This window comes from Mya arenaria, chromosome 4, assembly GCF_026914265.1.
Source record: "Mya arenaria isolate MELC-2E11 chromosome 4, ASM2691426v1".
Taxonomy (NCBI): Eukaryota; Metazoa; Mollusca; class Bivalvia; order Myida; family Myidae; genus Mya; species Mya arenaria.
The window spans coordinates 8,175,458-8,319,636 of record NC_069125.1 but is presented as its reverse complement, the minus strand read 5'-3'; the positions used below and the strand labels follow the sequence as shown (position 1 = coordinate 8,319,636).

The 144,179-nt window shown below is 36.5% G+C and overlaps 10 protein-coding genes across 15 annotated transcripts in view; 9 read left to right on the top strand and 1 right to left on the bottom strand.

The window, feature by feature from the left end:
* Positions 1-45,320, top strand: part of LOC128229847 (uncharacterized) — a 67,200-nt gene extending 21,880 nt beyond the window's left edge. The window contains exons 5-11 of the mRNA XM_052941699.1: positions 36,845-36,929; positions 40,793-40,932; positions 41,237-41,849; positions 42,380-42,628; positions 42,847-43,326; positions 43,590-43,782; positions 44,482-45,320. Of these exons, the coding sequence (XP_052797659.1) occupies positions 36,845-36,929; positions 40,793-40,932; positions 41,237-41,849; positions 42,380-42,628; positions 42,847-43,326; positions 43,590-43,782; positions 44,482-44,800 (2,079 nt within the window). The 3' untranslated portion in view covers positions 44,801-45,320. The remainder of the gene's footprint in view (positions 1-36,844; positions 36,930-40,792; positions 40,933-41,236; positions 41,850-42,379; positions 42,629-42,846; positions 43,327-43,589; positions 43,783-44,481) is intronic.
* A 4,397-nt stretch (positions 45,321-49,717) lies between these two features.
* Positions 49,718-53,376, top strand: LOC128232675 (oxidoreductase HTATIP2-like). Its single transcript, XM_052946372.1, has 5 exons — positions 49,718-50,291; positions 51,167-51,274; positions 51,769-51,906; positions 52,355-52,416; positions 52,738-53,376. The coding sequence occupies exons 1-5, from the start codon at positions 50,136-50,138 to the stop codon at positions 52,949-52,951; spliced, it is 678 nt and encodes a 225-aa protein (XP_052802332.1). The 5' UTR covers positions 49,718-50,135; the 3' UTR covers positions 52,952-53,376.
* Positions 53,377-53,735: 359 nt separating this feature from the next.
* Positions 53,736-58,880, top strand: LOC128232317 (oxidoreductase HTATIP2-like). Its single transcript, XM_052945808.1, has 5 exons — positions 53,736-54,162; positions 55,409-55,516; positions 55,822-55,959; positions 57,785-57,846; positions 58,096-58,880. Exons 1-5 carry the CDS (start codon positions 54,007-54,009, stop codon positions 58,307-58,309), a joined length of 678 nt encoding a protein of 225 aa, XP_052801768.1. The 5' UTR covers positions 53,736-54,006; the 3' UTR covers positions 58,310-58,880.
* Positions 58,881-59,187: 307 nt separating this feature from the next.
* Positions 59,188-64,387, top strand: LOC128230168 (oxidoreductase HTATIP2-like). Its single transcript, XM_052942222.1, has 5 exons — positions 59,188-59,472; positions 60,740-60,850; positions 61,859-61,996; positions 62,606-62,667; positions 63,151-64,387. Exons 1-5 carry the CDS (start codon positions 59,314-59,316, stop codon positions 63,368-63,370), a joined length of 690 nt encoding a protein of 229 aa, XP_052798182.1. The 5' UTR covers positions 59,188-59,313; the 3' UTR covers positions 63,371-64,387.
* A 5,906-nt stretch (positions 64,388-70,293) lies between these two features.
* Positions 70,294-73,515, top strand: LOC128230071 (uncharacterized). Its single transcript, XM_052942068.1, has 4 exons — positions 70,294-70,437; positions 70,720-70,992; positions 71,335-71,646; positions 71,841-73,515. The coding sequence occupies exons 2-4, from the start codon at positions 70,890-70,892 to the stop codon at positions 71,864-71,866; spliced, it is 441 nt and encodes a 146-aa protein (XP_052798028.1). The 5' UTR covers positions 70,294-70,437; positions 70,720-70,889; the 3' UTR covers positions 71,867-73,515.
* A 1,756-nt stretch (positions 73,516-75,271) lies between these two features.
* Positions 75,272-92,228, top strand: LOC128229839 (calcium/calmodulin-dependent protein kinase kinase 2-like). The gene is made up of 12 exons (XM_052941670.1): positions 75,272-75,814; positions 76,084-76,191; positions 82,903-83,102; positions 83,831-83,886; positions 84,604-84,739; positions 86,582-86,700; positions 86,905-87,038; positions 87,337-87,535; positions 88,974-89,212; positions 89,363-89,608; positions 89,778-89,932; positions 91,898-92,228. The coding sequence occupies exons 1-12, from the start codon at positions 75,272-75,274 to the stop codon at positions 92,226-92,228; spliced, it is 2,466 nt and encodes an 821-aa protein (XP_052797630.1).
* Positions 92,229-92,891: 663 nt separating this feature from the next.
* On the top strand, positions 92,892-97,068 carry LOC128230129 (uncharacterized). The gene is made up of 5 exons (XM_052942157.1): positions 92,892-92,936; positions 93,302-93,419; positions 94,180-94,376; positions 94,831-94,912; positions 96,464-97,068. The coding sequence occupies exons 2-5, from the start codon at positions 93,353-93,355 to the stop codon at positions 96,877-96,879; spliced, it is 762 nt and encodes a 253-aa protein (XP_052798117.1). The 5' UTR covers positions 92,892-92,936; positions 93,302-93,352; the 3' UTR covers positions 96,880-97,068.
* A 2,804-nt stretch (positions 97,069-99,872) lies between these two features.
* LOC128230461 (rho-associated protein kinase 2-like) lies at positions 99,873-111,945 on the bottom strand. Of its 3 annotated transcripts, XM_052942736.1 has the most exons (6): positions 111,927-111,945; positions 111,663-111,755; positions 107,295-107,447; positions 103,417-104,078; positions 102,700-102,839; positions 99,873-101,226 (listed from the first exon to the last, which is right to left on the bottom strand). In XM_052942736.1, exons 3-6 carry the CDS (start codon positions 107,326-107,328, stop codon positions 100,380-100,382), a joined length of 1,683 nt encoding a protein of 560 aa, XP_052798696.1. In that variant the 5' UTR covers positions 107,329-107,447; positions 111,663-111,755; positions 111,927-111,945; the 3' UTR covers positions 99,873-100,379. The 3 variants fall into 3 exon arrangements, with proteins under 3 accessions (XP_052798696.1, XP_052798695.1, XP_052798697.1); XM_052942735.1 differs by lacking the exons at positions 111,663-111,755; positions 111,927-111,945 and adding an exon at positions 111,301-111,529; XM_052942737.1 differs by lacking the exons at positions 111,663-111,755; positions 111,927-111,945 and adding an exon at positions 107,793-108,095.
* An 86-nt stretch (positions 111,946-112,031) lies between these two features.
* LOC128229783 (pescadillo homolog) lies at positions 112,032-127,828 on the top strand. Of its 2 annotated transcripts, none has more exons than XM_052941604.1 (16): positions 112,032-112,127; positions 112,411-112,490; positions 112,991-113,144; positions 113,734-113,843; positions 114,381-114,552; positions 115,702-115,791; positions 117,312-117,428; positions 118,833-118,973; positions 119,734-119,823; positions 122,205-122,338; positions 123,252-123,377; positions 124,141-124,313; positions 124,739-124,891; positions 125,868-125,926; positions 126,342-126,509; positions 127,270-127,828. In XM_052941604.1, the coding sequence occupies exons 1-16, from the start codon at positions 112,107-112,109 to the stop codon at positions 127,345-127,347; spliced, it is 1,866 nt and encodes a 621-aa protein (XP_052797564.1). In that variant the 5' UTR covers positions 112,032-112,106; the 3' UTR covers positions 127,348-127,828. The 2 variants fall into 2 exon arrangements, with proteins under 2 accessions (XP_052797564.1, XP_052797563.1); XM_052941603.1 differs by having other exon boundaries at positions 124,141-124,325.
* Positions 127,829-130,175: 2,347 nt separating this feature from the next.
* LOC128230250 (NADPH oxidase activator-like) lies at positions 130,176-143,737 on the top strand. 3 transcript variants are annotated; one of them, XM_052942362.1, is made up of 7 exons: positions 130,176-130,252; positions 136,545-136,746; positions 138,883-138,965; positions 139,225-139,333; positions 139,813-139,947; positions 140,375-140,551; positions 141,200-143,737. In XM_052942362.1, the coding sequence occupies exons 2-7, from the start codon at positions 136,579-136,581 to the stop codon at positions 142,163-142,165; spliced, it is 1,638 nt and encodes a 545-aa protein (XP_052798322.1). In that variant the 5' UTR covers positions 130,176-130,252; positions 136,545-136,578; the 3' UTR covers positions 142,166-143,737. The 3 variants fall into 3 exon arrangements, 2 of the variants coding, with proteins under 2 accessions (XP_052798322.1, XP_052798321.1); XR_008260189.1 differs by lacking the exon at positions 130,176-130,252 and having other exon boundaries at positions 136,186-136,746; positions 141,200-142,847; positions 143,316-143,737; XM_052942361.1 differs by lacking the exon at positions 130,176-130,252 and having other exon boundaries at positions 136,186-136,746.
* The last annotated feature ends 442 nt before the right edge of the window (positions 143,738-144,179 follow it).

Here is a 144,179-nt window from a genome sequence, read left to right as displayed (position 1 = left end):
GATCGAAGCATAAAGTAGATTACGTTATTTCTCGCTTCATGGTCTTATATTTACACCTCAACTTCCATTCCTTAAATGAACTGCCTTTCGGCAACTGCGTTCATCAAACGATGAACGCAACATCTTCGGATATGTTCGGATCGTAATTCATTGCATAACAATATACATGAAAGCTATTGATCTTGTTATTGGTTGTATTTTGTCTGCAGGTCCCGTAAAATATAGATCAACATTTTTAAAAGTGTTAGTTTATTATATTTTAAATATATTGGTACCAGAAGTGTTTCAATTTTACGTTTTAAAGTGATTTCAAGTGGTTGATCTTTTCCCGCGTTATTGTGACGTCATTTGAAAAAATGCTTCCGGTTATAGTCGGGTCGTTTTATTTACCGAATGGGTAAGAACGGATTACTGAAATGTTTTCTTAAATGAAATAAAGTATTTGTTTAACAATTCTTGAATGAAATAATGAACTATTGGTGTAAATATAAGGAATGAATTGCGGGGTTGATGTCATTATCGGGGATATGAACGCAATTTGGTTGGTCAGAGTACGCGTGGAGTCCTTCGGACTCCACACACATTGATCAACCCAATTGCGTTCATACCCCGATAATGACATCAACCCCGCAATTTATTCCTTAAATAAGTACATATCGCCTCGAGTCGAATACAACCACCCGGATCAAAACGCAGTATTAATAACCCTTTTGTATTCATGTATTATTTATCAATAGGGAAACCGGTATGTTCGAATTTCCTGATCTATAATATAAGTTTATTAAAATCACCCTCGGTACCCCGGCGTATTCATATCTTACATGAATACGCTTCGGTGCCGAGGATGATTAAAATGTGAATTACTAGTTACGGAAATAAAAGCATCTGCGCCAAAATGTATACAAATAGTTAATTATTTAGTTTGATCCAAGTTACCCTAAACGTCTATTGATTGGTCAATGTGACTGCAGTATAACCACAGCTTACATGGTTGTTCAACGTGATTGCAGTGTAGCCACAGCTTACATAGTTGGTCAACGTGATTGCAGTATAACCACAGCTTACATGGTTGGTCAACGTGATTGAAGTATTCCCACAGCTTACATGGTTGGTCAATGTGATTGCAGTGTAACCACAGCGTACATGGTTGGTCAATGTGATTGCAGTATAACCACTGCTTACATATCTATACAATTAAGGGAAACAACTAAGATATATCAAATAGCTATTTGGTTCAGGGTTAACGCTGCTGATAGCTGCATTATAGTGAAACTCCTATTCAAAAACAATACATACACATGTATAACAAACATAAAGTTTGACTCATACAAAGTAGGAAAAGGGATACGTACATAAGTAAAGGAATGTACATTTATTTATCGACGCCACTGGACTAGCCATGGGTGTCGGTCCATGTTTGAGTTTTAATCTTGTCAGGCGCGTTGCTGATTGTACGCAAATACGTAGTTGCGTAATGAAGCTTTGTCAGGTCGAATGTTTTGTCACACCAAAACCACGGCAATTGAAATAAATACCGATGGGGGATGAAGGCGACCCCCTCCCACACATACCCAAGGCATCGATCTGCGTAATCCCAAATGGCCCGTTTGTATAGCTACATTGGTTCTTTAACGTACATCAGCTAAGAACCCCAGTTCAACGGCCATCCCAGACGACAACTAGTATTTTTAGGGGTAAGGCATTGGGTCGAACCTGCAAATATTCATCTGTCTTAGCACGGTTTTGGAACAGTGATTAAGTGATCAGTGAATTGCATACCCGTGTGCTATAAAACATCACATATGTAAATAAATGCAATTTACTCACTATATCGTTAAAAACAACGTTCTCAATTTCATTGAGTTGAATATGTTCATACATACATCCATCAATAGTTTCTCATTTTTTAAAAATATAAGTATAGAAAACATATTCTAAGATGGGTTCACATAGATTGACTCCAGAATTTATTTACTAGCTATCATTAAAATTTTCGAAAAACAAAGTACTCAGTTTCCGGCCCGGTAAACCATTGTGCACATAATCGTCTGTCTTTTGGAATGTGAAAATAGCTTTCCAGTTATAGTTCAACACTTCAACGCTATGAAAAGAGCAACGGCACTAGAAATGGCATTTCTAAACAACATCTAAATACACTTCATGCCATGAATTATCTTTAAACAAACAGTAACAACGTTGGCCAGACAACAACTGCAGAATGCCACTCCTGGAACTATTGGTCCTTTACTGTTTCAATTATGCTCACAACGAGCACATTTTCATTGTGAATTTTCTACTCTTATCACTAATATCTTTATTAAGTTATCCTCTCTGTCAAATACTATTTCCAACACTCGAAAACCAGTGTTTATAATCGTTCTAGTAAAGGAGATAAAGGAAATGTAAGACAAGACAAGACTAAACATTTATTTTGTGATTAAGGCCTCCATCCTTTGACACATTATACTCAATATTACAAATATTATACACAGTACAGTGTTTTAGTGAACATTTAAACAAACATATATACATGATTGAACATGAACATGCTCGAAACACCTAATCAGGTTCCTCACTTAGACAGGACATGAAGTCTATACCGCCGTCTCTTATATGCAAGATATAAAACAGCAATATTTGAATAATACATTCAATTATAAATGCTAGTAAGACATGCAACTTATGGATATTTGTGCTAGAGATGTAATAATCATACTATGAAAACTACAGGGACAAGACTAGTAGTCAACATTTCAAAAATAAAAAAGGTAAACACAGCCAGCATCAACATGAGTACAAAAACAAATAACATCAAACAAAACATGCAAACTGTTTAACTTACTTTAAGTTCAATAGGACCAGATACCTACATCACCTTCAAATGAATTAATCCAGCTGGAGCGACAGTGCCAACACCTCACAGGTATGATATAGTCATACAAGGTCAGCGCTATCCGACATAGCTAGCCTAAGAAAGGGCATTCTTCACATAGTCTTAAAATGTTTTTATCATTGTACAAACCGGGAGGTCAAACGGAATTAAGATGGAAAGAGAAACAGAAGTAACTGAATATGCTATCAAATGTTCTTTGAGCTGCCCTTGCTTACTGTGGTGATTTACCTTTCATTCATATCAAATTTCAGTAGTTTCACCAACTATTTTTGTACAGATGTTAAGGCGTCCAAGCACATAAGATATCATCTACAGTTACTTAGTACCGAGATTCTACGGACCAAATATATTTATTGTACATGCGCGTCTAGAGGAACTTGCTCTCATAACTTTTGAATGGAATACATGTATGTTAAAAAATGTATTTCCATTAATTATTTACTCGTAAGTCTTTATAATCCGGACTTTTAATAAAACATGGTATCCAGTTTCTAGCTCAGTATTACATTGTTTACATATTTGTCTGTCCTTTGGAATGTGAATAAACCTTCCCCGTTATGGTTGAACGTTATGTAAACAGGAACGACAACATAGCATGGCATTTCTAAGCAATATTCAAATACGTTTTGTGTGATGAGTTATCTTAAAACCAACAGTAATGTGCCAATGAAGACCTCTCAACAACTGCAGAATGTCACTCCTGGAAATGCTGATCCTTTACTGTTTGAATTATGCTCAGAAGGTTAATGAATAAATCTGAGGTCCAAACTATGAAATTAAGTAAACATTTAGTGATAAAAATGCCACACTCCAATAGATCAAATGACAACGGAACTATGGCTAGATTATCATGTCAGGGTTATTTCAAGGACAATCAAGAAAACAGATCAACAACACGGTTTATTGTTTAAATTTGTAGGCAAACGAATCGGTAAAATCAAGGCATTTCAATCATTTGCTTCATTTGATTGCAAGATTGATTAATTCCCCCCCCCCCGAGATGTTCCCTTTAGAACGAAATAATGTGTGTTTTATGTGTCCAAATGTTTAGGAAACAAATCACTCATACGCTCCTCTCATAATTTCGTCATTTTTCAATCCAACGACTTTTTACAATAAACTCCATGACACAACGTAATTGGAATCCTGGTTTCTTAGCAATATGTCTATAATATTTGTTGTCGTTCATTTCAGGCAAAATAAAGACGTCGGAGGTAAGAAAAACACAGAAAGCAACCATTTTTAACGACTGATTTCAATACAAATTTCCCACGTGATCACCGGCTCTGTTAGTTTTACTAACGTGACATGGTCGTATAAATGTATATATTAATATATAATATATCAATTGGGAAACGGCATGTTCGAATTGTCTGACATCTAATATAAGTTTATTAAAATCACCGGACAGCGTTAAAGTCTCACACAGAGCCCGGGCTTTGCTAATTTGCATATTACCAACCAAGTAAACATTCGTACTATGCACGTACTTCTGTCTATAACGGAATGTTATACTATGAACGCACATCCGCCGCCTACAGCGGACCGTTACACTAATCCGCCGCCTACAGCGGACCGTGACATTACTTTCCCCTCCGAGAAGACTCTTCCCGAGTCTTGGTCTGGGAAACTCAAAGGTAAGGCAACTCCGTTCCGGCAGTTGCCATCATCCCACCGCTGCCACCATTTGTAACGTGCGACGTCAAAGAACCAACAGATCACTTCAGAGAAAAGCATGCTCGACCTTGAAGGGGTCCACTGGTCTTCATATACAGTAAATTCTCAATCCACACAGAGCCCGGGCTTTGCTAATTTGCATATTACAAACCAAGTAAACATACGTACTATGAACGTACTTCCGTCAATAACGAAATGTTATACTATGAAAGCACATCCGCCGCCTACAGCGGACCGTTACACTAATTAATCCGCCGCCTACAGCGGACCGTTACACATACATGAATACGCTTCGGTGCAGAGGATGATTAAAATGTGAATTAATAGTTACGGAAATAAAAACATCTGCGCCAAAATGTATACAACTGGTTAATTATTTAGTTTGATCCAAGTCATCCTAAACGTCTATTGATTGGTCAATGTGATTGTAGTATAACCACAGTTTACATGGTTGGTCAATGTGATTGTAATAACCACAGCTTACATGGTTGGTCAATGTGATTGCAGTATAACCACAGCTTACATGATTGGTCAATGTGATTGTAATAACCACAGCTTACATGGTTGGTCAATGTGATTGTAGTATAACCACAGCTTACATGGTTGGTCAATGTGATTGTAATAACCACAGCTTACATGATTGGTCAATGTGATTGCAGTATAACCATAGTTTACATATCTATACAAACAAGGGAAACAACTAAGCTATATGAAATAGCATTTTGGTTTTGAGTTAACGCTGCTGATAGCCTGTGCGTTAAGGCAACGATACCAACTAAACGCACTGCTTCCATCGAAAGTTTGTGATGTCATTTTAAAGGATATGTATGTCGACCTACCAATCTGACTAGTTAAATATTTTGGAGGAAATAGAATCGATTGCTTAATATAGAAAATATACTTTCTGCATACAACGAAGGAAAAGGGATTTGAACATAAGTAAGGGAATGTACATTTATTATATACCCATCATAAATCCAAACGCAATACATATCGCAAAATACGGTTGTCCGTATTCCACTCCAGTGCAATACGGCCGTATTCCACTCTTGTGACGTCACGTCATAACAAGTATCGTTGCACTATGTTAAAATGACATCATAAAACAAAATAGTGCGTCGTTAAAATGACATTTATAATTATGAAAACATGTGGCTTTTAAGTGATCTAACCAGTAATGTATACAATAAAAGGGTTATTTGTACTGCGTTTTGGTCCGGAATATTGATTTCACTCGGCTAACGCCTCGTGAAATCCGAACCTGCAAAAATCCACTCGAGTCAAATACAACCTCCCGGATCAAAACGATGTCCTAATAACCCTATTTTATTTATCGACGCCACTGGACTAGCCATGGTTGTCGGTCCCTGTTTGAGTTGTAATCGTGTTAGGCGCGTTGCTGATTGTACGCAAATACGTAGTTGCGTAATGAAGCTTTGACAGGTCGAAGTTTTTGTCACACCAAAACCCCCGGAACTGAAATAAAAACCGAAGGGGGGTGAAGGCGACCCCCTCCCACACCTACTCCAAGGCATCGATCTGCGTAATCCCAAATTGGCCCTAGCTACGCGCCTACGTGTTAAGTTGTCGGGTATGATGCGAAGAAGTAAAGCAGCCGTTGGTATAGCTACACTGCTTCTTTAACGTACATCAGTTACACTGGACCCCAGTTCAACGGTCCTCCCAGAATACAGCTAGTATTTTTAGGGGTAAGACGGGGGGTCGAACCTGCAAATATTCATCTGTCTTAGCACGGATTTGGAACAGAGATTTAGTGATCGGTGAATTCAAATTGCTTGACATATAAGAAATGTTTTAATGCATGAACTATCTAAAGTCATATTACCAATGCTGCATACACATGTACTATGAAACATCACATATGTAAATAAATGCAATTTACTCACAATATTGTTAAAAACAGCGTTCTCAATTTCATTGAGTTGAATATGTACATAGAAACATCCATCAATAGTTTCTCATTTTAAAAGATATAAGTATAGCAAACATATTCTAGGATGGGTTCACATAATTTTATTTGAGAAATTATTTTACGAGTTATCATTAAAATTTTCGAAAAACATACTCTCGATATTGTTAAAAACAACGTTCTCAATTTCATTGAGTTGAATATGTTCATACATACACCCATCAATAGTTTCTCATTTTTCAAAAATATAAGTATAGAAAACATATTTTAAGATGGATTCACATAATGTTACTTGAGAAATTGTTTACTAGTTATCAATATTTTTTTTCAAAAAAACATAGTACAAATGTACTCAGTTTCTGGCCCGGTATAACATTGTTTACATATTCGTCTGTCTTTTGGAATGCGAAAATACCTTCCCCTTTATAGTTCAATATTTCAACATTATGTAAAGAGCAACGACACCATGAAATGGCATTTCCAAGCAATATCTAAATACACTTCATGCCATAAATTATCTTTAAACAAACAGTAACAACGTTAGCCTGAAAGCAACTGCAGAATGTCACTTCTGGAACTATTGTCCTTTACTGTTTCAATTATGCTCACAATGAGCACAATTTCAATAGGATTGTTCTACTCTTATCACAAATATCTTTTTATCACATGCTAACTCTTGTTTTCCGTGTAATATACCCATTACGAATATTTTCATCTTACGCATGTGTAAGATAACATATCAAACATTTCAATTTGCTAGACTAATCACACGCGACCTAGATATCCCTCCGCATTGTTTGTAAACAAAATGGTTTAAACGCCAACAAATACTTACCTCAATAATGAAGCTGTAGGACTTCCGGGAGACAAATTACCCCAAAAAACTTTCTGATAACTATGTTCCGCCAACCAGATAATGCAGATTACTAGTCACAGAAATATCCAGTCAGTCAACAAATACAACCACATTAGTGACAAATATGCGACCAATGCCATAAAATTTGCTTGCCAGTTTGATCAGCTGTCGGTTACCAAAACACAAATACGAATTCCGAAGCACAGGTTTCTCATCACACGTAAGTCCTAAGATGGCTAGAACAGCTTGTTCTCTGGAAACATTCTTGATGGAACTTTTTCAACATCAACATCCATGCAGTGCAGAGTAAGGCTTCGTCGTAATCATCTGCATGTTGTGAAAATCCATGTACACTAAGAAAACGCTTCAAAGTTATCGTAGAAAGCGACAGCGAATAACTTTTAAATCCGTGCACACAGTAAAACTTGACGGACCGAAGTAGGTCACATAAACCGCGTAAAACATGTACTCTCAGTGTGACGTCATCAAATTGTGTACTTATTGTGTAGTTTTGGTTAAAATTATTCGTTATTTATGTTGTTGGATATTTTACCACACATTTTTATACTTGTGACTTGTTCAGCGCTTTATCAGAATTAAAACTTGATAACTTCTAGCTGTTTTTGTCATTTTCATTTGGAACTATTTATATGGCGCATCGTTGAAATTCCACTCAGTGTACTTTGGCTGTCAATCAATGGGTTTAGAAAGTGGAACGTGGAACTAAATTGGTAATAAAAACACCGTTTTAAGCATGTGATAAAAAAGATCAGACACTCGTTGTCATTTTATACAAGATTTTTATTAAACTCGTCCATGAAAGTTGTTAGTATCGTCAGAGGCTCGCTTACTAACAAATTTCATGAACTCGTTTAATAAAATCTTGTATTAAATGACAACTCGTGTCAGATCCAATATATCTAGTTATTCACTCTGACGAATACTATTTCCAACACTCGGAAATCAGTATTTATAACCGTTCTGATAAAGGAGATAAAGGAGATGTAAGACAAGAAAAGACAAGACATTAATCTGGCCATTTAGACCTTCAGCATTGGCACAGTCATGCTCAATATTATAAAAAATAAACACAGTACAGTGTTTTAAGTGAACATTAACACAAACATATATACATGAATGTACATGAACACGCACGACACACATATTAGGTTTTTCACTTAGACAGGACATAAAATATATACTGTCGTTTCTTAAGTGCAAGATATAAATAAAGAGCATTTTTTAATAATACGCTTTTTTCTAGTAAGACAGGCATCTTTTGGGTCTTTGTACTAGGGATGTAATAATCATACAATGAAAACTACAGGAACAAGGCCAGATGTCAACATTTCAGAAATAAAAAGGTAAACGCAGCCAACATGAGTACTGTAAAAATAACGTCAAACAAAACTTACAAACTGTTTAGCAAACTTCGTGAACTCTTCGACCTGATATCGACATTACCTTCAAATGAATGAATCCACCTGGAGCGACAGTGCCAACTCCTAACAGGTATGATATAGTCAAAAAAGATCAGCGCTGCCCGACACAGCTAGCCTAAGTAAGTGTAATTCTTCACATAGTCTTAAAATGATTGTATCATTGTACAAACCGGGGGTCAAACAAAATTAAAATAGAAAGAGAAACAGAAGTTAAGAAGAACTTAATATGCTGCCAACTGTTCTTTGAGCTGTCCTTGCTTACTTTGCCTTGCTTACTTGATTTACCTTTCATTCTTATCAAGTTTCACTTGTCACCATGATTTTATGTACAGATTTTAAAGCGTCAAACCTCATCAGATATCATCTACAGTTACTTAGTACCGAGATGGTAAGGATCAAATATATTTATTGTACATGCTTCTAGATGAACTTGCTTTCACAACTTGTAAATGGAATAAATTAAAAAAGGTAGTTCTATTTTCTGGACCTGTGTCCTTAATTGTTTACTCGTAAGTCTTTATAGTCCGGACTTTTAATAAAACATGGTATCCAGTTTCTAACTCAGTATTACATTGTTTAAATATTTGTCTATCCTTAGGAATGTGAATATACCTTCCCCGTTATGGTTCAACTTTATGTAAAGAGCAACGACCCCATAGCATGGCATGTCTAAGCAATATTCAAATACGTTTCGTGTGATGAGTTATCTTAAAACAAACAGTAATGAGCCAATGAAGACCTCTCAACAACTGCAGAATGTCACTCCTGAAAAATATTGGTATTTTACTGTTTGAGTCATGCTCGCTATGAGCACATTTTCAATAGGAAATGTTTCCGCTCCTACCACAAATTTCTATACCCTGTTTTCGACATTAACGAATAATATTTGTAACACCCGCAAACCAGTGTTTATAAGCCTTCTGGTCAAGGAAATGTAATAATACAGTAAGTAAGAAAGTAAGTAAGTAAGTGAATAAGATGTTTATTATAGTGACATGTGCACAACACAAATGATATTCACAGTACAAATATAAATGATGATAACACCCGGCCTATCGGGCCTATAAGTCACCTTAATGTTAATATTTCTCAAGCTTTGGTACATATATTAACATAATATATAAGTATGTAAGTCGCGGTGCTGTTTCTCTTTAGCAAATAGTGTGTACTATTAAACAAACAAAAATGTAATCATATTAATTTCCAGAATACCGAACAGTTAACGTGGTTATCTAACTTCCTTCAGTTAAATTAGGATACTTGGTCGTTTATGCAATGTTAAAACATATAAATGTTTTCTACAAAATTTAATGACATGCAATACAATGGGAACTAAAGGACAGGCCCAGTAGACACTGAATGAGAGACACACACCGTACAAAGAACACAGACAGACTATCAACCAATATGTACAGAAGCATGTTTAGAACTTGAAACTGTTATCAAAACAAGAATTCACTTGTGGGGTTAAGCTAACGCATGTGTATGCAACCTCAAACATGTCCCCAAATTCATCAATAATTGAAAAACTAAAATATATATTGATACAATAATCGGAGCCAGGCATCAACTTCTATGCAATAAAGAATAACGTTAAACAAAACTTACAAACTGTTTAACTAACTTCATGAATTGTTCGACCAGATAGCGACATTACCTTCAAATGAATGAATCCAGATAGAGCGTCAGTGCCAACTCCTAACAGGTATGATATAGTCATACAAGGTCAGCGCTGTCCGACATAGCTAATCTGAGTTAGTTAAGTATTAAAATTACATGTCTTTAGCTTGATTGTATCATTGTACAAACCAGTAGACCAAGCAAAATGTAAAGAAACAGAAGTAACTTAATAAGCTATCAAATCTTCTTTGAGCTGTCCTTGCTTACTGTGTTGATTTACCTTTCATTCGTATCACATTTTAGTATTCTGATTTAATATTTTATGTACAGGTGTAAAGGCGCCAATGCACATAAGGCATCGTTTACAGTTACTTTATACTGATGTGCTAAGGATCAAATATATTTAATGTACAAAATTCTGGATGACCTGCTCTAAAGTAATTCTAGAGCCTTGTCCGTATTGATATACTTTTAAAAGCACAAACGGTAATACCCTTTTCAATTTCCGTTCTATAACGATAAAGTTGGTATATCTGTTTTGAAACCATAAAATTTGTTTCTTGCCATTCACATTTAGATTATACAGAGCACAGTTATCATCCATTACATGTAACAATTATCAACCTAGTGGTGCTTCTACCAGCAAAGACACGTAATCTATTAAACTACGCAGTGTCTGGGAGAGCTCTTTGTCGCTGAACGGTGACTCAATGACATAAATAAAATGTATACAAAGCACAGGAGATAAAATCAGCCTTGTTTTAACCCCCGCGGGCGAACAAAACTTTCAGACAAAATCCTGTACATAAGCGGACACGCCTCTTGACTAATTTGTACATTGCTCTTATGAGTATTTTTTTCATATATACCGTTTTTAGACAAATCATTGAAACGTTACACTCTGTTAACAACTTCAAATGCTCTCTGGAAGTCTACAAAAGCAACATACAACTCCCCATCCACCTCCACCCTACCCCCGAAACAAAAGCTGTTGAGTGATAATTGAATTGATTGAATTTGAGTTGTCATGTTTGGAAATATATTATTGAACAGCTTTTCAACACTGGTAGTATAGTTTCACACTATAGAAAAATATGTTTCAAGTCTTAAATAACAGTGACATTTCCACTCTAAGTTAAAGGTTTATTAAGCAGTTCCTCCGTTAATTCATTTGTGTATAATGGATCTCCGAATCGTAATTCATCAAGCCTTTCACTTTGGAATGCTTTTCCAAATGGTCTTCCAATTGTTATATTGTATAGAAATTATATCACTTCTACGTTGTTAAGAAACTATCTGTTTAAATATTTGCCGAACTTATTTCCTATCCGAACAGATCTTATGACTTTTAATAGCAATCATGCTTTATATTCGCGTATAAATATGACATCAAGTTGAAATTCGTATTATTTTTACGAAAAATCTCATTGACCGCCATTCCATTTACTTAATAGATTAACATGGCAACTTTGGTTAAACGATGTCTTAAATGATGTTTTAAAAACCTTTAAATGGTGACGTTCGACTTTGATACGGAATTCCGAGCCCCTCGAATGGTACGGAACCCGTACGAGTACACAACGTGTTCCGTGCGAGCTACTCACAAGCCATGTATGATACACAGAAATCTCAATGATTCCTGCCGTGCCAACAGGATAACCCTGCGGTATTGCTGAATGCATACGGGCACCTCGTGATTGGAATCGAGAACCTTTCAAAGGGAATACGCGGGTTCCACAGAATGTATGACTACTACAGACTGATAGCACAGACCTCTGCTATAACCGCGATTTTCCAAAAGCCTAAACCATCCGCCTATTGGTACAGTCGCATATCCAACGGGTCCTGTTCATTTTTTCTACTTAAGGCGATTTCTACGAGTTCGGGAAATCGGGGGAATCGCAGTGGTTTCCGGCATCCGTGTGTAACTCAACATATTCTACAAAACCGCACGATGTCCATGTAAGTCATTCTCGTTCACCAGAGTGGTGGCCATATGTGTGCCACACTTACAATGTGTTAGATTTATCACGATCAGACTTTTGATGAATGAGAATGATGTGAGTGTTCTCGATTCTTAACGCGGGTGACCCGTGTGCCGCTAGGGTTTAACCACATAAACATTTAGTGAACGCTCTACGCCCACCTGCCCTTTCCGTACATATTATTTAATTGACTCGTTTCAGAAAACCTAGACTTCGAACAAAACAAATACACTAACTTGCAATCAAAAGTTTATTCAAGACAGTTGTTAGTTATAATTATAACGAAAATTTATTCAGCACTATTCTAAAGACTTATATCATGGAGATTAATGACCGCTTTTAAGGGTTCAATAGGTTCCCATTGAGGCTGTATCTGAACCCTACGGAAATTCCACTAGCCCCTGATTGATCCCATATATTGTATAGTTAACTGTTCGCTGCTATATCTTTTTATGCTCGTATTACCAACACATTATTACCACAACCACGTAATTACCACAACCACATATTACCACAAACCACACAAGTACCACAAACCACACAAGTACCACCAACCACACAAATACCACAACTGCATTAATAGCACCACCTTTTTTAATATTAGCACAACCACATAAGTACCACAACCACTTACAGCCAAATAATAGCCAAACATTTAAGGGATACACGGGACTCACCTAGTACATAGACTTTACGAGCGAGACCCTGGCCCCAAAATTGTTACATTAGATTTTGAATTTAGGAAGCAGCGATTTATTCCATAGCCAATACAATTCATTTTCCTCTCTCTAGTTTTCCTTAAGTAAGGACTTTTGTAGAGAGAAAATGGTCCTAATCCGTCCGGCTGCTAGAATTTCCGTCACAATAAATTCTAAGAATTTATCCCCAAATTCTAGCCACGCATTAAAATTATCGGCTTAAATTGGTAATTCGCGTACAGTGAAAAGGAACATATCTATACCGACGTCGGACAAATGAACCCCCTCTGGACTACAAAACCCGGCAGTTGTGTAGTCAATATCTACTGAAAGACACCTTTCCCTATTATTGGACATGACGGCCGCTTTGCCGAACCTATTAACCCTTTTTCGTTTCCTTTCCATTGTTGGCGTGAGACCACAGTTATTTTTACTATGTGTTTCATATAGACACTTACCTGGCTTTTCACTTTTAAACAGTCCCAATTGAAAAACAAGTAACTGGCTGCTGTAGAACAATCCAAGACACAAAATTTAATCACAAGAAAACATAGGGTTGACCATTGCGTTTTCTCACAAAATTGAGTAGTAATACATGACCCTAAGGTCAAGACGGAATAAGGCTACAAACAACCAATTTACATAGTTCCACAGGCAATGATTTTTCCAATTTTTACACTGAAAACTATCAGTTTTTGCATTACAGTGTCAAATTATGTTAAGTTCTATGCAAAAAGGCCACCTGTTTCTTCTCTTTCATTCAACTTTAATAAAATATTGATACTTGAACACAAGCACTCTTTTTTCTGTATTCACATCCGGATCTTGGTCAACGGAAGGCAGATAACTGTGGTCTTGAGCCTGTTTGGTTAACATTTACTCCCACACAACGCCATGCCCGACGTTGTAGAATATCGCACCAAATAATCGTTGTATCTGTAAACACAGAGTATAAGTAACTTATTTCGTGCTTCATAATACGACGTAATTTGTAGAGGCTCACTCCGAGATGAAGCAGGATTCCTTATGGTTGTATGTCGCTAAATAATGTCTCACGTTGAATAATATGATGGACGTCGGCCCACTTTATTCCACGCACACCGTTCCATCCTATTACATTGCCAGGAAGCCCAAGGTTCGCCATGTAGTACATATTTTGCTTCTTGTTCGGCTTGAATTGGTATTGAAAAGGAAGTACGGGGTCACGTGATAAACACTAGTCTATGACGTCACTTAAATGACGTATTACTTTTGCCAGTAGGATAACTCTTAAAGCTTAATTCACATTACCGATAGAGGTAACCTACCATAAGTTGCTACAATTATTATCCCCCCTGAAAAAACCAAGCCCGCAAAATAAATGTGGTTATTTCCTACTAAAATAACCAGTAGTATTGGATTTCTGCGGAACTCACAAGATACCCCTACGATGACCTTGGAAATTGACACCATGCCGATAGCGATTAGGCTACGCCGACAGTGTCACGTGACCCCTTATTACGGGCCCTCCGACAATTACGCAGATTGACAATCAGATAAAAAAAACATGGAAAGTAGTAAAACATCGCAATAAATGCAAGTTAAAGATTAAATTACAAAGTTCATTTTTTTAAATGAATGCAATGTATAATTCAGGTAGAAATAGTTCATAGAAATGTATAAACTTTAAAAAAATGTTTTTCTGAATAATATAGTTACATAAGAAAGGCAGTCTCTATTCAAAACTCAAATTTAGGGAAACAAAACATGTATTAATTTCCTTTACGAAAGTCAACAAAAAACGACGTTCGTTAAGATCGATTGTCAAAACTCAATAGATTTCACTGTTTTTCTTCCTTTCGCCCCATTAAGAATCACCTGTTTTATACAAGTTAATGAATAATTATTATTTATTTAACTTCCTTAATGTTTCTCTCAATGTATTAATGTATTAATATCCAAAGAAAATGAAATGCAAAACTGTTCCAACAAGAAACAAAGAAGTTAAAAATGATCATAATCAATGTGGTTTTTATTTTGATTTGCGTCATTTACATAGACGATTTTGTTTTATCTATACGTATATGCTTTATGTGACCTCAAGTTATATGATCTTTTATTTAAATTTCAAAACAAAAAGTGTAACTCAAATCAACCGCGTTGTTCTTTTTAGCGTATATGCTTCGGATTCAAAACTTGACGCATAAGAAGTAGACAAATTTCAAAATAAAAATTAATCGCAAGATATGGTCAATTACGGGCACTAAAACTCTACACTTAAAGATCTCGATTCGCCTAACTCCTTGTGATATAGCCAAGGTACCTAAGCGGCCATGAATTTTCTTTTGCATTTGTTTCCAAAGTTTTCGGGTCGGACGAGCGCCTATTAAGAATTGGTTGATATGAGGCGGTGGTTTGGGGAAGAAAATATCACGGGGTCCTGTGGATATATGACTGTAACGTTATAGCGACTGAGACTTTGTTGCATCAGTTATTGCTTTCTCTGAACATTCTCAATCGAAGAGAAACGGTGTTTTTTTTCATACTTTGCATGTTAACTTAGCGCTTTCAAGCATCTCTCGTCCAAAATGTACGGAATGCCGTTAGGGCCATCGCTTGTGAATGTGTTGAACTGATACGCGATACTCGATAGTACGATGGTGAAAAAGTGAAATCACGAAACTACGATGGTATAAACGCGACAGTACGATGATTAAAATGCGATAGTACGATGATGAAAACGCGAAAATACGACAGTATGATGATGATAATGCGATAAAACTATCGTGTTTTCACCATCGTACTGTCGAGTTTTCACCATCGCGTTTTCATCATCGTACTATCGCGTTTTCATCATCGTATTGTCGTGTTTTCATCATCGTACTATCGGAATATCGCGTTTCAGATCAACACATTCAAAGGCGATGGCTCTAACGGCATTCCGTAAAAATGTGATTGTGTATGTACTTGATTTCATTTTATTCAATGATTCATACCAAAAGTTTAGTGAACATGTTTTATCTACAGAAGCCTTTTGACGCAATTCGTAAGTCCGCCTTAAGATCATAATTTTGGGGTATTCTAGTGAAGATCGTGTGTGTGAAACCACACAAATATAGTTGTTCATTTTAAAAGAGACTGTTTTATATCAAGATTTAAAACTGGCAACACACCCAAAATATTCGGAAGTAAAGTTCGTCCAGCCTAAATAGTAGACACTACAAAAATGCACCAGTCAATTGTAACCATGCTATTTTCCCGGACCTGGGGGGGGGGGGGGGGGGTTACAATTGACTGGTGCAAAAGTTAACAGACCGAAAAAAAAGAAAGAAAAAAAACTAAAAAGAAAACTTGCATTGTACAAATTGGGGTATCATTTCAGTATGTAAGATAAAAATGTAATATAATATAAATCAGGCACCTTTCATGATAAGACGAACGCACACTAACTTACATAGTCCTACCAAAGTAAAAAAGTATTCCCATCAAACGGAAGTGGACGGGAGAGTTATTCGAGAGAAAAAAAATCAGCATTTTGGTTTGTTTTATGTTTCACTTACAGAAGACATGTTTTGTATTGTGCAACAGTTTTGTGCTATGAGGAATAAAGCAGTTTTAACAAATTGATATTTGTTCAAGTCTTTGTTGAATAACGTGTTTGCACAATTTTAATTAACTATTCAAACGATAACACTATTGTGCGCCCTTCCGATCTGGAATTGCAATTTTATTCCTGTTTAAAGAGGTTTATACATTTAATAATAACATGCTACAAATAAAGTAAATACCAGCTTAACTAGTTTTGTTAAGCGTTTAATGAGCATTGCTCGGCGTGTGGTAAAGTTATAAAATCATCGCCAAAATGTCTAGCATTGTCCAAAAGGGCAAGTGGTTCCCAAGAACTCCCCTGTATGTGTATTTGATTGTGTACATATGTCCATCGTGTACATAGACTTAAAGCAAACACGCTTATTTGAACTGTCGGGTCATTGTACTTGACTTATTTCCCAATGAAATAACCAACGCAATGTAATAACGAAAAGTTCTTTATTTTCTAAAACTCAGTAAAAAAAAAAATTCTGTTTCCCGTCACCATTTTTAAGTACATGTATCTGCAAAAAAGAAATCAAGAGCGAAATTTAAAATTGAATCTAAAAGAAGATACATATGTTGTCATTTATTTGACAGGGACTTTTGAGCACTTCATTCATCATTACCCTCTTAACCGTAAAAATACATTTTTCAATGGATACATAATTGAATAATCTAGACCCACTTATAGATCATCTTCAGTTAAGTATCTTGTCGTTGTAAATGTAGAGAATATTCAAGTAGGTATTAAAACATCTTTTTTGAGTTCGTACAACGATATTTGGCACTTCCCTTATGGTAGTTTTGCATTCAAATTACGTTTTAATATCAAAGTGACTCATTATTTGAAGAAGACAAGTTGATAACGATGTCATATTTGCATTTTTTTAATTTAGCAGAATCGTGTTTAATTATGGTAATGTGGGTATGAACTTAGCTCAGCCTGAAGAGGAGTTTGGCACCATACAGGGAAAATTTAAACGTAACAACTTTCCCGGTCACTGATTGGTCGATCGTTCACCACTGAGTAGCCAATGAAAAGACAGAGTCAATAAACAATGTAAAGAGTGACATAAATAAGATGGTATTAAGGCACGGTCCTTTTCAAAGCTAAATGTTCAATTTGTAATGTAATATATGGGTTTAAGATAACATACCGTCGCGCGGCAAATATGAATAGAAATAGAGCAGGCTATCAATACAGATATGATAGAAAATTGAAACTTTATTACGATCTGCCTTTTGTCGTGTGTTTATTTTATTAGAGTAGATGCCTTTCAAATGATGTCGATGGGTTTTTTTTCTTCGGGTACTCCGGTTTCCCCACAAAAACTCACGACTCAAGCTCGCGCGACATCATGCCAACGAGAGCGACCTAATTTACGTTCATATAAAACTTCACAATTGTTGTAAAAATAATTACGGAATATTCTTAAAGTGACACTCTTATTCAAAATCAGTATATACACATGTATAAAAAACATAATTTTCACTAATAAACTACTTACTAAATAATGCATTTATTGAAATTACTAATTACTGATAATAAGATTCTAACCGTGTATTGAATATCTGAAAACGCACGATTATTAAATAATTGGTGAGTGCTAAAAGATTTACAGTGATCTACTATCGTCTCATAAGGTAGAAATATCATGTTCTCTGCACCTTTTCCAAATTTTACTCGGTATCCTTCAAAAGAACCATTGTTTTTGACATGCAGTCATCCTTTTCGGTATATGAAAACAATTTTATTAATTGTGGTAAATCTTATTTAGGACTAAGTGTGCGTGCATCTTTAACATTTTCGTACATCAGGGTTATGATGCTATGCGTGCTAGAAATATCATTATCAACCCTCAGATGAATGAGAATGATCCTTGATGATGTTATGACGACGAGGTCGTGTTTTATTTAGTTCATTGAAAAGATATAGATAATTGTATGTGAAATAATTTATTTTTCAAATTGAGTATTAATTTTGTTTGTATTTTTTTCTTAATTCCACGTTACAGAATGTAATCGACGATATCGTATTGACAAAAAGATAATTTTTAATGACAAGGTTACATTAGATGTTAAAATCGCGAGTTCAGCTTAATTTTTACACCATAAACTCATTTTTGGCACGAATTCGTTCGTGCCAATTAGAGGAAACGAAGTTAATATAAGGCACTTTTATCCAGCAGACTGACTCAAATCCAAATATGATCTGATAAACCTCGTTTTTGCTCAATTTACGCACAATACCTTAAACTTGTCAAAGTTTGATGTAATAGTATATTGATCATTTAATATATTCCATCATAACCTACGTAATTGTTTGTGCATGAAGTTTGAAATATTTTTGTACCAAAACTATCTTTCTTATCGAAATAAATCTAGCTTATCGTTACTAGCACATAGCGTCATTAGAGACGGGCCGGTATGTTGATAAGCGCTGATATATATATAGTATGAAGCAAGGAAGTTGTCGAGCACTTGTTGAAAACGCCGAGCCGGGAATTTTAACCATACGTAATAGGGCAAAGGTAGGGACTTTGTTTTCCAGAAAAGGCATATTAATTATATATCTATATAATACCGTGGGGCTACTGTCAGAAGTAACCAAGCGACATTAAAATGTAGAAGGTTTTTGGTACATTACATTTAGCGAAAGTTTGTCAATGGAATAGTTGCATTAATTTGTAGGAGGTAAATATGCATGTTTTGTCCTAACTTAGTTTATAAAAGGGCGCTTAGGGATACTACGGCATCAACTGACAAACATATAAAACTTGTAAACAAATATCAGGCGTTTCTTTGTATGCACTTCTTGTTTATGCAATCAAGCTTGCGTCGTTCGCGATGGATTGAACACACACAGGCGCAGTGATAACTTCAAGGATTTAGACCTGTTTTAAAGAATTTTGAATGACTGCATAAAGTTTCTTACTGCTTTTATATCGATATTGACTTCAATTTAGCTGTGATATGCTTTTTCTTTGCATGGAATCGTTTATTGAGCGCAACTCATAAAACCATCAGATTCGTAAATAGATGCGTTCGATTTTAAAAACAAGTTCGGTTGACGTGCGGCCAGTACATGAGTCATCACCAACATCATCATCATCATTATCATCATCAGCAGCAGCAGCAGCAGCAGCAGCAGCAGCAGCATAATCATCATCATCATCAGCAGCAGCAACAGCATCATCATCATCATCACATCGTCGTCGTCGTCGTCGTCATCAGCAGCATCAGCATCAGCATCATCATCATCATTATCATCATCATTATCGTCGTCATCATCATCATCAGTATAATAATCATCATTATCATCATCATCAGCAGCAGCAGCAACAACAACAGCAACAGAACTATCATCATCATCATCATCATCACCATCACCACCAGTGTTATCATTATCGTCTTCATCGTCATCATCATGCAGCCTTATAACAAGCAGCATTATCATCCATTCGTATCAACTTCATCATCGGCAATAACAACAACACCATCGCCATTACAAATATGTAGGACAATGTAACACAATCGTAATAGTCGTTTGTTGTAACGAGGCGACACGTTATTATGTCTAGATATTAAAAATTATGTAACATCATAAACTATCCATTTAACATAGAAACTGGTCTGTAATGTTCAGATTTTGACACGAAAGCTGTAATAAATTATGAAAGATGTTTAATATTTACACGTTCTTCGTTTAATCTTGCACCAGCAGCATCCATAAAGCCAGGACGCTTAACTATCTCTGCTGCATTATGTTTTATGACCTCTGCTCCTTGCATTGCAATAACATCATGTATGTGAATAAAATAGGATCATTTGTGCTATTAGTCATAAAACTTGCATGCTGACAAAGTTTATTACGTAGTTAATATTTGAATTCGTGACTAAACATTTGTTATTATTCAGCTTCTGTAATTCAAGATAGTGTTTGTTTGTTGTTTTACTGGAAACAACTTTCTAATGAGTTGTTAAGTCCATTCCTCTTTATGATTGTATCAGCAAAATAGTTTCCAATTTTAAATAAGGACATTAAAGGTGATTTTGCTCATAAGATTAATGTTGACATGTACAAACAGTATCAGCGTTTTGAAGAGAGTATTGTTTGAGAAACAAAAGGTTGTTTTTAAAATCAGACGAGTTCCCGCTCATACGAGCAAATATGTTTCAAACTTTGTGAAACGGGGAATACTTTAATTTCAAGACTTGTTGACATTTAAGCCGCAAACATTTAACTGTCAGTTACATCTTAAGTGGGTACTTTGTTATTTTGCTAAGTACATTTAAGAAAGAGTTCACTTAGTTTTTTGTTAATTTTATGTATTATTTATTTAAACAGGATGATGTTTGTCGTCAAACTTGAAGCGAGTTCTGCTAGGTTTTAAATCTTGTTTTGCAAACAAAAGTTAAAAAAGGGGTTAACAGGAAATTTGCAAGCGGTTATAACAATCTTTATATATTGTTGTTGTTTAAATTTTTCGTGATTTGAGGGTGAGTTTTGTTTTTTTACCCAATTCTGCTGTTAATGTAGCCGACTTTGACACCGTGTATGGGCTGATGTGATGTCAACTGACGTCATAATTATTGTTATTCTATTCCTTATTGAGAGCGCTTGCACTTAATATCCCCTATCGACCTCACCCTCCGATCAAAATAGTATGTGGTTAGAACAAGAGCCCACTGCCCATGCCCCAGGGTATATTACATCGTGCCCTATCCGAACGAGACTTTGGAGGTATATTCACGCTTTGAAGCCGTCCGTTATTGCGTCCGTGACATTAGAACTGCTTAATCTGCGACACGGTTGGGTTTTTTTAAAAAAAAAACGTCCACGCAAGTGGTTTATTGTATTTCTATGGCATGTAAACGTTCCGTTGATGTGTGTTACGCTTTCGCCTTGGCCAATCGTAGATCATCCATGCAATAGCTTGTTTTCAAGTCTTGGCCCCGTTCACATGTTCATTTCCTGTGAGACGCACGAGGAAATGGTTCTTAACTACATAATGCGTATTCAGTTGAAATTTATTTCATTCATGCTCGACCGAAAAGGTGTATAAATTTAGTGTTCTACATTTTAGCTCGATATAATTGATTAAAATAGAGATATTAAAAATATAAAAACGCACATTTACTGGTGCAACAGATGGTTAAACAAATAGCCACAGTTTCTCGGAATATCATTTGTCCTTTGTTTTCATATTATCCGTGTAATATCAACATTGTTATGAGTTTTGGGACTTTAAAGACAATTTATCTTTGTGATAATAACAATATACTATTTTTTGTTTAGTAAAATCGAGATTAAGTAAGAAAGTTGGATTAATACAATAAGCTTCTGATGACTGTTACTCTTAAAGGCCTAGTTTAAGAAATGTTTGGCATGACGATCCCATGCTGTGCATCTTCTGCTAATTGCAATGATGTTACAAAAGGGACCAATTTCCTGTTTATTTGTTTATTGGCTCAGGGCCATTTCGGGTCCATTTCTAAAATAAAACCTCCAAAACTGCACAGCTGTATATTCAGATCGGAGATCTGATAAGACAATTAGACAATTAGATTAAGATCAATACACAGAGGTAGTGTACAATATACACGTTTTTTTTTGTTGTTGTTTTTTTGTTGTTGTTGTTGTTGTTGTTTTGTTGTTGTTGTTTTTTTTTGTTTGTTGTTGTTTTTTGTTGCTGTTGTTTTTGGGTTTTTTTTGTTGTTTTGTTTTGGGGGGGTCACTTATAGAAGAATTAAACTAGGCCTTTAAGAACAGTTGAGAAATTGTGGCCTGCATATGTCAGACAAAGATATAGAAACAGTTTATGCAAGATGAATCAACTGCGAACATTGGGACTTGTTTAAAAGCAGCGGAGCAATGAGACTATAGAATCGTGTTGAGTTTGTTCTTTTGTATGATATGTACAGCCAACTTGTAAATTTTTCTTTAAATACAATAGCAAAAAAAAGTCTCAAAATAGCAAAATAAACATGTATAATATACATAACATGTAGAATAGATTTAGCATGTAGAATATATGGAATACAATCAGAAATGCAGACTATCGTTCGTTGAAACTTAATTTTAAAAGCCAAATGCAAGTAGGTTTGAGCAAGGATACATTTTAAATTCTTTATAAAGACATATGCAGATGCGAGCTATGACATATAGATTTCCGATTGTGATAAGCACCGACCTCAGATTATTGCGAAAGACCTGTGGTGACATCATAAATTCAATATTTCGTGAGTTTCCATTCAAATGTTCACGATTTCATGTTTTTAACTTCACGAATTCACGATATTAACATTTTCACTTCACGAATCCACAAGTTCAACTTCACGAATTTACTACTTTACGATTTCAACTTCACAAACATAAAATGCAGTTTTAACACTGAGTGCTAAGATATTTTAAAATGTGTTTCTTTAAATACTGTTGAACACCGTTGGCTCGAACTCGTTTGGCTCGATTTCCTCGTTGGCTCGATTTCCTCGTTGGCTCGAACTCGTTTGGCTCGATTTCCTCGTTGGCTCGAACTCGTTTGGCTCGATTTCCTCGTTGGCTCGAACTCGTTTGGCTCGATTTTCTCGTTGGCTCGAACTCGTTTGGCTCGATTTCCTCGTTGGCTCGAACTCGTTTGGCTCGATTTCCTCGTTGGCTCGAACTCGTTTGGCTCGATTTCCTCGTTGGCTCGAACTCGTTTGGCTCGATTTCCTCGTTGGCTCGAACTCGTTTGGCTCGATTTCCTCGTTGGCTCGAACTCGTTTGGCTCGATTTCCTCGTTGGCTCGAACTGTATGTTAAGTACCGATTTCTTTTATTTGAAGGTAAGCATTCCCGCTTGGCTCGAATTTTCCGAGGCTCGATGTATTTTCTGAAATGATAGTTACCTGAATTCATTTGCATTGGAGCCGGTAAACATATTCAGGAATTTAATATAAAACCCAGGTGTTAATAATGTTTATTCTCATATTTAAAAAAGAACAGGACATTCGGTTATATAGAGGTATTTGTCATCGATCGTAATATTGCAACGTGTGCATGTTCTATTCTCACTAGCGCATCTAGAGGGGATGCGCGCCGGATCCGCCCCATCTAGATGCGCTAGTGAGAATAGAACACGTTTACTTTTTATTACATTATGGGAGAAAAAAGCAATAAACTTCACTAAAAATGCACTATTTCGGAATACAAATTTGTTATTGTTTCTTCAGGGAGTAACCCAAAATCCCCATGCAAACAGTAAATGCCTTATACTTGAGGGGGGGGCGCATGTCAAAAGGTTCCCCCCCCCAGAGTTACACCCCCTCTAACGTCAATTTTTGGATCGCCACTGATCCTCGTATGGGATATTATTACTCCATCGCCAAGTTTCACGCGCTAATTTGTGATTTCTGGTTGGTTATTTCGCATAACTCCTTGTATTTATATCATCGATTTTCTTAAGATAGTTTACCTTTGCAAACTTTGTTTTAAATGTTTCATGAAATCGAAAATTAGTAGACGTATTTAATGTACTATACTGTACCAGCATACATACAATCTATGATCTTAGAATCTATGTTGATAATACCCCCCCCCCCTTTATTAAAATAGCATATGTTACTTTTTAAGTCAAATGTAAAATGGTTTTGCTAATCCAATCACAAATGATCTGATCATATGTGGATTTCGTATCTTACTCCTATTTCTTATTTGTGCATTAGTACTAATTTACACTATCAGAATATTGCTTTCATTTTCGTGAATCAGTTTTTAAAATGGGATTATCAAGGGTATTTTGCTCACATCTCCATGGAGATGTAATGATATGTGTGAGTTGTATTATAAAATTGATAGTCTCATATAACTCTTAGTAAAGTCGCAATGCACTTGTATGTACTGTTTGTTGAATGTACTTTTATGAAAGTGACACTCATATTCAAAATCAATATATTTAAGGAATGAATTGCGGGGTTGATGTCATTATCGGGGTATGAACGCAATTGGGTTGGTCAATGTGTGTGGAGTCCGAAGGAATCCACGCGTACTTTAAAACGTAAAATTGAAACACTTCTGGTACCATTATATCTAAAATATAATAAACTAACACTTTTAAAAATGTTGATCTATATTTTATGGGGCCTGCAGACACAATACAACCAATAACAAGATCAATAGCTTCCATGAATATTGTTATGCAATGAATTACGATCCGAACATATCCGAAGATGATGAACGCAATTGCCGAAAGGCAGTTCATTTAAGGAATGGAAGTTGAGGTGTAAATATACACATGTATAAAAAACCTCAATTTTGACTGATAAACCTTTAACTAATTACTAAATAATGCATTTATGGAAAATTTGAATTACTGATAACAAGATTGTAACCGTGTATTTAATAGCAGCAAGAGCAAAAATATTAAATGATTGGTGAATGCTAAAAGATTTACTGTGGTCTACTATAATCTCATAAGGTAGAAATACCGTGTTTTATGTTCATTTCATTCATCAAACTCGGTATTCTTCATAAGAACTATCATTTTCGACATTTATTCATCCCTTTTGGAAAGTTAAAACAATATTATTAATTGTGGTAAATCTTATTTGGGAGTAAGAGTGCATCTTTAATGAACGTTCAATACAATGATGAGACTGAAATAAAGAAATAATATAGACAGACGGACGGACGGACGGACGGACGGACGGACGGACGGACGGACGGACGGACGGACGGACGGACAGACAGACAGAAAGACAGACAGACAGACAGACAGACAGACAGACAGACAGACAGACAGACAGACAGACAGACAGACAGACAGACAGACTCTTTAACAAACAGACATAGTTTAATAAGCTCTATTTTATCATTTGATTGCAACAGTTGTAAATATTTAAATACAGACGGTCTTGTATAATAGCATTTCTTAATATATTTTTTCTATAATCATTAAAAGCTTGACACACACAGATAAAGTGAAATTTATCTTCAATATCATTGGAATTACAACAAAGACAATATCTTTGGTTTCGAACAACATTATTTCTAGCGTATCTACCAGTCTGAATATGGAGTGGGTGCACGGAGAGTCGCAGTCTACAAAAGAAAAATCGTAAACTTTGGGGTATAATGTCTAAATAACTCTCATATTCAAGACTAGTCTTAAAATTTCTATACATATCTAGCACCGGAAATACAACATTTAGATATCAAAATATCGTTATCAATAAATAATTGAATTTAAGCCATTCGATTGGTTGGCTTAATTGCTTCAAGGTCAATTCAACAATTAAGTGGTATTAACCTAATTATTTTCGTTAAGTTTCCCCATTGATAAATTTGATAATTGACCATCCCAAGTTTTTGTCAATTGCTTTTTAAAAAACATTTTCCGTTGACTCTTAAAATGAAGAGGCTGGCCACCAAAATCAAATTGATCCAATTATGTCGTATTTTTATGATGAAATATTACAAATGTTCATGATTCAAATTTGAAAAATCTTGAAAGACGAATTTATTTCACATGAGTTCAACAAAACGTCCTTTAAGCCGTCGTTGGCAGGGTAGCACCTTTCACAGTAGTCAGTAAAAGTCCCAAGGGCACGTTATCAGTATCGACTTGAGTTCGGGACTCTGGGCCGTATTTATAAAGCATCTTAAGTCATTTCCAAAGTATTTTTAACAATTAAGTTTGGGGGTTTTCAATAAGGTCGCTGAAAATATTGTACTTTGAAAATTTTGAGTTTTTATTTCATAGAAGTGAAATGATATTGAAATTAGGAGAGTGGCCTTAGTTGAGAAATGACTTAAGAAGTTTATGAATACCGCTCCTGATTCTAAATTGTGCATTTTTTTTAATTATACATACGATTCTTAATAACAAAATGTTAATCCATTGAGGTGAAACTTGTCATATGAAACATTTTAAGCATTTTCTATTATCACAGAAGCATCTTAAGAATATTAAGAATAAGATAATTATATTATAACTTATGTGTTAAATTTGGAATTGTTATATTTCTTTAAAAAACTAATCCCTTGAAATGGATTTTTCATTTTTAAAAACTTAAGTGTCCATACTTTAATTACAGAATATACAATTAGCATATTTAATTACAGAATATACAATTAGCATAACACTGTCTTCAAATGAAATAAATCAGTTAAGGAAATTGTTGAATTTAAGGAAAAGGTAAAATATTGACTTAAGATTCTTCTGTAATATGGCCCCTCTTTATCTCGCAAAAATAACTTCGTATTTTAAGTCTTCAGTCTCAAACTCGGACTCGAAACGTTAGTGAATGCGATGTTTTCATTGTGGGTGTCTGTAAAAGTTGCACTCTCACAGATTGAACGTTTTGACAGCTTTTTTATTTTTTTCTTGGAACGAGCCATTTCTTGCGAAAATACATGGAAACCAGTGATATAAGACTGCTGACAAAAAAATTAGATCGCAGATATTTATATTTAAGTTAAAAAAATGGTTTATGCATTTTTCTTAAACCGTTAGTAACGGTTTAAGCCATAAAACATTAATTTTGGAACGGAAATAAGCAAATCTGCGCTCTGATCTTTTGTCAGCAGTCTTTTATCATTGGTTTGCAGATATTTACGCAAAAGTTTGCTCTTTCCAAGACAAAAAATAAATAAGTTGTAAAAACGGTAAATCTGTGAGAGTGCAGCTTTAAGGGTGTGGTATGACATTTTAGCACATATTTTTGCATCCATAAATTCTCTTGACCAGAATGCTGATGAGAAAATTTTCTGAAATCCACTTGCTTTGGTTAAGTTTATCAAAAAGGAAAGGATTATTCTGTTTCTCTGTACACAAGAGCAAGCCTACGTAAGCAAATAAAAATTCACATATACTGACAGTATCTTTCAAATCGGGATTGCTGATTGCGGAGTCAGCAATCCCGATTTGAAAGATACTGTTAGTTGACATGTGAAGTCAAAAGAGACAAAACCAACATCAAGTGCGCACTCTTTTGTGAACACACTTGATACCATCCCCTTATGTTATAGTTAAAAGCAACCAATTGCAAATGTTTCAATATTTGTGACGGACCCGTGGTGTAGTGGTTACACACTTGACTGTCAATCCAGGGGTCGAAAGATCGATTACCCGCCGCACCACTAAAAAAATACTACTCGTCTTCCGGGACGGAATTAAATGGGGTCCCGTTTGACAGTGCATTAAAAGTACTGGTGCACGTTAAAGAACCAGGGTAATTCTAACCAGGGTTACATTACGTCAGTGCATTGCGCTCCAAAACCCTGATATGACTAACAATCTTATCGGAGCACTCGCCGAGTAGGCCTTATCCGAGTGCGTGTATAAATAAGCTTACATGCACATGCTTTTAAAAACTTTATAAAATGCAAATTAGTGATACACGTCATGTACTTCACATTCGATAACAAAATTAGCTAAAGTTGAACAGAAAAAAATGCAAAATAAAGCGGGAAAGATGAAAAACAATTGAAAACGGAATACCAAGTTTTATTTACTTATTTATAGAATTTATAGAATAAATACCACATAATCTGTATGTACTAGTACCAAAATACTTCTAATAATAGAACAATTCTATCTTAGCAAGAAATGGAAAACACACATTTCATATTTTGTTGAATGGGGGATTTGGGCCGATTTCGAAAATTTTAGATTTTTGTAATTTAATGATGTTTCACTCATTATTATCGCATATGTATCTATTTAAAAAAGATTTTTTAAAAGAAATTAATTGCCTTAAGGATTTCAAAAAGAGTTGGTTTGCACATATTGTAATAACACTTGTTGCTGATAAGCACATTCGGGAACGAAAGAAACTGCCATATATAGTATACAGGGGATTGAGCTGTTTACTTTGGTAATAATGTATATTGTATGGAAACTTCAGGGAAAATACAATTGATCATGTGACATAACTAAGAAATTTCAGTATATTAGTGTAAGAAAATAAGTATGTAAACAATCAATCTTAACATTAAATTATGCAAGGCGAGGTTGGAAAAGAATATAACTTGTATTATATAAGTTTAGTATTTCACATTTCACATTTCCGCATTCTCATAAAAGATTTGAGTAACTCTTATATCAACTTGTTTTGCAGTGAACGCATAAAATAATAAATCTTTCTCATGTCATCGCTTGAGTAGCAGATAATTACTCGAACACAAAAATAACAAATCCTCACGAAATAAAAATGTCATTGATTTTTTATGACAATAACTAATGGATGATAGTCACACGCGTATAGTACGGAAGACATTAGTGGTTTAATGATGCAATTTGCAATTAAATTAGGGGGATGAAAGTTTAATTACGCTATGACACCCAGGATAACATCTAGACCTCAAGTCAGCCGGGTGTTCCTGACCACCGGTCATGTTTCTTACGGTATAGTAGGGTGTTCCTGACCCCCGTTCATGTTTCTTACGGTATAGTAGGGTGTTCCTGACCCCCGGTCATGTTTCTTACGGTATAGTAGGGTGTTCCTGACCCCCGGTCATGTTTCTTACGGTATAGTAGGGTGTTCCTGACCCCCGGTCATGTTTCTTACGGTATAGTAGGGTGTTTATGACCCCCGGTCATGTTTCTTACGCTATAGTAGGGTGTTCCTGACCCCCGGTCATGTTTCTTACGGTATAGTAGGGTTAAGACTAAGGATATAATAATATACATCTCGACAATGCCATTTCTTTCTAAATAGAGTTGGTTGAAATACTTCTTTTTACCTTTCCTTTTTTACAATATTTAGAATGAATTGAAATGTGTTGAATACTTTGTTGTGAAGAAGCCGTTGGAAATATTGTTCCGAAAAGCTGTTTTGAAATATTATTAATATGACTCTTGTTTTTCCGAGTAAAGTTTCCGATCCTAAACTGTGTATTCCCTATTTGCTGGTTGGAATACTACACTTATATGTTATGTTCTGTTCAGTTCTAATAGGATGGTGTCATTTAGTAGCAAAAAAGAAAAAAAAACTGTTGATGCTCTAGGGCCGATTTCTGGAATCTACTTAAGTCTGTTTTAACATGATTAAGCTAAGCTCACTATTTTTGTTCTTCAATAATTTGTGTGTAGAAGGTAGCTGTCTGTTAATCATGAATAAGTAATTTATTTATCAAAATCAGGAGAATGTTAGAAATTTTGCGAAACAAAACAAGTAATTACCTAAGTCTGTGAATCTTAAAGCTGCAATCTCACAGATTGAACGTTTTGGCAACTTTCTTATTTTGTGTCTTTGGACGAGCCAATTTTTGCAAAAGTTCATGGACACCATGAAGTAATATAAGACTGCTGACAAAAAAATAGATCGCAGATTTTTATATTAAAGTTCAAAAATTGATGTTTTATGCATTTTTCTTAAACCGTTAGCCATAAAACATTTATTTAATTTTCGAACGGAAATATGAAAATCTACGATCTGAATTTTTGTCAACAATCTTAAATCATTGATTTGCAGATATTTACACAAAAAGTGCTCTTTCCAAGACAAAAAATAAAAAGTTGTAAAAATGGCATATCTGTGAGAGTGCAGCTTTAAAGTGGTACTCGTATTTAAAATCAATACATACAGATGTATTAACAGACGTATATTTTTAAGTCTTTAAAGATGCACTCTTATTCCCAATTATTTACTTAATAATGCATTTATAAAAAAATATTGATTATTAATGAAAAGATTGTAACGGTGTATTTAATAGCTGAAAACGCACACATATTAAATGACAGATGGGTCCTAAAAACGCACACATATTAAATGACTGGTGAGTCCTAAAATATTAATAGTGATCAACTATCGTTTTGTAGGATAAAAAAATCCGTGTTGTATGCACTTTTTTCAAATTAAACAAGGTTTTATTTCATAAAAACCATTATCGATATCTATCCATCCTTTTGGCTAAATTAAAACAACTGTATTAACTGTGGTACTGCTAATTTGGGAGTAAGAGTGCGTCTTTAATAAGTTTCGAGAAATCATGTGCTGTACCCCTTGCCTGTCTGGGAGCTGTCAAGTAAGATTTTTATCTTATATTCAGCTACCACAAAAGTATAACTGAAGTTTTTGTACTTTCATGTTCCGTAATGATTGGTTGTCATGTTCGATTTTTATCTCACCTCGTTAGCACAGAGCGTGTTGGTGATGTTTTTTGTCTCCTGATTGTTGTCAGGCTGGAGATTTTATCTTAGTCAGTTAGTTTTATCTATGACGTTACTTTTTATCAAAATGTCTTTGATATTAAACGTCCTTGTCAATAGTTCACGAGATCTTTATTACTGCCTGTGACAAACGAGGGCAGTTAATGAATACGATCTCCAGTTCAACGTTCCAATGTTTCATATAAATAACACATAAAAAATGTGATCATTATAAGCATGTTTATAGAGCAAATATGGGCGTTGAAACTAGTGCAATATTAAAGTGGCAAAAAAGCAGAAAAGGGAGTATGTCAATTTTATGTGGCAATCAAAAAAAAGGTACATTACTCATGAACCAGACTGCATTGCATTGCTTTGTGCGTCATGTTAGGGTCGAACCCACGACCTCGGCCGACGGACACTCTGCAGGTGGACACTCTATTCGGACACACTTTCCATCTTCATTTTCAAATACGTTCTCGTGTTTCGGACACAAAGGTTATAATGCAATGACCTTAAAGTTTATCGTGCAACATGAGTAATTTACGTTGTGTGCCAAATGTAACAGACTACACATTGCTATATAAGTGCAACTACATACATATCCATATCTGCTGCCAACAGCAGAGGATAGAAATTATGAAGCGAATGGGTCTAAATATTGTCTGTGCCAACTAAAACAATACTGGCATACAACTTTACAGGATCTAGTATCCTTAAGCAATAAGAGACAGTCGAGGAATTCGATAAAAAAAATCATCTTTTCAAACATTTTCGTTTAGAAAATTTGCTGCTGTTCGGGAGACTTTGTAAATACTCAGAGTATATACGATTTATAGCAATAAAATATTGCTACATGAACAAGCCCAGTGTCAAAGACTTAAGAATCAATGCCTAACAAACATCCAACAAGAGACGCTTAACTAAACTACAAACAGTATACAACTATCAACTCTCGTCTTGGCACGGTCAGTGAATACGAAGTAAAGAACTCACTGCGGGCATTAACGAGGTTGTGAGCGCTTACCTCACACTTATCTCTCTTTTTTTAACCAAGTGATGTCATCATACTTGCTCACATTTTTCCCAAACTTGTCCGACATTTATAAACAAAGTGTTGGTATCATACTGGCACAAAACAAGACGCCATAAACGAGAGAGCACACACAAAAGACACATAAAAAGGAACCGTATTAAAATGCATAAAAAAACTACAGAGACGGGCGGGGCAGCTGAAACCTTGTCCTTCAATAAATAATTTGGGATTCGATGTTTTTGTTTCACCAGACACAGACAAAATAACTTATTTTCGACCGATGCGTAGTACATAGTCAATGAAAATACGTTTCATAAATACAAGTTATTAGCAGCAACATTTCACATCACATGATATCACTTACATGGTTTTCTTTATTGTTGCAACAAAAGTACTAAACATAACGAGTTCATCACCATAAATTAATTTTTACCGACAGAACAAAATGTCCGAACAAATTCCCTTGTCAAAAATATCAGAAACAATTATATATGAGGTCCTAGATTGACAAGCGTCGTGATAGAGGCGGCCACCTTTGTTGTCATGAAATTTGTATTTTAAGTCCTACTGGCGATTTGTTTGAAGTAATTGGTATAATTTATGGCACTGTGTTGTTCTCAGTTTCTCTAGAAAATCCAATTAATATATAAAACGTAAACTATGCGTGCTGTCGTGTGAGTGTCTATTGTTGATAAAACATGTTTTAGTTAATAGAATTGTTAAAGTCTGGAAATAAAAAATACCTTATTTAAACTGTATAAATATATTTACAAAAATCTGCGGAAACATAAAGATACCCTACTTAAGTTAATTAGTGTATGTATGTCTTTCCTCATATTCTGTATGAATGTACAGTCAAACCCCGTTGAAATGCTTACATTCAGTTTAAAAAACGGTCTTTGTCATCCAGTTCGAGCCAACGAGGAAATCGACCTTAGCGAATTCGAGCCAACGGGTTTGACTGAATGTGCGTTTATATGCATTCATGACAACTTGTTTTTTGGATGTATTTGACTTTGTTCTCTGTTGGTACAGGTATAATAAAAATCTGATATATTTTGTTCAGTCGATCATAGTTGTTATCACCATTATGTCTGCTAGAATTGTCCCGGGAATTTCTATAACATTGTTGAAATTATTATAGGTTATTAATCTTTGGAATAATTCTGAATTGTTTTTAAATACAGCTGAACGAAAAAGGATGTAACATAAACTGATATGTTTGTAGAAATTAGGTCAAATTTTGCTTTATAGTCTAAAGTTGGGTCATATTACTTAAGATAAAGACACACTGAAAAGAACAGAGTATTTAAACTTGGCATTCTTCGAGGATCTAGCACGTGACTCCAAGTAGAGAAAATTCGGCTGCCTCCCTTTAGAAGCGTTAAGTTTCATGAAAGTGTATCACTATCCAGATGAAAAACTTCGATTTGATACTGACATTATGGTATTATTATTGTTGTATTGTAATATGTATTGTTTTATACAGTATTTTACTGTATTTATCATCGTATTGCAATATATATTGTATTATGGTTATTAAGATGTTATAGTATTTAATATGTTGTGTACACGTGCACAGTTTATTTCAAATAGTTAAATTAAATAAACAGTTAAAAGTTGAAATCATTGACAAAGTTTGATCGATTAAGCCTGAGTTCAAACGGTTAGTTACCTCACGGAATACAGCCAGAATTGACATGTTAACATGAGCTGTCTAGTAACTGGATTGTAGGGCAACAACCTTGTCACGTGATCTAACGGGACCGAGACCAGCCAATGTCCCTTGCAGCGTTGTTTGTTTGTGTGTTGTTGTTGTTTTTAAATTCAACAAGCCTATAATGATTTCGACTGATCTTGCTCATATCTTGTTATTCACAAAAAAATCCTGTTGTTGTTTTTGTTGTTGTTTTTGTTGTTGTTGTTGTTGTTGTTGTTGTTGTTGTTGTAGTAGTAGTAGTAGTAGTAGTAGTAGTAGTAGTAGTAGTAGTAGTAGTAGTAGTAGTAGTAGTAGTAGTAGTAGTAGTAGTAGTAGTAGTAGTAGTAGTAGTAGTAGTAGTAGTAGTAGTAGTAGTAGTTTTTACGAATATCGTGTATATCACAAGCAATCTATCGATGCTTTCTTTTAAAAGGCTTCAAATCTTTTCGAAGGTTTTTTATAACACCTAAACATCTCTCCTAGTGTATATCACTTATTGCAATATGTGTGTTTTTAATTCAATATCTTTTCAGAATAGTTGTTTTGTTTTATTAAATACATTATTTTTAATTCCGGTTTCGTTTTGTTTTAATAACCGAACTCGTATAAAATATAATATTTCCCAAACCAAATTATAATTAATTAATCATCATGATTAATTTACCTAAGCAACTGTGCTTTACTTCCTAGTGTATCAAATTAACAGTAATGTAGATCACCTTTTGTCACGTAGAAACAGTTTGAAACGTGAGATGTTTAATGTAATCGTAAAATGTTACAATATTAATTTATCAACCGGATTAGATGAAGAGATAGACCACCAGTCCAAAATTAGCGTGATTTTTTTATGTTTTGATGATATTTCATATTCTAGACACGTTTACGCAAACGAATTGTTAAAAGCGATAACTTGAATTCCAGGGATATATATATATATATATATGTTTCTTCATAAGTTTTGATTCTCTGGATTTCTGTTTGTATGTATAATTTTTCTCAATTTATGTAATTATTCGGGGTTCGGGATACAACAGTAAATTCTAGTAGCCGATGGAATAAGACTTGTTTCTACAAAAGTCTTAATATTATATTTGAACCTTCGTGAGTTTCTTGTTTAATAATTTCATCATTGCTTTTAAAGTTGCACTCTCACAGAATGACAGTTTTGACATTTTCTAAAAATTGTCACAGAATCATCTGATTTGGCATCAATGCCTTCTATTTAGTCATACAAGATAGCTCACAAAATAACAGATCTCAATTGTTCGAAAAACAGCCAAATATTTCATTTACCACAAGCGTTAGAAACGCTTTTAGCTATAAAACATCAATATTCGAACAAATAAATGTAAAACTGCGATCTAATTTTAGTTATCCTTCTGATATAACTGGTTTCTAGACATTTATGCAGACATTGGCTCATTGCAAGACAAAAAAATAAAAGAAGTTGTGAAAACGGCTAGTCTGTGAGAGTGCTGCTTTAATTGAAATTATGTTAGTTAGTTATTTTTTTTAAATAATGGTTTCAATAGTTTGTAAAACGCATGCATGTATCTTATGAAGATGAACATATTGCAAGCATTCTAACATTAAAGATGCACTACTACTCCCAAATAAGATTTACCGCAATTAATACGATTGATTAAATATACCAGAAAGGATGAATAAATGTCGAAATAATGGTTCTTATGAAGGATAACGAGTTTAATTTAAATGAAATGTGCAGAAAACACGGTATTTTTACCTTATGAGACTAAAGTAGATCACAGTAAATCTTTAAGCATTCACCAATGATGTAATACTTTTTGCGCTTTCAGCTATTAAATACACGGTTACAATCTTGTTATTAGTAATTAGTATTTTTCATAAATGCATTATGAAGTAAGTTGTTAAAGATTTATAACTCAAAATGTATGTTCGTTATACATGTGTATTCATTGATCTTGGATAAGAGTATCACTTTAACTGTACGTTATATAATAGTAATGTCAGCGACTGTTAGAAAATGTTAAGGGTTATTAGTATGTATTTACCAAAGTAAATGGTTTAATTCATAACCCTTTAACCAGCTTAGTGGTCGAGATTATATTTTGTCTACTAGCCAAGCCTCTTTTAAATCTACCGATTCACCTGATCTAATCAATATTGGATTTACCAAAATTCATGCACTTTATTCTTATCGGACAAAATATAGTTTTGACCACTAATTTCTAATAAAACTCTAATAACCTTCTCCACGGAAGACATTATGAGTTTTATGATGCAATTTGTAATTAAATTAGTGGGATGAAAGTTTAATTACCAGTGACACCTCGGATAAGATCTACATAAATGGCGTCACGTGACCACGTTGGTATATTGACAGGCAGGGTAGCTGTTGTATGGTTTGATATTTAAAATGGCGCATTCATTTTTGTGCGATAAAAGAAAATTCTCACCGGTACTTTTTAACGTATTTAATAAATATATTGAAACTAAATGGACAATTATAGTAGCAGAATAAGAAGTTATTGATACATTTCTTTTAAATTAATTCAACGGAGCTCCGGTTACCAGATTGTAAATCATACGAGGCACACTATCAATTGGTGTGGATAAGTTTGGATGAGCTTATTTGGGTTAATACAATCGTTATTCCGATATAACATTTACAATTAATACAGCTCGACAGAGTTTGAGCATAATCAACATTAACAAAGACCAAATGTTGACGTCATAACACATATCATCGCGCGACGTCACAAGACGAAATAGAGCTTCAATAAAATGGCTTTTAAGTTATTTCAACCAATGATGTTTACACCTAATGAGTTATTAAAGTACTGCGTTTTGATCCCGGGGGTGGGGGGGGGGGGGTAATTATTGTTTCTCATTGAAATATTGCAGAATTTTATTACAAACGCAATACTTATAACCTATTCATTTTTGTTGTACGTTGTTTATAAATTTTTTTACTTGATATTTTTCAGAGTTTTTATTTACCCGCGATACAAATAACCTAATAACACTTGTTTATGTTGTTTTTAAATTTTGAACAGTATTTTTACCATCTTGTTTTTTAATATTTCTTTAAACTGGCAAAGCTTATGCAACATGTACATGATTAATTTCACCAATGTTTAAATGGTGTACTTTTATTTCATGGTACTTAAGATAATTTTATACATGCAATTAGAGTTTATAAAAAACCCTAGTACAAGTGGTCCGCCAATTCAAGTCGGGGGTCAAAACTTCCCGCTCAGCTTCAAAACAACATTTTGAATTTGAAATTGTCTCATTTCGCCCTGGCATCAGTTGAAAAAAGAAAAGGAACAGTTTAACTGCGTGTTTAAGGAAACATTGTATATTAGCGCTTTACTATAGCGCAAGGCTAAATATTACACTGAAAAGTGAGTAATACAATTTTGTTTAATTTTTGTTCATAAATTTGATTTATTATTTTGTTGTAAAAATGCTCTGAGCGTTTTATCTTATTTAGTATTTTCATGTTTGTATAGCATTAAATCGAGTTTCTGTTTATTTTCAATATGTTTGGTTACTTTTCATAATGGGTGTTTTTATGACAACCAACATTTGAAAAATAAAAAATAAAAATAATAAGATGTTGTTCCAGATGGATTCTAAACAAATGTGTTGTTGTTTTTTATTTCTAGTTCATTTTATAGCCAAAGTATTTAATTCGATCTGATATTATTGATATAAAATCGGTTCTCTGAGTCTAAAGTGATGTTGAAAATTTCTAACACTGATATATCAATAATTATAACCGACGTTCACCATTATTATTAAAACTTTTATTCCAACAAAGCTTAGGCCATTTTGGCCTTTATCAGGTTGTATGCAATATGAGGAACGAAGCATCCAAATTACTGTAGAAACCCTATTAGCCATCCCTTCCAGCCCCCGGGGCACGGTTTGACTAGTTAACAAATAACATTGGTGTAAAACACATCGACTGTCAATCAATTAAAACCATAAATCAATATTGCTACTGCGTACATGCGAAATCTTCATTATTATGTTTGGAACATTATCAATATTATCATTAAAATTAACATTTATCAAAACAAATTGACTTTTCAAACAAAAAAACTACATCGTTTGAAGGTACCGACATTGAAACAAAGAAAACACATCAAAACCATTGACTTCTAGAGATACATGTTGATTTGAGTCATTTTTAAACTGATGTATGAAGTAACCATTCTGAATAAAAGTAAACATTGTATTTAAAGTTATTTAAAGTTGTTGCAATGGTAAAGTATTGATAAAACAAGAATAACGTTTTAGGTTTATAATGGACATTGAACGTTGCTCAATTTAAAGTGGAGAATGAGAACTGAGCCTATGGTTACAAACAGTCTCAATTCCGAGTCTAGACTCAGAAAATAATAAATGACCAATGCATTCCCTTAGTTTTACAAAGATAAATGTAAATACTAAAAGAATGTTAAACAGTTATAAGTTTGAGCAAATTTCAGCTTCAGTTCTCAACTAGAAGAGAATTTGCAGTGAAATGGTAATTTGTAGTTTTGCCTTTTAAGTCTGAAGTCTGGGTTTGAGACTCGGACTTCAGAGTAGCAATATTTTAATTTTGTTGTAAAAATGCTATCACAGGAAAATTGGGGTAGAAATTGCTAAATTTGTTACAAATTATCTGTTCTGCGACCAGGCACACATATTTTGCCCAAATAAATTATAACATAGATTTTTTGAAATATTGAAGAATTAACTTGTTAACTGTGCTGATCTCATCATTGTTAACTTTACTGCTCTGAAAAGTTTATTGTAATCTGAGGTATTTCTCACACTTATAGGTGCATCATCAAATACTTTAATTAAAAAGTAACGACTGTATCGTAAATCACGTTGTTAACTTAAACAGAGTTCTGAACAATCTGCCCATTAACCTGCAATGCTAGATATCCACTCCTGTGTTTTGTTCATTTCATCTTTTAGCACCCAAATCCTTTGATACGACTGTTTTTTATTAGTTCCATCTTGGATTAAACTTGTTAACTATTGTGCCTGTTAAGAACATTACGGTGGGCTTATTGCTGCTGTACGTGTGCTGAATTTATTTCATATAAGCACAACCAGTGTCTCTGCCAACGGCATGCTACTTGGCCACTCTTAGTTTTTTTCGCAGATCCATCGACCCTAACAAAACCCGTGTATAGTATTTGCCTGAACGGTTGATTTCGGCTACAAGACCACTGAAGGCTTATTTGTTGTTTCGCCAACCCATCCACCCTAACACAACCCGTGTATAGTATCTGCCTAAACGGTTGATTCCTGCTACAGGGCCACTGAAGGTTTATATTTTGTTTCGCAGACCCGCCGGCCCTAACTTTGCCTAACTTGGAATCATCCCCTAAGTGTGTTCAACCACTTTACAATGTTCGAATAAAGTGATACTCTATGAACCCTGTAGGTTTCCCATACAAAAAGTATATACTAGTATATCAAACTCAAAACAAAGTTGTATTTGTTTATTAATATGGAATCTCTACTTGTAATATTTAAGTGTGAATTATATCTATATATTAAAACATTAATTAGATAATGTTTGAGAAAACTATTTTATTACCATCTAATACTAGTAAAATGTCTGTGAATTATCTCTTGTTTACACGTGTAAATTATGTCATTCTTTAAACAAATAATTCATTAAAGTAATTTTACAAGTCCAGTAAATAAACTTTGAGACAAATTTTGATTGATTAAAACATTGTTCAAAGAAGCGGTACTTAGTGAAAATTTGTACAAATTGACATATAAAACACGAGCTGTCTAATACACTGTTATAGGGGCCAGCCCCTTGACGGATCCTTAAGAGCCCCTGGTAAGTCCTGTCTTCAGAATCAATGCACTCCTCGGATGTTTTGCCCAAGGCGTTCCACTTCACTGACTCTGCCTCACTTTTTTCCCGCGGGGATCATTAAGTTTACTTATCGCTTTTATTGATTTTCAACTGTCAAATCGTGACGGATCATATTTAATAGTATCTCACCGTTAGCGAAATTTAACTTAAATTGATTGACTAATTTAAATCCCGCCTACTTTTTCGGTCGTAAGTCCCTAGGGGTGAAAAATTTAAACCACTCCTCAAAATTCGTATATAACATGTTACCACCATGGAGAGTTAAACAAAACTGAACTAGACACGGAAAAGTGATTTTAATTATAAGAAGGAAATTTGTGTTAAAATTTAAAATTTATATTTCCTGAAAATATTTCCTGATGGTGCAAACTGAACAGTTGGACGTTGATTCAGGTATTTATATCATACAGTTTCCGGATTTCAACTATTTACGCATCTAGGCTAATCTTAAAACCTAAGCTTAAAGGCAGCTACAAAATATATGCAAGAAATCATCAACGAATTAACAATTATGTCACAATCAATTATTCCTAATTACTATTTCACATTGAATTACTTCTGTTTTTAGAATGCACTATTATTATTATTATCGTTCTATATATTTCGATTTATTTGAATTTCGCTTAACGGTTCCCGGTGTTTTATTTTATATCTTTCTTTTTCTTATTTTGTCATTTCTTCAACCTTTTTTCACTTATGGACACAATCTTTGACCCCGGAAAATAACTTATTATTTTTCATTTCATATTGCTTCTGAATATTTAACCAATTAAGAAAACAATTACAGACAAAGTGTTCACGAAGCTATATCGAGGGTGAAACAAGCTGGTCAAAAAATACTATACAATATTTTCAAGTATTTTTTACATTGTGCCGGACACAATGTTTAAATATCTTTCGTTTTTATCTTAAATTTTAGACAAATAATTGGCGACAACAAGTCCGTCTTGGGGTATTAATTAGTATCTGACAAATTCATAAAAAGTACCAAATATTTGTTTGTCTTCTCATACTATTAAAATAAAATCATTGACAAGTTGCCCCAGATTGACTGTCCAATCCAGTGGCTGGGTTTTGGAAGTAGATAGAAGTGTATAATTAGATTGTACGTAAAATATCAAGGCAAAGATAGAAATTATAATATACTTGGCCATTGGGTATGCTTATTTGGAATGAATTGAAGTTTTATTTTGGACTCAATAGCCTATTGAAATTGTCATTTATATTTATAGGCAATTTTGGCACAAAATTCGAACATTATCTCCGGCAACATCTTCTTTTACTTTTGGCGATTTGACGCTTTCTATTACGTCTTTTACAACACTTTTTTTCCTTCTGGTGTATGGCAAGCATGCGTTTCTATTACAGCGGATGCTGATCAACAAGATCTGTTCTATCTGCTTGTGGATGAGGTATTAGGCGAGATTGAAGAGGCTAAAAAGCATTCCCGAACACCCTCACCTGATCTCACAGAAGAAAGTATGCCGTCTGCTGATGACAGCATTCTTGTAAGAAGCTCTTAAGACTTTTCCTTTTTGTTTATTTTACGCTTTATTCATCTTGTTCAGGCTGGTATTGCATTATGTTTTTGTGGCTGTTTTATTACTCATGACCTATTCTTGATTTATGTGTTATGCAACCGGTTTTATTTTATTTTTTCTTTGAGAGCTGATTCCGTTCAATTGTTTTTTCTATTCATTTGCACTGTTTTCTTTTTACTTTTGCACGCTTTTGTTGAACTATGGACACCAAGTTGATAATCATTTAAAAGCGCAACAAACTTATCTCAAGTTATTCACATTTTGATTACAGACACCTAGCTTAATGGAACACATAGACAGTTTCCACTTCGATCCCCGGCAGACATACACTCAGCCGTTTTACGACAGCTGCGGTGCCTTGAGCCCCCAGTCCCTCCCATACATGTCGCCCCCGCCCTCACACCTTCACCAGAATGAGAGGTATATCGAGGATCTACTGGAAGATGACGAGGAAGATGTAGAATATCTCAAATTTGTCGAGACAAATGAAAACCAAACCGCCATCTTGAATCACGTGACACCTTGTTACCAAGGAGAACGCCAGTACGCTGTTGAACAAAACTGTGCAAAAGACGACACACACGATACCCATCATAATGATGACACAAATTCAGTAAAAAGCATAGACTCTGACTGCAGAATTAAACAAAATAGAAGTGTTTCTGGCGGTAAATCAGACTATCAGTTGAACGTCCAAGAAATCAAAAAGGAGTATTCGGATTTGATACATTTGCCGGATATGACGCAATATTTTTCACCCGTCGAAACATCTACGTCATCATCGAAACAGACAACACACAGTCTACAGAGTTACTCAACAGGGCATCAATACGAACCAGTGCAATACATCCAGAATCATGAATTTGTCGAGGAGTCCTCGTGTGGTGAGTATTACACGCGGAAATAGAGTAATAATTGCTTCTTAATTGGAAAAAAAATAGTCTTTGTGAAGATTTGTTAATTACTCATTGTCTGCGCAGTGCTTTAACTTCCAACTTGTTAAAAGGCAACGAATGCCATTAGAATTAGTTTTATCAGATCACTAATGAATGAAACTTTTAGACTGTTAAAGTAATATATGGGGGTTTATTTAGATAAACCCGGAAGACTACATTTGTAATATGAACACTAATTTATATACAGTAGTAATAAACATGGTTATTTACTGACACGGAAAAGGAAGCTTTTGAAATATGTTAAGTTTTACATAAGTCAATACTTTAAATTATAAATCTTATTTGGAACTTATATCTATAAACAAAAACTTAATTCAATCAATGTGCTGCAATATACTATCTTAAACGCATGTAAACGGCAAATACCTGATATTTGAAAAGAAAGGCGGTTTAAGAAAAAAAAATCATGGTTTTGGAGGAATTAATGTCTGATTTTAAAACTTTAAATCGAATTTTAGATACCACAGTATCCGAATACATGAACTGGAGTATTAAACATCCCAAGACATGGTGCGCCACAGAGGTCCTGGACTGGCTGTATTTCTCCGCTGAGAAGTATGGCGTTGACTGCTCCGTCTTGCGGGGCGAGGCGTTCCGAACAGTGACGGGGGAACAACTCTGTAATATGACCGCTCAGGATTTCACGGTTCTGGAACCATGCTTCGGGATTCTCTTCCATAGGATATTCAGAGAACATCTGCAAATGTGTAAGTATTTGAGAAAATCAATCGATCAATCAATCCATCAATCAATCAAATATTTAATCAAAAGATAAATTTATAAAAAGTGATTCGATAAATAAGAAATAAACATATGAATACATTTATAATAATTTCGTGAAGAAATACATAAAAAATCTAATTCACTCATTTTAATTTATGTCATAGATAAATAAATAAATAAATAAATATGTTCTCTATTCCAGCCAACATGTCACCATCGTCCACAGGCACTTCATGTTTCTCCGCGAAGTCCGGCTACGAAAGGGCCCAGCATAAGTCCGATGACCAGCTCTTCTCATTCGCCTCTCCAACCGGAAGTTCCCCTAGTCTCGTCTCCAACTGCATGAGCCCGGGTGCCTCCTCCGAACACACCAGCCCGGAAATGTACCCCCACTACCAACACTCCCGGGACGCATCTTTCGAGTTCGCGCCTCAGACAGCTTCTTCCGGCCTGTTGACTCCCAGCATGGTACAACAGCAGGGATACAATTACGTGCTCCAGGCCCCTGACGGGCAGATGTCATACGGTTACGAGTACGACAGTGTGCCCTTCCAGACACCGAGTCGCGTGCTCGTGAAGGAAAAGTATAACACCGCTACTGTCCCCCGCCGAAAGCCCGGCCGCCCGAGGATCAAGAGCATCCCGACCGCGGACGAACTGCGCGCTCAGAGGGAAAAGAAAAGTGAGTCAGAATTTCAAATTGATTTGTTTGTTTGTTGTTTGGCCAAAATACTTTGTCTCTTAATCACCACCATTCGGAGTCATACTTTGTTAATTTCACGAACATTATAAAGCAAACTTTGCCAAAAAAAAAACACCATTGAAAGATCAAGAAGTACAGAAAAATATGTATGTTTTAAACATCATTTAATGACGGACACTTTTGGACAAACTAAACTCCTAGTAAAATACTTGTAATAAATGTTTTCTTTTTTTAATTTTCAGTGAAGAGCCAGCACCTATGGGAATTCATCTACGACATGTTAAACAATCCTTCCTACAACCCTGGGATCCTCAAGTGGGAGAATCAGTCCGAGGGCGTCTTCCGGTTCATCCAGTCCGAGTCCGTCGCGCATCTGTGGGGAACCCTAAAGAGCAACGAGAACATGACTTACGAGAAACTTAGCAGGGCTATGAGGTAAGCAGACGTCATCATTTATGTTGTTGTTGTTGATAATGTTGCTGTTGAAAATGATGTTGCTGATAACGAAGTTGTTGATGAGGATAATGATGATGATGATTGATGAGGATGATGGTGGTGGTGGTGGTGATGATGATGATGATGATGATGATGATGATGATGATGGTGATGATGATGATGATGATGATGATGATGATGATGATGATGATGATGATGATGATGATGGTGATGATGATGATGATGATGGTGATGATGATGATGATGATAGCTCTAAACGAAAACTGTTGACAACAGACGTTCAAGCTACTTTATTTTGAGGAAGTTAAATGATAATAATCGCTACTTTATCGTAGACGCTTCTTGTAGATTACTTGTTTTTGTTTTTGAATGAGTTACAATTTAGTTAATGGTTTGTCAAGTATATCATATATAGTAATACAAGTGTTTCACAAATCAATGTATTATATGATTTAAATATTGTAAACATTGAGTATGAAACTTCATTCATTAAGGACTATTTGAAAAATTGCTTAAGGCATAAATATTCGATTTGTAATTAATGAGTAATTGATGCGTTTAAATACACTTAAACCGATCTTGAGTGAACGTTTAAAAGCTACAAGATTCACGTGCAGGAAGTATCGTGAAATGTTTTCATTGATGTATAAATAATGTACATCTTTATTTTTCTTACAGACATTACTACAAACGGGGAATTCTTGAGAGAGTCGAAGGCAGACGACTTGTGTACAAATTTTCCCGCGAAACTCTCGAAAAAATGAAACAGAAGAAAAATATGCAGTTACTCGAAATTCAAGCTGAACAATTCGCAACCTCATCTAATTCTTCAAATAGAAACCAGTTTCTCGTAACATCAGTGTCGTCTGCTAACGTTGAACAAGCCTCGTTTTCAATTCCCGCACCGCAAATAAAGCGCGATGAGCACGTGGTCGCCACGAGCTCCTATTCCATGCCAGTACTTGCAGAAGATCTCCTAAATAACAGTCATGCATAATTTGACGTTGGTATCATAACTTGACAATATGATTTCTTACAACACGACGGTTTGTGCAATATGCATTATATAACGTGTGTCTCGCCTTTGCATAATACAATAATACATTCCGGTTAAAAACGGGAACCACCATTTTGTCTCAATGTTGCTTTTGACATGTTAAATCGTGTGATGTTCTAGTCGATGTTTTTTGTTTTATTTTTCAAAATTATTTGAAAGATATATGCATAAGTTTAATGTAGTTTGTAGTTTATTATTCTATAAATATATTCTGCCTAAGTAACTGATATTAAGAGCCAATTATTGTTGACTAACTTTTATGACAAAGCTGTCTTAAAGATCATCACCTGACCTCGGCAGGTCAGTTTGGTCATTTATTTATGTGTCAGATACAGGGTTTCGGTTCCGACAATCTGCCTTAAAAATGTGCTATTTGAATGTGATATTTTAACTTAATTATTCTTATGTTTTTGCAAACATTGCCTACATGATATATGCAATAAATTTTAAGATTTGTCAATGGTTTTGTTAATTATAAAAACGCCCATCCTTAATTTTGAAGTGACAATTACTTTTTTGGGGTCGTATCTTTGCACGTGCTCCACCCCCAACCGGAAACAGCCCCTTAGTACAAACTAACTATCTTTTTAAGTGTTTAAGTGTTCTGCATTATATTATGCAAACTGTCCACTAATTGGGTCAGACATTGTTTATATTTACCGCTTCAACTGATTAAAATCAATAACGGCTGACTGCTGATTTACTGAAATAAATGCACATGTATTTGAAGATTTGCTTAATACTGCCTTCTCATTTGACAAAGTATAATGTTGACCACTGAATGTGCTTTTTGGCGTTTAAATGTGCACCCGTACCCCAGCCCACTTCCCCACGAAAATATAGGCTGATTTGAGTATAAAATGATGCATTTTGATGCATATATTTTGAACAATAGTGACATGAAATGCTACTTTTGACAATCATACGGGCACAGAAGATAGGGTGGCATTTTGTTTGAGCCAAAAGTGCAAAACTGTATCTTATTTTGCGACTTCTTTCAATAAGAAACGTGATCTCGTTAAAACAAAATCAGTTCTCAGTGAAACAGATATACCTCAGCTTTGTCACAGACCGTTTTTAAAATGGGAGGACTTTGTATAAATGTTCAAGGTATGAAGACAAGTCAGGGGTGGTTTTCAAAATACAACTTAGGGTCATACATCATTGACTTCATTCGCACTATTGGTCAGGTGTGATCCGATTAGCTACATCGTTCTTAGATCCGATTAAGATCAATATTGAATACCAGCCCCGAGACTGTTTTTTCCTTATCGCAACTGGTCGTCAGAACAGACTGTTGTGAACATGGCCACGTGGCACAAGACTTTCGAAACCTGTTTTAATAAAGATCTTAGAGCTTTTTTCCGTTTCATTGTCACATATAGCAGTAGTTTTAAGTAAAACAAAGACTAGTATTAAACTAAAACATAATTTACTTGTTGCCATTCAGAACGTTTCCCAGTAAATAATTAAGATACTTGAAGTAAGTAACTTATATCCTTTACTGAAATGGCCCCACTATGATCTTTTTGAGGAATGAGTCGACGTAATTCGTTTAATTTAAGCAGGGTTAAGAAAACTGCAGTAATACCAAACATCATGGAATATTTACAATTTTCCCACCCCTTTTCTAAAAGTAAACTTTATTTTCAGACAAAAAAGGAATGACATCATCGCTCACATTGTGACACTCCTCTGAAAAAAGATTCAATGGCCAACTTTAATATTATAAAATCTATTATTTCTTTATTAGTATTGATGTTTTTTGTCCAAATGTAACTTTTGATCCCTAGATTTTAAGCACCTTTCTTGGCCGAGAGTGTAAAATAGGTCATTCTAAAACCGAGCGAAGATTTTTTTGCGGAAACGAAGTTTTCCGATGAACCTATTTTACACGAGCGGCGATGATATATGTGTATCCTCTCACCTCGGTAAAATATAATTAAGTAAAAATGTATTATTTGACTTTTTTAATATACGGGTACTTTTTATCATTGCCTGGGGGCAAGATAACGATGTCCAGCATGGCCAAATATTTGGATCTACAAATCTTGGTCGGAAGAAATGCCATGTTTTTTGTGACGAACAATGTCGACAGCTATATTAATACCAGTAGACTTGCGTGTATATTATTACCCCATTCTTCTTCCTAGTTTACAAGCACTCTTCAATGTTCACAAAAAAATTGTCCAATAAGTCTTTGAAATGTAACAATGAGGAAGTACGATCTGAAAAGTGCTCTTAATATCTTTAGAATATGACACGAGTCGGAATACCTTGGCTTGGATGATGCCCTTGATTATTGGCCAATCAGGTGGATGGATTTTCAATGAATGGAATGACGAGTCAAAGACAGCCGCATTCGGAATTCCTCGGCCATTTTTATCGAAAATAACCTCGGATGTATGCCGGTACATCAGTTGAAGTAGTTCGTATTTTTTTTAATAATATCATTAATTAAATATAGTGATTTAGAGTTGCATTTTTTATCTAAGTTTAAATTGATTGTCAGTGAAGTGCAAATATAATTATGATTCCCAAGAGTTAAGTCATAAAGTTTAACTGCTAAATAAAATTACTACGCGATCTACTTGCAGCGGACTTAAACGTTCCGCTTTTTGAGTATGTAAACCGTCCAAATACATCCGAGGTTGTTTCGATAAAAAAAAATGGCCGAGAAGTTCCGAAAGAGACAGGCGCTGAGCTAGAACTTTGTTCGGATTCTGCGGATGTAAAATTGTTTCTAAATAGGTGGGCAAAATCAGCCACCAATCTTTGCATAAGCTGGCAAAAGCAGGCAAAATCAGCCACTAACTTTTAGATAGGCAGGCGCAATCAGCCACCAAATTTCGCCTTAGTGGTCAAAATTCAACATCAATTTTTGCCGAGGCAATCAAAACTCGCCACCAATTTATGTATATGTGGAATCACCGAACTTTTTTGCGAAGGAAGTCCAATCCAGCCATCATTTTTTTTACGTAGGCGGGTAAAATTCGCCAAAAGTTTTTGCCTATCTGGAAAAAATCCGCAACTAAGCTTTACATTGGTAGGCAAATCTGCCACCAATTTGTGCCTAGTCGTTAAATTCACCATTAATTTTTGCCTAGTCGTCATATTCACCATAATTTATTGCCTACGTTGAAAAATTCAACACCAATTTAAGCCTAGATGGATAAACTGCACCACAAATTTATCCATGCAAAATCCGCCAACTCTTTTTGCATAGGCGGACGAAATCCTCGACGATTTCTTGGCAAAGGCCGTCAAATTCAGCCATCAATGGTTGCATAGGCAGCCAAAATTTGCGAAACGTTGTTACATGTATATAAGTTGAAAAAATCTGCCACTTAGTGTACTTTAGGCCGCCAAAATCCGCCATTAATGTTTGCCTATGGCGACGAATCCGCAACCACCTGTGTTCCAAGGGGGACAAAATGCGCCATATATTTGTTCACCGGTGGACAGAATCGCTCTTTAAAATGGATTTCTTCATAGCATCCACTATCTGGATACATACTTACCTACAAATGAATGCAAAATCATACACATGAAATAAAACAACCTACACCCAACTCTATACAAGGTCTTCGGCTTAAGGAATGTTTGTAGAATTTCGGACGGAGCAAGCCAAAGGTGGCTAAATTAAGTGATGTTTTGTTGCTAGTGCGAATGAAGCGCATATTTTCCCAATCAGTTGATGCCTTATTACTGTAAGAAGTAGTGGTATAATAATTATTATGTATTTATTTGGCTAATAGACATTACTATTCAACAATGTTACCGACTGGGTTGGTTTGAAAAGTATCTATTGTGCACGTGTTAAAATAATAAGTTCAAAACAAATGTAATAAAAAGTAGACATATAATCATAGTATGATAGTCACTATCTGTAAGTATGAGATTGGTGAGCCCGTCTTTCCCTTACGGTTATCGTGGACGTTAGTTATGAATTTAACAAATTTTGAGGAAATCTAATAATTATTAAGGGAGGGAACTCTTTCTCATTGCCGAACGTTCAATTGTCCTCCCTTCTTTATTTTGGCGCCTTTCTAACTTGTTCTTTAGTTTTAATCCGGTTCGGACGTGTGTCTTCTAACTTCCTCCCGCCCGGTTCTTTTATTACTTTTTGTCGGACAAGTTCTCAATGATTTCTTTGCTATTACGGTTAATCATCTTTTTCTCTCTATTATTTTAGGTAATTGAATTTTCACTTATTATGCTTTCTGGTGTTGTATATCCTTGCATGGAGGATTTATGGCTGCTTTTGACAAAAAAAGTTTGATATCTATGTTAATTTCATTTCCAATTTAGCAACATATTATTTCGGCCAAATTAAATTTATATTTTACATTTGTCTTTGTTCTTCCTGAGCGCAATAATTATGAACTATGAAGACACTATTAGTATTTCGGAGATATCCGCCTGCTAGGAATATTAATTTATACACGTTCCACTTTATTTCATAACGTATAGTAGAATGTTTATATATGTTAGAGCTGATTAAGTAATTTCTTCGTGAATTAGTAACCAAAGGGAGCGGAGCGCAGGCATGGCTATATGCGCATGCGCAGTTATAGCAATTTACTTAATCATGAAGAGTCATCTTCGGCAATAAGTAACGATTCTTCATAAAAAAGACACTAAGCATTTTAATAATCTAGCGCCCTTGGTTGGCTGAAAATGTAGGCTAAGCACTAATTTTGCGTTGGAAGTCAAAGGTGGCAGAGCATTCAGTCAAATCGTCTCACCTTACCGATGCCGGTTTTACAACTCGCTATCGATAAGGTTAACTTTAATAACTGACCCATTTTACCATGTGATATTTACTGATAAGCGATTTAGAACGTATTAAGTTTACCAAATGTACATGTGTACTTTATTTGGTTATGTTTTTAACTGAATAGTAAATAAGCTGCTATTATTCGTGGATATAGAATAGCATAATTTATTAACAAGGTATTCAATCGAAGAAGTGAAGGTCCTTTATATCCCTATACTGTGACCTTAGATCTGGATTATAGTGCCTAAGATGGACACTTGAAGACATGAATTGTGAACTTCAAAGGGAACATAACTGAACGAACACGAAAGTTAAAACACAAAACAAAAAGGAAGTAGTAGAAGAAGAAGTAAAAGAAGAAGAAGAAGAAAGAAGAAGAAGAAGAAGAAGAAGAAGAAGAAGAAGAAGAAGAAGAAGAAGAAGAAGAAGAAAGAAGAAGAAATTGAAGAAGAAGAGGCGCACAGTCAAACATAAGCAGACACATACGAGCCAGTGATGGCAAGTGCCTGTAAAAGTGCGTTTGTGTTGGGATACACTGGTGAGACCGGTAAAGCTCTGGTACAAGCTCTTGTCAAGGACCAGCACTTCCGGAAGGTGCGCCTGATCGGACGCAGAAAAGTGGAACTTCCGGTGGAGATTGATAGCCGATTTGTAAGTAATTCTTGTAGGGGTGGGGATATATACAACATTAAAAATAATGTTGGGAGATATTGAGCTTATAAACGTCCGGTTCAACTTATTTGGAGAGCATTTACTTGCGAATGTATGGATTTGCAGCCAGGACGCCAGGGCGCCAGGGCGCCAGGCTGATAAATTCACACTGCCAGGCTCCTAAGCAGCATTCTTCACTCTACGATGCTGTCAGGCTTTACACTACCAGGCTGCATTATTCATGCTGCTAGGCTGTCTGGCTACCCGGCTGCCAAATTCATTCCGCCCGGCTGCATTACTCATGCTGCTAGGCTGCCTGGCTACCCGGCTGCCAAATTCATGCTGTCCGGCTGATTTATTCATGCTGTTAGGCTGCCAGGCTATCCGGCTGCCAAATTCACGCTGCCAGGCTGCATTATTCATGCTGCTTGGCTGCCTGGCTACCCGGCTGTCAACCTCATGCTGCCCGGCTGCATCATTCATGTTTCTAGGCTGCCTGGCTACCCGGCTGCCAGCTTCATGCTGCCAGGCTGCATTAATTATGTTTCTTCATGCTGCCCGGCTGCATTATTCATGCTGCTAGGCTGCCAGGCTACACGCCAGCCAACTTCATGCTGCCCGGTTCATTATGCATGCTGCTAGGCTGCCTAGCTTCACTCTGCCAGACTGCATTATTCATGCTGCTTTCTGCCGGGCTACACATTAGCCAACTTCATGCTGCCCGGCTGCATAATTCATGCTGCTAATAATGGACAAATATATGTAATACATGAAAAGTTAAGTATCAAAAGCAACAACACGAATTCGTGGTTCATATAATCTTATGCCATAAAGACAGTCTTTATATTTTCAAGTTTTTCTTTTTCTTTTATAAGGAGCAAGTTGTTGTGGATTTTGAAAAGCTAGGGGAACACAAGGACGCCTTCACCGGATATGACGTGGGCTTCTGTTGCATGGGGACCACGAGGGCAAAAGCGGGTCCGGTAAGGCGGATACTTTAATTTAGTAAATAATTTAACCGCAGGGTTAAATACTATAGAAAATATATTGTAAAAGGGACTCGCTATTGTTTTATAAAATCACGTGTTTATGGCGAAATAAAGTGTTCCGGCGGGTAATGGAGGGGTTCAAAACAGGACTACTTTTTGAGGGTTGACCGTATTGTCCGGCTGGCCAGCACTGTGAAAGAGATGGGATGCGGGAGAGGGAGGGACATGTTTTGTAAATAATAAAACAAGAAATTCGTTTCATAAACAACTATGTTTGCAAGCCACTTTGTGAGTGTTGGTCGGGTTGATATGAAAGAGAGCGGCTGGCGGGTACTGGGTGGGGAAGGTGATTTGTCTTGAATTATGAGGTGAGGGCGGACGGCAAGCGAGGGATCCGAGTGCCACCAGCGCTTTATTGCGGAAAGTGTCAGTGCACAAACACCATATTCTGTTAAACAAGACCACTTTATAAATACTTTTCATTGCAGGCTCACTTCGTGAGGGTTGACCGGGACTATGTTGTAGAGAGCGGCCAGCTGGCGAAAGACGCCGGATGTCAACATTTTCTTATCGTCACCGCCACGGGCGCGGACAAGAACAGCATGTTCCTTTATAATAAAACAAAGGTAGCTGGGGTGTATGTAGGCGGGGGGTTCACTGTATCGGACCAAGTAATTTGAACTAATTATGGTATTTTTAATATCCGTACAGTATAGAGGTTATACTTTGCTGGGCCGAGAAATACAGGTTCGTTCTATCAACCTATAGGATTAGTTTAAATAAGATAAGCTAACAAAATTTTACTTTTCAAATCATGGGTCATGTAAAGAAAGGTTGTTATGCAAGTTAAGCTTAATTCAGAATGTTCTAACACAAATAACACAGGCTCAGTTGAACAACAATATACTTTAACATGTTCCCTTTCTTCGTTCCCACGGTTCAGTCTTTTACAGTGATCATATATATTTAACCAATGTTCAGATGATTTGAGTAGTCTATCTCCCTTTTATCATAATATATGTAATCACATATACCAGTGATTTTTAATATTTTATAATGTTTCCCTCCTTTCAGGGCGAGGCGGAAGAAATGCTCAAAGAAATCAAATTTCCCACGTTAACAATTCTGAAACCAGGGTAACATATTTAATATTGTATCTTGTGCATTTATGCTTTAGTAGTTTTCATGGCTATGTGTACGAACGCCGTTGAAACACGTGACGTCATAAACGTCTGCCATGTTTGTACGACGTTAAATTGTTTTGCGAACGTTATTTTCAGCATTAATATTCAAATATTAACATGAACTCACCAAATGTTTCCAATAAATGAGCCTTGAAACTAAATCATGTACATTAAATCACTAAACATTTACTTTAAATTCAATACCGAGGAATGACATCATATCTTTGCGTGACGTAAGCAATACTCTGAGCATGTGACCATCTTTATTTACAGCCTTCTCCTGTGTCCGCGTGTGGAGTCTCGCTTCTTTGAAGAGGTGGCTAAGGTCATGTTTAAGCCCATTACCGCCGCCTTTCCCACGCGCTTTTCCGTGCACGTGGAAATACTGGCACGTGCAATGGTCCATCTCGCCAAATGTCCACCTAACGAAAGTGTGCACGTGCTGGATAACAAGGCGATACACCGAGTGGCGACGGAAAACAAATGACGATTGTTGACCGCGTGGTTGAAACAAAAGCACCGCAAAATAATGTCATTGTGCGTCTGTTTTTGAGCAGATTAAGGAACAAAACACACCAAGAAATGAGCCGGAGCTACGGGACTTTCTACATCTATGTGTACTTTCATTGTAAACGGGTGTACAAATTCATTTTAATATATTTAACCATTTTTAACCAAGGTAAAGTTTTGGCCGACGATGGGGACAAAGCGTTGCAATTGACTGTGTTCTTTTGGAGACCAAATTTTGAAATTTTATTAAGCTTTATTAAGTTTCAAATAATATAAATTGTGAATGTATTCTCTGTGATATATGATAAAACAGATTTTGTTTTTATTATAAATCATTATTTTCATGTTGTTTTGCCATTTTTTCATCATTATTTGAGTTGAGTTGGGTAGATTCGAGCTGAGTTGAGTTTAGTATAATATGATTGTTAAGTTATTTGCTCAATATAAAAAGGATATATAACTGTTCTTATTGTTTACTTTAATAAGACTGAATTCCATCTTAAATCGAGACTCATTAAAGATCTGTACCCGGAAAATTAGAAATAATTCAAATAAACGATTGAAGAATATTTGTGATAGAATCTACTACAAACGTCCATGTATTTTTGAAGCCTTGATTGATTTTCTGTATCTGAAACATTAACTGGGACACTGTGTCTAAAACTAGGACACTGGGATATACTAGTGAGATATCCTGATTAATACAAAACAATACTGGGATACTTCAGTGGGATATCGAGGTTAATATAAAACTAGGACGTGATCGAATTTGAAATTGGAAATAACTATGTATGAAATACACCGTATCGCTTTATAGCACTCACACAAGCCTAAATTTATATGATCATACAATAGCAGTAGATATGCGCAAAAAAGAAGTTTAATCATTTAAAGGCAAACACAGGTACAAGTTATAAAGCTACCGCTTTGAGTTTAAAATAAATACATGTACTAATCGCGCTCCAGTGATTAAGCTGAAATCATTGCAAAATAAAGTAAACATCTATCGTTAATAGTTATCATTCAAAGAACATGGACGCCACAGTAAGGAATATATTTGTGCTGGGATATACTGGGGAGACAGGGAACACTCTACTTCCGCTTCTGGCGAAGGAGCAGCGGTTCCAAAAAATAAGACTTATCGGCAGACGAATGGTGGAACTTCCGGTGATCAACGAGGACAGATTTGTAAGTAGTAACTTAAAATGCTTCACATTGTTCTGTTGTATTAAGTATATGATAAGAATTACTTATTGTACAGGTACGTAAACCTGTGGACTACATTTGCACGCTACGTCATCCAGGTATGAATATTTTGTACGGTCACGTGTGGACTACATTTTGAACGCCAGTGGCGGTTCCATGATTCGACATTAGAGGGGGCGGGGCATAACTTAAGGGGGTAATCCTTTTACCTGCGCCCCTCCCTCAGAATCGAAAATGATTTCGTGTAAAGTGTTGGCAAGGGCGTTTGGGCATACTCCCACAAGAAAAAAGTCTCAGAATTTGAAATATAAAGTATACTTGGACGATTGGGGGTGGGGGTAGGGGCGCCGGATGCGCTACTACATATAAGGTAGTTAGCGGCATTTACAATGTTAAGAGTTAAACATGCTAGAATCTTTGAAACCAAGCTTATTTACCGTCGCCATCTGGTTATATAAACATTGTTCGAGCAGTGAATTTAGGCTGTGTGTGTATGTAAGCTTATTTATACTCGCACTCGGGCCTAGCCCATTCGGCGAGTGCCGATGAGTGAAATATTGTTAATCATTTTAGTGTTTTTGTTTTTTAGCAAAGTCCATAGACTGAATGTAACCCTGGCTAGAGATACCCTGGTTCTTTAACGTGCACCGGTGTATAGCATTGTCATTCGGGACCCCCATTTAACGTCCCTCCATAAGAATTATTTTAGTAAAGCGGTGGGGAATCGAACCTGCGACCCCTTGATTGACATTCAAGTGTGTTACCACTAGACCACGGATCCTCTGGGCAGTATCCAATATCATTCTAATCCTTATCCAGAGACACGCTTCAGTGATTCCATTCAGTCTATTGACCAATTAATTTTGCATTCCAATCAAAACACTCAGATTCTACTTTTAGATTAAGGTTATGCCCACACGTGCTTTTAACTTTATAACAGTCCCGATTAAAACGAAACGAAACCTCAGCAACAAAACGATCATATATAGTTATATACACTATAATCAATTGACCCGACTGTGAAAACGGAGTACATTTACATAACATAAGTATTGTTGAAAATCGTCTTCAGACAACCTATTAACATGCTTCCTTTGGCCATGACGTATTTATGTGTAGTTACACGTTCAAGTACACGTTCCCTGTGTGGTTTGCAACCTCTGTTATATTTCTGCACGATTTTCCTCAGACAGTAAAAACGGTACGGGGGACACTTGTATATCTTCAGGAGCAGGTGGTGGTGGACTTTGAGAAGTTGGAGGAGTATCAGGACGCCTTCACCGGATGTGACACGGGCATCTGTTGCCTTGGGACCACACGGGGGAAGGTGGGCTCGGTAAGGCTTTATTTGCTACTTTGTAAATCAAGCATAGTATATGTAGGTTGTTTGATAAATACGATACTCATCTCGAATATCGTAGACAGTATAGATATATTTTCAATTCGGCCGGATATTGACTCAAAGGGGATGAAGAAATGGGCTGAGAAAAGAGGGCAGAGGAACCACTAGTACTACAAGGCTATTAAATTATGAAGCGTATTACTTATACTTTACATGCAGTATAATTTTCAATATTAAAGATGTACGGTCGTATTCATTTTATACAAAATATATCATTCAACAAAAGACTCCCATTGCAGGCGAACTTCGTGCGAGTGGACCGGGACTACGTGGCAGCTAGCGGACGTGTGTCGAAGGCGGCCGGTTGTCAGCATTTTATAGTCCTCTCTTCCGGTGGAAGTAATAAGGACAGTTCCATTCTGTACACCAAAACTAAGGTATGTTCTTATAACTGCGACGTGGCAAAGAAGGGTTTCTTTGGTATGGCTGTTCCTTATAGACTAAGTCGTGTCGTTGTATATTTACCAGTCAATTGTAATCACAGCTCCAAGGTCCGGGGGTATACCGGGGATATGGCGGTGTAAATGGGCCATGTTTTTACCTTTCAAATGGGCCCACAGTGCCGAGTGACTGCGGGTTTTTTTTTCGCTCCGAAAATAGCGGGGAATGGGCCTAGGTATCACAGGGTGCGGTGAAATTGTTGCGGGGATTTTACCAGCAGTTTGTCCCCACAGTGCGGGGATTTTACCCGGGATTGGCTGGACTTAGAGTCAACCCGCTAATCCCCGGACCTGGGGGGGGGATAGTGATTACAATTGACTGGTGCATTATATTCTGGTCATTTTGCTGGTGATCAACAATTAATTGAAACTGTAAATAATTAAAACACACACACATTTATTTATTTTATTTATTTTTTATTGTTAGCTCGACTATTCGAAGAATAGGTGGGCTATACTACTCGCCCCAGCGTCGGCGTCGGCATCCGGTTAAAGTTTTAGCGCAAGTTAGGATTTTCGCTTATAAGTCTAATAAGCCTACATTCAATTGACTTAATAATTCACGCAGTTGTTCATGGCCATCACATGATGAGGTTAGATAACTCCATGTTATTCTTTACACAGATTATGGCCCCTGATTGACTATGGAACTTAGGTTAAAGTTTTAGGGCAAGATGGAATATTTATTAATAACTTCTATATCCTTTGTTCAATTGACTTAATACTTCACACAGTTGTTCAGGACCATCACACAATGAGGTTACATAACTCCATATTATCCTAAATACAAGTTATGGCCCCTGATTGACTTAGGTTAACGTTTTAGGGCAGGTTAAAGTTTTAGGGTAAGTTGGGATTTTCACTTAAAACTCCAATACCATTCATTCAATTGACTTAATACTTCACACAGATGTTCAGAGCCATCACATAATGAAGTTAGATAACTCCATATTATCTTTTATAAAAATGATGGCCCCTGATTGACTATGGAACTTAGGTTAAAGTTTTATGGCAGGTTGTGATATTGTTTAATAACTTCTATACCCTTCATTCAATTGACTTAATACTTCACACAATTGTTCAGGAACATCACCCAATGAGGTTACATAACTCCATATCCTTAATACAAGTTATGGCCCCTGATTGACTTAGGTTAAAGTTTTAGGCAAGTAAATGTTAAGGGCAAGTTGGGATTTTAATAAAAAAAACTTCTATACCATTCATTAAATGCACTTAATAAAATTCAAAATTATTTACGACCATCTTACAACATGAAACATAACTCTATTTTAAGCCTAAATACAAATTATGGCCCTTTATTTTTTTGATATTTTTTTAAATATCCTTTGAAAGGCATATTTGTATATTCTTTACCACATTTTCATAATGGGAAATCAAGTTATTTGAATGACTTGCGCCATTGTTAGGGCGGGCTGGTGGGAGGGCAGCATCAAGTCACTTTATGTATCGAATAATTTTAGTCAGGTTTGACATAAAGAGACCAAACTTGGTATTATTACATTGTTATTGTATTCTAAGTCAAAGCGGCATAGTCGAGCGCGCTGTCTTACGACGGCTCTTGTTTAACTATGAAAAGGATATAATAAATAAAGAAATTAGAATATGAGAAACAAAAATAAGACTTTTACATGCACTAAGGGAATATTCTATCAGAAAATGTTAACTTTTTATGAAAACAGTCATACCCGCTGACGTATATATGAGCTTAAATTATTAATTGAACTTTATACTGTATTTCTAGGGAGAGATGGAAGAACTTCTTAAAGAATGTGATTTGCCCAGACTGACCATACTGCGACCAGGGTAGGCGTAAAGCAGTTCATCATCTGCCATTGTCATTTTAATTCATGTTATCAAAACTATCTATAGAATAAATACCTGATACCTAAAAGTTAAAATATAAATGGCCTTTATTGAACAAGACATTTGAATACAACTATATAACACTTGGATAATGATACCAAATGTAAGGCTCTTCTAATTATTAAAAAAACTGTGATTTTACTTCACGGACGTGGCGTATTAGTAAAATTCTTTATTATACTATTTTAGATTATTCACGGGTCCCCGGGAAGAGTTTAGGTGTGGTGAACGTTTTATTAAGTGCCTATGTCTGCCATGTGCTGTCACGTGCCCTGCATCCACCGGAACTATCCACATCAACAAACTTGCACGTGCAATGTTCAACGTAGCTGTAAACCCGCTTGGACACAGTGTTGTGATTTTGTTAAATAAAGACATTCACAAAATTGCAGCCTGGAAGTAGTTCATTTTATTTATCAGTCCGTTCCACATAAACAAACTTGAACATGCTAGAGAAAACATCGCTGTAACCCCGCCTAGATGGAGGTATCGTAATTTTGTGACATACTCAGACGTTCAGAGACTTGCTGAATGTATTGGTCACATAAGGAAAGTACATTCACATTTCATACGCTTGATTTTCATTTTTTCCATCAAACTTGTCCTTACATAAACGAACTGGCGTTAATGGTCAGCATAACCATTCCCGAGCCTTCGAGGCCATGCAATGCTTTGTTATTAGAACATATATTTACAGACTGATGGAAATGGACTATATTTGTCGCAAAACGGTTATGTTTTTCTCATGTTGTTTCTTTTTAATGTATTTTGGCTGGAGTTATTCACATAAAACTCCTTTACAAAGCACAGGTCAAGTTTGCCTTAACCCCGCCTAGGATCCAACTATGTGATTTATTTTTATATGATTCTTTTATATTGCTCGATTTATTAGTAGATATTTTATATTACTCCAAATTCGAAACCGTTGACGGTTTGTTTTGTTGTTGTTTTTCAAAAATAAATAATAAATATCATTTTGTATTTGGTCATTTTTGCCGTTCAATGTGGTACCTTGTGTTCTTTATTCTATTTTAGTTTTGTTATTTACGCTTCATTAATGTTTTTTTCTGGTTATATTATGGATATGCACCACTGTTTGATGCATTATGTTCTAGACAGCAAACATAGTGGTTTATAATTTACCCAATGGTGCATTTACATAAGACAGTATCATACTCTTTTATTTGAAACGGACTATATTGGATCAGACTATAGAATGGGATATATCCCTGTACTATATTTACACTGGGATATTAATAATAAACATGACCTAGTATTGGAAAACCAAACTCAGCTGTCTAAAAATAGCATCAGAGCTAGAACGTTGAACGATACTCTCGCATTTAATGTATGTTTTGTGACATACGGGAGCCTTTAGTGAGTGAAATATTGTGTTAAAGAAGAAATATGGCGAATGCAGCGACAAGAAACGTGTTTGTGATGGGATTTACCGGTAAAACCGGTAAGGCGGTCGTAGATACGCTTGCAAAAGACACAGATTTTGGGCGGATAAAATTATTAGGCAGACGACAGGTTGAAACGTCTGTAAAAGAAGATTCTAGATTCGTAAGTTCATTTGCTTATGTTATGTTATAAGTGTATTGAGAAAAAAAGCTGTTCAGTAAATCAAGGGTCTTCCACAGTGCAAAACTAAATGAAAATTTAGTGGACAATACAATTAATTGTCAATAGTGGATTAAATTCATTTCCTGGATACAAAAATGCAATTATCTTTCTTAAAATAGCTGCAATCACCACAGGAAGGCATTCAGACTATGTTGATATGATACTTGGCGTAATATTGACTATTTTGACACCAAAACATATTGATTTTGTTTAAAAACATGTTTAAAGAATGCAAGTGGGTTTTTTATTAAAAACCTGATAAAATCTTCTTTCGTTAAATTTGTCCAACTCTTTATTTCGCCTACTTATGTTGCCACGGATGTATATATTATTCTTGCAAATATTAAGCCTCAAACCTAAACGTTTGCACTATGGAAGGCCCTGAAAGCTGCACTCTCACAGATTTACTGTTTTTACATTATTATTTTTTTTGGCTTGGAAAGAGCAAATTTTTGCGTATTTATCTGCACATAAACGATAAAAGATTGCTGACAAAAGATCAGATCGCAGAATTTCATATTTCCGTTCAAAAATTATTGTGTTATGGCGTTACTAACGGTTTAAGAAAAATGCACAACACATCAATTTTTGAACTTAAATGTAAAAATCTGGGATCTTATTTTGGTCATCAGCTTTATATAACTGGTTTTAATGCATTTTCGCAAAAATTACCTCGTTCCGAGACAAAAAAAGTTGTCAAAACGTTCAATCTGTGAAAGTGCAGCTTTAAATGAAAAACACTATTCCACTTCAACCAAGGTTTCAAACTTCTTATTATATATACAATGACATTGGATTATGAATTAAAATAAAATAAATTATCATCAATGAGTAATATAATTTGAGCACAAGTTCCAGTCCTTTGCTATTACTAAGACTCATTGATTCCTTTTCAAAATTTAACATGAACGACCTTTTACGTAAGCCTGTATATGAAACTTACGACTTAAAGTATGCTGAAGTATTGTAATTATTTACAATAATATGACTGTTAAATCTTCAAATTCTAAATCACTGTGATGTCTGAAGAAATTCACCAAATTGAATTACTGATAGAGATACCGATGTTTCCTTTTTAAAGCAGTAGCATCTTTGACCGCGAAAAGTATGAACGATTGCATTCGTTTTAGCATTTTTGATAATTCAAATAATATTTTGGGAATACACTCGTTAATGACAGCCTATAATGACACCGCCTGCTTTTCAGGAACAGTACGTGGTGAACTATGACAAGATTGAGGACCACACGGACGCGTTCTCGGGATGTGAGGCCGGCATCTGTTGCATGGGAGGGTCCGGGGGACGCTCCATGCCTGATGTAAGCTTTGCTGCTCAGGAGTGTGTGAAAGGGCTGTAACTGATTTTGGTAAAACTCCAGCTCCAATACCCCTCGGAATGATTTGAGATTTTTTTAAATATCGTGTTCTTATTGCAAAATTCATTTTCTTGAAATAAAATATTATGACGGTCTGTGGGAAGTCACATGCCTTGCCCAGGATTGAGGGTGGTCGATTTTGTTCAAGTTTGATAATTACCCATGGTGTTTCTTTAATCATAAGTTTTGCTTAGTGTTGAGTAATGGACGGGGATGGGCGAAGTACAGTATACATGTCGTATAATCGGGACTTGAGTTTTAAATTTAAGCAGGGTTGAGGTTGATGTTTAAGCTCATAAAAGATAAGCGCATTTTCGAGTTGTGTGGCTTCATCGATGGTCACCGATCGCGTCATGTAAGCCAATATTTGAACATGTTTCATAAACGAAGTTTGTCTGTTGCTGCTGTTGTTGTTGTTGTTGTTGTTGTTGTTGTTGTTGTTGTTGTTGTTGTTGTTGTTGTTGTTGTTGTTGTTGTTGTTGTTGTTGTTGTTGTTGTTGTTGCTGCTGCTGCTGCTGCTGCTGCTGCTGCTGCTGCTGCTGCTGCTGCTGCTGTTCTTGTTGTTTTTGTATATATCTGTTAAGTACCGAACACGTTTACTTGTTATGATTTCTCTCAACATTATATTTTACTACAATATGACATGACGCATAGATTATAGTGCATGTTTTACAAATTTAACGAATGCATTTATGTGGAGTGACACATTTTCAACACCTTTATGGTAACACCGTTAAAGGGCTCGATTCATAACCCAAACCCACAAAATTGTTCTACATTTGTATTTTTTTAACCATGACAAACGTTTTGGAAATACTTAACAACGTAACTAAAATATGCATATATATATGCAAAACTTTAAACAAATTGAAAATAAAGTTATAAATGAAAATGTTTTTGACAACAAATTGTATGTATACGGCTCCAGATACATGTTTTCTTCAATCGCAGGACCAGTACATAAAGATCAACCTGGACTACGTCATAAACAGCGCCAAGGTGGCCAAGGCGGCCGGGTGCCGCCACTTCCTTATGGTGTCCGCGACTGACAGCGACAAGAAAAGTCGGGTGACTTACAGGCGGACTAAGGCAAGTTCCCTTGTTGAATTATGATATCCGCGAAATTCGTTTGTTGTGAGGGTTTGCTTGATTTTTTTAGTTACAAATACAACACAAAAAATATCTCACAAATGAAATATTTGTTCTTCCAGTAGAAATTAATGCTAACCTCTATTATAAACTGAGAGATCACTGTAATCAAAAACCTTTAAAGGGAGGGTCCGAGAGGGAAAGCCATACATGGATATTTGCTATATGTGGAAAAACATGAGAGGATTTCTTGACATTTTTTATAAGATATATACTTTACATATAATTTCCTTAAAGGCATGGTAATCCCCTGCTGTGCATCTCTTGCTAATTGCACTGATGTCACAGTAGGGGCCAATTTCCTGTTTATTTGTTTAAATAATGTTTTGTTAAGATATATACTTTACATATTATATTCCTTAGGTAAAGCGAATCCATTCGACCAAATATGTCAGAAAGCATAAGTTTTATCGTAACAACTCGGCCATCTCCGGCAAGCTTCGGGATAGTCTTTTCCGTAATGGCCGAGATGTTCCGAAAGCGCATTAGTATTAGCATTGGCCGATGTTGGCGGCTGTCAGATTTCACAAAGGTTGCTTATTTTTTCAGGGCATAATGGAAGAACAGCTGCAAGAGCTTGGCTTTGAGAGACTCACTATCGTAAAGCCAGGGTAAGAAAAACAATCCTTCCCAAAATAAAATTATCATGAAATTCTTATATGCATATTGTTTGCCTTTAAGTCCAGAACTTCAAATAAAATAGAATAATATAGAAATGCTCCCAACCATTTTATGCTTTTACAAAATTTGTTCTCGACATCTGCTTCTTCGGTGTGTGTGTATACCGCGTAATAAATTACGTCATAAATGCTACGACGGAAAGCAACATTTTGCTTAATTATAAGGACTTAAAGCAAGGATAACTTATCTTCTACTTCACCATTTAAAATTAAACAAAGGGCAGTCTATGCCCCCCCCCCCCCCCCCCCTCGCCTTCGTTTTTTACCTTAGTTTGAAGTGAAGTTATCTTATTAAGTCTTTATTCGAAGCAAAATATTGCCTTCCGACGTAACATTTATGACGCAATTTATCCCGTGGTATACACGCACTGTTCTTTATCATTAAACATTTACCGTGAATAATTCTTTTTTCAGGTATATTTCTGGTCCAAGGGAGACAACACGGTTTCTGGACGTTGCGACTGGGGTTGTGTTTTTCCCGCTAATTAAGCTCTTCCCTACCAAGTACTCCGTGCCGGCGGCATCCATTGCACTGGCCATGATCAACTGTATCAAAATGGCGGAACACCCGAGTGTGAAGATTCTTGAAAATAAGGACATCCATACAGTAGCCAAGGAAACCAAGGAGCCGTGAATATGCGAGGGGGTGCGGGGGGTATTGGTAGCTAGCTCCAGATGTCGGCTATTGTCTCGAATTGAACAGCCGTTGTGTTGTCGTTATCGCTGTTGTCGTCTTCTTATTTAAGATATTTCATGATGCGCCCGTTGATTAAAGGGCGCCATGATTGCCAACGCTTGGAACTCGCATTACCAAAGCTTCGACTCAAATTCGCATCTCTCTAGCTGATATTTATGTTGAGTTGTTTCCCTTCCTATGAAAAAAAGCAGACGAATGTTGACCGTCAGATGCGGTTTAAAGTATAAAGTTTATAAAACAATGATTAAAGACGTTTACTCCCGAATAAGATGTACCAATTGTTTTATTTTTCTGAAAAGTATGAATAAATATAAAAAAACAATGGTTCTTATGCAGGATACCGTGTTTTATGTGAAAAAATGGTGCAAAAAAACACTGTATTTCTACCTTATGAGACGATTGTTGATGAATGTAAATCCTTTCTGACCCAGTAGTCATTTAATATTTTTGAGTTTTCAGCTGTTAAATACACGGTTACATTCTTGTTATCAGTAAAAAATAGTCTGGAATAATTCATTATTTATTAAGAAGGTAAAGGTTTATCCCTCAAAATTTATGTTTGTTTTACATGTGTTTGTATTGATTTCAAATGAGTGAATTATTTTAGTGAAATGATATGTTATATATGTTATATTAAACTTGTTAATGTTGTATCTATGTTTTCAAAGAAACTGCATTTGTTTTCGAAGTAACATTGCTTGAGCTGGGTTTTCGACAGCTAACGTTTGTTCTTTCACGGCAAAAACACAGATGAAATGGGTGAATTCTAGTATCCATTTCTAGCCTAAAACGTGTTTATTTGGTGTAATGATGTGTTCATTTTTTGCTTTAAGTTGTCTTTCATACTAAACATCTAGTTGAACCCGGTGTAATTACAGAGTGTCCTACTAGTCTTTCCTGATATCGAGTGTTTGTATGACTTCTCTTATTAAGAAATAAAATGATTTACATGTGTATGGCTTCGCCTTTACATTATCGGTGAATCATGTCTCTTCTCCGACTGAATGGAGACATATCGCTTTGGGCATGTTTGTGTGCTAGGTAGAATATCAGTTTATCCGCCCGTCCGTCACAAACGTTCCTGTCGCGCATTTTATGTGTGTGATTTCAGCTTCGCTCAACGTTACTTTTCCACGAAATGTTACGTTATCCACGTGTAAAAGTACGTCACGTAAGTCGACAACCAGAAAATTACAAGAAGTTACTGCTGATGAAATATCATGACAGTTATGCACCAGTCCATTGTAACCACGGCCTCCCCAGGTCCGGGGAATAGCGGGGACTTTGACTTTAGGGCCAGCCAAGCCCGGATAAAATACTCGACCCGCGGGGACGAACTGCTGGTAAAATCCCCGTCAAATGCCGCCCCCCCCCCCACGCACCCAAGGGAGCCTAGGTAAGGCCCATTCCCCGTTGTTTTTGGCGCGAGGGCAAAACCACCGCATTCAGCCGGCACTGCGGGGCCATCTGGAAGGTAAAAACACGGCCAATTTCCCCGGCTATCTCCGGTATGTCTGGGAGGGGGTGGGGTGGGGTCGTGGTAACAGTTGACTTGTGCATTAAGATCATATACAGTAACACTATACATTTATGTTTTTATTGAACACCGTGGTTTAGACAGACGTCTAAAGGCAGTGTTATACGTTGCAAACTCGTAGCTTCAGAAGTGGTATGAAAACCTAAATATAAAAACATTTCCTAACATTCAGGCATATGCTGCATCATATATATACCAAATTTCGGATAAAAAAATCAAAAAATCTTCTATTCGTGTTCTTCCTAGTGTGAAGAAAATATACGTAAAATTAGTGTCTGTGACAAAAAAAACACATTTTTCCATTTAAGTAATTCTATATTGCATGGGTGGATTCAAGATTACACGTCAGAAATTGCGCAACTTATGAAATGCGACACTTCGCGTCGGAACCGAACTTTAAAGGCTCAAAACTAGGGAAATTCCCAAAGAAAATGTTTGCTAATTTTATCAATGGTGTGTTCTACATTCATGTACTGCTTCCACTTAATTAACGTCAAAGTTTGCGTTTTTTCTGCTAGTGTAATTAACCACGGTATAACATATTTAATTCTAATACTGTCAGATTCTTGTATAATGTTATACTGGCGTGACTCTATGGGATACTGCTGCGGTCGATAGTCAAAGGGAGAGAACTCAAACTAGATCAACATAGAGTTATCCTGACATCATGTTATTAATGAAATACCGCCGATAAGGAAGTGAATATGGCCTTGATGATATGTTTTTCATCGAATGAAATGTGACCTTGTTCAGTGTCGTCTGCTCGTAGAAAGCCGGAAGAGGGAACGTATAAACAATTTAATCAAATTAAACTTCCAGTCGTGGGACAATTGATATTCTTTGTAAATAAGAAGAGGATTGACCAAATAAAATCAGGTGCTATAGCAACTAAAATTTTCGATGCGTTTATTCAGAATCAAAGACCGTTCAGATTTTAGTGAAGTCAACAGCAAACCGAATAAAATGCTCAATAATTTCAGATAAATCGGGGAGAACGCTAGTTTCATTTAATATCAAGATGAAGATCCTAATGTGAAAACATTTAGCGAGTATCTAAGCAATATTTACCAAAAGGTCGGGAACTGATCACAAAGTAGGCAGTATTTGTTAGAGACGGTAAAGCACACAGGTGGCAGTATCAGTCAGAGACGGTAAAGCACATAGGTGGCAGTATTTGTTAGAGATGGTAGAGCACAAAGGTGGCAGTATCAGTCAGAGATGGTAGAGCACATAGGTGGCAGTTTCAGTCAGAGACGGTAAAGCACATAGGTGGCAGTTTCAGTCAGAGATGGTAAAGGACATAGGTGGCAGTTTCAGTCAGAGATGGTAGAGCACATAGGTGGCAGTATCAGTCAGAGACGATAAAGCACATAGGTGGCAGTATCAGTCAGAGACGGTAAAGCGCATAGGTGGCAGTATCAGTCAGAGATGGTAGAGCACATAGGTGGCAGTATTTGTTAGAGACGATAAAGCACATAGGTGGCAGTATCGGTCAGAGACGGTAAAGCACACAGGTGACAGTATCAGTCAGAGATGGTAGAGCACATAGGTGGCAGTAACAGTCAGAGACGGTAAAGCACATAGGTGGCAGTATCAGTCAGAGACGGTAAAGCACATAGGTGGCAGTATCAGTCAGAGACGGTAAAGCACATAGGTGGCAGTATTTGTTAGAGATGGTAGAGCACATGGATGACAGTATCAGTCAGAGACGGTAAAGCACATAGGTGACAGTATCAGTCAGAGACGGTAAAGCACATAGGTGACAGTGTTTGTTAGAGATGGTAGAGCACATAGGTGGCAGTATCAGTCAGAGATGGTAGAGCACATAGGGGACAGAATCAGTCAGAGATTGTAAAGCACACAGGTGACAGTATCAGTCAGAGATGGTAAAGCACATAGGTGGCAGTATCAGTCAGAGATGGTAAAGCACATAGGTGGCAGTATCAGTCAAAAATGGTAAAGCACACAGTTGGCAGTAACAGTCAGAGATGGTAAAGCACATAGTTGGCAGTATCAGTCAGAGATGGTAAAGCACACAGGTGGCAGTATCAGTCAAAGATGGTAAAGGACACAGATGGCAGTATCAGTCTGAGATGGTAAAGCACACAGGTGGCAGTATCAGTCAGAGATGGTAAAGCACTTAGGGGACAGTATCAGTTAAAGATGGTAAAGCACACAGGTGGCAGTATCAGTCAGAGATGGTAAAGCACATAGGTGGAAGTATCAGTCAGAAATGGTAAAGCACATAGGTTACAGTATCAGTTAAAGGTGGTAAAGCACATAGGTTGCAGCATCAGTTAGGGATGGTAAAGCACACAGGGGACAGTATCAGTCAGTGATGGTAAAGCACATAGGTTACAGTATCAGTCAAAGATGGTAAAGCACATAGGTTGCAGCATCAGTTAGAGATGGTAAAGCACACAGGTGGCAGTATCAGTCAGAGATCGAAAAGCATCAGTTAGTGATGGTAAAGCACATAGGGGTCAGTATCAGTCAGTGATGGTAAAGCACATAGGTTACAGTTACAGTATCAGTCAAAGATGGTAAAGCACATAGGTTGCAGCATCAGTTAGAGGTGGTAAAGCACATAGGTTACAGTATCAGTCAGAGATGGAAAAGCATCAGTTAGAGATGGTAAAGCACATAGGGGACAGGATCAGTCAGAGATGGTAAAGCACATAGGGGACAGCATCAGTTAGAGGTGGTAAAGCACATAGGTTACAGTATCAGTCAGAGATGGAAAAGCATCAGTTAGAGATGGTAAAGCACATAGGTTACAGTATCAGTCAGAGATGGTAAAGCACATAGGGGACAGTATCAGTCAAAGATGGTAAAGCACATAGGGGACAGTATCAGTCAGAGATGGAAAAGCATCAGTTAGAGATGGTAAAGCACATAGGGGACAGTATCAGTCAGAGATGGAAAAGCATCAGTTAGAGATGGTAAAGCACATAGGGGACAGTATCAGTCAGAGATGGTAAAGCACATAGGTTACAGTATCAGTCAGAGATGGAAAAGCACATAGGGGACAGCATCAGTTAGAGGTGGTAAAGCACATAGGTTACAGTATCAGTCAGAGATGGAAAAGCACATAGGGGACAGCATCAGTTAGAGGTGGTAAAGCACATAGGTTACAGTATCAGTTAGAGATGGTAAAGCACATAGGGGACAGCATCAGTTAGAGGTGGTAAAGCACATAGGTTACAGTATCAGTCAGAGATGGAAAAGCATCAGTTAGAGATGGTAAAGCACATAGGGGACAGTATCAGTCAGAGATGGTAAAGCACATAGGGGACAGTATCAGTCAAAGATGGTAAAGCACATAGGTGGCAGTATCAGTCAGAGATGATAAAGCACATAGGGGACAGTATCAGTCAGAGATGGTAAAGCACATAGTTGGCAGTAGCAGTCAGAGATGGTCAGGCCAGTGGTGGCAGTATCAGTCAGAGATGATAAAGCACATAGTTGCTAGTATCAGTTCGACACTGTTTCCCACAAGTCAGCGATTGTAAAATATTGTAAAGGCACATTTCTGACAAAGTTTATTAGGCTTGAGCGACCTTTAGCTCAAGCATTCGTAAGAGGCCACAAAATTCAACCATGTGTCCATGTGGAGTTAAAAATCATTCGCGAAAGTACCTGATCTCAATTAAAATCATACTGTGAAACATACCTGGAATAATATTTTATTCACAATATAAGTTTGTGTCTGTTTAGAAGTAAGAATGTGTCATGGTTGAATGAAAGAAATAAACCCAGTAACAATTTATGTTAGATTAACGAACATTTGTCCTTTATCATAATCCATTAATATATACCTCAGATTTTGCAAACATATACATGTTGACGTACATAATCCAACTTAGGCCTAATAAAAAAATACATTTGGTTCGGGTAACCCGACCCTACCTACGGAATAGGCGCCGACCCTACCGTTTTTATAGTCAGTTTGAAAAACAAAATGAAAAACTAAAAATTAAAAAAAAAAAAAAAAAAAACTTTTTTTTTTAAATTCTTTTTCAATATGTAGTTTAAAACCTTAAATGCTTGTACAGAAGATAACTTTAACACCATTCCGCTTGGATAAAAAATGACATTGTTATATAAACCTAATAATAATAATAAAATAAAAAAGCCTAACTACCCTACCTATTTTTGAAAAGGATGTTACCCTAACCAAACAATTTTTAGGCCTTATTGGTATGCTGGGTCATTTCCCTCTGCAGTGATATGTATTTTTGTGCAAAATAAAAAAGTACACCCTTGTGTATGTAAGTCTTATGTTACATTACTTATGTGAACATTTTTAATGATTTTGTATTTCCATACGACATTTCTTCGGATAATTGGAATTATAAGTAAATTATTTGTAATACTCTCTTTGTTTAAGCTATGTTCAATATAGAGCAATATTTTCAACACTACAGTTGTGCTCACATTGTCTTAAATTGATAGTTGGGAGGCATAATAGAATAACACAGTTGAACACATGTTTGATTGAATCTGAATGTCAGCGTTTGCTATGATGTCCGTTTACTACTCTACTTTATATCTAAGATATAACATTTCAAACTCATGGACTACACAGAATGAATTTGTTTTGATGTCATTAAAAATTTAAACACTTTAAGATGTTTGTCTAGACGGTGGTGGTGGCGGCGGCGATGGTGGTGGTGGCAGCGGTGGTGGTGGTGGCGGTGGTGGTGGTGGTGGTGGTTGTGGGTGATTGTGGTGGTGAATGCCATGCTTTCATTCATATAAATCATTTTAAATATCAAAGAAAATGAATCATCGCTCAAGCCGTTTAAGCACTTCGAGTGCTTTGATTTGAAATGAACTTAATCTAACAATCAGTCTTTAACTCATAAAAATTATAGACCTACCGTGAACCAATATACTTATGACAGACTGATCGATATCAATAATCTATCCGGAACTGTAGGCGTGTTATATTGGCTCAGACGTATCCGTATATACCAATTGATCACGCACTAAAAGAGGAAGCAGGAAGTGTTTATTATACAGTGCGTGCGCGGGTTAAGGGGACCTTAGTGGCTGATAATAATAGTCCGCAGTTCACTAGTATTAAATCATATCATTTCGCTTTTGCGAATGTAAAGATTAACTATACGAGTGTGCCGATATCGTAACGCTTGGCCATGAAATTAAAAGGAAACAAAATAAGTCACTGCGTGCAGTTACACTCCTGATTTAAGATATGAATTTCAAGGATAATTCACAATGATGTCATCGTTAACTGAATAGGGGATTTTACTCTGAATATTATCGCTGTTACTATTTGCTATAAAGCAATTTAATAAACGATTTTGATTGGTTCAATGATTTCAAGCGATATTTTTAAAAAATTCCAACTTAAGGTTTCTTTTAAGCACTTTTAGAAATCCCCTGAAACTAATAATTGGTGATTTAATTCATAAAAGACAAAACTGATTAAAAGTGGCTGAAGGTTGGTTATTTGTCATAATTTATGTAAAAATAAATCAAACAGTTACATGTTTATTTCATAATAAAAGCTTGAATTTTCAAGGTTTTATTATTTTAATTAGGATATTATAGCATTTTTCACGATAAAAACGGTTATGTCTAGTTTAAAACTTTTAGAAGAAAAATCATAAAATTACTAACACTTTATATCCTGACATATTTTACAACATCAATTTTAATTAAAGGGTCACATGTGTATTTAAAAAGTCACAAAACGTATTTAAAGCAATGAAAACTAACTCAGGTACTAGCACTTCCGGTGCACGTGTTGGCTGGAGCACGCATCATCCGGAAAACTGGACTACAGAGCAAGTGCAAGAATGGCTGATCTTCACTGCGGAAAGGTTTTCCTTCCCCGCGGAGGTCAGGGTCAAGGTCAGCGAGACGTTTGCTTCCATAGGCGGCCGAGAGCTGATGTCGTTTACTCTACACGACTTCCGGCGTCTCTATGGTGAACTAGGGGAGATAATCTATACATTGCTTCAGCAGATTCTGGATATTTCACCGGGACATGAAGGTAACAGTTGATGTTGCTGTAGTTGCTGCTATTGTTAGTGTTGTTGTTGCTGCTTTTGTTATTGTTGTTCTTGTTTTTGTTTGTGTTACTGTTTTTGTTGTTGTTGTTGCTGTTGTTGTTGTTGCTGTTCTTTTTAAACTGAATTATTTGAATGTTTCAATTGAATAATCCGCTTTGCCTACATTTCCCTTGTAACTTAACGTACCCGTGCGCAGCAAGCGCACGTGGTTGTGGGGGTTCATTGTGTTTTGTGTGGGTGTGTGTGTGTGTTTTACTTTTGCTCTGAGTTTATTAACTGTTATATTCTTATTTTAACAACTTACATGAGAATTTCACTTTCAGAACGATCTTACGCCTATACGTTACGAGTCAACGCTTTACTTGAAACGTTGACGTCAAAGCGGAAACAAACCACGCCACCTATTTGGAAAATGATTGACGTCAGACAATGGACAGCCAATGAAACAGCAGAATGGCTCGCGCATGCGTGCGAAGACTTTGAAATTCCTCCAGAGGAGCGAGAGATTCTTTCTGAGAAACTGGCATACCTCACCGGCCATGACCTTCAACAAATGAGCAAAACAGACTTCCAGATAATCAGTTACCGTCATGGCAGCTACCTCTACGGTCATTTCCATGGGAACATGGCGTCAGGTGAGCCTATATTACTTTAATAAAAAAGGTATTAAAAAGCAAAACAATGTATAAACCATGATCTTAACAACCCAATAATGAGACATATGTATAATAACATTACCGAAATGATACTTCTGTCATATAAAAGACTTATCAGTAAACACAGCTGAAAAAAACGAAATGGAAACTATAGTTACATGATTTGATTTTAGGTAAGCGGCGGCGATTGTCGGAATAAATAAATGACCGGGAAGCGAGTAAATCTTCGACATACAGGACATTTCAAGTCACAACATTATACAGACTAAAGTTCAGACAACAATTTCCCTTCAGTATCTAGCTACATCAATTCCATCAAACTGACTTGTATCTACGGCTATTCTATCAACGTGACATGTATTTACGACTATTCTACAAAATCTACTTGTTTCTACGACTATTCTACTGAAGTGACCTCTACTACGACTATTCGACAAAAATGACTTATATCTACGACTGTGATAAGAAGTGGCATGTATATACAACTATTCTACAAAAGCGACTTGTGTCTATGACTATTTTACAGAAGTGACTTATATCTGCAAGTGTTCTACAAAAAGAACTTGTTTCTACGACTATTCTATACAATTGACTCGTATCTACGACTATTTTACAGAATTGACTTATATCTACAAATTTTATACAAAAAGAACTTGTTTCTACACCTATTCTATACAATTGACTTGTATCTACGACTATTTTACAGAAGAGACTTATATCTTCAAATATTATACAAAAAGAACTCGTTTCTACGAATTTTCTACAAAAGCGACTTGTCTCTATTTTACCAAAATGACTTGTATCTACGACTATTCTACAGATGCGACTGTTACACTTCCATTGCAACAAACAGAATCTTTAATGTTATGACCAATCCACCAAAGTGACTAATGCTAAGACGTTCCAACCAAATTAACTAATTCACCAAAGCAACAAGTGGTATGACATTTCAACCAAAGTAACTATTGCTTGGACTATTCCTCCAAAGTGAATATATCGTCGACTTTTCCTCTACATTGACTGCATTTTCGACTATTAATTAATATTGTCATGTAAAGTCACTTATACCTACGACTAACCAACAAATGTGACTGCTTCTTCGACTGTTATTACAAAGTGGATTGATCTACGAATAGCCTACCTATTTGACCGTATCTACGACTAGTACATCCTTTGTGACCGTATCTACGACTAGTCCCCCTATGTGACCGTATCTACGACTAGTCCACCTATGTGACCGTATCTACGACTAGTACACCTATGTGACCGTATCTACGACTAGTCCACATATGTGACTGTATCTACGACTAGTCCACCTATGTGACCGTATCTACGACTAGTCCCCCTATGTGACCGTATCTACGACTAGTCCATCTATTTGACCGTATCTACGACTAGTCCACCTATTTGACCTATCAACGACGAGTCCACCAATGTGACCGTATCTACGAAAAGTCCACCTTTGTGACCGTATCTGCGACTAGTCCACCTTTATGACCATATCTACGACTCTTTCACCAGAGTGACTCTGTCTGTGGTTCAATAGAATGTCCCACTCTTGTTGTTTTCACATCGACAACATGCAGTCGCCGCTGAACCAACTGAATGAACCAAGCTGCTCGCCGAAACAAATGCCTCTATTTATTTTGGAACCGGAAGTGAAACATATCTTGATTAGTAATAAATGTGTTCAAGAAAACACGATTCGGGAAAAGTGCAATATTTTTTTAAGTGTTAATGTATTCATATCTTTTTCTTTGGTGTGTAAAAACACATACATCCGATAATAATTCATAAACATGTGCATACTCTGTTTGAAAATATACTCTCATAAAAGTTCCAAATGTCGCTTGGTGTTATATGTTTCTTGAAATGTTTCGACGAAATTCGTTTAGTGTTCAGAGCACATCGGAGTATGTAATAGGGTCGCACCGTATGTGATGATTATGGTGCACCGCACATTCGGTGCGTGTGTTGACCCTGACCTTTATACAGCACTGTTGGCTTGATACCCCCCCCCCCACCACCCATCCACCCACCCAACACCCCCTTTCCCTTCCCTCTATTGTGTCCGGCACATTATATATATATATATATATGTTTATCCGTAAAAAAGTCACATATTAATATTTTGCGTCCCCCTTCCGGAGGCTATAATATTTGCATTATTATTATTACTAATTCAATGGAGTATGTCACTTTAGAGTCATTTGGTCAAGAATATTATGACAATCCAACTGAAACTTATTTTGACACCCTATATAATAACAGTACTGTGGCGATTTTAATTCCTCGACGAAACTAGTTAATTTAATAATAAGACTGAACAACTTTTTATCACCACATTGGAACTTTTATTTTAATATTTTTGTTTAGTTTATGACGAATAAATAAATCAATCACATCCAGCGACACTCATTTTAATTTTATTACAATGTATTTATATATAAATTTTGAATATGCAATTTCAAGACAATATTCTAAAAACGTTATAATCCACATGAATGTTATAATCCAAATTGAGAACTCTCCTAATAACTGAAATACGCTTTAAATGTCATAAATCCTGAAAGTCGTCCATATTTCGTGCAAATGCTCCGTCCGTCCTTAAGTCCGTGGAAAGTTAATGAATTGAGATATATATATAAAAAAAAACATGTGGATATGTGTATGTGTATTTCTTTAGACCTTGCGGTCAAGGATAACCCGTGAAAGTGCAAACACTTATTTCCAACGGGGTCCTTTGTTTTTTGCTGAAGGGACAGCACGCTGAAGAGACAATGGTGGGATACAAGGAAGTCCGGGTGCGATACCTTAGCTCTTTTTCGAAGAGACCCCTTGGTTCTTTTACGTGCTCGGTGTAAAGCACCGATACATGGGGTACAACTTTCCTGGGTTAAACCAGTACTGAGTACACCACTTTTCCAAGCACTACCCTTTAAATGCTGAGCGCCAGGCAAGTTAGCTACTTGTACCAATTTTTAAAGTCTTTTGGTATGACGCGGCCAGGGATCGAACCCACGACCTCCCGCTCCGTAGGCGGACGCTTAACCACTAGGCCACGGAGACGGATATACACCATTAAGAAAAGTAAAGCTCCGCCACATGTATAATACAAGTGCTCCACCTGTCTGAAACGTAAGTTCCTTCATTAACGACAAGTACTATGAAAATAAATCCTGTTTAAAAAAGATATCAAGTTTAAATCATTTTCATTGGATGGTTGATTTGTTACAAACATGTACCTTTTCTGCATTTGCCGTGATGAATTACTGACTTGCTTCCCTTGGATTTGCTACTTCCATTGATATTGTCATCAGTTTTGAGCTACGACTATTCAACAACATCTAAAATACACGTATATTCCCTCATATATAGCTTGTCGAAAGTTAACGTCAATTGCTGAAAAATTTGAAGGTCTAAACCTTACTTGTCGAGACATCACAACGTCATAACAATGGTATGACGTCATAACGTCATGACGTCATAAATTTAATCGTCGACGGTTCTATAGAGACGCGAAGATGACTTGCGAGGCGGAAGATTTTCGCGATGTTTAAAACGTGATTAATTATTAAAAATGTTGAAAAAATAAAACATAACTATGACGAATAAAGTTAGCACAGCAGTAAAACCCACTGCCTTGTGTGGCTTTTACAACAGGGCTACAAGGCCGCCTAAAACAAGCTCGAACGCACAAACAAACAATGTTAATGAAACCAGAAAAGGAAACAGTCATGGGAAAATTAGAATTGCAGCGACGAATCAGGGAACTAAGAGCACTGAGTCGAAAACAACCAAAGCTAATAAAAATGCAAACACTTCTGCAAACGCGACAGAAACTCCGAAATCTTCAAACGACCCTGAGACGGCACAAAAAGTAAATGCAGAAAATCCAAGCACCGAAAGTCCGGAGGGAAAGTCATCATCTACAAAATACGAGTCTATTTTCTTGAACCCTCCAATCAACTTCAATCGGGTCGCTTCGGAAGTGATTCACGCCGACTGTACGAAACATGGTTATAGGATCATCAAGACTATCGGGGAAGGGGCGTATGCGAAAGTTAAGCTGGCGGAAGTTATGCCGTCCAAGATCGCGCGCTTTCCCGATATGACGGAAAATGTGGATGATGAAGGAAGTTTAAAGGTATTAACACAAGACTTACATCATCATCATCATCATCATCATCATCATCATCATCATCATCATCATCATCATCATCATCATCATCAACATCATCATCATCATCATCATCATCATCATCATCATCATCATCATCATCATCATCATCATCATCATCATCATCATCATCATCATCATCATCATCATCCCATCAATATCTTATTTTAATTCAACATAAACATTGCCCGTTGAAAAAACGATTAAGACATAAGGAGGACTTTCCATTCCTCCAGGTGGCCATCAAGGTGATAGACGGACGGAACGTACCGATGGAGTTCCTGAAGAAGTTTCTGCCACGTGAGCTCAACAACCACGTGCCGCTCCCCCCAAACAGACACGTGGTACGCTGGCTTCAATATTGCTGTTAGGTTAACATGAAAACGGTTAAGACACACACACAATTCGTTATCAATGTAATTCCCATTCTGATTTCACCAAAGTTTACATTGTATCTCTTAAAGCTGCACTCTCACCGATTGAACGTTTTGACAACTTTTTTAGCTGTGAGAAGTTAGCTAAACATACGACATTGGACATTGGACATTCAAAAGTGAAAGTCGTGCTAGCACGACATTGGACATTGGACATTCAAAATCGAATGTTGTGCTGGCACGACATTGGACATTAGACATTCAAAAGTGAAAGTCGTGCTAGCACGACATTGGACATTGGACATTCAAAATCGAATGTTGTGCTGGCACGACATTGGACATTGGACATTCAAAATCGAATGTCGTGCCAGCACGACATTGGACATTCAAAAGTGAAAGTCGTGCTAGCACGACATTGGACATTGGACATTCAAAATCGAATGTTGTGCTGGCACGACATTGGACATTGGACATTCAAAATCGAATGTTGTGCCAGCACGACATTGGACATTGGACATTCAAAAGTGAAAGTCGTGCTAGCACGACATTGGACATTGGACATTCAAAATCGAATGTTGTGCTGGCACGACATTGGACATTGGACATTCAAAATCGAATGTTGTGCCAGCACGACATTGGACATTGGACATTCAAAAGTGAAAGTCGTGCTGGCACGACATTGGACATTGGACATTCAAAAGTGAAAGTCGTGCTAGCACGACATTGGACATTCAAAATCGAATGTTGTGCCAGCACGACATTGGACATTGGACATTCCAAAGTGAAAGTCTAGCTAGCATGACATTGGACATTGGACATTCAAAATCGAATGTTGTGCTGGCACGACAGTGGACATTGGACATTCAAAATCGAATGTTGTGCCAGCACGACATTGGACATTGGACATTCAAAAGTGAAAGTCGTGCTAGCAGTTAGCACATTTAAATCAATGTATGGCATGTTTTATGAATGAATGTTTTTTTTTACCGACTTTAAATTAATTTTGATTGCATGCATTATTCGGATTTTTTGTTTATTTGAGATATTGTCTTGAAATTATTTGAAAAGGGTCAGAGATCACAAAGCAATGAACCATTATAAAATTTATTAACACCAAGAGAGCATTGTCATGACGATTCCATCGCAATATTTGAAACTTAAGCATGATTCAGATATATATGATGTCACATATGCAGAGAAAGATTCAAATGAATATACTTATGAATGGTCGTGGATTATATGTAGACAAACAGTGATAATGCTTTCAAAATGGCATATTTTTAATAAGCTTCATTGTTTACACATCATTGCTACACATCTAGTACCATTTATAAAGGAAGTGAAGATAATTATATCCACAGTATATAATGACATATGGAAAATATAGACATGCATTGATGATTCCTACAAGTATAAATGTAATCGTCCGTACATCTTTTTTATCTGGTTTTACGTAAACACAAAAAAATATTGTCAATGAGTCGATAAAGTAACCTATTCCTGCCTGTCGACTTGTTTTTTTATCGACTCAGTTAGTCGAACATGCTACGTCGTCTTCATTTGGTAAAGTTTATATGAAATAATTGTGTTCGATAAACCTTTTTGATAAGTCGACAGAATTACACAAAGCGTTTTATAATCAATCGCATCGACATTAAAGAATTCAAAATGACGTCTTCATCACATACGACATAAGTTCTTATAGGTTTTACAGAATATACAATTTATACATGTAAAATGTGACACCAGCGCCATTGGAAATGGCATCTTGGGCAGAACTGACAATGGTTGAAAGGGTTGAAAGGAAACAAAGCGCAAATAATTATATAAACCCAACAAATGTGCACTTCAGTATGTGTTTATCTACAGAGCTTTAGAATAATTATATTACATTAATGAATGTGTCTGCATTTACATGGAAATATGTATGTATATCAATCGAAAGGATTGTTTTAATACAACTCTCAATAACAATGTTGCGGACTTTCAAATACAAGTTTCTTTGTTAAATATGTGTTAGGTACCTCAAATGTATAATATTGTCGGACATGGATGTGACTTAAGGCAACATACACACACAGCTAAACTTGTCAATGCATAAACCATTGGCGATAATGCTACATTTTGATGCATGGGGATCCCATATAATTTTGGTATTATTTTAAAGGGTACTCCTGACAGATAATTAATGAGTAAAAATGACCTTTGTCCAATAATTATTATTTGTATACTGGTTGTCGTTTCATTATATTTTTTCTCTTAATATTTACCACTTCCATTGGATGCCTAAATAATATTTGGTCACTATGAATAGACAGATATACGTTATTATAAACCATATTTTAAAAAATAAAAGCCAAGTTGAATGTCGTTATTTAACACAATAATTTGAATGGACAAATTAGAATTGCAGCCTTATCACCAGTCCAAGATTTCGGATATATATATTTCTGCCACCTCAGAAAAGTAGATTCAAACATTTGTCCATGCGTGAAATTCTTATCTTCCCAACGGGCAAAGATAAACAAGTACCCGTATGGAACTCTTTTTTATTGCCTTCACTTTGCTGCATCCAGAACTATTTAAAGAACGATTTAACTATTAACATAATCTGAATCACGGCGCGAATATCTATGACAACCAGGAACTTTTGAATGTCCAATGTCCAATGTCGTGCCAGCACAACATTCGATTTTGAATGTCCAATGTCCAATGTCGTGCTAGCACGACTTTCACTTTTGAATGTCCAATGTCCAATGTCGTGCCAGCACAACATTCGATTTTGAATGTCCAATGTCAAATGTCGTGCTAGCACGACATTCGATTTTGAATGTCCAATGTCCAATGTCGTGCCAGCACAACATTCGATTTTGAATGTCCAATGTCCAATGTCGTGCTAGCACGACTTTCACTTTTGAATGTCCAATGTCCAATGTCGTGCCAGCACAACATTCGGTTATGAATGTCCAATGTCCAATGTCGTGCCGGCACGACAATCGTTTTTGAATGTCCAATGTCCAATGTCGTGCCAGCACAACATTCGATTTTGAATGTCCAATGTCCAATGTCGTGCTAGCACGACTTTCACTTTTGAATGTCCAATGTCCAATGTCGTGCCAGCACAACATTCGGTTATGAATGTCCAATGTCCAATGTCGTGCTAGCACGACTTTCACTTTTGAATGTCCAATGTCCAATGTCGTGCCAGCACAACATTCGATTTTGAATGTCCAATGTCCAATGTCGTGCTAGCACGACTTTCACTTTTGAATGTCCAATGTCCAATGTCGTGCCAGCACAACATTCGATTTTGAATGTCCAATGTCCAATGTCGTGCTAGCACGACTTTCACTTTTGAATGTCCAATGCCCAATGTCGTGCCAGCACAACATTCGATTTTGAATGTCCAATGTCCAATGTCGTGCTAGCACGACTTTCACTTTTGAATGTCCAATGTCCAATGTCGTGCCAGCACAGCATTCGATTTTGAATGTCTAATGTCCAATGTCGTGCTAGCACGACTTTCACTTTTGAATGTCCAATGTCCAATGTCGTGCCAGCACAACATTCGGTTATGAATGTCCAATGTCCAATGTCGTGCCGGCACGACAATCGTTTTTGAATGTCCAATGTCCAATGTCATGCCAGCACAACATTCGATTTTGAATGTCCAATGTCCAATGTCGTGCTAGCACGATTTTCACTTTTGAATGTCCAATGTCCAATGTCGTGCCAGCACAGCATTCGCTTTTGAATGTCCAATGTGCAATGTCGTGCTAGCACGATTTTCACTTTTGAATGTCCAATGTCCAATGTCGTGCCAGCACAGCATTCGATTTTGAATGTCCAATGTCCAATGTCGTGCTAGCACGACTTTCACTTTTGAATGTCCAATGCCCAATGTCGTGCCAGCACAACATTCGATTTTGAATGTCCAATGTCCAATGTCGTGCTAGCACGACTTTCACTTTTGAATGTCCAATGTCGTGCCAGCACAACATTCGATTTTGAATGTCCAATGTCCAATGTCGTGCCAGCACAACATTCGATTTTGAATGTCCAATGTCCAATGTCGTGCTAGCACGACTTTCACTTTTGAATGTCCAATGTCCAATGTCGTGCCAGCACAACATTCGATTTTGAATGTCCAATGTCCAATGTCGTCCCAGCACAACATTCGATTTTGAATGTCCAATGTCCAATGTCGTGCTAGCACGACATTCGATTTTGAATGTCCAATGTCCAATGTCGTGCCAGCACAACATTCGATTTTGAATGTCCAATGTCGTGCTAGCACGACTTTCACTTTTGAATGTCCAATGTCCAATGTCGTGCCAGCACAACATTCGGTTATGAATGTCCAATGTCCAATGTCGTGCGGGCACGGCAATCGTTTTTGAATGTCCAATGTCCAATGTCGTGCCAGCACAACATTCGATTTTGAATGTCCAATGTCCAATGTCGTGCTAGCACGACTTTCACTTTTGAATGTCCAATGTCCAATGTCGTGCCAGCACAACATTCGATTTTGAATGTCCAATGTCCAATGTCGTGCTAGCACGACTTTAACTTTTGAATGTCCAATGTCCAATGTCGTGCTAGCACGACTTTAACTTTTGAATGTCCAATGTCCAATGTCGTGCTGGCACAACATTCGATTTTGAATGTCCAATGTCCAATGTCGTGCCAGCACAACATTCGATTTTGAATGTCCAATGTCCAATGTCGTGCTAGCACGACTTTCACTTTTGAATGTCCAATGTCCAATGTCGTGCCAGCACAACATTCGATTTTGAATGTCCAATGTCCAATGTCGTGCCAGCACAACATTCGATTTTGAATGTCCAATGTCCAATGTCGTGCCAGCACAACATTCGATTTTGAATGTCCAATGTCCAATGTCGTGCCAGCACGACATTCGATTTTGAATGTCCAATGTCCAATGTCGTGCCAGCACAACATTCGATTTTGAATGTCCAATGTCGTGCTAGCACGACTTTCACTTTTGAATGTCCAATGTCCAATGTCGTGCCAGCACAACATTCGGTTATGAATGTCCAATGTCCAATGTCGTGCGGGCACGACAATCGTTTTTGAATGTCCAATGTCCAATGTCGTGCCAGCACAACATTCGATGTTGAATGTCCAATGTCCAATGTCGTGCTAGCACGACTTTCACTTTTGAATGTCCAATGTCCAATGTCGTGCCAGCACAACATTCGATTATGAATGTCCAATGTCGTGCTAGCACGACTTTAACTTTTGAATGTCCAATGTCCAATGTCGTGCCAGCACAACATTCGATTTTGAATGTCCAATGTCCAATGTCGTGCCAGCACAACATTCGATTTTGAATGTCCAATGTCCAATGTCGTGCTAGCACGACTTTCACTTTTGAATGTCCAATGTCCAATGTCGTGCCAGCACAACATTCGATTTTGAATGTCCAATGTCCAATGTCGTGCCAGCACAACATTCGATTTTGAATGTCCAATGTCCAATGTCGTATGTTTAGCTAACCTCACACAGCTAACTTTTTTTTGTCTTTGAACGAACCAATATTTGACAAAATCCATTGAAACCAGTTATAAAAGACTGCTGACAAAAAAATAGATCGCAGATTTTTATGTTTAAGCTCAAAAATTAATGTTTTATGGATTTTTCTTAAACCGTTAGTAACGGTTTAAGCCATAAAACATTGATTTTCGAACGGAAATATGCAAATCTGCGGTCTGATCTTTTGTCAGCCATCTTTTTTCATTGGTTTGCAGATATTTACGCAAAAAAATATATTTTTTCCAAGACAAAAAATAAAAAAGTTGTAAAAACGGTTAATCTGTGAGAGTGTAGCTTTAACAGATCGTCAAATGATCAGTCGCAATCACAAATCGCATTCTCTGGTTCGAAAATTGATATCACACAATGACTTCGACCAATGACATCTAGTGTTCATATGACAATGCTGTAGTGTCTGTCCTGTGCTCTGTACTACTCTCCAATGGAGTGTTGCTATTACATATTGCACAGTAACCATGGATAAGTAAAGAATATGGAAGATAGATAATACGATACACATTATGAATATCGAACCCTGCCAAAGCATATATCGTCACCTTAGTGCAAGAACTCAATATCTGATTCTATTTCTATATGAGTTACACTTAGGTGGCGATATACACAGTGTGTGTATACCACGTGATAAATTACGTTATATATGGAAGGCAGCATTTTGCATAAAATGAAGACATGAATCAAAGATTTCTTTTCTTTTACAACACCATTTTAAATGAAAGAAAGGACAGTCTATGCCGCTTAAAAACCCTATTTACGTTTTATAAGTTTGATAAGGTGACTAGTTTCATCAAACACTTCGACAAACCTGTTTCCAAAATACTGTTTTGACAGTGCTCCGTCAGACGGCCGTATTGTGATAAGGTTTGTCGAAGTGTTTTAAGAAACTCAACTCTCAATCAAACTCTGGTAAAAGACCGAAAGCAGGGCTCCGTAAGCGGCGTAGCTAGACTGCGCGTTGTTTCATTTAAAATGATGAAGAAATAGTGAAGTTATGTTTGTTTAAAGTCTTCATTCAAAGCAAAATGTTGCCTTCCGCCGTAGCATTTGTGACGCAATTTATCAGGTGGTATACACACACTGATACAGTATAATATATTAAATTTACAGGTTCGAGTGTACGACCAATTCAAGTGTTCCGACCGATACTACGTGGTGATGGAATACTGTAGTCGGGGGGACCTCCTCGACCTCATAAACGAGCATATCGGTGATCAGAAGCGGGGCCTCTCGGAGGAGAAGGCCCGCAAGGTGTTCGCAATGTTGGTCCACGGGGTGCACCATATACACAATCAGGGTATTGTACATAGGTGAGTGAAAAGAAATATTTTATCTAATAATTTTAACTGACGGGCCTTATAAACAAGCAGATCAGCAAGATAAAGGGCCTTTCAAAGGAGAGTGCCCGCAAGGTGTTTCGAATGATGGCCAACGGCGTCCACCATATTCACAGTCATAGCATCGTGTTGGAGAGTAAGGGGTTATAACATGCTTTATTTTCTGCCGGGCCTCATATACCAACATATAAGTGTGAAAAATAGAAAGACCACAATGAGGAGTATAAGTGTCTACCTTAGCCAAGAGTGTAGGATTATAAGTATATTCCATGGCCAAGAGCGTTACATAGGTTCATCCAAACCCTAGCATAGGTTTTTGTGGAAACGAGGTTTACCAAGTTTTTGCAGAATAACCTGCGCGAGGGTTTGGATGAACACGACGGGTCATGTTAAATGCTTTTTGTACCATCTTAAACATAATTTGGTAAAAAATGTCTCTTTCACTAGAACTCTTTTGTGAGTAGTAAAAAATAGTAACAATACGGGTATTTCTTTTTTAATTTTTGCCCGTAGGCAAGATCAGGATTTGCACCATGGCCAAATATTTGGATATACTTTTCCTGGGCGTAGGGTGTTTTGCGGTACCAAGGTTTACCTTTTCACCATATCTTAAACATGTCTTACTTAAAATAAAACGCTTCTTCAAATACTTATAATAGTGTTTACCAGTTTCTGAAGCTTGTTGTGTTGTTATTCTTTAGAGACCTCAAGTGTGAGAACATCCTTCTGGATAAAGACGAAAATGTGAAAATAACAGGTACGTGATGAAAATCGTAGACGTCTGTAAGCGTAATGAAATAACAGGTACGTGATGAAAATCGTAGACGTCTGTAAGCGTAATGAAATAACAGGTACGTGATGAAAATCGTAGACGTCTGTAAGCATAATGAAATAACAGGTACGTGATGAAAATCGTAGACGTCTGTAAGCATAATGAAATAACAGGTACGTGATGAAAATCGTAGACGTCTGTAAGCATAATGAAATAACAGGTACGTGATGAAAATCGTAGACGTCTGTAAGCATAATGAAATAACAGGTACGTGATGAAAGTCGTAGTCGTCTGTAAGCATAATGAAATAACAGGTACGTGATGAAAGTCGTAGACGTCTGTAAGCGTAATGAAATAACAGATACGTGATGAAAGTCGTAGACGTCTGTAAGCATAATGAAATAACAGGTACGTGATGAAAATCGTACACGTCTGTAAGCATAATAAAATAACAGGTTTGTAATGAAAATCATAACAAACCATAATCAAATCATGTCTTTTAAAAAAAAAATCCAACCAAATCCCGTTTTTAAAACATCCACCAAAAATAAATTATGTCTTAACTTAATCATTTTAAAATGTCAATGCATTAACGGCAATTCATGATTTGTGTCAAGAAAACAAACATATTTAGAAGCAATAAAAATGAAATGTTATATTATACAGAAAATCTATACTGTGTTGTTCCGTATTCGTCCTCAGATTTCGGTTTCTCCACGACTTTCCTTCCGGGCCAGAGCGCCTTGCTGAAGACTTCCTGTGGTTCATACGCGTACACTGCACCGGAAGTGATCAGAGTCCGCCCCTACGACGGAACCAAGTCCGACATCTGGAGTCTGTGAGTACAGAAACATTAAATATCATGATTATATCAAATAAATGTCCGGTAGGAACTGTTTTCTTTGTTTGCGAATATACATTATCTCCAATATTGGAACGGTAACGAGTAGGCGGGGCTTAACCGTGCTATAACCATCATGCGAATAAACAACAACGTTCTTAACTAAGTATCATGTTTTATCTGTCATGTTGGGGTATCGTCTTGTATGCAATGTTGAACGGTTGACTTCCCTTAACTTCGCCTAAATTTAATTGCCACAATCTCATTTAATATCTACCCTGTTGGGGAAGAATTCTGTCTGTCATGCTAAGCGGCTGACTACCCTTCTACGACGCCCTACTGTATTGAACAAAGTCTCATTTTAAATTTGCCACGCTTCAAAGTCGCCAATCTGTACTTGATTTAGGGTTTTATATCTGACCTGTAGGTGTATTATTCTGTTTGCCATGCTATAAAACGGTCGGCTACCCTTCAAAGCAGCCCAACTGTACTAGACTAAGTCTCATTTTACATCTGACCTGTAGGGGTATCATTCTGTTTGCCATGCTTAACGGTCGGCTACCCTTCAACGACGCCCAACTGTACTAGACTAAGTATCATTTTACATCTGACCTGTAGGGGTATCATTCTGTTTGCCATGCTTAACGGTCGGCTACCGTTCAACGACGCCCAACTGTACAAGACTAAGTCTCATTTTGTATCCGACCTGTAGGGGTATCATTCTGTTTGCCATGCTTAACGGTCGGCTACCGTTCAACGACGCCCAACTGTACTAGACTAAGTCTCATTTTATATCCGACCTGCAGGGGTATCATTCTGTTTGCCATGCTTAACGGTCGGCTACCCTTCAACGACGCCCAACTGTACTAGACTAAGTCTCATTTTGTACCCGACCTGTAGGGGTATCATTCTGTTTGCCATGCTTAACGGTCGGCTACCGTTCAACGACGCCCAACTGTACTAGACTAAGTCTCATTTTAAATCTGACCTGTAGGGGTATCATTCTGTTTGACATGCTTAACGGTCGGCTACCGTATAACGTAGCCCAACTGTACTAGACTAAGTCTCATTTTACATCTGACCTGTAGGGGTATCATTCTGTTTGCCATGCTTAACGGTCGGCTACCGTTAAACGACGCCAAAATGTACTAGACTAAGTCTCATTTTACATCTGACCTGTAGGGGTATCATTCTGTTTGCCATGCTTAACGGTCGGCTACCGTTCAACGACGCCCAACTGTACAAGACTAAGTCTCATTTTATATCTGACCTGTAGGGGTATCATTCTGTTTTCCATGCTTAACGGTCAGCTACCGTTCAACACGCCCAACTGTACTAGACTAAGTCTCATTTTATATCTGACCTGTAGGGGTATCATTCTGTTTGCCATGCTTAACGGTCGGCTACCGTTCAACGACGCCCAACTGTACTAGACTAAGTCTCATTTTATATCTGACCTGTAGGGGTATCATTCTGTTTGCCATGCTTAACGGTCGGCTACCCTTCAACGACGCCCAACTGTACAAGACTAAGTCTCATTTTATATCTGACCTGTAGGGGTATCATTCTGTTTGCCATGCTTAACGGTCGGCTACAGTTCAACGACGCCCAACTGTACTAGACTAAGTCTCATTTTATATCTGACCTGTAGGGGTATCATTCTGTTTGCCATGCTTAACGGTCGTCTACCGTTCAACGACGCCCAACTGTACTAGACTAAGTCTCATTTTATATCTGACCTGTAGGGGTATTATTCTGTTTGCCATGCTTAACGGTCGGCTACAGTTCAACGACGCCCAACTGTACTAGACTAAGTATCATTTTATATCTGACCTGTAGGGGTATCATTCTGTTTGCCATGCTTAACGGTCGGCTACCGTTCAACGACGCCCAACTGTGTGAGCTCGAGGAAGAAATGAAGATGCAGAGAATCCGGTTCGAAAGGACCGTCAATTTTGGTGAGATATAGAATCTTAAAATAAGTGTTGTAGCATGTAGCTAAATCTCAATATCTCATACAAATGCTCCTTACATATACCTTATATTATTATAATTACCTACATGATAAGTACGATACCTTTCTGGACGTATTTCCTTATAATCACTTTGCAACGAAAATAAAATAAGAACATACGTTTATGCATTTAAATGCATTTTTACAGACTCGATGGTTTTCGTCCGCCGGATGCTCCAATACCAGCCCAGCGCCCGACCCACCATGACGGACATTATCGCGGATCCCTGGCTCACCGGCCACCTAGCCATTCCCCGCCAGCCCAACAAGCCGAGATGGACGGTGAGTATATGTTCTTCTGTACAGAATCTAATATGCTTATAGATTACAACCGTGGCAGACATTCCGAGGCGATACGTCACCAGACCGATCATATTATGATATAGTCTTCTACGCATTCCGATTTCTCACTCCGTTTATGCTACGATGTCATTGTCTCAAACTAATCGGGTTCATTGGAGTACAGCAAAACACGTCTTCAGTTGCTTTTAACTGTGATAGTCATTATCTGTATATAAATCAAGTGTTTAAAAGCGTTGCTGCCTGACTTGGAGCTATCTTCTATGAAACTGTATTTCAGAACAATAACGACTCCAAGAAGAAACCAAAACAAGAGGCAGCGCGTGGCGGCTCCGATGCGAGCATGGGCGTCGGCGGCACCCAGCCGATCTACTACAAGACCACAGATCAGAAACGCGGCTCTGCATCGGCGGTTTCCGTCAACCATGATCAAAAGGAAACAATTGTATTGAAGAGTCGCACAGGCGCCCGTCAAAAAAGTACGTACACATGGCCTTAAATAATATATGAAATGTTAACCACACATTGACCCCCCCCCAGCCCACACACACACACCAATCAGATTATATTTTATCTATTGAGTAAAGCTCAGCTTGAAACAAAAATCTATTTTGTTTCAACAGCATTCTAGCGTCTGTTTTTCGCTAATACAGTCAATCTACCTGGTACGTGGAATGTGGGAAACATTTATATTTCAAGTAGGCCTAACCTATGATGTTTTATTAATCTTGGTTTAACCAGTTTATATTTCAGATAGTTATACATGTACATCAATCGTGGGCATTAAACGTTATACATAACGGAAGGAAATTATAAATGGTGAATTTAAATATAATAAAGAACTATAGTTACAATAGTAACTTTGAAAAGTTACCAGAATTATTGTGTGTGGGGGGGGGGGGGGGGGGGGGGTATTCTGAGTCTCTCGCTGCTGTACATTAGTCAGACAGGCAATCGTTAAATTATCTAAAATTAATTGGACTTAACCCGAACTTCAGTGCCACCTATATGTCCTTGTATTTTTATTTAAGTCACACAGTTACAGCTTCTGTTTAATTGTATACAATTGTATGTGTTTGTTGCATTGTGAATTATAAGCGTGCATATACTGTATAACATCAAGATAAGTTCAAATTCTATATAATCGGAACACCTCGGGCATTATCCAACATATATGACCGAAGCTTGCCGGAGATGGCCGAGTTGTCACGATTGGTGCGGATGGCCTCTGGCCTTATCTTGTCAATGAGTTGCTATGATCATGTGATCGCCATGTTTCAAATAGGAGGTCACATGATACTGTGACGTTTTGTCCGTGCCACGTATCGAATATTTATTTTTTGTAACGTATTTCTTCCCTTCAAAGTGCAAAATAAAGTTTTAAGATATGAATTATTGTGAACAAAAAAAAATCATGAAAAAAAGAAGAAAATAATTAATTTGACAACAAAATAAACTTTATATGCACAACTGACTGTCTAGTCTATCGGCTGGGAGTGGTGGCGTGCTCCTGTAATCTAGCTACTTGGAGGCCGGGGTTTGAGGACTGTCTACGACCGGGAGTCTAGCCTCCAGGCCGTCTGTGTCGATCGGGCGTCCGCACTAAGCTCGGCATCAATATGGGCCCCTCGGGGGAGCTCTTGGGGTCCAGGTTGTCTAAGGAGGAACGTAACGGCCCAGGGTGGTGACACAGCAGGCAAAAGTTCCCGTGTCAAGCAGTAGTGGGATCGCGTCCGTGAACAGGCGCCTGGTGGTTACCCGATTGTACGGCGGAACTCGACCCTTTTTATTTATTTATTTTTTAAATCTATTTACATTATTAGTTAACTTTTTAAATATATTTCGCTTTAATTTGTTCGTTAAACTGTATTGTAAACGATACTATTTTTTCATAATTCAATTACTTCCTTATTACAGAGAACATCTGGATCCGAGGTCCGCTTGTCTCCCAGCGCCCTAAAACGTGGCCCCGCACCGACCGAAAGCCTGGTCCCCAGCCGCCCCCGACGCGCACCCCGTCCGCCGGCCACCGGAACAACACCGCTACTGTTGTCGTCACAAAGCTCGGCTGCAGCGAGCACACAAAAAGGAGCGCCGTGGATTCCGGCGCCAAAAACATCGAAAACATCAAGCTTTCTAAATGGTTTATGGATAAGGTAACACAACGTTTCAAATCCACATTAGTATTGCTACTTTTTAGTTGAATTTGCCTGAAATTTGAATTAAATCTGTTGCATTATTTCATTTATAAATTACATAATTTAACATGTTTACATAATATGTTTTATGTATTACTATGTGTTCAGTACATGGCCGGAAAGGAAGCCAGCTTCAAAAACAATCCGGCGACAAATTGCGCGTGCTGTAAAGCGGAAGCGGAAGTCGTTTCAAGCCGAAAACAATCGAAGGAATGCGTTACTCTGGAAAACGGCGAACTTATTCAAGCTGCGATTGCCGACAGTGAAAGATTCAGCGCTCATGTTACACGGAGGTCAGCCAGCGGTAGAGACAAAGTTGCTAAACCGCCTTCCGCAGGCGCTCGTAAAAATAGGGTAAGGCTATGTGTACCAAAAATGTGTTAACCTTGTGCTTACTTGTGATTACGAAAAATCGACATTAGTCTTTAAAACAATGTTAGAACTAGAGCATAAGTTGTTGTTTTTAAAAATCACTTTGATCAGTCCGAAAAATACTTATATATATGAGCGCATCTCCCTCCAGGCGGGGCCAGGCAATGACATGGCGGGGCGGGGCACGGGTCTCGTGAACTACATGGTGAACCCATCCAGAAGCCCCGGAGAGCGAGTCAAGTACTTCAGGGATAGGCTTTTGAGGAACTACAGCAACGACGAGAAAGCAGTTCAGAAATGTGACGGGTATGCACAATATATATGCAAAGTTTACACGTGGTATCTAAACTTCTTTCCCTTTATACACAGTCGACATGTGGTCTCCCTTTGTAAATTTCATCTCTTGAAACAAAATCTGCACATGGTATCTAGATTTGTATCACTTTTGTACACAGTCTACGTGTGATATATAGAGTTGTCTCCCTTTAATACACAATCTGCACGTGGTCTCTAGCTTTGTATCCCTTTTATACACAGTCTGCACGTGGTCTCTAGATTTGTATCCCTTTTATACACAGTCTACGTGTGATATATAGAGTTGTCTCCCTTTAATACACAGTCTGCACGTGGTCTCTAGCTTTGTATCCCTTTTATACACAGTCTGCACGTGGTCTCTAGCTTTGTATCCCTTTTATACACCGTCTGCACTTGGTCTCTAGATTTGTATCCCTTTTATACACAGTCTGCACGTGGTATCTAGCTTTGTATCCCTTTTATACACAGTCTGCACTTGGTCTCTAGATTTGTTTCCCTTTTATACACAGTCTGCACGTGGTCTCTAGCTTTGTATCCCTTTTATACACAGTCTGCACGTGGTATCTAGATTCGCATCCCTTTTATACACAGTCAGCGCATGGTATATATATTTGTATCCCTTTTATACACAGTCTGCACATGGTCTCTAGATTTGTATCCCTTCTATACACAGTCTGCACGTGGTCTCTAGATTTGTATCCCTTTTATACACAGTCTACACGTGGTCTCTAGATTTATATCCCTTTTTTACACAGTCTGCACGTGGTCTCTAGATTTGTATCCCATTAATACACAGTCAGCACGTGGTCTCTAGCTTTGTATCCCTTTTATACACAGTCTGCACGTGGTATCTAGATTCGCATCCCTTTTATACACAGTCAGCGCATGGTATATATATTTGTATCCCTTTTATACACAGTCTGCACGTGGTCTCTAGATTTGTATCCCTTCTATACACAGTCTGCACGTGGTCTCTAGATTTGTATCCCTTTTATACACAGTCTACACGTGGTCTCTAGATTTGTATCCCTTTTTTACACAGTCTGCACGTGGTCTCTAGATTTGTATCCCATTAATACACAGTCAGCACGTGGTCTCTAGATTTGTATCCCTTTTTTACACAGTCTACACGTAGTCTCTAGATTTGTATCCCTTTTATACACAGTCTGCACGTGGTCTCTAGATTTGTATCCCTTTTATACACAGTTTACACGTGGTCTCTAGATTTGTTTCCCTTTTATACACAGTTTACACGTGGTATCTAGATTTATCTCCCTTAATACACAGTCTACACGTGGTATCTAGATTTGTATCCCTTTCATACACAGTCTACATGTTATATCTAGATTTATCTCCCTTTATACACAGTCTACATGTGATATCTAGATGTGACTCCCTTTATGCACAGTATACACAAGTTATCTAGATTTGTCTCCCTTTTTGCACAGTTTTCAGGCGCTATCTTGATTTATTTTCCTTTTATTGCCAAAGGCCATAGCATATTGTGAATTCTGTAAAACGCTTTATGAAATAGTTAGATGACATGAAGAAAAATATTTATGGTTGAGAATGGACGGACTGAGAGTATCAAACGAGCCCGTCTGAATCATTAAGATTTGACTTCGAGTGATCTGACTGACTAAGAATACAAACCCATTTGCTCAACGCAAAATCTGCCATAGGGAGTGTGTATCGGATGAGTGGCAGAAGGCGATCTTTTAAACAGAGAGGGCAATTATTAAATGATTTACCCTAGTATTTTACGATTTCCTGTCAATATTATTGGCTTAAATTGAGCGATGTTTTCTTCGGGGCATTTGCAAAATGTGCTATATCAAAGAAGATTGAAGAATTATCATGACATTCTTCAAACTAACTTTCTTAGCGAGCATCTTAATAATGTTGTTCTTTTCTGTTCGTTAACCCACTGTATATGTTTTATAATAATCTTTCTAGGAACAGCGGCTTGCCGCACCTGTTGGTCCAGCCCTTAAAAACGACCCCGTGTCCCCCGGAGCCCGTGCAGGACCAGGCCCGGAAGTCCTCACCTTCGCCCACACGCGCCGTCAGTGGCCGCTCCCCGACACGCGCCGCCAACGGCCGTTTCCCGACAAGCGCAACCACTGACCGCCAGACCTCCCCGACACGCGAATCCCCGACCAGGGCCAGCAACGGTCGTTGGGCATCGGCCAACGGAAGAAGCTGGCGGCAGATGCGCGGAGCTTCCGGGAAAACCAGTCCCGTGAAACCCAAACAACGAGTTGTTGTGCACTCTTCGATTACTTAAAAGAATGTTTTGAAAACGCATTTTTTCAAAAAAAAGATTCTTTCAATACGGAAACATTAATAAAAATCACATAGAACTGCATTTGTATAGCAAAATGAATTTGAAATATTGTTTCGGTTTTGTTATGAAATATCTCATAAACATTTTGATAGATTCTTACAAATAAAAATCTGCTGTTTCAATAATATTCCACTCTGAAACCAGTAATCCTAAAACGAGTTAACTTTGCATGATTTTCAATTTACTCTTAAAACATTGTAAAAGTGTTTGATAATAAAGTGCTTGTCATGAAAAATATTTATGTTAATTTAATACGTAAGCGATTATGGTAGGTTTGCTTCTTAAAACTAAAAATGTCACCAGATTCGACACGATCGTGTTTTGGTCAGGTTAATCGCTAGGTTTAAAAGATTAGTTTGACAATTGAAATACGAATTAATACATGCAGGGCTTAAAAAAACTAAAAACCAACAATAAGATACAGTTGTGTGACTTAGCTTTAGTTTAAAATAAAATCTTGCTTAAATCGTCATACTGTGCAATGTTATTAAAATTCATATGAAATCACACCATACGAAAAAGAGTATTTGTTAAAACCCCCCAAAAAGAAAGGATTAAGATGATATTTTGAATTATGATCATTGCTTATGACGATGGCGGTTAGAAATAAATGTCGTGGATTTTGGATATGTCTGTAAAATATTTTCGGTAAGTGATATTTTATATTTTTAAGTGATTTCTTGTATCTCTATATATATGTTATAGAATCCATTTTTCAAATTGTGTTCATCAAAAGCTCTGATGGTTTGTTTTTACCTTTAATGATAAAAATATGGTGCAAATTGACTCACCTATAATGAATGTGCGTGTTTATATTTATTTTGATAACATTTAAAAGACGCTTATTTACAAATATTTGAACATTTTTGCTTTATTTTTTTTTATTTTTTTTTTGTTCTGTTAAAGCGAGTGCATCTAAATGACATTCCTTTTAAATGAATGATATTTCCATTTATTATATTACCCATTTTTATTGATATTTTGTCAGTATTTCCATTTTGTTATTTATTCAGATATTTGCAGCGACAACAACGCCTTAAACAACAACAACAATAACAAGAACGATGTCGAATACAACAGCGACGTCAGTAACGTCATCAACTACCGACGTCACAACACTAAACAACAATGGTATTTGACCTAAATCTAGACTTACAACTCATATCTGTTTTCATTTATAGAGCAATTAAGATCGTTAAATTATAAATTAAACTACAATGTTATATTGAGGTAAATATCCCCTACGGGTGAATCCAGGAATTGACGTTAGAGGGTGTGTAACTTAGGGACACAAGCTTTTGACATTCGACCCTCCCTCAGAACCGAAACTTAAATTGCTTGGCATTAGAGGTAATGGGTACTCCTAAGAACAAATAACAATTTTGAGTCTGAAATGGTGCATTTTTTCCATAATGGTCACTAATCTTTATATCGAACCAAACTGGCGGCCGATTCCGATGAATAAATGAAACATTTCCCCGATAGTGTTGGCGTCTCGATCAATGTATTACAGGGGTCGTGTTCAATAAGCATCTAAGTAACAATTTTCAAATGAGTGAGAAGTTGCCTTCTTTCTAATTTGAATTTTAAGAGAAAGAACATTCTGTGTACACCAAAAAATATGGTATTTCGAAGATTGCTTTCATCGGAAATATGAACGGAGTTGAAAGATTGTGCGTATAAATACAGAATCGCAATGGGATAGTTAATAAAATCTCTATAATTCATCGGAAAGCATACAATTAATAGCAGTATCATTAAAGGTCGTGCACGCCAGATTCAGCGTGTTGCCCGGTGACGTCAAAGTCTGACGCTGTTGTTAACGCAGCCTTCCTTACAATAAAACAAATATGTATAGTCCATTATTGTTTCATCTTATTATTTTTCTCAGCGACTCTGCTGGTGGTCGGTATTGTCGTGGGCGTGGTCTTGGTGGCGCTTTCCGTCGTGAGCGTAGCGGTCGGTTACGCCATCTACCGGAAGAAGAAGCGGGTACATCCCCACTCCGATACCGAGACGTTCTACTCCCCACCGGAGAGCGAGTATGAATCCCGGCCTACCACAGCGTCACACATTCACTTTGAACCGGTATATGTTTTTTTCAAATATACCACAGCAATGTGTCAAGGATGAGAGAGGACAAGTTCCTCGTAGTTGTTTCAAAATGGACATCAGTTTCGGTTTCTATCTAGGAATTGGGATTCGAACATAATTATTTTACCTATCAGCTTTCGTCATTATAGAGCTTAAAGAAACAGGTATAATTTAATGTGACAGGCTCTTGCACTGTCGGTGTTTTTATTTTATATTTTTCTCATGTTAACTTTAGTTGAATGTTTGAAATTTACAAAGGGAATCCTAGCTCAATAGCGATGACATCTTGAAACAGAATTCAAATCCTATAGACGTCCGGTTTACTTGTGTGTTTTTTTTGTTGTGTTTTTTTCTTTGATCTTAGATAGCTTCACTGTATATGAAAAAAAAAATCCATCGTTCCATCAAGTTAGCTCATAATGTGATATTCTATATGTTTGTACCATAGGACGAGGACGAGGCTATTTCCCGACCAGTGGCGATGACGCCCTTCGCCCTGAGGAAGCTGTACATCGAAACCTTTCCATACTGTAGGTCCTTTCTTGTTTTATTTTCAGTAACTTATTGCGTTAGATTTAAATCTATTATTTTAAATATGCATACTATGGGCCGATCGTTTAGAACTTGTTCAAGTTAACAACGTGATTAATTAATGACATCGTTGTTTACAACAAAATCTTGTTTACAAATATTCGATGATATGTTAATAAAACTTAAACATACTAAACATTTGTATCAAATCGTGCTAGAAAAACAGCAGCTCACATAGGCATCCATTTTCACTTCAAGAGCAGAAAATATTTTGAAATTAACAACGATGATGTTAACAACGTTGTTATTTTTAACAAAACGCAGAACAATCGGCCAACATATTTATGAAACGAAATGATTTTAATTTAACAAAACGCAGAACAATCGGCCAACATATGTATGAAACGAAATGATTTTAATTTAACAAAACGCAGAACAATCGGCCCACATATTTATGAAACGAAATGATTTTAATTTAACAAAACGCAGAACAATCGGCCCACATATTTATGAAACGAAATGATTTTAATTTAACAAAACGCAGAACAATCGGCCCACATATTTATGAAACGAAATGATTTTAATTTAACAAAACGCAGAACAATCGGCCAACATATGTATGAAACGAAATGATTTTGAGAGACAATATGTATGCTTCTTCGAGCATTGAGCCTAATTGAATGATGAAAATCACATAAACCAAAACTAAAGCCAAAGCTGGTTTAAAATTGAAACATTCACGGCGAACTTGCATTGTTGTGTGTTTACTACACGGCGGGCACTCAATGGAGCCACGACCTATTTGTTGGAACAAAATCACGTCTTAGACTAGTACATCGAGTTAAAGTGACACTCTTATTAAGAATCAATACATACCCATGTATCTCACACAGACATTTTGAGTGATTAATCTCTATCTACAAACTAAATAATGTATTTATGGCAAATATTATTTACTGATAACAAAATTGTAACCATGTCTTTAATAGTAGAAAAACACAAACAATATTAAATGATTGGTGAATGCTAAAAGATTGATTGTGATCTACTATCGTTTCGTAAGATAGAAATACCGTGTTTTCTGCACCTTTCTTTTAAATTAAACGCAGTATCTTTTATAAGAATCATTGTTTTCGATATTTATTCATCCTTTTTGGTATATGAAATCATTTTAATAATTGTGGTAAATCGTATTTGGGAGTAAGAGTGCATCTTTAACAAAAGCGGTTGTTATATTTGTAACGAGGCAACCTTTGGTCAATATAATCTGCGAATAGTTCGTAAGAGAATCCCTAAAACCCAGAAGACAATAAGACTTTTTCATGAAAATCAAGATGATTAAGTTGTCTTCTTGACGATCAGATTTTGATTTTTGTTCAGAACTTTTGAAATAAAGCATGTTCAACGCATATCAAAATGTTGTGTCTCCAATGAGTGTCCGCCGTGTCCTTTCTTTTTTTGTGTGCATATAAAAATGATACAGGACCTCCCTTCATAACGGACTTATTACGGACAGATTTAACATTAATGATCGATTTTTGCCATTTCAGCCAAATGGAAGCGTGGGTTTGACGGCTCCTTGCGACCGCACATGAGCTTGCGGTTTGTGGACCCCCGGATGTACGCCAAGTCGCGCGGCAACGAACGGCAATTCCGGGCGAAGATAAACAACTACGAGAACTCTGACCGCCTCACCCTCCGATCGTCGGCGCTTTCACGTATGATGCAGGACGTCATCATGCCGACCATGTCGGAGGTGGGGGATATGGAAGCTATGTATGAAGCCGGCTACGGGCATGAAATGGATGTTAACGAGGCGGCCGACGGGGGAGGGGTGGGGATGGAAACCGGAGAAACCCCTCGGTCGCCTCTCCCACAGCTGACGGAGAGGGACGGCTCCGAGAGGGACACGGAAGAATTGACGCAAAATAACGTGTCAGTGGGTTGTGACGTGGAACTTATGTAACGGATGTTACGTCATATATCTCGTGAAAAGAAACTTTGTACTCAAAGACAGAAATAACTTGTCCGTTTGTCCCAGAAATGTTGTATATTTTGAACAGGCATGGCGGTTGAACCAAACTTGAAAATGTCTTCATTTTTATAAATTGAGGAAGATGTTAAAAAAATTCTTAATCATTGTTTTTTAACATATGGTGAGACATAAATGCGCTATAAAATATGTATACGTGTGATTGTGGTCTAGTGGTTTAGGTGTCCGCCTCTCATCCCAGATGTTAAGGTTTAATCCCCATCAGGGTGAGAGTGGTCTAGTGGTACAGGTGTCCACCTATCACCCAAGAGGTTGTGGGTTCGAGCCCTACTAGGACGAGAGTGGTCTACTGGTAATGGTGTCCGCCTCTCATCCAAGAGGTGCTTGGTTCGAACTACACCAGGGTGAAAATGGTCTAGTGGTATAGGTGTCAGCCTCTCATCGTAAGAGGCTGAGGGTTCGAAACCGACCAGGGTAGAAGTAGTCTACTGAATTAAGTGTCCGCATCTCATTCATTAGGTTGTGGGTCTACTGTAGTCTCAAAAGGTAGAAACACCGTGTTTTATCTTCATTTCTTTCAAATTAAACTCAATATCCTTCATAAGAACCATTTTTTTCGACATTTCTTAATCGTTTTTGGAATATTTTAACAACATTATTAATTATGGTTAATCAGATTGGGGAGTAATAGTGCATCTTTAATACACTACGGCTTGCTTTTTCAGCTCATCTACATGTTATTTAATAACTGTCACAAGCTTGGGAAAACCTCATTTCCTTAGAGTATTGTATTGTAAGAATACAGGAAATATGAGGAAACAAAAGCGCCTTGAATGAACGCAAACGCTAGTCTATTTTTTTGTTCTGTCTCAGTACAATTAGGGACGTAATTCACCATGACTTATGGGCCTTGCTACACAAATGCAAATTTTCACTTGTAACATGTTTTCAATGCTTCATGTTGGTATCTTGACCGGTAAATGAGCTCAGACCAAAGTTAAAGATTATTCATGAAAACGCCGACATAGAATACGAAGCCAAGCCCATGTGGCCCATAAAAGATATCTTTGTTTTCACTCACATCTCAAAAATACAGGGCAGGTAGAAAGGCATGTTATTTTGTCTATTTTTTGTTTTGAGAATCGTGATTCGGTACCAAACCGACCTATGTCAGGGTATACTACTAATGTAGAAACTTTTTAAGATGCACACTTATTCCCAAATAAGATTTACCACTATTAATAATATTGTTTTAATATTCTAAAAAGATGAATAAATGTCGAAAACAATTGGTTCTAATGAAGAATACCAAGTTGAATGTAGAAATGCGCATAAAATAGGGTATGTCTTCCTTATGAGACGATAGTAGACCACAGTTAATCTTTTAGCATTCAGCACTCACCAATCATTTAATATTTTTGCGCTTTCTGCTATCAAATACACGGTTACAATCTTATTATCAGTAATTAATATTTTCCATAATTACATTATTTAGTAAGTAGTTAAAGGTTTATCAGTCAAAAATGATGTTTGTTATACATGTGTTTGCATTGATTTTGAATAAGAGTGTCACTTTAAATATATAATTGTCCCATTTTAACATTTTAGAAGAAAATCACACTACGGCAAAAAAGTGAAGGGTCGAGAGGAAGAAAATAGGTTATGTCGGGTTAGTGGGAAAAAACACTTAAAGACAATGTTGCAAAACACATTAGCTTATAAAACCTGATACCAGCACAGAAGTGGAGAAATTCCCTGGAAGCTCGGTGTCCTTGGTTGCTATGATTATATTTTGTTCCGTATTCATCATCGCCGTTATCTTGTATGTTTTATTGCTGTTTAATTTCAAACTATTGGTAAATATGATAGTGTATTGATCACTAACGAAATAAAATACAACTCTATGGAAAAGTTATTGTTGGAAGAAGTTTTCATGGCAATGTATCATGCCGGACATCACGCGTAGTTAAAACTGTCTATCCTGGGGTTGCTGGACATGTCCGAGAACTTACAATTGTCTAGCTCGGACTTGCCGGAGATAGCCGAGTAATAATAAGTGTCAATCCCGAGCTTGTCGGATACGGCCGAGGCTTAGTATTTGTCTATCACGAGCTTGCCGGAGATGGCCGAGTCTTTATAACTGTCAATCCCGGGCTTGTCGGGGATGGCCGAGGTGTTATTATTGTCTATCGCGGAGTTGCCGGAGATAACCGACTCGTCATATTGCCGGATATGGCCGATGCGTTTTAATTGTCCATCGCTGACTTGCCGGATATGGCCGATGCGTTATTATAGTTCATCACGGGGTTGCCGGATATGTCCTCAGCTTTTAAAAGATTGCCTGATCGCTATAGTTGTCCATTCCGAGTTTGCCGGAGATGGAGTAAGTCTTTATACTTGTCTGTGCTAGCATTGCCATAGAAGACCGTAGATGGCCGAGTCGATATAATTGTTTATCCTGGCTTGCCAGATGTGGCCGACGCGTCATAATTGTCTATCGCGGGCTTGCCGGAAACGGCCTAGTAGCTCAGAAGATTGCCAAGTCGGTATAATTGTCTATCCTGGCTTACCGGATATGCCTGAGTCGTTATAAGTTATATCCTGGCTTGCTGGATATGGCCGAGGCGTTATTATTGTCTTTCCTGGCTTGCCGGGTATGGCCGACGAGTTATAATTGTCTATCGCGGGCTTGCCGGATACGGCCTAGTAGTTCAGAAGTCGCTATAATTGTCTATTCCGTGCCTGCCTGAAGGTCCGAGTAGTAATAAATGCTAGCGGCTACAACTTTTTATGTACAGCTAATAAACTCTCTCTTCTTTCAAATGAGTAAAGTAATTAAATCCAATTTTATAAATAAAGCATTATATTTGTTCACCAAAAGGTAAGACCTTTCTGGCATGATTACAGGCAAACAAAATGTGTTTAGTACCCTGTAACGGTTTAAAAAAAAGTATATAAAAAGAAAACAAGTTCTGCTAGTTTATAAAAAAAAAACAGAATTGCACATGTATATTAATGTGTTCGATGTAAATGAAGACCGGGACAACGGACAAACTCCTGGACACAGCAAACAATGACAGTTGGTGGTTTAATTAATCAAGTCAATTTGCCGACATCATGGAGGGCATGGCGATAAATCACTGCTAATATTTGTATTGATCTTATTTTAATCACTTGTAAAAATACTGAGCAATGACGTTACTTAAAATAAATCTGCAAGTAAAAAGCAGATAACGTGGAGTATGTTGAAGATGGTTTTGTTTTCTCCGCCACAAATGTATGAATTTGTAAACTGCGGAGTTCATCAAATGAAATAAACATTATGATCGTATTTTGAGAAAACATGAAAACAGATGATAAATTTATCAAAATTTAAATACAGATCAACGAACAAATTATTCAAAAAATATCTTTCCAGTTTATGGCATAATGATATGATCGCAACTCTCGACCATTATTTTGATAATTGTTAATCACTCAAAGATTGCCGGAATAGTGGAGTCTGACATAGATTTCAGCGTCATCCTGTCGGATTGGCTTTCCCGTCGGGATGGACTTGACGGCGTCAAGCGAGACAAGTCAAGCTCCACTGTGTCTATGTATTGTATTTTGGAATCGTCGGTATGGTTGTAGCCGAGGTCCGGCGGTCGGTTACGAGGTCTGTTAACGTTGGCGGCGACACGTTTCCGAGTGCGCATAGTCGCCGCTGCTTTAGCGTTAACGTCAAAACCATTGACGGGAGTGGAAGAGGTAATGAAAGCAGGTTTCGATGTCTTGCTACTAGAGACTGAGCTATTAAGGCTGTGCTGATGTTTGGGAAGTCTGTTATCACTGTTTCGACGGTCAGAAACTTTATATATCCGCGGCGTTTTGAAGGTGTCCGTGGTTCCACGCATTATGAGATCAATCTTCTGTATTTGTTTTGCCGCCCTGTCGCACAGTTCCGTCGCCTTGCAAATACCAGCCTGCTTCATAAACGCTGTCAATTCTGACCGTAAGACGTCGGCGTCACGTGACGGCTGCTCCCAGTCACGCCCGTAGGCCAACTCTTCCTGCAGACGCCGTTTCTTGTATTCAAATTTCTTAACAAGTTCCGAAATAGTCAGTTCCAAAAACGTATCGCCCTGAATGTATATCTCTTTTCTAACCTGCGCGGCGAGTTTCGATTCGTTTTCGACATCCTCAGCGCGGTCTTCAAGTTTCTTTATTTCGTCCATTCGCAGACGGACGGCAATGTCCAGTGACCGGATACGGATGTCCATAATATCCAAGTCTTTCTTAAGTGTGATCAGGATTGGGTCACGTGAATGCACTGTGGGTCTGAAAATAAAACAGCAATCGCTTTTGAAATGTTTGTCAAATAATAATGCTTTTGACTTCTATGAACTTTATTGGTGATGCACCCCTCGATCTCCTATATAGGATCTCCTAGGAACGCGATCTCCCCAGTAGCGCGTTGTACCCCCTACCCGTTAACAAGATCTTGAAAGTAGTTTACAAGGGCGCATCCAGCAATTGACGCTAGAGGGGCGTAGCTTAGGGGCGCAACCTTTTGGTAAACGCCCCCAACTCAGAACCGAAAGTAACCTATTTGCATGGGGGTTGAGATTAACCCCTCAAGAAAATATGAACAATTTGTAGTCGGAAATGGCGCATTTTAAGCGTATTGTGTTACCTTTTTTCTCCCAAAATGAAATGTAAGTTTGTGTCGAGTATTACCTTATAAAATGTAGCTGCAGACCTCGTGGTTTCCATGTTATATCACCTACCTCAGTGGTAATATGATCAAGACATCCCTTTACCATCTTACAGGATTAAGCAGTCAGTGTGTGTATACCACGTAAGTTGCGTCATATATGCTACGTCGGAAGGCAACATTTTGCTTAAAATGAAGACTTAAATCAAAGATAACTTTTCTTTTACTACACCATTTTAAATAAAACAGAGGGCAGTCTATGCCGCTTAAAGAGCCCGGCCTTCGTTTTATTATCGAAGTTGATTAGTTTCATCAAACACTTCGACAAACCTGTTTCCAAAATCATGTTTTGGCAGTGCTCGGTCAGACGGCCGTATTGTGAAAAGGTTTGTCGAATTGTTTTAAGAAACTAAACCCCGAATCAAACTCTGGTAAAGGACCGAAGGCGGGGCTCCGTAAGCGGAGTAGACTTCGCTAAGTAACATTTAAAATGGTGAAGAAATAGTGATGTTATCTTTGTTTAAAGTCTTCATTCGAAGAAAAATATTGCCTTCTGACGTAGCATTTATAACGCAATTTATCACGTGGTATACACACACTGGCATTAAGCCTACGAGTTTAATGAGATGGTACTACATCAGTCTGTTAGCATCTACAAGTGGTCACCTACATGTTTATAAGCACTAGTATTAGTTCTTCCTACATGATAATGCACCAGTCAATTGTAACCACGCCCCCCCCCCCCCAGGTCCGGGGAATAGCGGGGACTTTGACTTTCTGTCCAGCCAACCCCAACCCTAGCTAAGGCCCATTCCCCGGTTTATTTTGCGCGAAGACAAAACCACGGCATTCACCCGGCACTGCGGGGCCTCCTGAAAGATAGAAACACGGCCCATTTCCCCGGCTATCCCCGGTATACCCCCGGACCTGGGGGGGGGGGGGCGTGGTTACAATTGACTGGTGCATAACCTCAGCAGGCATTGAACCTACCTGGCTGCATGAACAAGTGTTTCATCCTATGTGTTAACATGATCAAATAATTCATCATATCAGGTAATTTTCCCCTTCCTGTTAACATGATCTTAAATTTAACCCACCTGTCCTGTTCGAGAATTTTCTTGTAGTTGCGGACCTCCTCTGTCGCGTGTTTCAACTGTTTCTGCAAAGTTGCCGCCTGCCGCTCCTCCATCTGCAGCCGAAACTGGAGCTCAGTCAACTCCTTACACTTCTCCGCTACCTGTTGAATAATACACCTTGTATCCATAAAGAAAACATCTTCAATAACGAAGTAAACATCACTATTATATCTACATTGTATATTATCTGTTAGCTTCTCTCATATTGTCACTCTCACGTCGTCCCCTTCACAGCTTGAGATGTCGTTATGAAATTTGGCCACTTTATAACGTTTAGAAATGGTTAAATATTTTTTATGTTCTGACAAAAATTAATGGCTTGATGAGACAGTGCCATTAACAGTATCTAAGTGTTTTAGTGTGTCTACATTGTATTATATAAAATATCCACTCATTGGGCCAGCCACTGTTCCAATCTACCTCTTCATCTGATTAAAATCAATACACTTGCCTACTGCTCAGGTAAATGTATCTGAAAACTAGAGGGATACTGCCTTCTCGTTAGACAAACTACCATATTGACCACTAAAATAATGTGTGTAATATTTCGTGAGCTTGTTTTAAATTAATCCAGACGAAACTAATTATTCGGTAAAAGTCGAAAAAAAATTCGGTAGAATACAAACTAATCAGGCACATTATGTGTTTCATAAAGTAGGTTGAGTAAACTAGTTTTACCTCTGCAACTTGTTTTCTTAGTTCTTTCTGTGTGTTGTCTGCACGGATGGTGTTGTATTTCTGTTCCCGGTCGAACTGTCCAACATCTTCTCTTAACGCCTTCATAGTTCTTTCATGGGTCTGAATCAGCTTCTGCCTTTTGTCCACTTCCATTTTCAACTTCAAAATCTCATTTCTCCCTTGTTCACGTTCAGCGATAACACGTTCAGCTTCCTCGACCCTTTCAACAGCTTTGTTAGCTTCTTCCAGCTTAGCATCAAGTTCTTGAGCAAGTTGTGTTTGTTTTCCTAACTCAGTTTGCAAGGTTTCCAGCCTTGTTTTCACCTTTGCCGATTCACCTTCCGTCTTTTGGAGTTCGTTGATAAGCATCTCTTGTTTTTTCTCCCACCTTTCTTCCTTTTGTTTGTACATTGCTAACACAGTTTGATCTGAGCTTTGGTATTGTTTTAAAGTGTCATTCTTTTCATTAAGTTCCTGATACAGTTCAGTAATCTGCTCTGAACTTCTACGCACTGTGACGTCATAGTCATTACGCAATGCGTACAACCGGAAGTTGACATCTGCCTGCTCCTGACGCACGCGCTCGTCTATATAATCTCTGATGGCTCGAAACTCTTCTGACGTCAGTTTGGACGCTAGACGCTTATGTTCCCGAAGAACAGCTTAAAATAGAAAATATAGTTACAGTTAAATTAACTGACATGAAATGTAACTAACCTAGTTGTTATTAGTAAGAATTATTAAAACATGATGCGATAAGGATCAAAGATTCAACACATACTGAAAAATCATTTATAATCGTGGAATTTTCGTGTGTTTTTTTTTTTTTTTTTTTTTTTTTTTTTTTTTTTTTTTATTTATTTATTTTTATTTTTTTTTTTTTTTTTTTATTTATTTTTTTTTTTTGGGGGGGGGGGGGGGGGGGTATCCGTTGAGTATACTTTACAAAACAAATATTTTAAGCAAGATTGTTGTCCGAATTATAATTTGCTTGTTTACTGAATAAGATGTTTTTTATGTAGAAACATCTTCCTATTTAAGTTCCACGCTAAGAAGTGCAGCATGGTATGATAAATAGTTCAGACGACTTTGTACCTCCTGCCATTTAAGTGACCTCGCAGTCAGCACACAAACAGTGAATGGACCTTTAATATTCAACTGGTCGGCGGCAATATACAGTGTGTGTATACCACCTGATAAATTACGTCATATATGCTACGTCGGAAGGCAATATTTTGCTTAAAATAAAGACTTAAATCAAAGATAACTTTTCGCTTACTTCACCATTTTAAATGAAACAAAGGCCAGTCTATGCAGCTTAAAGAGCCCCACCTTTGTTTTATAACCGGAGTTTGATAAGGTGATTAGTTTCATCAAACACTTGGACAAACCTGTTTCCCAAACAATGTTTTGACAGTGCTCCGTCAGACGGCCGTATCGTGAAAAGGTTTGTCGAAGTGTTATAAGAAACTAAACTCTCAATCAAAATTTGGTAAAAGACCGAAGGCGGGGCTCCCTAAGCTGCATAGACTGCGCTATGTTTCATTTAAAATGGTAAAGAAAATGAAAAGTTATCATTGTTTTAAGTCTTCAATCGAAGCAATATATTGCCTTCCGACGTAGCATTTATGACGCAATTTATCACGTGGTATACACACACTGTATAATGTTAGGAGGCCCTCCGCGATCTGAACTATTCCTTAAATATACAACGATAGCATGATTAGTATGAAATTGAAACCTGATAGAAATATAATATTGATACCAATTTTGCTGTATTTCTATTCAAACAAAAGCTATAGATGGCTTTCGAACTTTCTTGATTTTCATGATATTGTAACGAAATTTAATTCATACAAGTCTGACCTGAAAGAAACTCCAAAATTAAAGTACAGTTTTACTAAATAGGCGATGAGTCGATTTAGGTTTGCATAAACATAATGAATAGTGCAAACCTGCATGACGAATCCTATTTGCAACATTTTCTTCTCGGAGGCTCATGTTTGTAAAAGATATGGTATATAATCGAGAAAATATTTTAATGAAATTCTTAAATTTAGAATTCCTTTTCATGTTGAAACCTTGAGCGATTTATTTTTTTAATGAATAGAAAGCTGCATTTCACTTCCTTGTAGTATCATACTATGTGTGTTGTCAATGAATCTTTATGTTTACAAATTTGCTCACTGAAATATATTAAATGCCTGAAAATTTATTCAATTCAATTGTTTTGCAATGATTGTTATTTGGTGCATATTCGCCATGCCAGGGGCGTACCTAGAGATATCTAACATGTACTCGCAACCAGTTTGAAGGGGGGTTCGGGGGCATCTTCCCCCGTGATTTCTTTTGACGGTGCAATTTGCCGTATATTTTATGGCTTTTTGTGCTTTAAAAACGCTATTATTTTACACAAATCACACGTAAAATTCAAACAAAGATGAAACATTCCGGCTTTTTTTCCAACCATTGCGTCTTGTACTGAACTGTAACATTTCGAGGGGTGAAAGCGAAAAGGTTCTATCTGCTTCTTTATTTAATGTCACTTAGAACCTTTTCGCATTCACCCCTCGATTTGCTTTACATGTTACTATTATGGGTACCATTGTGCCTTAACCGGGTAAGGGTTGCGTTTTTACTTCAAATTTCGCAATTAAAACGTTTGTTATTTTTTTCAGTAGTACGCGCTGAAGTATTTGCGTAACGCTAGGTACGCCACTGCATGCATATATAGTGCAGTTAAAACCAATCGCGGGCAATAAGTAAAGATACAAGATATCTCGCATGGATAAAAAAAAGATCTGATAATATGCACATCAATCTAAACTCTGCTACAAGTGGTATACGCAATGTGAGCAACAATAGCATTATGTAATAAGTATAACAAAATCATTATTAAAACAAAAACTGATTATTTTGATAAAATGATTTCATTATACTTATTGCATATAACTTGCGTTTCTGTGACACTATAAACTTTGTATGGTTTACAAAACAGAATAAAGGAATATGTATATATACGCATTAGTTTTTTTTTTTTAAATCAAGTCCATCGTTCTAGTTATCGCATTCACGGTATTTTGATATCAAATTATCAATAAGATTTTCTCATGTTGTTTTAAATATGACATACTTGTGATTGATTTACATATTATCACAATATTAGGCGAGTTCACAACGTCACTATGGTTACTTGTAGTCGGTAATTTTATATTTCACTAACGTGCGGCTATGCGCATGTATGTCAGTAAGTTAGAAGACAGATATTTAAAAAACTTGATATCAATTTAACATACATGTCAGTACACATTAATTCTTAGAAGTTGGAAACAGTTCACATCTGCGTAACTAGTTTTTATGGGTTCTGATATCTTACAAAACATTGAAAACATACAAATAAGGATGTAATGTATTATATTTAGTATGAGAAAGGAGGGTGTAGCCCATCACCCCCCCCCCCCACCTCCTTCCCTTATAACATTTAAGTAGGCATATATTCCAAGAACTTGAAAACATTTCACATCTTCGCAACTAATTTTATAGGTTCTGGTATCTTACAACATTGAAAACTTTTAAATAAAGGATGTATTATAGTTTGAGTAAGGAGGGTGTACCCTCTTCTCCCCTCCCCCTTGTAAACCGAATACTCCTTCCATTTCTAATAACAAAAAGTTGGCCTTTCTTGAGATTCTGCGTAAAGATAAATGTCATTTTAATGTGTTGTCTTTTTTGCGTACCGCATTATGCCATACCACTTACTTGAGTCCGGATTGCTCCTTTCAAAGACCCCTGAATTAAGCGTACCAAGACGAGGGTTAACCCCCCCCCCCCCCCCCCCCCATTAAGAGTTATGAAATTACAAAAATGAAAACACTCACCGTCAAATCCCGGCATTCCGTGAACTCCATTCATTGTTCTTCTCTTAACATCCGTGCTTTATGGTGAATTTATTCATATTGTGTCTGAGACTATATCCATTTTTCCTGGTCACTTTCTTCAACCTTCTGTCTTACAAAAAGTCCCTCTGAAAACTAAAATATGGGAATACTTAAACATGTATTTATAAGTATTCTATAGTCTACTTATTCATTCATTGAATACATAAGAACGTGGGCTTACGCACTTTTTCTTGTGACAAATGCAAAAACAGGATGCATTTGCGTGTACATTTCATTTTGTATCATTATATCAATAAGATACGGCACTCAAATATCATTATTAATTGTTCTTTTAGATTCCTTAACTTAATTATCTAATCTTTTTCAGGTTGGCCTAAGTATTATCACACACTAAGCTTACAAATCGCGAACCAAAATTCGACAAGACTAATCATTAACAATATTATGTCAATAAATAAATATTTGAAAGATATTTACACGGGTGCCGCTAGCTTTCCGTTTCAGGATTTTACAAGTGTTCCTGCAAATTAGTTGGTATTTACTCTTCTCTTGATTTTGAAATAAATCGTCGGATAAAATGAGTCAGTTTGATTGTCTTTCAGAATACATGGAGTGGATTTTCAATAAGCTGGCGTTTTGTACCGCTCCTAATTGATTTACGGACGTAATTATTGCTTTAAAAGATTATCATTTAATGTTATGCTTACATCTTTTGATATAAATTGATTGACTGATTGGGATTAATAACTGATTATCTATGCTGATCATCTTATCCACATACACATCTGTCCAAATGGCATTTTCCAGCATATATGTATGTTCTTTATGTTCCTATGTACAGATTTCACTCGTTGCTCAATTTATCATGTACATCATAATTTAACACAATTCAGAGCTTTAAAAAAGGGTTTGTTTATTTGAGTTTATCAAGGTCTGCCCTTGCCCATTGACTGCATTATGGCTTGACCCCGCCGTGACGCATCACGACTTAAATTGTGTGTTAAATGCCATAAGTGACATGAGATAGAAGTGACAGCAATTCGCAGTCAAATCCAGACATTGGAAGACTTGAAGAAACAGAGTGAGATACAAGAGATCCGGGTGCGATACCCTAGCTCTTTGCGAAGAGACCTCTTGGTTCTTTAACGTGCTCCGAGTGTAAAGCACCGATACACGGAATACAACTTTCCTGGGTTGAACCAGTACTGAGTACACCACTTTTCCAAGCACTACCCTTTAAATGCCGAGCACCAGGCAAGGGACCTACTTGTACAAACCTTTAACGTCTTTCGGTATGACGCTGCCCGGGATCGAACCCACGACCTCCCGATCCGTAGGCGGACGCCTTAACCACTAAACCCACTAAACCACGTAGAAGTGTGTTTTTTTTTCAAATAAGGGTAAGCCATCAATCATTATTATAAAACTTGCTACTGGAAAAGTTTCACTCTCAATTAAAAGAATGTTTAGTTTGAATATTTTTTGCGTTTTTCTTAAACCGTTTGTTTAGGCCATAAAACATTAATTTACGAACGGAAATATGAAAATCTTCGATCTGATTTTTGTAGGCAAACTTATATCATTAGTTTGCAGATATTTATGCAAAAGTTTGCTCTTTCCAAGACAAAAAATAAAAAAGTTGTAAAAATAGTATATTAATGAGAGTGCAGCTTTAAGGTATTATTATTATAGTATAAATGGAATCCATGCGAAAATAATACAATGGTTAATCAATAGAGATTAAAAATAGAAATATTATGTTAAAATCTAATCTGTACATCATAATTATGGATGGCTTACCTTAAGTTGGAACGTCTTCAGGTATGTGCTGTTTAAGATGCACTCTTACTCCCAAATAAGATTTACCACAATTAATAGTATTGTTTTGATATTCCAAAAAGGATGAATAAATGTCGAAAACAATGGTTACCGAGTTTAATTTGAAAGAAATGAGCATAAAACACGGTATTTCTTCCTCATGAGACTATAGTAATCCTCAGTAAATATTTTAGCATTCACCAATCAATTATTTTTTTGCACTTTCTGCTATTAAATACACGGTTACAGTCTTGTTGTCAGCAAGTAATATTTTCCATAAATGCATTATTAAGTGAGTAGTTTCAGGTTTATCACTCAAGATTTATGTTTGTTATATTGATTTTGAATAAGAGTGTCACTTTAAAACAATCCAAGTCTATCTCAAACTACCTGGTAGAAAATTGGTGTCATGCGGTATTGGTCAGGTGTATTATGTATATAATTAAATTTATAGAAACATGTGTTTTCATGATCTCTGACCGATACGTACTGAGTTCTTGAGATGAATATATACTTTGTCTGTTAGGTGACAACACCTACACATATAACCATGTCATTCTAACCCTAGCACGTTATTGGAAATATTGGAAACGGTGAATGTGTGATGTCTCCGAGAAATTAATTACCACCTCTAGTCTTTTCCTCATAAGGTATTGTTTGGGTAGTCCGTGAATGTCAGAGGTACACATTATAGGTTTATGCAAATACATTTTTGTTAGTTTTAATGCATTATTTTGTTTAAAGCCTATGCATTTAAATAATAATAATAATAATAATAAACCAACATGAGAGTTTGTAACAGGTTAAATTATATATACCTTTTAAAAAAAGCTACGTGGCCACATATTCCCCAGTTAAAAAATTGGCAAAAGTTCGCTAATATTTTTTTCTCCCACCTCAGATAAGAAGATCCAATAATTTAACCATGCTAGATATTCTTATCTTGCCCACGGGCGAAGATAAAATGCCCGTATGGAACTCCTTTTTAATGGTCACCGCATTGTCACTGTCGTCAGTAGCATCAAGGAAATCTTGTCTTTTGGTAATATTTAGAACGCTAATTAATTACTTCTCGCTTCAAATGTCACTATAAAACAGTTTTCACGCACCATTCAAGAAAAAAAATGCTTCATTCTCCTTAGAACTATTTAAAAGACCGATTTGACTATTAACATTAACTGGATCACTGCGCGCCATGACAACCACGTGCTATCGCATATCCATACGCAATTATTTTCACTAAGCACAAAAGAGTTCCAGCAAAAAATACATTTTTACTTAATGTTGTTTAACTGAGGTGGGAGAAAAAGCATCTACCATAGCCGCTCGTGTAAGATAGGTTCATCCCATCCCTCGCGCAGGGTGTTTTGCGGAAACTCGGTAAACCTCGTTTCCGCAAAACACCCTACGCTCGGGTCGGAATGAACCTATCTTACACTCTCGGCCATGGAAGATACTTATAATCTGCACACAAATCTGATGGTCCGGGTTTGATATCAATTTACGATGTTCTCTCAGATTGAGTATATCAGTTACGGATTTGCTGCTTTCGTTCATTATAATGAATAAAATAACTCATTATATGCTTACATTTAGAGAGACTTGCCACCAAAATGAAATCTGCGATATAATCCATTTAAAAATATATTTCAATGTATAGCCAAAAATGCATAAAACATGATACGTGCCTGGCCACTGAACGTTATTCTTTCGGCGACCATTCTTACAACATGCAGGTTTCACCATTAACAAGTGATTTGAAAAGGTCAAACACTTCATTTATGGCTTATAAGGACATTATATTTTTCTTTGCCCAAAGTTTGAGTAAACAATAATATGGTGATAATAAACAATAAATCAACAAAATCTGGATCACTCACTTACATAGTGAAAAAAACTGAAGATCTATATAAATATGTATTTTGGAAATTGAACTAGCTATCCAGTATATCATTTTCACATAAAAGTATTAATATTTCAAGTTAACTTCATGACCTGACAAATTTATGAGCACTTCGTACTACCGTCGACATTTGCCACTCTTATGTAAAAGTCCTGTTTAAAGGAAGCACATATCAAAATACGAATAGATCATAAATGAATAATATTTATACACAATCTAAAAGAAATATTTAAAATGTATCAATTTCATATAATCTTCAAATACCTTGCCATTTTTCCGTGAAATCCGATCAGAATATATCAATGTGATTAATAAGCGATCCTCGCCCGATCTCAATTGATGCTCGCTGCTGCTTTCTTTGTTGGATAAAGATCCTGTATGACCCGCTCGGCGTTCGATATTCAATTATCGGTTCATAAAAGCGGACTAATCATGAATATTCCGTAAAACTTAACATCATTACTTGTGCATATATTTCATTTAATGGGGGTCGCCTAAACAGCAGTTTATAGAAAGTAAATGTGTGTAAAAGCGTATCATATAACTTGTGATCGAGCTAAAACAATGGGCGCAATCTTCCATCAAGATAATCATTAGTTGTTGGCATTGTAAAAACTAGGTCTTACCATATTATGTACATGATTTTAAATCTCGTTAATTATCCGAAGCGTTGCAGTATGCGTCTAGGAGTCTTATGCAATATGGTACCGCTGACGGCTCTGTGAATAAACGAAAAGCCGAAAATTATATAATACACCTCTGTACAGCATAAAGCAAGTCGATATTTCTTTTTGCCGTCGTAGATAATTTTTGAGGACTGTTGTCTTGTTGTGCTTTACTTCAATTTGTCATCGCCGCTGTTGTTTAGGACAACAATTCAATAAAATCACCTCGTATGTAATATGCTCGTTCTACATGGATACTACCGGGTTGCCAACCAAAGTAATAGTAGTATTTAGCCAAAGTTCTGTTATTTACCTCCCTTGTTTATAAAGCTCTTCACAAAGAAGGTTTCGTCCAAAGAAAAAAAGTAAACACGTGTGGTAAAAACAAACGTCTATTTAACGAAAATGGGCAGACCGAAGAAGAAGGTATGGTAATATTTTGTATGCAGTTATTACTTGAAGCACTCAGTATTGTATTGATTACACAGAATACAACTCCGTACCTAAAACAAGGTTGTTTTTTCGAAAAGATTAACTGTGACTTAACTTGTTATCTTTAATTCTTTAATTTCTTATTTGTCTTTTGAAAGAAATCATCATTTGCTTTTTGCTATACGGCTGCAGTTTGAGCACAACCTGAAGCATCTAATTCCTAATCAATATCAGTTATGTGAACCATTTAAATACCTATCTTTTTGTCGATTTCCAGGGAACAAGTGGGGCGGCCACAGCTTACATCCACAGGACAAAAGCCATCAAGAAATTACAAATATCTCTGAAGGATTTTAGGTATAATAATTGTTAAAATTTAAATAAGGATTATCTAATGCTGGCAAAACTTGTCAAATCAGACAATGTTGCTTGATCTGGGAACTATTGCTCGATCGAGCACAAATTAGATGATAAGATTTAAGTAACATTTTATGCCTTTTTCACAAAGAAGCAATGTTGAATTAAATTTGAAAAGGGAAAAAAATGGGAGAAAAAAACAGAATTCACAGAAAGACTTGCATAGCGTGTGCCTAAATGCTCTGAGGTGTTGACAAAACCACACAGCCAATTGGTGAGTTAATCTGCTAAGTCACCAAAAAAACAAACTTGCAACTGCTATAATTTTATGATAAAAGTAAAAAAATAAAAAAAATACTTAACTCTGCAACACTAATGGTTGAACAACGGCACATTTTCTTAAAGGCCATGACCACCTTCCTGAAATGGTGACAAAAACATGAAATACTCAACATGTGATCAGTTAAATCATTTAATGAAGAAAACAAAATTGTTTCCAGGCGGCTATGTATCCTGAAGGGCATCTACCCAGTGGAACCACGGCACAGAAAGGTTGTAGGCCACGGAAATCAGGCACCTCGCACCTACTACTTTGTCAAGGACATACAGTTCCTTCTCCATGAGCCGCTTATTAACAAGTTCAGAGAGTTTAAGGTGAGAATAATGTCAATACATCTGTATAGTTGAACAGGTTTGTACTTCTTTCAATGCATTTTTAGTTTGTTTTATTACAGCATTTTTTTTTAATTGTTACAATACTTATTGTTTCACAGTTTGACTTCTTAACAGTGTAGTTTTTCTCTCCATATTACTGAGGTAAAAAGGAGGAACATTTTTATATTATTATTCCTACACTTGAATACTAAACGACTGTCAAATAATTCTTTTGTTTTAATTTAAACTGATCATAAAATTAAAATTAGCACCCTGCCCCTCTTCTACAAATTAGTGGATACCAGAATGGCAGATTAAATTCAATCAATATTGCAAATTGCATTTTTAAGTTGTGTGAGTAAAGCAGAAACCCAGATTACTCTGTGGGTGATTTCTTGAGGTATCCAATGGGCATCATTGCCAATTTTGGATGAAAAGGGTTAAGTGTAGAGAATAAAATACTATTAACAAAAACTACATAATTATTTTAATTGATTAATATGACATGCTTAAATGTTCATAGGCTTCCTTATATTATATACATGTACCTGAATATTGCTTCTACTTGTTGTATGATGTTTTTCTTTAGCATTTCATGAGGAGATTGAAGAGAGCATATGGCACCAAGAATATGAACTCAGCCTCAAGAATCAGGAGGAACAGGCCCAAATATAAGCTTGATCATATTGTAAAAGAAAGGTAATGGATTCATTCGGTCAATTATTATTTGATTTGGTTCAACTTTCTAAAGTTTAACATTTGCACAGTTGAAGGAAAACGTTAGTAACTTGAATATTTTCATATATTTTTAATAAATTTACCTGATTGATTGTTGAAAACTGATTAAAGTTACACTCGTATTTAAAATCAATACAAACACATGTTTAACAATCATAAATTTAAAGTGATAAACCTTTAACTCCTTACTAAATAATGCATTTATGGAAAATTTAATTACTGATTTATAACAAGATTGTAAACGTGTATTTAATAGCTGAAAATGCACATATATTAAATGACTGGCGAGTGCTCAAAGACTAACAGTGATCAACTAACGTCTCATAAGATAGAAATACCATGTTTTCTGCACCTTTTTTAAGTTAAACATGGTATCCTTCATAAGAACCATTGTTAGCGATATTTATTCATCTTTTTCTGTAGATCAAAACATTTGTATTAAAATCTAAACCCTTGCAAATTGAAACACTATAGAGTATGTTGTGTGAATGTTTCCAGATACCCGACATTTATTGACGCTATCAGGGACATGGATGACTGCCTGTCCATGGTCTTCCTGTTCTCCGTGTTCCCGAAAACCAAAGAAACGGACACACGGTTTATACAGCTGTGTCGGCGACTATCTGTTGAGTTCATGCACTTCGTCATTGCTTCAAAGTCATTGAGAAAGGTAAATTGACTGAGTTCAGTTAATTTTGCATTGAGTTTTAAGTTTTATTGCTAACAAGTCATGTTTCAGTTGTAAATAACTGTTATTTTCTTGGTCTGGGCACATGTGAGTTTGGTTTGTGGTCACCAAGCGGGACAAGTGGGTTTCCTCCAAGTACTCCGGTTCCCCCCACAACACAAGACCACAATCTTGCACAACATCGAGCCAACGAGAGTGATTAATATAAGTTGCAATAGCCTGTTTCGCAATCGCTGTAAAATTAAATAAGTTTAAACTAAATAACTGTTATTATTCATTGAGCATACACTTTTTAATTTCAATAAAAATGATTCAGTTATCTTATAACTTATAAGGTATGATATTGAATAATTATAATTCAACATTATCAGGGGAGGAGATTGACCTATCTGGAAACAATGGGATTCCCCATCATATTTATTGCTTGATTAAAAAAATGAAAAGCTCATTTTTCATAAAATTCTCTTATGCATAAGGATATATAATTGGTTGACTTACTATCTGAAAACATGGGTGTGAACTAGAAAAATAGATCTAAAATCAGATTACTTTCAATTTCCGCTTTCAAAAGAGTTAACGGTATCAAGATTTGTATGAGATTATTATTTTTTGGAAGCTAAACCAAGCAGGCATTGGTGACAGCTATTTAGTGTTTTCTGATTAGGAACCATAGCAGTTTTAAATTGTTACTTTTACTGCTGTCAATATTTGCAAAAAAGCACATGTTTGACCCCAATATCTCAAGTATAGGAAATTTAAACCATCTTAACAGTTATAATCATCTATTGTTCTAGTACATATTTGTGGTTTTAGACTGCCTGTAAACTAAATATCTTTATGCACAGAACAATTTCACAAAGGTATATGAAAAATTGGTGTTTTATGCCCTGATCAGTTAATAAATTGACAATAGCTTTCTGAACAGGAAAAACACTGAAGGGAAATACCCATGTTTCCTTATCCATTTTCTCCGCTAATAATGATCTCATGATTCTTCAATTGTCACATGATTAACCCATCGGCAGGGATTGATGTTTGACACGATTGGCGATTGCTCCATAACTAGATTGTACATTTAGATGTATATGAAAACATCAACCAAATCAACCCATGGCTTATCATCTATTTCAGGTGTTCATTTCAATCAAGGGGATCTACTACCAGGCCGAGTTGTTCGGCCAGGTGGTTAACTGGGTGTTGCCTCATAGTACGGGGTTTGCTGTAAGTAGTGTATTTAAGTGACACTTTTATTCAAAATTAATACATACACATATATAACAAACATCAATTTTCACTGATAAACCTTTAACTACTTACTCTATAGTGCATTTATGGAAAATATTTATTACTGATAGCAAAATTGAAACCATGAATTTAACAGCAGAAAAGGCAGAAGTATTAAATGATTGGTGATTGCTTAAAGTTTTACTGTGGTCTACTATAGTCTCATAAGGTACAAATACTGTGTTTTATGTTCATTTCTTTCAAATTAAACTTGGAATCCTTCAAAAGAACCATTGTTTCTGACATTTATATATTCTTTTACGAATATTAAAACAGTATTATTAATTGTGGTAAATCTTATTTGGCATTAAGAATGCATCTTTAATGAAATACATGTATTATACATGGTGTGTTGATGATTTGTATAATTCACACGATTGCTTTTTATAAACACTGGGCTGATTGTCCGAATGTTATTTGAGTTAAGAGCATTGTAAACATCTTCGTTGTTAACTTTCAAATTGTTTCTGCTCTGAACGTTCCATGGCTACACTTGTGATCAGCAATATTTCTAACAAGATTTAAGACAACTTTTTCAGACGTACTTTACTTTATATTTAAAGATGTGAGCACATCATTCAATATTTCATGCTTAAAAATTAATTATCAGCCCATTCTATGTCATTAAAGTTAGTTTTTAAATTTGTAGTTCATTTAACATATAATTAAAACGTTTTTAATAGCATCAGGTCAGGGCTATTCCATTTAAACATATAACTTCCGGGGGGGAAGGCACTTTCAAATTATAGCACCCCCTACAGAAGCAATTTTACCCTTCTTTGGTCCAAATTAGGGAAAAAAGACACCCACCCATATACTATTAATATAAATGCCTCCCCCTCATGGGTAATATGTTTTACTGGAATAGCCCTCACTTGGCAATAGAAAGTATGACTGTATTATTTGTGTGGTAAAGTCAGAAGGTAAAAAGCGGCATTAAAATATAGAAGGTTTTGGTACTTTCTGGCATTAACCCTACCAACACCTTGGTACTTGGCCTCTTCATTCTAGAGACATTAGGAAAGTTTGGCTTAAAGGCCTAGTTTAAGCCTTCTGTTAGAGACCCCCCCCCCCCCCCCCCCCCCCCCAATCTGTATACAGTTCACAAACTCTGTGTATGGATCTTCATCTACTTGCCTTAATCCCTCTTATCAGATCTCTGATCTGAGTATTTCAGTTTTGGAGGTATTATTATAGAAATGGACCCTAAATGGCCCTAAGCCAATAAACAAATACAGAGGAAATTGGCCCCTACTGTGACACCAGTGCAATTAACAGGAGATGCACAGCAGGGGATTATCATGCCAAACATTCCTTAAACTAGGCCTTTAAATAAAATTTACATGATCGTTGTCCATATTATTTTGGTTTTGCATGTAGTGTAGAACATAAAAGATTGAACGAAGGGTAGACTCTTTGGTTTTCTTATAATAATAACCAGTATTTACACTTCACAGCACCCGACAGATGTAGATTACAAGGTTATGAAGACGTTTGTTGAGTTCTACACCACGCTGCTTGGCTTCGTCAACTTCAAGTGTTACAGTTCGCTCAACCTACACTACCCGCCCAAGGTATAAAGCATAAAATAAAGATTAGACTTTATATTTAGATTTGTCCCCCATCTAATTTAGTGGTCTTTCTTTTAGGGTAAGGCCAGGACGGGGTATTGTAAGGGCTAGTTTGAGTTACATGGATCAGAATGGTTGGGATAAGGTTAAGGATTAAAAGAATAAAAAGTTGCAAATTAATTAATCAGATTGTATTGTACCTTCATCCATCACAGAACTTGAATAACCCCCAGGGGCAGTGATTACGAACAGTCTCAAGTCTGAGTTCAGACTCAAGACTCGTTATGGCAAAACCTCATTTCATTGTAATTTTCCTTCTACCAGAGCATTGATGTTAAGATTTAATGAAATATATTACTGTTTGAATGTTTTACTATTATAAACATAAATTTTGTAAAAGAAATGGAATTAATATGATTTTTTAATTCCTTTATAAAAATGTCTCTGAGTCTGTGTCTAGACTTGAACTTGAGACTGTTCGTAACCAAGCCCCAGAAAGTAAAAAGTAACCTATTTACATGCATGTATGTTTGACAAAATTGTGGATTTGATAATAAGCTTTACATGCTTACATCAAAATATTTACACCTCATTTTTCATTCCTTAAATGAAATGCCTTTCAGCAATTGTAGTTATCATCCGATGATGGCAACATTTTCGGATATGTTCAGGTCCCGAATTAATTAAATTGATTTTTTTTTATCTTGTTAGAAAATTGTTTATCTTGTTATTGTTTGCATTATGTGAGCAGGCCCCTAAAAACTTAAATCAACATTTTAGAAAGTGTTAATTTACAATATGTTAAATGTGTTGTTGTCATTAGTGTTTCAATTTTACATTTAAAAGTGATTTTACGTGGTTGATCTTTTCCCGCATTATTGTGGCATCATTTGATAAACTGTTTGGGGTAATGGTAGGCTTGTTGTTGTGTTTTACAGAATTAGTGAGAAAGAATTCTTGTATGGTTTTCATAAATGAAATTAATGGTTTTAACAATTCTTGAATGAAATAATGAACTATTGGTGTAAATTTAGGTGATGAATTGTGGGATTAATGTCATTAGCGGGGATATGAATGCTGTTGGGCTGGTTAAAGTACCCATACAGTGATACTATGTGTTCATATCCCGATAATGACATTCAATTATGCAATTCATTCCTTAAAAATGTTTTGTTATGTTACAGCTTTCTATTTCATGTTCTTGCCTTTATGAATATATGTATTATCTTCTAATTTATGAGCTCCAACAACACACTTTACATCATTTTCAATTATGTCATGTAAAATATACTTTGATCAACAGATGTGAATGCCTTCACTTGCAAAAAGATCGTATTAAAATTCAAAAAGCCATATTTTTCTCAACTTGATTTGCATAACATTTAATTTTGAAATTTAAATACTCAGTTGCTGCTGGACAGTCCTGAGGAAGAGGTTGTAGAGGAGCCAAAAGTGAAACAAAGGGGCAAAAAGAGAAAAAATGAGGAGAAACTGAAGAAATTAAAGGAAAGAGAAAGGAAGTTTGTGGAGAAGGAGTCGGTGGAAGATGTAAGTTATTTAATTTTATGGAGAACCATAGTTCATTAATTTTTTGCATCCAAAATTGTTTATTTGCAAATATGAAATTTGGTTCAGATACTGGCAAATTATAAGTAGACTTTGAATTTCGCAAGTTTAAAAATGAAAATAAAAGGAATTATTTTTTTTGAAAAGAAATTAACAGAAAGTTGAGATATTAAAAGAATTCTGACATATTTCTTATATTGTCACATTTGTACAGATTAAAGATTGTTAAAGTTACAATTAAGAACCTTTAATGAGCTATCCTGAACCATTAAGTATGAGATTTGCCAAGCTTACCAAATATATTATGTGTTAACCACACACCATATGTAGACATGTACAGTTCTGCTTTGTCATTGACTGGTTGAAACACTTAACTTATTTTTACTACCGGTAATGTAGTTTTTATGAAATGTGAATATAATGTCCTTCCTCCATATGCCACATCATTACCCTGTATTGATAGACTTTCTTTCTGTCCAAACTACCCATGTGACATGGGTAGTTTGGACAGAAAGAAAGTTTATCAATAATGAACTGTAGATTTCCGAAATTTTATGAGTGTTTTACATCACAAATTGATCTGAATTATTAAAAAATATTAATTAACTGTTGTTATTGATGTTTAGATAACTTACAGTACTATGTCATAAACTTATTATGTCATGATCTTATTTAAGGACCTTATTAGAGCAAGTTCTAAAGCTACATGTATATATAAAGGAAATGTATGAATATTTTACAGCGCCTGGCCGCCCTCAGCCAGACGTTACAGGTCAAAGGGACAGGCGGGCCCGAGGAGGAAGTTGACATTGACGAGTTCCCTGCTTCAGAGGTACCAGATAAATCTTGCAGTCAAATATCTAATAGACTTATCTTCGAATTAGGTCTTTTCTGCAACAAAGGGAATAATACTGTTTTTATGCCTCAAAGGTTGGCATATTAAAATTGCGCCATCTGTCAGTCCAGTCTGGAGTCTGAGCTGTAACTTTGTCATGCAGGAAGGAATTGTATATTAATGACATATGTTTGGTACGTAAAGTCGGTTTGTCCCGTGCAAGACCTACATTACTAACTCTTACTTCATCACTCCTCCACACTTCATGTCAACCATCATGTGGTTATAGTGTATGTTAGCTCTTCCTGAATATAGGCATATATACAGTTGAACACTGCTATTCCGAATACCGTTTATCAGAAATTATCGCTATTTCGAAATTATTTTTTCCCGATTTTATTCCATCTTTGGTTAACTAAATTTTTAATCTATTATCCGAAATAAATCACTATTTCGCAGTGAAAATACAGTCCCATTTTTGTATTTTACACCTATTTATCAGTCCTTTTTTCGAACTCCCATCATCTCATAGTTTTTCACACCATACTGCGAATGCATTCGGCATCAGCTTGAGGTGACAATTAGCGCTTGTTAAAGTGTGACATTGAGCATGTGTATGTGACAAACATCGATGTTGGAAAATGAGCAATTAATTTGGGTGATGTAGTGTGTACATAATTGCTGGTTAATATCATTCGAAAATGTCCATCTCATCAGATTTGATCGCCTCATTGCTCACTTGAACGGCTACCGAACAATCTGGAGAAGGGCCTGGTAACCAACTGTGCTATATGTTCCGAATGCATACATGTGCTGTCATTTTGTTTTAAATTTTAAATGTTGTTATAAGAAGTATTATAACCAATTGTTTGTCATTTATTAATATAAACAATAATTCAACAAACATGTATATGAAAGATCACTCAAACCGAATGTATCATATTGATAACATGTAACCAACATTGCATTCTTCACGACTTAATTTTTCACGTCATCGCGAAGGCGAACCCTGTCATTTTCTGAAAATTGTTATTTCGAAATAACGATATTTCGGAATAACAGTTTGGGTTCCAGCGTTTTCAACGGTGTTCAACTGTTTAAGTATTGCTTAAACCATTGAGCTGGATGGCACTCTGGGGGCATTAATCACCTACTGTGACAGCTCTTCTTAAAGTTTAAAGTTTATTCATACACTCAATGCAAACAGAGTTTACAAACATGAGAATATTATAAGTGCTAAGTATAACGAGGCTTTATGCAGGCACATAGTGAATACATATATTAAAACAAAGTATACAATGAGGTTAAAGTTGTCTGAAAGGAATGATACATTGAGTTTCAAATTACAAATCGAGTTACAATTATCAATAACCAGAATCAAAATTATGTCAAGTTTAATCATTTTAAAACAGAAAAATCATCATTATGCCAATTGACAAAATTCTCCGGAAGAGTATGTACATTTACCAATTTAATACGCCGAATCTTACCATTATTCTTTTTCTTCAACCAATTTTTGTTTCTGGAGCAGAGATCTAAAATTAACTTATGAAATTTGTTCTGATCTGCAATTTTGGAGAATAGTTTTAAGAACAAATCAATATTTCCTGTCATACAGAATAAATACATTAAATTCTATTGGTTCTCATGGGTGGGGTTTAGTAACATATGCATCAGGAAGTGAAACGTAATGAGTTATAACTTATACCAACTTTTAAGATTGATTGAACATGTTTGGGGCTGTTTCCCCAAAAAAATTATAACTATTTCCCAATCTGATAAATGCAGATAACATTTATGAATAAAAAAGCAATGAATTTCTTGAAATATTTCACAGCATAATCTATGCATAAAAAAGTGAAAACATGTATTATTGCCATCAAATAAGCTATTTTTGCCTTATTTTGTAATTTTCAACTTTTTTCCCAATTTGCAAGGGACAGGGGGTGAAAATATTTCCAAAAAAATCACTGACTATATTGTAGTTTGTTTTTGACAAAATAATTTCCAAGTTCCTTATATGGGCCAATTTCAGAACTGGCAGTTATCACAGACCATTGTTCCAATTTTGCATCTCCCTGTGTATTCAACATGGAATTAAAGAGTTTTAACCCGATTTCTCTGATCATTTTCCCATGCATATTATTGATGAAAGCATATTAACTTAGGCCTATGTTAACTACAATTATATCAGGGTGTCAATGAAACAGAAGCATATTAACTTAGGCCTATATTAACTACAATTATATCAGGGTGTCAATGAAACAGAAGCATATTAACTTAGGCCCATGTTAACTACAATTATATCAGGGTGTCAATGAAACAGAAGCATTTAGAATGTTTTATCAGCCCTTGATTTACGAGCTGTCTTGTTTCAGACTGATGATCCTGAGAGGGTTGAGCTGGCCAAACAAGAGCAGGAAAAGCTGGAGAAATTCCAGAACCTCTTTAAGGGCCTCAAGTTCTTCTTGAATAGAGAGGTGCCACGCGAGACACTGGTGTTCATTATCAGGTGAGGAACTACAATTTTATATTATAAGGGAAATTCCAGAAAATATATTAAGGGTCTTTAAGTTTATCTTGATTAAGAGGGGCTGCTGGAACATTGGTGTTTATAATCAAATTAGGTTATATTTTTGTGGAGTTGACTTGCAGATATATTTCTTAATTTGCAGAACGTCTTTAAGGGCCTCGCTTACTTTCTGAGATATTTTGTCTTAATGATAATCATAACATTAGAGATTGTTTTGTCAGTGTTAAAAAACAACAAATTGTTTTTAAAAAAAGTGTATGATCTGTAAAGTAGTGGTGAAACGATTATCGAGGACGAACACCTTCTCTCAGAGTCAAACACTTGGGATTTGTCTTACTGTCACCCATGATCAAAATTAAAAAAATAAATATTAAGAGAAATGTGTGTACTGAAAATAGAATTTAATAGAATTTTGTAGCTTTAACAATGCAAACTGTAGATCCATAATAATCGGGGCTCATTTGCAATATTTGATCATTGACTTGATAATGTTTATGCAAGCATCTATTTACGGTATCTTAATTCTGATCAAAACATTTGCAAACATGTAATATACATTATTCCTCGATGAGAAAACATGTGGAATAATTGTCCATATAATTAAAGCTATTTATTCAAAAACATGTGATTTAATTGATAAATCACAGCACGAGAATTTATTAGTTGAATTGTCAGTAAGGGGGAATTAGTGGCTGTTCATTAGTGCTAAAAAGGCTTTATGGGAACAAAGGTTAGTGACTGCTGCAGCATTTGACAGTTGGGCACTTAATAAATGTTCTTTATATGGTAAAAGCTTACCGGAGGAATTTTGAGTGACCAGAAAATAGAGGTGACCACTAAATTCAGGTGGTTTGATGGAACATGTATTTGAAACAAATTAAATTGTTTTCAGGTCGTTCGGTGGTGAGGTATCCTGGCACTCGACCCATGCTGTGGGGTCAAGCTATCCGGAGACAGACGAGAAAATCACGCATCAGATTGTAGACAGGCCGACAATGGCAAACACATACCTCTCTAGGTTCGTTTGATGTTTGTTTACTGTTATCAGTGGTTTAAGACACTGCACTGTTTTTAGGACTTGCACAAAGTGTTAACTTTACATAATCCATCACTTTAGATTGCAAACATTTGTGTATGAATTTCTGCTTGTTGATTATTGTTGATTATTGTATTGGAATGATGGTGCAATTCTAGTACAATATACATACATTTTGTGGACATTCAGTGTACAAAACTAGTACAACTCTGCAATGGTAAAATACTTTCCGGGGTTGTTCAAATTCGTAACTGTAGAGAGCAGACCAGCAAGGCTTGTTAAAATGTTGATGCCTAGCACTAGTGTAAGTGCTTTTGGCTTATTCATCCAAGAGTATAAGACAAATGAATGTACCTTGTCTGATGCTGATGTATTTGGTATATTGCCTTTAAAAAGAAACACACCTTATAATATGGAAATTTAGGCTTGATCTTTTGTAATGCTGATCTATATGCACTCACCCATCCATGCAGGTACTATGTGCAGTAGGTGTTTGACAGCATGAATGTCCGCATGCTACTACCCATCAAGGACTACTTCATTTGGGGACCCTGCCCCCCAACCCCCTTTTACATGTATTCCATTATCTCTGCAGGTACTATGTGCAGCCCCAGTGGGTGTTTGACAGCGTGAATGCCTGCTTGCAACTGCCCATCAAGGACTACTTCATGGGGGAGACACTGCCCCCTACCCCCCCCCCCCCCCCCCCCCACCCCCTTGTACATGTATTCCATTATCACTACAGGTACTATGTGCAGCCCCAATGGGTGTTTGACAGCGTGAACGCCCGCATGCTGCTGCCCGTCAAGGACTACTTCATGGGGGAGACCCTGCCACCCCACCTCTCGCCGTTCGTTGTGGAGCAAGAAGGGGAATACGTCCCACCTGAGAAACAGGCTCTCGTTAACAGACAGAGAGGTATTGATTCTGGTATGCGCGATTTTGGGTTTCCTTTATTTAAATATAACATCAGCAAATGCTTATAAGGCAAAATAAGATATTATATCTTTTTTGCCTTATAACGTGACTTTTTGTACCGTTACTATATGGCCAACTTCAGATTGATTTTCAAAGACCGGTACTCTTAATGTTTTTATTTTATTTTCTTATTTATTAGGGAATTTTGTCCAGATATCACTCATTCTTGAGTTTAGATAACATTAAAAAATCAACTTTAAATGTCAGTAATTCAATTAAATGCAAGAGTTCGCATTTTTGTTTCGTTATAAAATTATTTGATTATGATGCAAATGATGATGGTCATAAAAATAAAAGGGCATTGGCATCAACTTGAAATTGCTTTTTATTTTTATCCACATTCATAAGGGTTTCATTTTTTACAGGTATTGAGGAGGAAGAGGAAGACAGTGATATTGAAGATGAGGAGGAGGAGGAGGCAGAAGGTGGTGAAGAGAGCGGAAGTGTTGTGGAAGATTCCAGTGAGGAGGAAGACGACAGTGAGGAGTCGGATGAGGACAGTGATGATGAACAGTCAGGTATGCAGGGGGTTCATTAATCGGGTGTAGAAATATAATCTTAACATAAATCTGAAGATCAAACGGGAACAGTTCCAAAATAAAACACACAAAAATTTAAACTCAGGCTTTACTTAATTTCTTAATGTTGACCGTCCTACTCCAATCATTAAACAAGATAATCAAATGACACTAATGTAGCTTAAGACAAACTGCACATGTGTAGCAAGGCCCATAACTCAGGCTTTTAAATTGAAGACTTATGTCCATTTTCAACTAAAAACAAACATTGATATCCCCTTGTGATGCTCTTGTTCATATTTACAACTTCCGTTAATCAAAAGAAGAGGTTTTTATCCAGTCTTTTAATACTGTTTGAGGTTATTGCATTTGTCTGTTAAATACCTCATGCCATAATTAACAAAAAGTGACTGATACAACAAAAACTTTTTACCAACTCCAATGGGAAAAACAATAAACATTGTTTTGTTTTTCATGATGTAATTAAGGGGCTAGGAAGTTAAACAAAAATCTACTTACATAGCTAAACCTGGAAATGGGGCTACAAAGCGCCAAACTAACTTTTGATGAATTGTGGCCTCAGAAGATTATGATAGTTAATAAAGGATGAAAATCCTAATGCAGCCATCAATTAGTTGTATAAGATTTTACCTCGTTTGAAATATTTACAATGGGCAGATTGTTTGAAACTTTGTTTAAGTTAACAAATTTTTAACAACATTGTGTAAACTTATAAAGTGAATTATTTAATGATCAGCTTGTATATTTTAATTAAACAAGTACAGCTGGAACAGTTGACTCAAATCTTGTCAGAAATACTTCCGATCACAATTTGTATCCATTAAACCTTGCTGAGTAGTAACGATTCTTATGTAAACAACTATGACAGTAATATCCTTGTTAGCTCAATCACTGAAGCAAAGTTATGAACAAAAAAGTTAAATTTGAAATCATGAAATTATTCATTCTTTTCCAGAGGAAACCGGTCCTCCAGCAAAGAAAAAGAAAGCTGATTCAAAGAAAAAGAGTAAAAAGGTAAACAACAGAAATGTTTGTTGATGAAATATGCTTAAGGTATCCCAGGTACAGTCGAACCCCAATTGCTCAAACTTGCTTGGCTGGAATTCCTCTCTGGCTCAAACTGGATTTAATGGACTGATTTCTTAAGCATTCCCGCGCTAGTCATATTTTCTGTGGCTTGATATATCTACGCTGGTCCCTGGGAGTTCAAGTCAGCAGGGTTTGACTGTATGTGTGTTTTTATGTTCGTTATTGATAATTTTTAACGATGATAAAGTGTTTCCAAACAGTAGCTAAATATGTCTATAGAAACAGAGGACACAAAAGCATAATCAGCCATAAAGAGGCACCGCCCATTAAAGAATGGAGTTATGTGTGAACTGTAAAAATACTTGTATAAATAGTACTTATGATATTTTTTATGTCGTAGGAGTTGAACATGTCCGTTGAAGCCGGGACAGTTGAGGTAGAAAACACACACAAGCGTCACCAGCAAAAGACGGCAGAGGAGCGGCGCCTGGCCGAGATGATGATTCCCAAGAAAAAGAAGAGGCTTTACAATAAAATCATGCACTCACGGAAAAAGAATGCCCAGGAGGTTAGTTTATGTTTGAGTGACATCATTTTTAGTTATTTTTAGGGAAAAAGTAAATCTACTTTAAAATTTGTTGTTGTGTCATCTTTAGGTTATTTGTTTTTCATAGGAAAAAAGTCATGGTGTTGTCATAGCCTAAGCACTGTCGTTGTCCAAAAACTTTTGATTAAACCATAACTGTAAAAAACAGATGTATTTTGAACATCTAGGACAAGTTTGATAACCAGTCATATTGCTGTAGTCACTCGAGAGGTATCGCTCTTTAATTATATGAATTACCTAGAAATAGGTTTTGTCCATTCAATTAATTTAGGAGCCTGTGTCGAATCATCACCAAATTTGGTCAGAATGTGTATTGGCAGATTATATCAGTCAGGTTCGATAACCAGATATGTCAAGGCAAATACTGTATAAACAGTGCCCTATCTTTAAACTTGGTTAAACTTTCAACCACTTGTCACCAAACTTGAAGACCTAAAACTAGGATTGGCATATTTTGTGTCAGTTGGCATTTTTTTTATGAGATGAAGCATTCAGTGAATCTGTTTACCATTAAGCAAGTTTTAAGATGAAAGGATTTTATCTCATTTGTCACGTGACTGAGGTAGCACTTGTTTCATTTGTTTTTTGTCATTTCAAGCAGTTGTCCTATTTAACCTTGTACATTAGCACTTTGGTGACATCTACCACTATTGTGTCTTTTTCCATATGTTTTAGTTGTTTCTCTCCTTGCATTTATGTTTGTGTGTGTGTTTATTTTCAGGCGAGGGTTTTAAAGGAGAAGAGAGTAGCCATTGATAAGGAGAAGAAAAAGGAAAAGAAGAAACAGAAATTGACTTGAAGAATGCATTAAAAGAAAATATTGATTTTATTGTTCATGAAACTCTTTCTAGTATTAGTGTTCATGAAAATCTTGACAAAATGAATCATGTAAACTTTATAATATTGTTCATGAAGCTCTTGACAATATTGTTTATTAAAATCTTGTTCATGAAACAATCAGTAATATTGTTTATGAAAATATTGGCAATACTGTTCATGAAAATCTGGATAATATTGTTAATGAATGGCTGGATGAAATTTTTGATACCAATATTTCAGTACAATGTAAAATTATTCTAGTGTGCTGAAAAATAACTGTCTTTTGAGCATTCCTGATAACATTGTTCGAAAAAAAGTATATAACATTCATCATTGAAAGTGCATGTTTTAGAAATAGTGTTCTTTGGAAACAGAGAAATTTACTTCTCTGGTAAAGGTAAACTCAGAACGCTAATGCCTGTTCCTTTAATGAGATATAAAATAAACAAATATTTTAAAAACTGTTGTTAATTTGGTAAAAATGTGTGTTGTTACATTTTGTCATTTGTGTCCATCATATTTTGTACCGGTTTACTGTTTGATCAAAAGTGTCATTAAGGTTGATTCCGGGAAGATAAGCAACAGAAGAAAAATCTCAATCCTAAAAACCTAGTGAGGGTTCTAAGGACTAAAATAGGGTTAAGGGTCTTAGACATCTGTTGGGAGTTGTAACTAACTCCATGTATACCTATTTCAGTGCAGTTCTTAGTAATGGTTTAAGAATGTTAGTATGTACTTACCAAAGTTAATGGTTTGATGCAACACAGCTTCACCTGATTAAAATCAATGATGGCTGACGGCTGATTTACTAAATGCATTGGAAAAACTATACTGCTCTCGCATTTGATAAAATATAATGTTCACCACTAATTGCTCTTAGGTTTAAAAGTTGTGGGATGGCAGTATTTATCAAATTCACCATACATTTATTTTGGTTAATCGGCAGATGCCTGTTATTGATTTATCAGGTGGATGGACTGTTTTAAACAGGTATGGCCAGTTGACTTAATGTAATGTTGAACAGTAAGCCGGTTGATTTATCAATTTAAAATGATCTATACCACGTTTATTTGGTAAATGCATATTGACAACACTAACCAATACTTGCTAGGAATGAGTCTGAAATAACAAGTTCTCAACTTATTCACTGATTTTGATATAAAATCCCCCGAAATGTTTATTTTGGCTCAAACGTGCGCGGGTATGGGCACCATTTCATTTCTCAATGCCACTTCCTGAATATGGATCGCTCTATTTCGAGGGTTGAAAAAGTAGTTCACAAACCAAGTTAAGGAAGTATGGTTTAAGGCTTATTTTACTTATTAGCTGTATCATTTTCTGACATACAATTGAATGCAGTCCATTCGATATATTCCTTATACATTTTGGAAGAAGCGTTTCATTTAAGAATTAGAAAATAAGAAATTGTATTTCACGTCGGATATACATACATTATAGCACTAGCTCACAGAGCTATTTTACGACAAAATGCAAATCAAATAATATATCAATAATGCAATTCAGAACGTGGAAGACACAGGCATCTGAGATAATCATTGTTTGTCACTAAAATGTTGTTTAAAACCATTTTGGCTACATACAATGAGATAAACAACACATCTGAAGATATTTAGTGTCTTTGATATACTTTTGTATATCAAAGACACTAAATATCTTCAGATGTGTTGTTTATCTCATTGTATGTAGCCAAAATGGTTTTAAACAACATTTTAGTGACAAACAATGATTCAGATGCCTGTGGTGGAAGATATTAAATGAATTCAAATAAGATTCAAATCAAATAATATTAGCAAAATAGTTAGGACATAAAATTTTTGATATTTAACAAAAGCTTCTGTTGTTTTCGTGTTTTTAATATTATATACAAAACCTTAACATCATGTAACTAGGCTAAATGTTCATTCTAAATTATTATGCTATTTTACGGTAGTAGTAGATTAAAACCGGGTTAACTTGGTTGTTGAATAGGTTGTGTTTAATTCAGGTAGAATATTAATAATATGCTATGAATTGAAGATCTGGGTCATTTTTTGAATTATATCGACTGCCTCTTGCATGACTGAATAGAGTTTCAAGTTTTCTAGTTTTATTGGCAATATCGGCAATACAAGTCTTCGGTCATGGACAAATAACAGACAACATTAAGTGAGATGCACACAAAATACAAAGATTGAAACAGTACATACAACCATTTTATACATCCTAATACAACAATATGCGTGAAGGTATTAAACTGAGAAACAACTGCATAATGTATGACCAATGATTTAAATATAACCTCGGTCGTCATAATGCCAGAGGCTGTCGGAATGAAGTTTCGTACCCTTGTTTTTAAAAAACAATCCAACCGAAAAGCAATGTAACCGCACGACTTTCCCAAATTGTTTTGATATCAATCTGTAATATCGTGTCTTTCGTTTGAAAACATTTTTCGGTCTATCTTTTCTTTTATAAAGGAAAGTATTTTTAGTACAAACGTGTAGATCTTCCCTGGCTTATGGTAATATTACGTCACTTCGCTTTGGCGTTTGGTATTATTACGTCACTTCGCTTTGGCGTTTGGTATTATTACAGCACTTCGCTGAGAGTGTTTTCATTATACAAAAATAAACTTTCCTATTTCAAATAAAAATCTTTATACAAACGAGTGTAACCCCGATTAAAATAATTTAGCAAAACTTCGTTCGGAGTGGAGTGTTTCGATTATACAAGAAAAAACGATATTATACCCTATATACCAGGCCCATTTATACAGCATTCCATTCGTTGTTCATTTGTGTTCATGGTTCACAAGGATTACAGTTTGACATTACATCGTACGTGCAGAATTGGTTTTTGTTACAACAAAAAAGGTTTATTTCAGGGTAAGTCATGCTTTTATTATTGACGTAAGCGTTTTTCTTAAAAATAGCGCAAGAGTTCATAAGATGAACTATTTGAGCATGATTTATTTTAAATAGAATGTTTACTGACAATTTTCTATTCAAAGTATAATAATACTTGGGACACTTGAATGAATGAAAAAAATACCCGGAGCGGCAGGTCTTAAAACGGAACATTTTTGAGAACATGTATTGACTTCTTAAAGGTGCACCATATAGGTTGATACAAATCAAAATATATATTTCATAATTAGCTCATTTGACTTTAAAAATGATTAAGGTAATGAAAACAAAATGTTAACCTCTATAAATGTTTCGTTTTTGTTTGTTAAAAAAATGCTACCTGGCCATAACATTCCAAGTTTAAAGGCGCAAAAATATCGCTTTTTTATCACTATCTAAATCATATGCATTTATTTCCATCATGAAGGTCAGGGGCGGATTTCTCGGAACTACCTAAGCTTGTTATAACATGATTAAAATTAGCTCACTATTTTTCTTCTTCTAAAGTTGTGTAATATTTACTTCTTTGAAAGCTTTTAGACTTTTTATGGAGGTTATCTTGTCAGGTTATCACAATAAACTAACTTTTATTGATGAAAAAAAAAGTTAAAGTAAGAAATATTGCTTATCAAAATAAGCTACGTAAGTCTGTTAAACTTAAGAAGTTTCAAGAAATCGGGACCAGATGATTTAAACATATTAAAGAAGACAATACAATTTAAGAAAAAAATGTTTGCATTTAACCATGGAGTGCGCCTTTAAAACAGATCGTTCATCACCGTGACGAATACATAAACTTGAAGAAGTAAAGATTGCGCTGACATTTTTCTGAAAGACGGGTTTTAAAAAATACTTAATGGCTTAAACTAAACATATTGTCGACACAGAATAACATTCGCAAATTAATTTATTAATGCGTCAATGGCCAAATCGTAAACCTAATATTTATTTGGAGGTCTATGTGGTATAATAATCGTTCGAATCTGGCATAGCCCGGCACAGCAAGACGGACGAATAATGTTTATGTAGACTTCCAAATAAATGATAAGGTACGAACTAGTTGGAATTATTGTTGCTCTCTGACAAATCCGCGTCGTATTGACTTCAAGTCGTGTTCGTATTTTACCCATACGCCTTAAAGCTGCACTCTCACAGATTTACCGTTTTTACAAAAAAAAAATTGTCTTGGAAAAAGCAAATTTTTGCGTAAATGTTTGCAAATCAGTGATAAAAGATTGCTGACAAAAGATCAGATGGCAGATTTTCATATTTCCGTTCGAAAATAAATGTTTTATGGCTTAAACCGTTACTTACGGTTGAAGAAAAATGCATAAAACATCATTTTTAACTTAAATATAATACTGTGGGGTCTTATTTTTGTTAGCAGTCTTATATAACTGGTGTCCGTGCATTTTCGCAAAAAAATCGGCTCGTTCCAAGACAAGAAAAATCAAAAAAAAATCAAAACGTTTAATTTGTGAGAATGCAGCTTTAGAATGTGTTAGCGGAAGAAACGGTATATGCAGCCATCTGAACACACTTATTTTTATATAAAATATTTTGCCATTTCTTTGTCTCTGGTGTTGTACATATTGGGATATCGCATCAATGCGCGTACGACCATATAACGTAGGATCAAGAATTTAATAGTTTTATGAAAAATGATCCAATATTTCTATTTCCACATTCAAAATTGCTGCGTTTCCAAACTAGCTGTTCAGCCAAACTAGCCGCGTTTCCAAACTAGCCGCGTTTCCAAACTAGATGTTCAGCCAAACTAGCCGCGTTTCCAAACTAGCTGTTCAGCCAAACTAGCCGCGTTTCCAAACTAGATGTTCAGCCAAACTAGCCGCGTTTCCAAACTAGCTGTTCAGCCAAACTAGCCGCGTTTCCAAACTAGATGTTCAGGCAAACCAGTTGTGTATTACGTGTCCAACTAAATAATTTGTTTCAAAATATACAACATATAACAATATTTGTGCTTAGAATAAGCGATTGGAAAAAGTGGTCGTACGATAAGATCGTTGATAGGGGGGAGGGGGGGGGGGGTGACAATGACCATCTAAATGAACAAAAAAGGTTTATTTCAGGGTAATTCATGATTTTATTATTGACGTAAGCGTTTTTCTTAAAAATAGCGCAAGAGTTTATAGATGAACTATTTGAGCATGATTTATTTTAAATAGAATGTTTACTGACAGTTTTCTATTCATAGTATAATAATACTCGGGACACTTGAATGAATGAAGAAAATACCTTGAGCGGCAGGTCTTAAAACGGAACATTTTTGAGAACATTCTTAAAAGGTGCACCATGTAGGTTGATGCAAAATAAATATATGAGTTTAACATGAATATATTATTAATATTAAAAAAACATTTAAAGAGGTTCACATTTTGTTATCATTACCTTAAACATATCTCTTTTTGTTGTCATTTTTCATTAAAGTCAAAGGAGTTACACATGAAAATGCATGAATATATTTATGCATTTTCATGTGTATCTCATTTGAAGGTTAAAACATCCAAAAATGACATATGTTTAAGGAAATGATACCAAAATTTTATCCTCTTTAAATGTTGTTGTTGTTTTCTTTGCTTAAGTAATAGCTACGTGGCCATAAAATCCCCAGTTAGAAAGCGCAAAAATATCGCTTTATATCTGTCTCCAAATCATATGCATTTTTAATTTCGATCATAAAAGTCAGATGATTTAAACTTAATGCATCAGTCAATTGCAACCACGGCCCCCAGGTCCGGGGAATATCGGGGACTTTGACTTTCGGTCCAGCCAACCCCGGCTAAAAAACCCGCCCTGCGGGAAAGAACAGATGGTAAAATCCCCGCCAAATGCCCCCGCATTCCAGGGACCCTAGGTAGGGTCCATTCCCCGCTATATTTAAAGCGAAGACAAAACCACCGCATTCACCCGGCACTGCGGGGCCACCTGAAAGGTAAAAACAGCTATCCCCGGTATACCCCCGGACCTTTTACAATTGACTGGTGCATAACAAGGCAATACAATTTAAGAAAAAATGTGCATTTAACCGTGGAGTGCGCCTTTAAAACAGATCGTTCATCACCGTGACGAATACATAAACTTGAAGAAGTAAAGATTGCGCTGTCATTTTTCTGAGAGACGGGTTTTAGAAAATACTTAATGACTTGAACTAAACATATTGTCGTCACAGAATAACATTCGCAAATTAATTTATTAATGCGTCAATGACCAAATCGTAAACCTAATAATTCTTTAGCGGTGTATGTGGAATATTCATCGTTTAAATCTGCCATAGCCCGGCACAGCAAGACGAACGATAAATTTTCAAAAAAAATAATTGATAAGGTATGAACTAGTTGCAATTATTGTGTGTTTTTTTCTGACACAGCCCACCCTATTGACTTTAAGTCGTGTTCGTATTTTGAATAAATGTCCTTTTCACTGACTGTGGTTTATTATTCACGTCTCCCACTTGGTTGAACTTGTCATGGCCAGCCCCTCCTTATTAAGTAGCAATACATAAATAACAATATTCGTGCTTAGAATAAGCGATTGGAAAAAGTGGTCGTACGATAAGATGTTTAGAAGAGGCCTACAATGACCATATAAATGTTCTACCAAAAACACAATGATATGGCCTGTTCAGATTGTATTTAAAGCTGCATTCTCACAGATTTACCGTTTTGACAACTTTTTTTGGAATGAGTCATTTTTTCTTTATCTGGCAATATCTAAAAAAAATATTTCAATATATTCAAATGAAATATGGTACATATATGTTTTCAGATTGTATATTTAAATAAAATATGGTACATATGTTGCTAGATTATATATTCAAATGAAATATGGTACTCATGTTGCCAGATTATATATTCAAATAAAATATGGTACATATGTTGCCAGATTATATATTCAAATACAATATGGTACTCATGTTGCCAAATTATATATTCAAATAAAATATGGTACTCATGTTGCCAGATTATATATTCAAATAAAATATGGTACTCATGTTGCGAGATTATATATTCAAATAAAATATGGTACTCGTGTTGCCAAATTATATATTCAAATAAAATATGGTACTCATGTTGCCAGATTATATATTCGAATGAAATATGTTGACAGATTATATATTCAAATGGAATATATGGTACATGTGTTGCCAGATTATATATTCAAATGAAATATGATACATATGTTGCCAGATTATATATTCAAATGAAATATGGTACATATGTTGCCAGATTATATATTCAAATGAAATATGGTACATATGTTGCCAGATTATATATTCAAATGAAATATGGTACATATGTTGCCAGATTATATATTCAAATGAAATATGGTACATATGTTGCCAGATTATATATTCAAATGAAATATGGTACATATGTTGCCAGATTATATATTCAAATGAAATATGGTACATATGTTGCTAGATTATATATTCAAATGAAATATGGTACATATGTTGCCAGATTATATATTCAAATGAAATATGGTACATATGTTGCCAGATTATATATTCAAATGAAATATGGTACATATGTTGCTAGATTATATATTCAAATGAAATATGGTACATATGTTGCCAGATTATATATTCAAATGAAATATGGTACATATGTTGCCAGATTATATATTCAAATAAAAGATGGTACTCATGTTGCCAGATTATATAGCAATGTCTTTAACTAAAATGATTAAGAACTGCTTATCTTTGTCAGGTCAAGTGTCATGAATCGTTACTTCAATGTAATTGCATTTGGTTCGAGTTATCGACCCTACCTATGAATTAGGCCCCACCCTACTGTTTTTGAAATAAGGTGTTTCTTTTAAAAGCTGCACGCTGACAGATTGACCATTTTGACATCTTTTTTGTCTTGGAATGAGCTGAATTTTGTTTAAATTTTTTAACCCCGGTGATATAAGACTGCTGATAAAAGATCAGATCGCAGTTTTTGATATTTTACGCTCGAAAATCGATGTTTTATGCCTGCAAGTGTTACTAAAGCTTTAAGAAAAAATAAAATTTCGGCAGTTTTCCAAACAATTGAGAAATCTTCTACCGTGAGTTATCTAATATGATTTACTTGAAAACAAGCCAAACTCAGCTGGCCCCGATTTCTCGAAACTTCTTAAGTCCCTTATAACAGGATTAAGCTAAGCTCACTATTTTTGGTGTTCAATAAATTGCATAATATTAACTTCTTTAAGAATTTTTATGCTTTAGATAGGAATTATCAATATGATTATCACAATAAACCATTTTTCATTTATCAAAATTCAATTTAAGTATGTATTTTGGCTAATTGAAATAAGCTACTTAAGCGTGTTAAGCTTAAGAAGTTTCGAGAAATTTGGGGAGCTGATTCTGAGACAAAACAAATGAAAAAGTAATCAAATCGATCAATATGTGAGAGTGCAGCTTTAAAATTTAGTTAAACACCCTTAAATATCAATACAGCTATTAGTTTGACACCACTAATCAATGATGGCCATAAGGTTCTTAGATAAAGCTTAATAAAAAGATAAAATAAATAAAAAATAAAAAAAAATACCTGCCCTACCTGTTTTTGATACGGATGTTACCCTAACCAAACCATATATATTTATTTTTTGGCTTTTGCATGTGCTTTTAGTAGTTCAACATTTAATATACCTACCAACCCGCAAATAAATTTTAATTAATTTTGAGTTATATGTATAATTATATGCTCTTTAGTTCCACCCGAGGGTGATTTAAATTTTAAACATTAGAAACGATCGTACAAAATATATACCACAATCGAATTGTGTGACGCATTATGTACAGAAATAAATCCATGCGCCAGCAAGCACGGTATCGGGTATATAAACAGGGTGTCGGCAAATCTTCTTCTTTTAAGCTTAAATTATTATTTGGATCGCAAACACATTTCTTTAATTTTTCCATTTTATGCATGTTAAGTCTGATAAGAATAATCTCAGTAGAACTGTTGTTGATGCCATTACGCGCTGTGCAGTTTACTTGATAATTATATAAATCGAAAAAAGAACGCAAATGCCAAATAAAAGACTTGTTAATCGACGGACGGATTGTGAATTACATCATTTGAGCCTTTGGGTTGAGATTACCAAAATATATCCATCCTCTTTTTCTTAATTTATTCTTGGCACATTCGCGCTAACATAATTATATATTGTGACAGTGTAAAACTGTATTAATATAAAGCTTATGCTGGTATTGAACATTATATAGTTTTAACAAAATGGGTTTAAATGACAGAGTGCTTTTGCAACGGTACCCCTGGTGTCAAACGATGAAAGAGACTCTACAAATTTGGAAGGACGCGTTGACGTCACAACGTGCGGGCAGGCACGAGGAGGCTGTGACGACATATTCGACGATTGACTCGCCGTCAGCGAGGATTTATTACAATATAGCATGTGCTTGCTTGAACATGGATCAAGAGAAGAACGCCATCGAGGTACTATTACTATTTCATTATAATTAAAGTCGAGGGTTTGGGATTAATTTAGATATTCAGGCAAACCGAAGGCTACGGAAACTTATTTGTAAAATCTTGTGCGGAGCGAGCGGAAAAGTGCGAGAAACCGATGAACAAAATATCAGTTTTATGTAGCCGTTGTACACGTGTTTCCACAATCAGCACGTGTGAAGCATGGTCAAAACTTTTGTAGTTACTTTGTTTCTTAAAACAAAATCGACACAGAAAAAACTCCAAGACGATAGTAGTTAGCATCCGCTTTTAGTGATGTTGGTTATGTATATAGAAAATAGTTTGCGTTTTAAGCTAATTAAAGACACCAGATGAGCCAATTGCAAGATAAAAAGAATTGTCAAAAACTTCAATAAAATTGACATCGTTGTGTACAACGCATTGAATCTTTCTTGTATGCATGCATCTTCCGCAGTTTTTGCACATTTTTCCAACTCGAAATTTACCGGCGTGGTATTCCACGTAAATCTGAGTAAATTTTAAAAATAGCGCCGGTATATTTATCTGTATTCATAAACAGATATGATTTAAACTGGAAAATCATTTAGCACTATTTTTGAATGGGGAAACTCAGATGGGACAGCAACATGCTTGTTGCGTTTATTTGTTTAATCATGTAAAGTGATTTATCATCGGCCTCCTCGGTAGCTCGCATTAACATTTTTGTCCTCTTCAATTTTTTAACTACCTGGTTTCTAGTCCTTTAAACATCGGACGAAATCTAGTAGATTATATGGTTTAAATTAAATCAAGGAATGGTCGAATGTGGTGACTTTTTTATTTCGAAATGCGTACATTTAAGGATTGATCGCACTCTTTTTTTGCGTTTATGCTGTATGAACGCAGTAGGGCACGCGAGGAAAATTCCATGAAGCGCGCAAGCCCTTTTTGGTCATTTGATCGCTTGCACTACTGCGTTTATACGGCATAAAGGCAAGAAAAAAAGCGATCAATACTTATATTAACATTTTCAAAAAAATATTCTTTATGGTTAAAAATTAGCAGTATGTTCTGAAATTAAGTTTTGATTCTTAAAGAAATGTAATTCTTGTTTAAAAGAATAGCTGATTTTTGTATCGTCTTATATCATTTGTTAAGTGACGGTGCGCTCATCCAATCGGAGCGCAATATTGAAATAAACAATGACGTCATAACTCCTTGTCTGTTATGTAAATATATTCAATTTAATCTATAGAAAAGACGAGGCGAATGTAAATATTGATATTTTGATAATTTGATTTTAAAGTGATGTTCCCTTGCAAGAAACTACGGAATGCCGTTAGGGCCATCGCCTGTGATTGTGTTGATCTGAAACGCGATAATCGAAAGTACGATGATGAAAACGCGAAATCATGAAACTACTATGGCGAAAACGCGACAGAACGATGATGAAAACTGGCGCGACAGTACGATAGTACGATTATGAAAACGCGAAATCACGATAATACGATGGTGAAAACACGAAAGTACGATGTTGAAAACATGATAGTTTTTCGCATTATCACCATCGTACTGTCGTATTATCGCGTTTTCGTCATCGTACTGTCGCGTTTTCATCATCGTACTGTCGCGTTTTTACTATCGTAGTTTCGTGATTTCGCGTTTTCATCATTGTACTATCGAGTATCGCGTTTCAGATCAACACATTCACAAGCGATGGCCCTAACGGCATTCCGTAAGAAACTCTTGTAAAAACTGTTGTCAACTGTAAACAACTAGTATGCCATTCGGAACTCCTCGGCCATTTTCCATAAAAAACAACCGCGTATATATATGGACGGTTTACAATGACAGAAATCTGAACATTCGACTACGCTGCAAGTAGATCGCGTAGTATAAATTTCAATTTAGCAGGTTCTTAATAACCATAAAACACAAAAGTACCAAGCGACATTATGTCATGAACTATACGACCAAACTCCACGCAGCGGTTACTTACATTCGCTGTATACAGCAGCTTTTCTGGTCGCCAAGGGAGATCACCGCGTATGAGATTCTTTTATACATTATTACATTATCGGGACAAAATTCATTCAACACAATGCAATCTACCAACAGCTGTTTTCTTCACTTTTTGACGATTTTTCCTACCAATGTTTCCAGAACTTCACCAAGGCAGTACAGACGGACCAGCTGCTGGCCATTGCTTACTTCCAAAGAGGAACAATTTACCTTAAGTCAAAAAGGTAAGCCAACTACTAAATGAGGATTAACCACCATAAACTCCAATCGTTCAATTTGATGTGGCCTCTATAATACCAATCGCATCAACTCAGTTATCTCCGACACGCTTCGGGGTAGATATCTGTTCGATAGGGACCGAGGTGTTCCGATTGCGTTGCAAGTGCAATACTTATTTATTCTAAGACAGTGGCCTCTGGCGTTTAAGGATCACTGTGGTCTTCTTAAATTAAAAAAAATATATTTATCTCATATTTGTTTTAGCATCATAAAATCGCTGTCGGACCTGAAGGCGTCACGTGACCTGCTCCGAGGGAACACGTACATCGACTACCGGCCCCTGGGACTGCACGTGCTGCTAAATCTGTATCAGGTAAGTTGAGGTTACCATGAAAGAAACAAAAACACGAAGAGTAAGTTAAACACATTTTAAACCTATAAATTCGAATACTTACGTTAGTGGCTTGGATTTAATGATTAAAGTTGTAACATCTTGCACGATCGGATCCGTGAGGGGATGAAATGCGCATCTAGTGAAAAAATCGGCCAAGTTAGTTTACCTCTCAATTCAATAAAGATAAAAAAAGACTAAACTTGTTTAAATTGTCTTGTGGTCCTACCCTCAAACCCCACTGCCAACATTTTAAACCAAAATTATTTCGGTTCTTAGGGAGTGACGCAAGTCAAAAGGTTATACACGCCCCCTCTAACGTCAAATTCTTGAGCCACCCCTGTCTTGTTTAAATTTTCGGTTTCAAAATAACAACTTTTCAGTACTATAAAAACATTCGATTTACGTTGAACGATCTAATCAAATAAACCTAGTATTACTGTAGCTTTTTTATACTTCAGATCCTACACAACCTTGCTCTGGTACATCTGCTTGACAACGATGACGTCACAGGTCGTCTGTTGCTGGCGGAAGCCATGCACGAGGCAGACGACATTCAGAAAAAGCGCGTGCGGCAGACTTTCGAACTCTTGAAGGTATTGATAGCACGTTCCCATGTCCAAATCAAACTTCGGCGTACACAGGACTCGTACACAATTTTCGAAATGACGTTAAATGTTTGCATACTGCCAATTTAAATCTTTTTAGGCATATAATAAAAAGAAATTAAATGTTAGTTTCGATGTATATCGAAATAAATTTCACCTTGTGAACACAAAAAAGTAAAGAATTAGATTTTGGCTAAACTAGGCGTGAAGTATAGCTTTTGGTGATTGGTCGATGAAATATTTTTCGGTCTTGCACTAAACAAACGATCACCTGTCTTTATAACTATATGGCCCGGCCCTCCATGCGTACATGCGATGTATAAGGTATTAAACTGTTTCTTCAGCTGTTTCATTGGCACTGTTATGACCTGTTGAATCATTAAATTCGTCTGTTAATGTTGTTGTTGTGTTTTAGGCAGGCAAACGGGACGACTTGACTCCAATAACTGTATCAGTAGACAGGTTCTTCAGCCCACCAAATGACGTCACAAAAACGTTGACCAATCCTAACACACCAAAGATAGCACGTGCGAAGGTCGTCACAGCAACTGATACGGACGACATGGAAAAGTCGTTCAACTTTTCAAAGAAGGTAAGATAATCCTACTCGCGTATTTCTCATCAGATTGTATTGGAATTAATAATTTAAAATATTAGTATGCTACGGGCCTCCATGGAGCATTTTTATTTGTTAGTAATTTAATATTGCCCGATTTGCGTCAAGTTAAAGATCACGTTCTACATATGATTGCGATTGATTTAATTAAAGAATATGAGATCAAATGGTGTGTTTTTTTTCATAATTGCTGAACGGCCCCAGTTTCAATTAATATCGCTAGGCTTACGATCCTAGGCTTCCAGGCGTTACCACAGGATGCGTTGTTATAACACATCCCTATGACCACGCCCCTCCCCATTTTTTGTAGTATTAAAATCATGGGAGAACCGTTAGTTGTGATAACTCACATTTTTATTTTATTGTTTAAATGGGGGGGGGGGCGTGGTCGTAGGGATGTATCATAACAACCCTTGTAGTCGTATCCACGTTTTTTTTGCGTAAAAACTGCGTTTTATTAAAATCTATCGTAAGAACATGTATTGTATAGATTCTGGGTGTACCCGAGCCTTAGTTTTACGACTAAGATATCTTATTGAAACGAACCACTGATGAATAAAATTAAACATTTATATTCGTGATTTGGTACACGTTCGATGTTTATGTTTCCTTTTTATAACACAGGCAAGAGAAATAAAGGCAGCTCAAGAGAACAGTTCCACATCTACTGATCGTTTTAAGCCCAGGTCACCATTGTCGCCAAGAAACTGGGCGCCTTTCAATATACGTCGGAAGTTTGCAAAGCAGAAGACGTCATCCAATGAAGCCACAGTGACGTCAGAGCCAATACGTGGGTGTAAGTCTTTGTCAGATTTAGGGTCATTGGCGAATGCATCGGATGACGTCAGTGAACAGAGTGAAAATAAAATTGAATTCAAAGGTGCAAGATATGCTAATTATTCCAACTGGCGTCTATCGGTACCGGAAATAGCACAAACTCTTTCTGCAGATGACGTCAGCAAATTGAGCCAAATGTCATCAAAGCCCGGCAGAAAGAAATCGAGTCCTTTTGCTGGCGTTCGTCGCCTGCTTCAAAAGAAAACAAATTCACGAAAGAGTGAAACAATAGAAACACACCCATCTGCGATAAGCGGAAGTAGATCTATGAGTGACATCACAAGTCTCTCACAATCAAGCTTAGACGTATTCAACTTCTCTTCTTCATCGGAAGACGAAGAAGCGTTGACATCTGCTTTGAAAGCAAACTTTTTTCTCAGTTCGTCCTTGGATGGTATTTTATCGTTACATCATCCTTCACAGACACAAACGTCAGAGCCTTTAGATTTGGATTTGACCACACCGGTATTCGAACCCCAGGAGTCGATTGAATTGCATTGTGGAGACTCTGCAGATTCCCGGAACACCAAATTTCAGTCTCTGACTAATCAAGACAGCCCACTCAGTAGTAAACAGACTGCGATACATGAAGTACCCTCTATAGTCATCACAGACGATAAAATCGACGACGTCACAAGGAGTGAACCCACCACCGGAAAAGACGTCACCGCAAAGCGGCGGAGTCGGCCTCCGCCACCCTCCTATCCGCCGCCTCCCCTTCCCCCCGCTGTGGCAGCGAGGATGTCCGAGTGAATCATGAACGCTGTGATTTAGATTTCCTCAATCTTATATTAAGATGTTGTGTCATTGTTAGTGATTTATTTGGACTGTTGAACTTCAAAGATGTGATTTGTACACTCCTATAAGTGCCATAGCGATCCCACCCTCGCCTTTTTCCCCAGACAGACTTATCAAATAAGCTGCACCGAAGTAAATGTCAAATCTCGTTACTCTGTTAACAATTTTCACTTTATTTGAATTAGTAAATCGCGCGTCTTATTACATCAATTTTCAATTGAAAACACAAAAGTGTTCCTATAAAAAGTACTACAAATTTGAAAAAAAAAGATGCGAATATGTAACAAACAAATGGCTCGTTTCTTGGGCAATTAATACTGCGCGGTGTGGGATCGCGATGGCCCTTATAGGAGTCCGTAGTGTTGTGTTATAGTCGCTGTTTTTAATGATTCTGCGTACTTTATGTACAATTAACTGCCGAAATTCCAAGGTCGACCTTCACAGCGTTGCGGCGCATCATGAAACTGTAATCTTGACCTTAACAGCGTTGTGGCGCCTCATGTAACTCCAAGGTCGACCTAAACAGCGTTGTGGCGCCTCATGTAAACTCTATGGTCGACATACACAGCGTTGTGGCGCCTAATGAAACTCTATGGTCGACATACACAGCGTTGTGGCGCCTCATGTAAACTCTATGGTCGACATTCACAGCGGTGCGGCGCCTCATGAAACTCCAAGGTCAACATTCACAGCGTTGCGGCGCCTCATGAAACTGTAATGTTGACCTTCACAGCGTTGTGGCGCGTCATGAAACTGTAATGTTGACCTTCACAGCGTTGTGGCGCGTCATGAAACTGTAATGTTGACCTTCACAGCGTTGTGGCGCGTCATGAAACTGTAATGTTGACCTTCACAGCGTTGTGGCGCGTCATGAAACTCTAATCTTGCCCTTCACAGCGTTGTGGCGCGTCATGAAACTGTAATCTTGACCTTCACAGCGTTGTGGCGCGTCATGAAACTGTAATGTTGACCTTCACAGCGTTGTGGCGCCTCATGAGACTCTAATGTCGACCTTGACTGTGAGCGTTAAGGAGACGCTGCTGCGCCTCGTGAATGTATTTGGTCGACCTTAGGAAACATTGTTGCGCTTCATAAAACTCTAAAGGTCGACCTTCACAGCGTTGTGGCGCCTCATGTAAACTCTATGGTCGACCTTCACAGCGTTGTGGCGCGTCATGTAAACTCTTTGGTTGAACTTCACAGCGTTGTGGCGCCTCATGTAAACTCTATGGTCGACCTTCACAGCGTTGTGGCGCCTCATGTAAACTCTTTGGTTGACCTTCACAGCGTTGTGGCGCCTCATGTAAACTCTTTGGTTGACCTTCACAGCGTTGTGGCGCCTCATGTAAACTCTATGGTCGACCTTCGCTGTGAACGTTAAGGACACGATGTGGTGCCGAGGCGTTATTCTTACTGTAGTTGGTCACCGCTGGACGGTGTTTTATATAAATGAACAATCGTAATGGTATCCAAAGAACTGCCAGCTGTTTATACTATGGATAACAAATAATAAATGAATAACATTTATGTTTCATCTTGTTTTTTTTACAATGAGTAAACTGCAGAGCAAAATGTCGTGGTTCGATCCCCTCAAGATGCATCTAGCTATTTTTGCAGTTTCTTATAGTGCATATGTACATATTAGAATATAGCACGTGATAAATGGTCTAAGCTATACTTTAAAAAGCATGTGATAAATGGTCTAGGCCATAATATCAAACAGCATGTGATAATTGGTCTACGCTATTATTATACAGTAGTATGTGATATCAAAAATTTCATGTGATAAATGGTCTAGCCTATTATTCCAAAAGCATGTGATAAATGGTCTAGGCTATCATATCAAAAAGGAATGTAATAAATGATCTAGACTATAATTTAAATAGTATGTGATATATGGTCTAGACTTTAATTTGAATAGTATGTGATATATGGTCTAGACTTTAATTGGAATAGTATGTGATAGATG

Coding starts and splice junctions, on each gene's coding strand:
- LOC128232675 (XM_052946372.1), top strand. CDS start 50,136: ATGGCAAGTGCCTGTAAAAGTGCGTTTGTGTTGGGATACACTGGTGAG. Junction 50,292..51,166: donor TGGAGATTGATAGCCGATTT/GTAAGTAATTCT, acceptor TTCTTTTATAAG/GAGCAAGTTGTTGTGGATTT. Junction 52,417..52,737: donor TTAACAATTCTGAAACCAGG/GTAACATATTTA, acceptor CTTTATTTACAG/CCTTCTCCTGTGTCCGCGTG.
- LOC128232317 (XM_052945808.1), top strand. CDS start 54,007: ATGGACGCCACAGTAAGGAATATATTTGTGCTGGGATATACTGGGGAG. Junction 55,517..55,821: donor CACGGGGGAAGGTGGGCTCG/GTAAGGCTTTAT, acceptor CTCCCATTGCAG/GCGAACTTCGTGCGAGTGGA. Junction 57,847..58,095: donor CTGACCATACTGCGACCAGG/GTAGGCGTAAAG, acceptor ATACTATTTTAG/ATTATTCACGGGTCCCCGGG.
- LOC128230250 (XM_052942361.1), top strand. CDS start 136,528: ATGGGTTTAAATGACAGAGTGCTTTTGCAACGGTACCCCTGGTGTCAA. Junction 138,966..139,224: donor ATTTACCTTAAGTCAAAAAG/GTAAGCCAACTA, acceptor TATTTGTTTTAG/CATCATAAAATCGCTGTCGG. Junction 139,948..140,374: donor AGACTTTCGAACTCTTGAAG/GTATTGATAGCA, acceptor GTTGTGTTTTAG/GCAGGCAAACGGGACGACTT.
- LOC128230071 (XM_052942068.1), top strand. CDS start 70,890: ATGTCGTTTACTCTACACGACTTCCGGCGTCTCTATGGTGAACTAGGG. Junction 70,993..71,334: donor TATTTCACCGGGACATGAAG/GTAACAGTTGAT, acceptor TTTCACTTTCAG/AACGATCTTACGCCTATACG. Junction 71,647..71,840: donor CCATGGGAACATGGCGTCAG/GTGAGCCTATAT, acceptor ATTTGATTTTAG/GTAAGCGGCGGCGATTGTCG.
- LOC128230129 (XM_052942157.1), top strand. CDS start 93,353: ATGTCGAATACAACAGCGACGTCAGTAACGTCATCAACTACCGACGTC. Junction 93,420..94,179: donor CACAACACTAAACAACAATG/GTATTTGACCTA, acceptor TATTTTTCTCAG/CGACTCTGCTGGTGGTCGGT. Junction 94,913..96,463: donor CATCGAAACCTTTCCATACT/GTAGGTCCTTTC, acceptor TTGCCATTTCAG/CCAAATGGAAGCGTGGGTTT.
- LOC128230168 (XM_052942222.1), top strand. CDS start 59,314: ATGGCGAATGCAGCGACAAGAAACGTGTTTGTGATGGGATTTACCGGT. Junction 60,851..61,858: donor GGGGACGCTCCATGCCTGAT/GTAAGCTTTGCT, acceptor CTTCAATCGCAG/GACCAGTACATAAAGATCAA. Junction 62,668..63,150: donor CTCACTATCGTAAAGCCAGG/GTAAGAAAAACA, acceptor TTCTTTTTTCAG/GTATATTTCTGGTCCAAGGG.
- LOC128230461 (XM_052942736.1), bottom strand. CDS start 107,328: ATGAATGGAGTTCACGGAATGCCGGGATTTGACG. Junction 104,079..107,294: donor CGGAATGCCGGGATTTGACG/GTGAGTGTTTTC, acceptor TTCTATTTTAAG/CTGTTCTTCGGGAACATAAG. Junction 101,227..102,699: donor AAAATTCTCGAACAGGACAG/GTGGGTTAAATT, acceptor TTTTATTTTCAG/ACCCACAGTGCATTCACGTG.
- LOC128229839 (XM_052941670.1), top strand. CDS start 75,272: ATGACGAATAAAGTTAGCACAGCAGTAAAACCCACTGCCTTGTGTGGC. Junction 76,192..82,902: donor TCCCCCCAAACAGACACGTG/GTACGCTGGCTT, acceptor TTAAATTTACAG/GTTCGAGTGTACGACCAATT. Junction 89,609..89,777: donor CAGGCGCTCGTAAAAATAGG/GTAAGGCTATGT, acceptor ATCTCCCTCCAG/GCGGGGCCAGGCAATGACAT.
- LOC128229783 (XM_052941603.1), top strand. CDS start 112,107: ATGGGCAGACCGAAGAAGAAG. Junction 118,974..119,733: donor AGAAGGAGTCGGTGGAAGAT/GTAAGTTATTTA, acceptor AATATTTTACAG/CGCCTGGCCGCCCTCAGCCA. Junction 125,927..126,341: donor CAAAGAAAAAGAGTAAAAAG/GTAAACAACAGA, acceptor TTTATGTCGTAG/GAGTTGAACATGTCCGTTGA.